Source organism: Peromyscus leucopus, chromosome 7 (genome assembly GCF_004664715.2).
Source record: "Peromyscus leucopus breed LL Stock chromosome 7, UCI_PerLeu_2.1, whole genome shotgun sequence".
Lineage (NCBI taxonomy): Eukaryota > Metazoa > Chordata > Mammalia > Rodentia > Cricetidae > Peromyscus > Peromyscus leucopus.
The window spans coordinates 56,167,910-56,312,088 of NC_051069.1; the positions used below are offsets into that span (position 1 = coordinate 56,167,910).

The 144,179-nt window shown below is 43.6% G+C and overlaps 1 protein-coding gene across 2 annotated transcripts; it reads right to left on the reverse strand.

Annotated features, from left to right (window-relative positions):
* Positions 1-21,216: 21,216 nt before the first annotated feature.
* On the reverse strand, positions 21,217-86,463 carry Sesn3 (sestrin 3). Of its 2 annotated transcripts, none has more exons than XM_028862049.1 (10): positions 86,140-86,463; positions 48,131-48,196; positions 45,940-46,137; positions 44,162-44,344; positions 41,596-41,832; positions 39,778-39,952; positions 33,447-33,565; positions 32,525-32,715; positions 30,498-30,642; positions 21,217-28,848 (listed from the first exon to the last, which is right to left on the reverse strand). In XM_028862049.1, exons 1-10 carry the CDS (start codon positions 86,215-86,217, stop codon positions 28,762-28,764), a joined length of 1,479 nt encoding a protein of 492 aa, XP_028717882.1. In that variant the 5' UTR covers positions 86,218-86,463; the 3' UTR covers positions 21,217-28,761. The 2 variants fall into 2 exon arrangements, with proteins under 2 accessions (XP_028717882.1, XP_037063655.1); XM_037207760.1 differs by lacking the exon at positions 86,140-86,463 and adding an exon at positions 70,604-70,919.
* Between the last annotated feature and the right edge of the window lie 57,716 nt (positions 86,464-144,179).

The following is a 144,179-nucleotide window of genomic DNA, read 5'->3' on the forward strand; positions in this document are numbered from 1 at the left end:
CAGCTGGCCAGGTTACCACAAACACTTTAGATCAACTAGATAGTGAACACAGAGTGTCTGTCACTGTGCACACTGTTCAGCAAGTGTTAGCTGTGCTGCTGCTGTTGGCACTGTGCCCACACATCCTGGGTGAACTTGACTGGGAGTTTCCATACAGATCATGATGTTTCTAGATCAAAGCTGAAAGAGTCAAAGTATAGGACAGGAGTCAATGTCATGAATGAAGGTGGAAAGTCAGAGTACAGGACAGGAGTCAATGTCATGAATGAAAGCCAAGGAAACCAGAGTGCCTCATTGGTGTCCATGAATCTGAAAGACTGGGTGGATGTCTGTAAACAGGATTATAAGAAAACAGAAACCCGTGTTTGCAGTGCTTTTTAGGAAGGGAAACATGAGGTTTTCTGGTCTCTGGCTCCGACAGACATTTTCCTTCAGGTCTCTGTCTCATGGGACCCAGTGTTTCATGACAGATGTGGCCTCTCCAGACTTTTACTTAGGTGAGAGTAACCATGCAGATGGCTACACCTTGGCTGCCAGGAAGTGGTGGGTCCTCACTGTGAATAGCCATTCTGTATTTGTCAGCCTCTTAGATAAGGCATTATGAATTCATTCACAGAAGGCTACTTGGCCTGGGGAAATGAGACGGCAGACTTCCTGGACCTCCACAGCTGAGCTCAGATTGTCAGACTTGGTGGCAAGTGCCCTTATCCCTCTGAGCCACCTCTCTGGCTCCAAGTCTTTATTCATAAAACTCAATGCATTTTGCCTCTGCTATGGAATATCTCACAAACCCAAGACCCGTGTGCTCTTCTGGGTAAGTCAGCTGAATCCCTGGGATAATAGACATTGACATAAAAGATACATGTGAGTCACTTAACAGTAAGAGCTGAGTGGGAAACAGGTGAGACGCTATAGAAAAGCCACAGGTGAGACTCTAGACTGCAGAAGGTGCCTCGTGCCTGGCAGCTGGCGAAGCCTGGGCCAGCCCAGGCTGTTCTCAGCACCAGACAGTACTCCTGATGGCACTCCTGGAGGCTGCAAGCTAGAGCATGGTCTCCTGAACGTATTTGCAGTTGTGGTCCCCAGGTATCTACTGTTCGCTGCATCCAGAAGTGAAGCGGGGTGGGAGCATGCCACCCGGTCCCCAGAGATTGAGTTTCCGGTGAGCACTGCCTTTGGCAGGGATTGCTGCTGCCGTGTTTGTAAGCAAGAAGAGAGTGGTAAGCAGCAGGACTCTGCAGCCACACTGTTATCATTTTTTCTTCTTCTTGGATTTGTGAGTTACTGGAGCAGTTAACCTGAAGGTATTTAAGAAACTGCTCATGCTCCTTGTTTCCAGCTAGCACCCTACAGCCTGCCACACTCTGGGAAATCTCACCACTTCTCTCTTCCTGTATGTTACAAAAGCAAACAGTCTGAGGAGAGCTAACACAGTGTGTCCAGATTATCAGTGACTTTATGAAATCTTCCTCCAAGCTGGAAACAGTTTCCCCACACAAGGAGATATCTGTTCAGTAGGTAAGAGGTGTTCTGGGATACTTTCCTGAGAGTTGGCAGGTGCTTACCTTAGGCCAGCCTCCCATGAACCCAGAGCCTTTCTGACTTAAGGAAAGCCCTTGATTATGAGTGCCGGGAACAAATCAAGAGGCTTCCTAAGACCAGGGCATTTGTCTCTAAATGTGAGTGTAAGAACCTTCTAGGCTGGGTACACCCGAGAGAAACAAGGTTGGAAATACATTGCACTCACAATGGTGTTGGTACCTGCTGCACAGCTGGCCTTCTGGGGTGCGGGAGGGCCTCCTTGACATGTGATGTTTTCTGATTTCTGTGGGTTTTCACTGCTGGTGTGATCCTCTGAAAGCAGCCTTGGGCAGAGCTGCACCCCTGCTCCCACTTCCACCCCCACCCTGCCCTGTGCTTCCAAGCTGACTCCCCACACTACTGTGCTATATTCCAGTTGAGAGCATAAGATACACAGACCAAGATCTGTAGACAAGGCCCATCAGAAAAAGAGCTGAAAAGCCACAGCGAGGCCCAGACATGCTGTGCAGGACAGAGGAAGTCTAGGGAATTTGCTTTGGATATTTGTAGATTTGCATCCAGTTATCTTAGCCCAATGCCACTGAATCACGATTTAGCCCACGCCCTCTCCTAGTCTGCTTCAGCCTCTCCCAGTCTGGCTCCTCTGCTGCTCGGCCTCTGTGGAATGAATCCACTAAGCAGAGCCCAAACCTCCTTGAGGGGGATTTACTGTGGCAAAAGGGAGAGGAGTGATTCCAATGGTGTTTCAGCTTTCTGCATGACGAGGGCATGGATGCGCTCAGGGGCTAATGCTGTGCTGGTCTGTGGTCAATTCTGCTTCTCAAGTTAAAAGAAGGAAATGTCATCAGGTTAACCGGTTCTGTGTTCGGTGTGAGTCTTCCTCCGATCAGCCCCAGTTCTTCCAGGACCTCATTAGAGCCCACATTTGGTTTCTCAGATCTGGAGAAAACTGTCAGAACCAACACAGAACACTCCACAGTCAGCCACACTCACTCTGCCTGAGACACCCTCCTCTGAGTTAGGGCCCAGAAGCCGTGTTAGGTGGGAATTATGCTGTGATCTCTGAAGATAACAAAACGCAGTCTCTTAGACAATTCCATAAGGTTCCTGATAAGATGACTGGCAGCCGGGGGTCACTGAGCACTGGTGAGTAAAGCGTGTGCCTGTTGGACATTGGGTTTGTTTGCCCCTTAGTGAGGTCATTGGGCTTTGCCCAAGGCCGCACAGGATGTTAATGAACTTGTCTTGATGCATCAACCCCACTCCAGTATGCACACTGCAGTACACACACTCCAGTATGCACACTTAAAGCCACCTCAGCTTTCTCTCACATATTTCACCCCCAGATAAAGAGGCCACGATGGACCGAAGTTCACCTTGGTGAACTGATGGGCTTGTTGGAGTTACTTGCAGGGATGTGGGGGAGGGGCTACCAGGAGCAGGACTGACTCAAAAGCAATCTGCTGAAAAGATGTCATATTTGATAAACAACAGCGTGGGTTCATAGCAAATGCAAGATCATAAAAAGAAAGGGAAAGACCCTGGACAATATTGTTCCAAAGATAAGCTATTGGATCCTGGACCAAGTCTAGATGGGGATGAAGGAATAAATGCAAACTCTGGTTCTTGGGTTATAGGACAGTGATGTCGAGAAATCTGGAGATGCAGGCAGAGCCTCCTCTCTTCTAAGGGGTCCATTAGAAACAGACTAGGTCACCATGTATGCTATTGTGTTTATGCTGAGGATGAGAGAGTCGAACCCCTAGCCAGGCTGTGAAAGCGAGACTGATGGCCAAGGAGTCCCACAAACCCATCGCCTTTAAGGGGCCGAGCAGAGGCTGAGGTGAGCTTTAGTCACGCTGTAAGGGTCCCTCCACTTGTGCTTTAAGAAGGAGAAGCCACCTGCAGACACAGGGTTCTACTCTCACCAAGGCGTGGCTTTCCCCTTGGCTAGTGCGCTCATGAACTAGCCACACTCCAGCAGGGACCCTTACGTCCTGAGCCTCCCGGCCAACTCTGTTGCTCCTGCAACCCCTTGATGCTAGTCCTGGCAATCTGGAATCCACCTCTAACTGGGATCTCCTTCCACCCTCTGAGGAATATCCTGTATGCTCCCATTCATACACATGCTCAGCTCTCCAATCACCCACCACTACCCCAGACTACAGAAGCCCCTGTCTATCTTCTGGACTTTGTCCTACAGCTTTTGGAATTGTCTGCACTCCATCCTTCCTGCCCCAAAGCACACACTCATTGACATCTCCCCAAGAGTTCCAGGCATTTCTAAGGCATCATTCCCCTCTAAATTCTTAGTCCCCTCCCCTACATTCCAAAGGAAATACTCTACACTTTCCCTACAAGGCTTTCTTTATAATCGTAACTTTCCTGTCCTTTCCTGCCTAGAAAAGGATTGGTGATATTGTATAGGACAATGTACCCTTTGAAGATGATTAAACAGATTGAGTCCCCCTCACAATACAAATACATTGTTAATTACAAAAATTGCGGTAAGCTGGTTAAGAGAGCGGCTCCATTTTGTGCAAACTGTAATTGCAGGCATTCCAAGAGATGTCAATCAAACCCTTACCAGGTTTTAGGCAAAACTTACCAACAGAGAGGGTAGAGGAGAAGACATCTGATTTGTGATTAGAGAGAATCAGCTACGCAAGGAAGCGAGCTTTCTGCTGCTTGTGTGGATTGGTGCTTCTCCCAAAACCCTGAGAGTGATTCCAGGTCACTCAGGGAGGTGGTGAAGGACTCTGCTCAAAACGAAAAACCCACACACTAAAATCAAACCAAACCAAAGCACCAAATCCAAAATATGGCACAGAATTTACGACTGTCATTTAAAATAAAAAGTTCTAATCTAGTGCTTAAGAAAACACGGTGTTGTTCTGAGGCCCTGGGTTAGAGTTCCTTCATGGACATGGGCTGGTTAGCCTGTCCTTGATTTCAGTTCAAGGGATCTGGCGCCCTCTTCTGGCCTCCATGGGCACTGCACACATATGGTGCTCCATGTATGCAAAACTCTGCTACACGTAAAATAAAACACAAAATTTTCAACCCCTGTGATTGTATGTACCACCTGCGAGACGTTTTTAAAGATAATCTTAAGGATCCATAAAACTCAGCTCTCTGTGGAGAACTGATAGCCCGGCAACCTCAGCAGCTGTTGCTGGTGGGGCTCTGGTGACCCCAGCATGAACTCATGAGGGTTTTGTAATAACTGGCTTCACCTGCCTCTGAGATCGCCAGCCTGTTAAAAACATGGCGTCAGAGGAAAACCAAGGGGGCTGCTGTTGATTTTCCCTGATGCTGTTTTTGAAACAGACTTGACCCCAAAGAATCATCGCTGGTGTTTCTCTGAATTTCACACAATAGGGTATTTTTTCTTTTCCTTTTCAGTTTTGTCTTGTTTTGGTTGTCCTGGGAGCTAGGGGCTTAATGATGAGTTAACAAACAAGACCTAAGCAATAGCCTGAAAGACCTCTGCTGGCCCAGTTACAGAGTTAGGCAGGCTCTCCCTCCTGCCCTCCCCCCTGCCCTCCCCCCCCCCCCCCCTGCCCTCCCCCTGCCCTCCCCCCTGCCCTCCCCCTGCCCTTCCCCCTGCCCTCCCTCCTGCCCTCCCCCTGCCCTCCCTCCTGCCCTCCCCTCTGCCCTCCCTCCTGCCCTTCCCCCTGCCCTCCCTCCCCCTGCCTCCTCCCCCCCCTGCCCTCCCTCTGCCCTCCCCTCTGCCCTCCCTTCCTTCCTTGAGGAGATCAGTAGGGACAGTGACGTGTGTGCAAGAGTTCAACTTCAGGATCTGGATCAAGGAGCCAGGGCACCTGAGAACTGCCACTCGGAAACACAAGGTGGTGCCCAGGAAACCCAGAAGCAGGCTCCAGAGCTCGGGTACCCGAGCTCATGTAAGCGGTGTGCAGTGAGGGCGGCCTTAGAGGGAATACCTCCCCCCTCCTGCTGTCACTGTACGTATGAAACCCTGTAGAGATGCCCACGTGTTTGTCTCTGACATGGCCATTGCTGCTCTTCCTGGAGTAGATAGGGCTTAAAACTATTATTGGATTATGAAACTATTTAGAAAGTCTATGACCACACAGAAAGCTTGCCTGGGACAGACGCCCACTAAACACGGACGAGGAGGTGCTGACTGTGTCCAGGACTTGGAGCTTGTAGGCAGATTGCATTTTAAAAGGTTAGTAATCGCTGACAGAGTTAATCCATTCGCCTGAGTTATCTCATTTAATTTTCTGAACACCCCCAGGAGGTGGCATTATGGTTCCAGTGTAAAAAACTCTGTGCCTTAGTGGCTAAAAACGACATAATTACGTTTCTTGGTTGTCGGTTTCTGGGCTCAGCAGGGCTCTCTTTTGGGGGGCTCCTCTTTTGGGGGGCTCTTATGGAACTGCAGTCAGGTGGCAGCTGGGGCTGTAGGCATCTGAAGGCCAAGGTGGAAGGATGCCCAGGGAGGTCCACTCACTTGGCTGCCACTGCCACCAGCTGCCCACTGGCATGGTTAACCAGTGTACCCCACACAGCATCTCTTGGAGCATGAGTTTCTCACAGCTTGGTGCCCGGGTTACCAGAGAGAACATTCCAAAAGATCCAGACAAGGAGGCTCACCTTGTTTTGGATATCCCAGAAGAATATTCTATGCAGTGCAATGGCTGAGCAGGTCAGCTCAGCCCAGATGATGAGCAGTCTCTGTCTAGTGACGGAGGATGGATGATGGAGCTTTTCTGAGGAGCAGCTGGGATTGGAAGAAATTCATGGAGAGGTGGATCGGCCACAGGCAGGTAAGGAAACTTCAGGATGAATTATCCAGGTTTGATGAAGTGTTTGAAATCAGCTAACTCCAGAGCTCTCTGGTCTTCTGATGGGGGCAACTTTATGTAGGGCGGAGCTCTCAGATCTGAGTTACGAAGAGGACGTTCTTCTCAGGGCTATGCTGCATTCAAAAACACGAGGAAAAATACATATTAAAAAAACTTGGTGCAGTAGAAACCTGAACTGAGTAGAATGTGTGGTGTGGTCAAGAACCATCCCAGAAGGGGTGCTGGGAGCATCCCCTGCTCAGTGCTCTGGATGCTCGCACACAATACAAAAATGCGTCCTCAGAAGCCCTTGTCTCCTGGTGCAAACGAGATTTAGAAAGATTAAAAACTTGCCCTAAATCACAAAACCAGGTTGACTGTAGGCATTTCCTGCTTTGTGGGTACGCTTCCTGAGAACCACTGAGAAGTGAGAAATGAGTTAATGGGGGATACTCGGAGGAAGTTTACAGAGTACTCAGGGGCCGCAGGAGGGAAACAACCCACCAAAAAAATTGGAAAAACAAGACAAAACAGGGTTCTGAGGACCAAAGCCTTGGAAAGGGAAGGTCACAGATAGACATGAAGGTGGCCTGTGCCACAGCCATAGCGAATTTAGCAGACTCCATGGCTCTGAAGCTGGGACAGCCCTTCTGAATTGTCTTAGCAGCATCAAGGGCCTGCACCGTTAACACCAGCTAACCCAGTTCCCAGTACAGGCGACAGGGCAAATGGCTGCTGAGTAAATAATATAGCCAGTGAAGGTGCCATCCTAGGAGGGAGTTGTAGCTGATGTGTCTGGGCAGTCGGTCATGGCCCTAGACATGCGGACAACAGTATTTACACCCCAACTCCCAGACAGTTCTCAAAGGATCGGCCAGGTCTCCTAGCTCAAACAGAACACCAAGGCAGTGTTCTAAGTGCCTCCTCACAGCCTGCACATGGATTCCTCAGGGCAGCCTGGGGCATTTTAATGACTGTGAGCTGAATTTGTTTTTCTCCAGGGCTCCAAATTGTGGCCACACAACTACACAGACGCACTAAAGCAGTGGTTCTCAAACTGTGGGTTGTGCAGGGTCACCTGAGACCACCAGGAAAGATAGTTACGTCATGATTCATAACTGTATCAAACTCACAGTTCTGAAGTTGCAATGAAAACAATTTTATGGTTGGAGTCACCACAACATGAGGAACTGTATTAAAAGGTCACAACATTAGAAGATTGAGGACCACTGCTCTCAACTGTAAATAGTTCAGGGACAAGAGTCCCTCATAGAGGCTGGTGGTGGGAGGCTGTGAAGAAACAAGCAGTCACAAGGGTGTCATCTCCGGAGGCTAGCATGCAGAGAGGAAGAAATGAAACAGAGCACGCGGGCCTTTGCCAGACCCCATCCTTCAGTCTGTGGCTGGCCCAGCCTCCCCTTCTTAAGCTGTGGGGAACCAGAGGAAGCCGGTGAATGGAGAATCAGGAGTCGGTGGGGAAGAAGAAAAGATGAAATTGAGGTTTTCTGGGTGAGAAAACAAGAAAGAGAAGAAGAGAGTTGAAGGGAAGAGAGGAGGGGACACATTTCTCAGGAGGGAAGAGAGGAGGGGACACATTTCTCAGGAGGGAAGAGAGGAGGGGACACATTTCTCAGGAGGGAGAGAGGAGGGAGGGGGGGGGGGGACACATTTCTCAGGAGGGGAGAGAGGAGGGGACACATTTCTCAGGAGGGGAGAGAGGAGGGGACACATTTCTCAGGAGGGGAGAGAGGAGGGGACACATTTATCAGGAGGGGAGAGAGGAGGGGACACATTTCTCAGGAGGGGAGAGAGGAGGGGACACATTTATCAGGAGGGGAGAGAGGAGGGGACACATTTCTCAGGAGGGGAGAGAGGAGGGGACACATTTCTCAGGAGGGGAGGAGAGAGGAGGGGACACATTTTCAGGAGGGGAGAGAGGAGGGGACACATTTTCAGGAGGGAGAGAGGAGGGGACACATTTCTCAGGAGGGAGAGAGGAGGGGACACATTTATCAGAGGGGAGAGAGGAGGGGACACATTTCTCAGGAGGGAAGAGAGGAGGGGACACATTTATCAGGAGGGGAGAGAGGAGGGGACACATTTCTCAGGAGGGGAGAGAGGAGGGGACACATTTCTCAGGAGGGAGAGAGGAGGGGACACATTTCTCAGGAGGGGAGAGAGGAGGGGACACATTTCTCAGGAGGGGAGAGAGGAGGGGACACATTTCTCAGGAGGGGAGAGAGGAGGGGACACATTTCTCAGGAAAGAGTGGCAAGAAGTTCCAAAGGGTTGCCAGAGCGCATTGTCCCGCCCTCTGCACCCAGACTCTCTTGACTGCCCTGTCACTGGGTCCCTGTCTACCTTCCTGTCCCCTCTAAATAGCCGCAGATCAAGGCTGGCACGTTGTCACTGGTAGTCACGCTCTGGGCCGGGTGTTTCTTGGCATCTTAGGCAAAGAGTTGGAAAGTTAGGCACCACACAGGTTTGTAAGAGAAGCAAGGTGATTTATCTGGGGTGGACAATTAGTACAGGAAACACAGCAGACTGACAGTGGCCATAGACTGATGGGGAGTGGGAAGATGCCGTTTTCTGTGGCACATAGAACTGGAGTCAAGGAACGTCTGCCAGGGCTTTTGGAGGGCTGGGATGGAAAGGGAACAGTGTCTCAGTGGCATTATTCCTCATCTCTGGGCATGGTGGAAGATGTATGCATCTGTATCTGTCTAGATTCCTATAGTCATAACTATGTTATCTGTGTATCTGTCTCATTGTCTGTGTCCACATGGATATACATTGATTTCACCATTAGCTGTATTTACCTGTACCTTTGTCCTCCCTGGTTAATTTCTGCAAGCCAGACAGCACTGTGTTTGTGACTTCTCTGTCATTTATTGGCAGCAGACCTTGTACAAATTTTCCATCCTGCCCAGGGGCCCTGTCAGCAAGAAGTCAAAGGCTGCAGTACTCAGTGCAGGCGAAGCCCCATCCAGCCTCCCCCGGTGTGATAAGGAAGGTCTATTTTCTTTTCAGGCAGAAACCTCCCAGAAGAGTGGGGCTTGCACTTTCTTTGGCATCCTAGAAGAGATGGGAGACCAGGGTGTGGCCAACTGAATGTGGCCACAACAGAACATTCTTTTCCTTGAAGGCGGAGAGGACAAGGCCTGGCTGCCTGAGAGATGTCCTTCATCCTAACTCACAATGACTGCACCCAAACAATACCTTTGTCAAATTCGAGCCTACGGGCTTGGGGAAGAAAAAAAAAAAGCCATAACAGTTCATTTTCTCAGGAGTAGGAGCTGACTTGGTTGTTGACCTTTACACACAGTGGGGATGTGGACACCTGCAAATTCAGAGGTCAGAGTTGAGAAAGAGTGAAACCCTCTGATGGGCCTGCCTGCCTGGCAGATGCAAACACACTCTTGAGTGTGTGACTGTACCTTGTGCAGGGCCTGAGAGTGAACAGTGTTTGCCTGCAGTTGTAAAAGACACACAGAGACTACGTATGCATTCACACACACACACACAACACACACACACACACACACACACACACACCACACACACACACACACACACACACACACACACACACACACATGGGGACTCAGAGGCCCTTGAATAGCATCTCTCGGTTCCTAGGAGGGTGGAGAGAGCATCCCTGCTGGGATATGCACAGTCGACCTGAGTCTCTCTGGGTTGTTCCCTGCTGATGGGGAACAACAGGGCCGCCCACAGGGCATTGCAGATCTAGGACAAAGTGTTTGTCCTCAGCTGTGATTGAGCCGCCATGCCTGGCTCCTGGCACATGCTGAGAGGGCAGAGCGATGTGAGTCCCAGTGTTTCTTCCGCTCCCCTGTCCAGCTCCAGAGACACACAGCACGGGTGAGATGGCAAGGGTTAAGAATGGCCGGTGGGATAGTGGGCCCAAGTCCTTTTACTTCGCTCCTTTTCTTGTCTTTGGATTGGAGCCTTGGATAGCAGTGTGCACGCCTGCCCACCTTGACGGTCCTCGCCTTGGCAGGCTGACTGAGATGAGAAGGCTGGTGGTGGAGCCTCTTGCTGATTGGCATCCAGACGGTGCCACTGGGGGTCCCCAGGCATGCCTGATAGCAAGGGGGTGCTCTCAGATCGGGAAATAGATGCAGTGAAGGTTGAGTTCCACCAGACTCGGACAGCCTGCCAACTTCTGTCAAGGTGGCCAGACAGCACTCTGAATGGTGCCACAGTGCCCTCTTTCCTGTGGAGCCTCTGAGCAACCCCATGCCACCAGGGAGCAGCCTGGACCTACGGCTGTTCTCGACACTCTTGCACAGCGAGTGCATTTCCCAGCTCTACCTGCAGAGGGCATGCTTAGTCCAGGTTTCTGTGTGTGCTCCTCAGTATCTCTCCTCACTCTACCCCCGGCAAAGTGGGACTTCAGCATCTTCCAGGTGGCTATCCCTCTTCTCTGCATGGCTTCTCTTTCCTGCTCCTCTCAGGGCAGCATGGGGCATCTTGTACTGGGTCTAACTGGCCAGGCTTTCCAAGAAGAAGTGTCTGTCCTTGTCACTAGGAAAGCCCAGGTAAACTGGCTGTGTGGAGGGGACTGTTCTTTTGTCTCTCCTTCCTTTTAAGAATTGTTTACATTTTAAGTAGCTGAAAAGTTTCCAGCATAAGGTAAGAGGGACAGAGAAAGGTTGTGTGTAGTATGTGTGTGTATATCTGTGTGTCTCTGTGTCCGTGTGTGTGTGTATCTGTGTGTCACTGTGTCTGTGTCTGTGTGTGTGTGTGTGTATCTGTGTGTCACTGTGTCTGTGTCTGTGTGTGTGTATCTGTGTGTCACTGTGTCTCTGTGTGTGGGGGGGGCAAAGAGGGAGGGAGGGAAGAGGGAGGGAGGGAGAGAGAGGGAGGGAGGGAGGGAACGAGTGCCTGCGTGCAGAGGCCTTTGCTGCCTGCTGTGGTAACAGCAGTGGCTCTGGGCAGAACTGACTGTCCTCTGGATGGCCTCACGAGTTTCCTCTTAAAATGATTCTTCTTGGCAATTAAAGGCTCATATGATCGTTTTTATCATTCAACACATATTTATGAAATATCTACTATGTGCCAGTTAAGGAGGCCTTGCTGGGCCTGTGGTCGGACCCTGAGTGTCACACTCTGCTGGAAAGGGGCAGGTGGATAGAGCTCCACAGGTGTGGCAGATGGTGGATTCAATGGGAAAGCAGGGGAGAATTGACCTTGGATATTTAGCAGTAGATGGAAATTGATATTCACAATCTGAAGGCCAGAGTAGTGATGAGAGAGAGAGACACAGAGACAGAGACACAGGGAGACACACTCACAGAGACAGACAGTTGAACCTTGAACCATAAGAGCCATGCTAGATTTGAAAGGTCCCCTGCCCCATGACGTACGGGTGCATTAAGAACAGCTCTGAGAAGGATGGAGAGCCTTGACCAAGACTGGACAACTTTGGACAAGAGAGTCAAGTGGTTTAATTTTGGATACTTTTAAGAAAAGCAACTAAAAAGGTTGATTAAGCAGACTTCTGCCTGTAGAGAGCCCAGCTAGAAGTGGGAAGGGAGTTGTCAGGGTATAGGTGTGGGCTGGAAGGGCTTCCAGGACTCTGTGGTTGATGAGGGGACGTGAGGAAATCCAAGCTCTGGGACAGTGGTTCTCAACCTGTGGGTCGCAACCCTTTTGGGGGTTGCATATCAGATATTTATGATTCACAACAGCAAAATTAGAGTTATGAAGTAACAACAAAAGTAATTTTATGGTTTGGGTGATCACAACATGAGGAACTATATTAAAGGATCACAGTGTTAGGAAGGTTGAGAACCACTGCTCTAGAGGGTTGGTTTATGTGCCTCAGAAAGGAACTGTGTTAGACAATGTAGTGTAAATGCCACTTCTAAAACTGATATGACAAACGGAAACATACATAAAAGGAGTGCAGGTCACAAAGTGCCTTGTGTTTGGGTAGAAAAGCTGGGTAGTCTACCCAATTAGTAAGTAGAGAAACTGGAGTTTAAAAGTCCAAGCAGTGTAGGCCATGGGGTAATGTGGGAGTCTGCTGGAGTCCAACTTCGACCTGTTCTCACCTATAGAAGGGTTCATGAGTGGAGGAGAGAGGAGTGAGGAAATATTAGGTAGAAAGATAGAAAGAGATGATAAGAAAGACAGAATAGCTTCGGGAGGGCCCTGGATCAATACCTAGCCACCCAGAAACTTATTCAAAAGGGCTTTTTATAATATGCCAAGGGGAGAGGCAAAAGACCTCCCCCTTGCAAGATCAAAGCACACCATACAGCCAAGTGTAGACCCTTCCAAACACCTGGTAACCATGCCCGTGGCCAAATCATCTCCTTATGCAGCCCTGCTGTGTAAAGCAAGCTCAGATTCTCCGACCCTGAGTAAACTCTCACTAGGAAGCCTCTGTGGGCCTCCACGGGGTAGGGGTGGCAAAGCTTATATTCTATTACCCACTCGTCAAAAAGCCAGGCAGGCAGTTCAGAAGAGACACGGCTTCCACAGCATGGGCATGGCAGGTAGTGTGGCCTGGGCTCACTGTTAAACTCACGCAGTGTGTGAAAGATGTGTCCACCTTGGCATTCCGGGGGAACAAGAAAAGTCTCTTGTCTAACTCAGGAGTTGCATCTCTGTGCTAGGGCTGCTGCTTTGTCTGCCACACAACCCTGTCAGCTGCCTGCTCTGTGTTCATCCTTCACTACCTCTCATGGCACCCCACCCGGCCTACTCCATAGAAAATGGAGGCCCCCTCATGGCTGTGTGGCTCTCTCACAGGTCTGCATTGGACTTCTTCCTTGATATATTTCCTTTTGTTTGTCATATCCCAAATGGGCAAGGTTGCCAGATTTAGCAAAGGGGGAAATAGATGCACTTTAAATTAAAACTTTAGGAAAAAAAATTGTATGGTCCATACTTCTATTTTTAAAATTGTTCATATGGAATTCAACTGTCCCTGGGTGTCCTGTATTTTCACCTGGGAACCTCCTATGGGAATGGCGGTTCTAAAACTGTTTCCACCATTCTAAACCTTCCAATGGTTCCTATTGTTTCTATGGCGGGAGCCAGGAATTCAGGTTCATGTAGGTACTTAATGCAAAGATCAGAGTGGGCAAAAGGGAGGCAAAGTGTGTTTGAAGGTAAGGTAGAAGCAGAGCAACTATTTTCCCCAACCCAGATATTCACATGTAGATTTAAAAACTATATAATGATTCTCAACTAAAGCACACACATACACACCCCCCCCACACATACCTACCCTCTTCCCACCCATGCCCAACCTGTACACACACAGTTGTCAGAGCACCAAGTTTCCCAGTGGAAACCTGGACTAAGCCAAACCACTTGGCCTTTACTTGTAGGTCCTGGTTTGGGCTCTTTGCCTCTTTCTCTTACTACTGTCCAGCTTGGACCCTTCTCTAGCTCTTCTCGACCAACTGACCATGTTCAGCCCTCACAGTCATCTTCCTCTCACGCTAGTGCCTCTGCCACGCAGGACAACCATGCCCCTCCCTTCATGTTCTGTTTCCATGGTGAAAGTGCCCGTCTATCTAGGGGCAGCTCCAGTGGCCGAGTCTCTCTCTCCAGCAGACATAAAAGGAGACAGTCCCACGGGGACTCGACCATGTCCTATGCCCTTTATGTCCAGAATCTCCCAGTGACAGAGTTACTTAAGGGCAGCGACCCTATTTTGTGAACTTTCAGATGCCACAGCGAGCATTGTTGCAACACATGCTCAGTGTGTATTTACCATGGGTCTGAAAACTCGTCACTGCATCAGCTGCAGACTGGTGGCAAAGCTGGAGAGCAGGGGTGCCTCCTCCGCCACACGTCCTGGCCACACCTGTCCCCTCCCTACTCTTTCAAGCAGTTTCCAAGTCAGAACTTTCAGTCCAAGTTATTCAAGCATTGGCTTAAATGATGGTTCATGTAGAGCCCAACCTTGAAAGATGGTTCTTTTTAAGGCTTCATTCCTGTTGGGCACATGTAGTAAACCAGACATGGAGCTTTGAAAAGAATTCCATTTTGGCAAAGTCTGCCTTCTCATTCTGAGGAGGGAAAATGCCCAAGGAACACTGGAGACTTGGAGACTGTTTATATAGGTCAGAGTCCTGGAAAAATGAAAACTAGACATTAAACTTGGCGAAAGAAACAGGCACAGGCCAGGTGAGCTCCAGTTTTGCTAACTCTGAAGGCTTCAAATGTATCACCTTCTCTGATTTGTTGGCCCGTGTAGCGACATTCTGGCTGGTGTGAGCTGGGCAAGGCTGGCTGCCAGCTCCAGGACTGGTGTGCAGCCAGCTGTGACTTCAGAGAACTCCCTCTTCAAGGCTTCCTCCTACCCCAGATATCACTGCTGCCTCTGGGAGCTGTGTGGCCAGCCAGAGCCCCTCTGAGCATAGTCATTCCACGGGAAGAGGTGTCTGGAGAAATGCGGCTTCTGTGTATCGTCAGGCCGAGCTGCGCAGGACAAACCCAGCAATGGAGTCTCAATCAGACACACCAGAAGTAGCTCTTTATTGCCCACCAACTTCCGCGAGGCCATACCAGGCCCCTCGGATAGGCCTGTAGTGGAGGGATTGGGAATCATGGGCAGCAGACTAGCATGTGTTGGGGGGAATGGGTCTCCTGGGTTATTGGTATTCTTTCAATCACCCTGTGTTAGTGTCTGGTGGGCAGAAACTTGCATACGCCTGTGTGCCAGGTGCTAGGAGAGGAGCTGCAGAAAATGAATAAAATATGGATGTGACTAAAATACAGTCCCTAGATGTCTCACTCAATGGAGGGGATGGGCATGGGTGCCTTGGGCACTGGTGTTGGCAGCACAGTACCGTGGTTCAGTGGTTCAGAGCACTTACCTGGTGCCAGACAGCCTGGCCTGACCACTGATGGGCTGTGTGCCATTGAGCTGGTCACTCAGTTTCGTTTATCTTGTGTTTTGTATCCTAAGATCGCGCTCACTTCAAAGCTTGGGACCTTGATGCCTGGTGCTGTTTATCATTCACACTTGTACGAGGTGGGGGAAGGGTGAGGTGCAGAGAAAGGAGCAGCTCCTTGGATAAGGTGGGGTGCAGGGACTCCAAAGAGGAGGTGACATTTGATGTGTACCCTGAAAGATGAGTAGGGGAGTTCAGAAGACTTGGATTCAGGGAAAACTGGGGCTTGGGGCATGTGGTCAGGGAGAAGACTGCAGCTGTGGGCGAGGCGGCATGCATGCAGGATGGGGGAGTGAGAGCCTGCCCTGGCTCCGAGCAGGTTGGGAAGAGCCTTTTCATTGCTCCTATAAAGGTGAAGAAGGAAGGCAAAGTGTTTTAAGGAATTAAAAACAAACATCATCTACCCAGGGTCACTGAACCAGTTGGTAGAGCTTGGAATTCGAGGTGGGGTCCTGTCACACTGCACAATCCTACTGCCTTGAAGATCTGCCACCCATGTGTCCAGTTAGATTGGGCTGCAGTGCATCAGACCATACTTCTCAAGAATTAAAGGAATCTAGAATGCAGGTGACATGGACCTTGCTGAATCAGCATCAAGATTTAGTCTGGGGTGTGTTTCAGACACCCAACAAAACTGTTAGGCTCTATCCAGATGGCTAGGGCCCCAGTAAGTGTGACCGTCTGACTGTCTAGTGCTCTGAGCATAAAAATCACCATGGCAACCACTGTTACCTTCGCTTTGGTGTTGGCTTGGCATGGCTGAGAGAGACCCCATACTGGCTGAGTAATTTTGCTTTAACCAAGGGTTTTGTTCCCTTAGGGGCCCATCATGGACCACTTTGTGCAGGCTCCAGGCCTGGGGAAGAGTCCAGCTGCCAGTAATCAGCAGGCTGAGCATTCTGCTCTACCTGGGTGAAATCCAGAGTGAGCAAGATGCTGGCCTGACAGCAGTGAGTGGTGGCAGCCAGCAGGGAGAGCATTGGCAGGTGGCATTCTATTGTTACAGTCCTCCTGTCTGATGGGATATTAGGACCCTTGGTCCTACAAACATTGTAGCCCCTTTGCAGGCCTTGGTATCAGAACCCTGGGCTCCTGGCAGTGACCAGTGTTACAGGGCCCAGCTCTCTGGAGCTCTCCTGGTGAGCAGGGCCTGCGTGTTCTCCTCTCTGGCTCCTCACAGCCTTTTATCAGTGCTCTGCTCTCTCATGGCCTCTACTGCTTTTCTTTTCCCGCCCTGGTTGCTCTGAAATTGTTATCATCAAGGCTGCCTGGCCCTTCAGTATATACTACCCGGGTTAGCTGAAGTGCTGGCCTGCCCAGGACTGTGCCTGAGAGTTGGCCACCTGCTACCTCTTGGGAGCTGGAGCAGTCAGCTGACTGCTCAGAACACGGGCACCAGAATTTGCACCAGTGGGATTGCTGGCCACTAGGTGGCATTCAAGCAAGCAGACAGGGTCGCCAGTGGACATGGTGCACAGCAGAAGGCCAGTCACTGCAGGAGTTTCAGCTGTCCAGCAGTGTTACTAATGGACGCAAGCCAGGCCGTTTGGGCGCATACTGATGGGGACTGAAAGCTGGGCAGTAGTGGTCCCAGCTGCTGAGCCTACCTCTTCGTGAACTGTCCAAGTCCACCACTGCTGCCCCCTCTGTGCTGCCTCTGCTACCAGCCAGCTCTGCACAAGAAGGCGTGTATGTGTGGGGAGATAGATAGAGAAATAGATGGATAGATAGATAGATAGATAGACAGACAGACAGACAGACAGGGCCCATCCTTTACTAGGCCTCATATTGTAACACCTAAGCAGGTAGCACAAGAAAATGTCTCTCAAGGGGTGTTTGGACCAATCACTGCCACTTGTTTGGGTCAACCACAGCCTTGTCTCTTAGCACCAATCAGTCATTAATGCTTGTGGCTTTGGACCAATCACAGCCTTAGTCCTTAGCAACTCCTTAGTCACCTTTGTCGCTTCACCCTGGAAAGTGCTCCTTTTTTTCCCTCCCTCCTAAGGAGGGAATGGTCCATCTAGGCTTGTGATTATAGGAAGGTAGACACAACTGTTTCAAATGGGCCTGGCAGGAGCTGCCTTCAGGAGTGGTGATCAACTGGAATCGTTGGGATCGTTTGAAGAAGTCATGGAGAGTTCTGGCTAGCTGTTATTGGCAGAAGGGTAGCCCCACTGACCATTAGGCATTATGGTAGGCCTTGCTTAAGACAGCACAGGAAAGAAGTGAGAATCCAATACCTGGTGATCAGAGTCCAGTTGCCCCTTTCCCAACATCATTTCTTATTTACAGGAACATGAGTAGCAGGTGCTTACACCATGAACATATGAACTACCAACAATAGTTTCAACAGATTTTAACCATGTTTAATATCTCACCCGGTGCCCAGGGAATGCCTAGTCCTCCCATCTGTCTCAACTGGGCCAGGGTCTGTGATGGCTCCTTCACCCATCATATTCATAGACTCCTTTTTTGGTTGTTCTGAGTGGATTCTTCAGCTGTTCTGGTATTTTTGGAGACACTCACTGGTCAAGTCACTTAGTCATTCTGAACTGAGGAGGGAAGACCTTGCAGTGGGTGAGGAGGCAGCATGTAGAGGGGATTCCCATCTCCATCACTTTTGATGCCAGGAGATGAGACACTACCGCAGACCCTACAGCACTTACCACGGGGGCACCTGGCACTCACTAGCATCCTGGTGCGTCCGGACTGAATAGCTTGCCTTAACATTTAATCTTATTTCTTGTCTTTCCCCTTTGCTTCAACACATAAGTGAGGTAGCTTTGTGGCCTTCTTGCTTTTCCTCCTCCATTTCTGTTCCCTCCACCCTAAGTTCCATGTGAGCACCACATCTCCTCCATTCCCGGTTGCAGCCAGCATGGGGACAGGTGTGGTACGGGCCCTTTGCTCTGCATCACTGGTCCTTCCGTTCCTTGGTTCTTTCCACTTGTCCTGTTTCTCTAAGCCCCATATACAAAGCCTCGATTAGTCTACTTGATATCTTTGCCCAAGTGCCTTAAAGCCATCTCAGATTCCCAGGTATTCCCAGACAAGTGGTGTTTTATGGAATCCCTATACTTTGAGTCTTGTCCGATGTGAGAGATTCTGGGAAAAGAGACATTTTCTGAGATGGACTTTCTTCCCACCTTCTCCCCAAGGTAAGGGAAGCTTACCTTAGAAGCTATAGTTTGATTTATAACTTTTTAAAATAGAAAAGCCCCCACCAACAAAGTGCATTAATTTAAGGCTTTCCTGAATCTTGTAGTCCCTATTCCTAGGTGAGAATGGATTAATGGACCTCACCTCTTATTTATTAAATCATATGGCCTTTTTTGGACTAAAAAAATTATTTTTTTAAAATTAAAAATATCAAGTTAGCCAGAGAAGAAAATTATCTCATCGTTTGAAGCACATATTAATTATCTTTTCACACCTTAGTAAAGTGTCATGTAGATAGCATATGACAATAGTCATTTATACCTCTGATCAAGAAGCCTGGGCTGAATTAAGGTGGTGCACTTCAGTATAAGAATGAGAGAAGCAGGGCAGTGGTGGCACACACCTTTAATCCCAGCACTCGGGAGGCAGAGCCAGGCAGATCTCTGTGAGTTCGAGGCCAGCCTGGGCTAGAAAGTGAGTTCCAGGAAAGGCACAAAGCTACACAGAGAAACCCTGTCTCGAAAAACAAACAAACAAAAAAAAAAAAAAAAAAGAGAGAGAGAGAGAGAGAAAGCGTCTGGGTCTCTGGCCCTACTGAGGCAGGGTCTGTGTTGATGTCCATGGCTCCTGTTACCATCGAAGGGCATGTGAATGCCTTAGGTCTGGGCCACCACCTGGAGCCATGTTTGTGTCTGAGGGCCACCCTGCTACTGGAGCCATGCCTATCTGAGTGGCCTGTGCTGCTACCTGGGGTGATGCATCCAGACCCAGCTGTTGTGGAGGACTATGTCTGCGTGCATGGTCCTACCACAGCTGGGGTCTGTGCTGAAGTCCGAGGCCTGTGTTACCACCAAAGGCCACATGAAAGCCTGGGGTAGAGGCTACATCCTATGGCTTTGTTGGTGTCCCAGGGCCATGCTGCCACCATAGCCATGCTGATCTGAGTGGCTGTGCTGCCACCTGCAGCCATGGTGAGGGCCATGTCTAGGTCTGTGTTGGTATCTGTGGCCTGTGTTACCACAAGGGGCCATAGGAACCGTGTGTGATGAAATCAGAAAGCCATGCTGAGCCAGCCCCACCCTTCGCTGGCCCTGCCTCTTGCTGGTCACTGTAGCAAGAGAGATGCCCCTGACCCTCATGGGAGAGCTGCTTCCCACCACCCCCACTCAGGAGAGATGGCCCCAACCCTCACCAAGGGCATGAGGAAACTGGCCCTGATGGCAAGGGCAGAGAAGAGCTGGCTCTGCCCCTCACCTGAAGTGGGTGGCTTCAGTGGCCTGGACCAATCAGCTCAGCTGCCACACAGGCCTTGGCCTTGGGTTGGCCCACTCTAACATCTACCCCATCTAGGACTTGCTGGAGTTCATGAAGGGACTGGTCCTGTGGAATGATACGAACAGGATCTCCATGACTCAGGGTGGCAGAGGGTTATCTGAGAGGAGTTTTGGTGAGGGTTCAGTGATGGTGGGGTACCAGAAGCCAGAGGCTTTGGACCAAACCAATGACTTAATGCAATGAACATTTACAAGTAAGGCTGACTGGACAAAAGGGTCTACTATGTGACACACTGCAGCTCCCAATGCCACTAAGATGAATGAAGAGGTATTGGAGAGGCTGGAAAGATTGTGAAGAAAGGCTTTTTGTTTGTTTCTTTTTTAAAAGTTTCTTTTAGGGGGGACACTGGAATGGTGAGGGGTAGATATAGGGGAACCTGGGAGATGAGCAGAATTGGGATGCATGATGTGAAATTCTGAAAGAATCAATAAAGAAATTATGTTAATAAAAAATGTCAGAAAGCAGAGTGCAGAGTTCAGATTCTTAGATGACAAAGCCAATTCCTGGCTTTCTCCTCTGTAAAATCAAAGGGTCAGGTCTTCTCAAGTTACTGTGAGGACTGAATGAGACTTTATACAGGACAGAACAAAACACACACACACACATAAAGTTGTTTGTAACCTTATAAAAGCCTTGAGAGTGTGGACTATTTCAGAAGGGCTGGTCTCAGTTGCCTGCCCTTTCTCCAAACTATAAAAAAAAGACTCCAACCAGCAAGAAGCTGGTTCTGTTGACCCCTACTACAGTTGGAATGTGCCCCACGGAGGTATTTTGTCTTTAGGATGGATTCTTAGGACTTTCATTGGAAAGCCTTCACAAAAGACCCTAAATGTTCCTCCCAATTCTTCCTTGTGTGCTGGGAGCCTCATTACCACTCAACATTATACAGGCATCAGTTCCTTCCCATCCATTCTCCTTCCATTGACCTCAGTTCATAACACCATTTTCTGGGCTTTTTGACTATACATTCAAGTTCACTTGTGAGCAAAGAAACCAGTGCACATGACCTGATTCACCAAAAATGTTTCAGATAGGTACTTCTCTCATTCTGTGTGTGAAAATCAGAATTCATAGAGATTAGATTACTCCCAGTGCCCCAAAGATACCAGAATATGACAAAAATGGGTTTTAAACAGTTCTGACCCTGTGCTGAGCACCCCTCCCCATTCTAATGATGATATTGGCAATAAGACACACTAAGAACAATGACTTGTCTTTTCTGAGACAACCCTTTAAAAATAACAGTAGTTCTACATTCTGAACAACTTATGCCACTGTAGATCAAGAGATAAGAAATCAAGACCACTGGGAAAGACAGCAATTCCCACAACCCTCACATATCCCAGAGTGCATGTTTCACTTGCTAAGCAGATGCAAAATGAGGTGAGAATATTCTTCACTGTAAATAATGAGAGAAAGTGAGGTCAGTTTTGCCGATTTTATTGAACCAATAAAATTCCTACTAATAACAATGAAATAAATTCTGCAGGTATAAACGTGATACAGTTTAACAAAACCCATTGTTCTGTACCTATAAATAGATTTTCAAAATGTCATAAAAAGTGCAGTTATGAATTGTTAACAGGTTAATACACAGTTCCTTTATTTCAGATGTGTTTGTCTTGATTCACTAACAGTTCCTTCTTTATCTGTTCAAATAATATTACCCATCCCTCAAAAACAAAAAACAACAGCAGAACAAGAAGAGAGGCGTTAAAGCACTAGGATAGTACACACAAGCTGGCCCGTTTGGGTCGGCTTTAGTCAGAACGGTCAAGTCAGCAACAAAAAAACAAAATTAAACCTACCTATACATACAAGAAGCTCTCATGGGTTCTGCCATCTCCAGAACTGCCAATGCATGCGGAGGGCATTATCAGTAACCACCATAGTCTACATCTACAGCAGGGTCTGCTCTGCTAGAACAAGGGTGAAGTGGCTGTTGATAAAGCTTGCTTTCAGAGTTGAAACTACAAAGAGGATGCTGCCACTTGACAGTGAACTTGTGGACCCTAAACTGCATCAATAGTCTATTGGAGAAAAGCTTATCCTAACTTAAACTGTATAGAGTAAGAGACTGATGTGTGTGTGTGTGTGTGTGTGTGTTGTGTGTGTGTGTGTGTGTGTGTAGCAGTCTTCAAGATCATGTCATCCACCTTACGTGAGTCCAAAGTCACGTGCTTCATAAGGAAAATTACAGCAACAAAGCACAGGACTACGAAGGCGAAACATCACAGCTTCTGATTACATTGAATATAAAGTACCAAGGAACGCAAGGGTAACTCTGTATTAATACTGATGAATTAAACTAGGACAGGTGCTTCACAGCATGCTACATACGTCACTCACAACTCAAGGAAAAGATGTCTACATGGAAAGTCATGAAGTTGGCATCTGACTCGTGCAATTCAGCTACAGTCTTCATGGATACATTCATTATGCAGCTGCCCTGCACAACCAGGATTCCGAAGGATTTTCAAGTTCAACTCCTAGTTCATAGTTAAAAGCTACATCCAGTTCTTCCATGAGAGGAACGCTGCTTTCAGGTTTGAAGGAGGTAAGCCAAGTGGCGAGGCCATGCTTCCAGGGTGGCCTGACAGGGTTCTGGTTGACCTTGTCCAGACTCTGTACCTATTCCATTAGTAAGGAGAAGATGCCAAGTGGCCTGGCACTTGCTTTCACGTCCATCTTGTTTTGGGTTAAAAGAGTAAATGTGACAAGCAAGAAGAAGGAAAAAAAAAATCCTATTTTCTCTTTCTGCAGAGATATCCAAATACCAAAGAAATGTCTGCACTAGATGCAATATGGATTACTTTCCTTGGTGGACAGGGTACCATTTAACTCAGCTTCTGTTTTGGGAAAACAGTGAGATTTAGGAGAGATGTCTCTGCTTTAGAAAGGAAAACCCTTGGTCACTCACCTGAAACACTTCCCTCATCCTACCTTTTGTTCTTTTATCACACTCAGGAGAGCCAGTTAAAGTTTGTAAAGATCAATTAAGAAATCAAGTTTCTTCTGGATATAAGTGTCCATTTAACTCAGTGGTACCCATGAGCAATATTTTAACACTAATGACCATAGACTCTCTCTCTTTAACATTCTTTCTATAGAAATGATACATTCATTTTAAAAGGTTACTTGGAGTAAGAAGTAGACAGTTTTAGCAAAATTTTACATACCAAAATTATGTTTATGATATTTCAATTTTTACTGTTTGGGCTCCTATGAACTATGAAGTGGGGTGCTCATTCTACAGGCTACTTTGTGGCACATGCTAGTTACCTCAAGGGTTTCCATATGCTTTCAAAAGCACACACTCCTTTACCCCTTCGATTCTGACCTTCACGGCAGTGCAGTCCTAATTTAGTCAAAGCTAAATGAACACTTCATGGTGTGTTAAGTCACCAGGTCACTGCCTAACTAGGTGCCTCCTTCACTTTGAATCTTTAAATGGATTAATCGGGCATTGCAAGTGCAGTGCTCATGACTGGGGTGGAAGCATCTGAAGGTCATCTCAGATCTACACTCCCAATCAGGGGAGTTCACCTTTGGGTTAGACAGCCATCTAGCATCCTGTTAGGAGCCTGGTAGTGGGGCAGGAGCAGCGTTACTGCCTCTGTGCGACATCCTCCTTCTTAATGACAGCTATCTGGACATACAGGACAGGCAGCTGGGGGAGCAAGACTCAAGCCAGCACATTTCCTTCCTATCTCCCAAGTTTTTCTCCCAGTGAGGAAGGGAGGGATGCGATTAGAAGCTTAGTTAATTGAGTCAAATGATCCTGTACTCAGTTTTGTGGGATTTTTATCTACATTACACAGCAAATAGGCCAATGTGATCCAATCTGACCCTCTAAACAAACACCTTTAATAATGTCCTTCCATGAGAAATGTGTTTTAGGGTCCAGACAGCACCAGTAAAATGGATGTCTGCACACTGCTCACCTGTCTGCCGGGAATTTCCTGTCCCACTGAAGACTTAGGTTAATTGGGACCGTGGGAGAATTTTAACTCTGCATTCAAGCAACCGGGACTATTACCAAGTATTTACCATCTAATACAGACCAAGTTAGGCTAGCGATTCAATCACTTTGAATTCTTGCTAAATGCTAAATTCTGCATGGTAGAAATAGTTCAATTTCTGTATCATGTATAAATATAAAGGTTCCTACTTTGATAGAAGGCAAACATTTTATGATTTATTTAAAATATGGAGTAGTATTACTGAACAACAGAGAATGAACCCATGAGAAGGCTGGGTGCTCTGCATTTATAGGCTTTTGGGGGATGAGGTAGAGGAGAGCAAGATATTTTGGCAGCTGGGAAGAGGGTATGAACAGCTGGGGGTGGACAGGACACACCAGATGCTGTGATACATCTGGAAAGGTGTCCAAGGCAATAATATAGATGGATGGTGGAGAGACCAGAAGGGGCTTGGGGAAAGCCATATTCTCAATGATGGGGGAAGACATACTCAGAAGAAGACATCCTGGTAATGCTCAGCAGGTGGCTGGTGATATTCGACTGTGAAAGGCATTAAGACCCAGAGAGGCTCGGGAGGGGAGGAGCGGGAGCGGTGGCTGAGGCACTTGGAGGAAGACAAAGGCAGGAAAGGGTGGACAAAGACTGGTGGGAACCTCCACCATAGAGCAGATGCGTGTGCCAAGGAAAGCCAGAATCTCAGCTCGGTGTTCCAGTGGTCCTGGAAAACATGTTCTTCCTCACAGGGCTCAGCCTTGGTGCACATCTCCACTCCAGACCCACCTCACACCAGCCTTTTCTGTTTTGGGTCTTACCTAAGCAGGTGCTGCTGATGGGTCCAAATTAGCAGTAAAAGAAACTACAGATGTGTAGGGTAAACACTCTGTAGGCTGACAGGATACACTCCTGCTATGGCCTGCTTTGAGGAAAGACTGAATCTGCATCTGAGTCTCCAGAGGAACAGCAGGGAACAGTGCAGGGTGACAGCCACCTAGAGCTGGTTCCAGTTGCAGGGACACGTGGCTTACAGTGCCCTCTTCAGAGAGGCTGCCTTTCTGCTTGCTGGTGAGGTACCACTAAGAATGCTTATGCACTGTGTATGTGGATCATCCTGCATGTTTTTATTCCATGTAGAACGGTCCATTTCGCTAAGAATGAGAGTGGTGATTTAGAATTGTCCTTAAACACAACAAAGTAAAAACCTCATTTGCGGTTGTTGCAGCACATACCATTTATATGGTACACTGGATTTGTTCTTTGTCCTTATCTTACAGTTTAAGGGAGCCTTGCCATCATACAGGCATGCACTTGTCACTGGAAGTGATGACTATTTTAAGTAGTAATCTATAACTGTTTGCTGATAGATTTACTTTGGTGTGGCATAAAATTCTACGATTTTGGATTAGCAAAACTTTATGAGGTGGGGGAGGGAGTACTTCCCTGGATGATATCCATTAGATCTTAGACTTATGTAAAATCTTTAACAGACATAAATAAAATAGGGCTCTGGTTCAAATTTTACATGACCTTTATATAAATCTTACTTAAGTTTTCTCTTTTAAAAATAGCCCTGTATAGCTGTGCTATTACTGGATTTAAAACTGGTTTAAAAGGCCAAGGTTACATCCTGGACTCTGTGTTAGCTACCCCTGATTTACAGAGCACCCTAAGGGCTGGGGGCAAACTCTTCCTCGGACCAAGACAAGGTACTTCTTTTAAAACACAGTCCATCTCAAAAGACTTTTCCCATCAGAGTAGCACAAGTCTACCCAAGGAAGCCACTTGGGAGGCAGCCCCAGGGTACTCTGACCACTTCTACAGTCAGGTGGGTTAAAGAGCAGACCCACTTTCATGGGTAAGGTACTTACATATTTCTTTCTCTCTTTTTTACTTTTTTGAGACAGGGTATCACTATGTAGCTCGGGCTGGCCTTGAACTCACTATGTAGCCCAAGCTGGCCTCAAAAACACCATCCTCTTGCCTTAGGCTTCCATGCATTGGGATTATAGGTATGTGCCACCAAGCCTGATTTCCTTGGTGTTTCTGATAGTGATCTGAGAAATTAAGAATTAGCACAGATGCTGGCAAGTGTGAAATTCCAAAGTGGACAGCATTATTTCAGCATGTCCATCAGGGTTATCAGGCTGATTTTAACACAAGGAGCAAGGAGTTGAGGGCTTCACAATCAGACGTGCTCTTCACACACACTCGCATGCTTCTGTTTGGCACAATGTGAGCCCTGGGTGCAGCTCAGCTTATCATAGGCTCTGTTATTACACCGATTGAGTCAGATAGCTCCTTTGAAAAATATCACATTTCAGTATAAAAAGCTACACTATAAATTACTACATTGTAAATTCAATACTCTGAAAAACATGCCACCCTGGAAAACCGCATCAGAATTTCAAGTTTGCACTGGATAAAGTGGGTTGACAGGCAACTCTTCGAGCAGCGTCCACACCAGGAATACTGGGTACATGCTGTAGTGTGGAGGTGGGGCCACCTTCACAAACCATCTTTGTGAGGCTGGTTCACTGAGGTTCATAAATACATTGCTGTGTTTTTATTCACGGTTCCAAGTCAACCTTTTTTTTTTTTTTCCTGATTATTGATTGGTCTGTTGAACTAAAAGGAAGTTTTGCTAGGAGAGAAATCTATTAAAGGCACTAATATTTCCACAGTCCAATCTCTACTTACATTTCTGGGGCAACACAAAACCAAAAGCAAAAAGTAAGTAGCCTCTATACTTAACCCTTTTCTTCCCTTTTGGTCTAAAGCTTTATCCGTGGTTCTGTGCGAATTCCTCCTTTTAGTCAATACATAAAAAGTATTTTCATCCTGTCGTTCAGTTCACCTGACCAGAAATAAGGGGCTATGAAATCAAAGTTTCCTAACACTTACAAAATGCAATAATAAGCTAGATCCTCATGTGAAAGCCTTAGAACTGGGGAAAACGCGTGGACTCTCCTGGCACCCCTGTGTTTTACTGTCCTTCTACATACTTTCCTCGTAGTTCACACACAGCTAAAGCTGAAATGAAGGCAGTCCATAGAACAGAGAGAACACAGAACCCTGCCACAAGCTCTCTGAATAATCTCTAGAGAAACCACCCTGTCTTCAAAAATCCTAGTGACTTTTTCCTCACACAGAGGATTTTAAACAAGATCCTGGAGTCTAAAAACGCAGAACTACCCATGCTGACAAGTCTACAGCCATCATTGTTCTCTCTGGAACAGAATGCTAAGGGAAAGGAGCTAACATCCCAGAGAAGGATGGCAGACAGAAGGACAGCCTGACAGAACATTGGCCCACAGTTCTTTCCTAAGAGAAAAAGTACACCCACACATCAGGGAGACCCTCAGTGAGTGCTCTGTGGGAGCTCCCTGGACGACATCCTAGAGACGGGTATGTTCTAGGCTAGCATGCATGTGTAAGATGACGTCACCTCCCATCAAGCCGAGGTGCTCAAGCCGTGCAGCCGTGTCCTCTGGGTGCTGCCGCAGCTCTCTAGGCACTTGGCTGGTTCATTAACATAACACAAATTAAAGCTATCAACACATAAGGTTGTGCTCTCTGAAGATAGTCGAATCCAACAACACAAATTGATGCAAAAATGTGACTTTTTGTCTGCCTTTTCTTTCCCCTATGACAATGCATTTTTTTTTTTTTTTAAACTAGTTGTCCAAACAGATTTTTTCTGGGGAATGAATGCTTTGGCATGGTGAAATCGTGGTTCAAGCTCAACAATGTAAAACTGAAAAAGGTCTAGCACAATAAAGAAATTTGAGGACCATCTCTTTATGGCTCTGTTTAAAAGGACACTTCTGCAGTGACATGATAGGGGAAGTTGAGTTGATTTTTAAAAACATCGCACTGTTTTGTTGTTGTTCAATCACATTAATGCACAGAAACACAATTTTTACCTCTGAATAACAAATTACTTAACCTGTTATAAGAAGAAAGTCATGTAAAATAATTTCCAAAAGTGTAACAGGAAATAGGGTGTATTAACTAACGTTCCTTAACTCTCAGAAAAGGAGAATGTGCAAAGAAACATTTGGTCAGTGTTGTGTGGTGTGGGTTTATGTGTGCCAAGAGTGTGAGCTGTAAGCAGCACTGTGGTACCAGCTACTAGAGGTGATGGAGGACCACGGTGCAGGACTCAGGGGACTGTCCTCAGTCCACTGCCACACAGACAGCCTTGTAGGAAAATGAGGCCTCTGTTTTAGAAGACAAAGTAGCTGAATTTGGCATTTCAGTAGCATGCTATAGAATTCATCATAATTAATTTCACATTAAATTATGGATGATGTCTTTATCACATTTCACGTTATTGCCAATAGCAGTGTAAGAAAAAAAAAAAAAAAAACAAACCAGATAAACAAAACCAGAACAGTGCCTGATCATCTCCGGGGATGCAAGCTGTGTCCTGGGAGGAGCTTGGTTCCACAGCACATGCTTTTCCCAGACTCGGGACACACGTGGGCATTAGAGCGGTAGAGGACACCATTCTTTGCTGAATGTTGGTATCTGAAAAACAACTGCTTGAGCGGATTGTAAGCACTTTTCCTTATTTTTTTTAAGTAAAGAAAAATAATACACATACACATGAACTCCAAAGTACTGAAGTGAAGCATTAACAAACCAGTTCATGATTTATGGTCAGATCCAAAAATCCAACTCTAAGCAATGTAAAGTAGTGCTCGTTAGGGTTACTTTGCAATTGTTAGCAATGTTAAGCATCGAGAAATATAAAACACACCATTGCACATTACAGCCAGGAAAAAAAAAAAAAAACAAAACAACCAAACAAACAACCCCCCTCCAAATCAAATCCTAACAACAACAAAACAAAAACAGAAACAAAACCCCGACAGCTCAACTTTGACACTAGGGAACTGAACAACCGCTGAGCTGCATCACAAACAAGTTCTGATGGGAGTCCTGTGGGACAGGCCCTGACATGTGCTGCTGCTTCCTGGTGGTGCTTCAGGTCAGGTGCCGAGTTATCGCACGCAGGGCGTAAAGCAGCTCAGCCTGCATCCGAGCCTCCATCAGAAGCAGGTTCACGTGCACCTGGAAACCAGACGGCATTGGCTCAGTCACTACACAGCACAGTGGAAGGATGCACAGAGGTTCTTAGGTGCCACATTTGCATAGGTTATGTGTATCCTGAGACTACACACAGGCCTGAGTATGCACATATATATGATGAACACTCAAACATGCATTTGTGGATAGTAAATTTAAATTAAAAATATATTCCTAGCATTTAACAATTTAAATTAAGAAGTAAAGTTAAAAATGTACTCCCAGCTTTAACTGTAGGTCCTAGAGTGAAACTGCCACTCAACTCGGTTTGTGTGAGTATGTGACCTCACCAGAAGCCCAGCACTTGCACAGATTGTGGTAAAATCTCAGGACACCTCTGTGGGGAAAAACCTCTCAGCTGAAAGGCTGATGTAATACCTCTATACGTTCTAAACTGACTGCAGGGAAATGTTCTAATTATGAGTTATCACCATGCCTTCCTATCACTTGAACATGTTGTTGGGCATATTCTCCTGATGAGAATATACAGTCTCTAGAAAGGGAGGAGATTTATTGCAAATATAAAAAAAGCACAAAGATGCATCAAGGCTGAAGATGAATGGGTAATATGCCTGGTGTATGACTAACTTTAAGACTTCAAAAGTTAACAGAAGTTGAGCCATAACATACTTTGCCAAAGCCATATAGCTCACTGGGGACTGTTAGGACTCCAGAATGAAGAGTCTTACCTCCAGCTTGAATATGGTAGTATAAAGGAGACTCTTAGATTCAATGTTCAAAGGCCTAGAACCTAAAGCCAGATCTGATGCTATAACACTGGTAAAGATTTTTAATGCTTACTAGGTTCTAATCTAAATAATAATTTATATAGTCCATCTACAGATATTCTTATATAACAATATATTTGGCTCACAGATCCTTCACTATAATGGCAAAATACTAAATTACAATGAGAAATTTTTTGTTCTAACAGTAATATGGTGGCTACCAAGAGTTTCTAAATGCCAGTGCCTTCAATGCTGGGTACAATTCAACCCAGCACTGCTTCTTAGTGGGCTTTTTAATAGTCAGAATGGTAGATTTACTGGTATTATAGCCAATCTCTCAGAGGCTGATGCTAAAATTCATGTTACGCACTATGTGGGCTAGTTTTATGTCCACTTGCCAGAAGGTAGTCCATCTGGGAGAAAGAATCTTAATTGAGAAGATGCCTCCACAGGATTGGCTGTGGGCAAATCTGTAGGGCATCTTGGCTGAGAATATGTGGGATGGTCCAGCTCACTGCAAGTGGTGCCACCCTCGGGCAGGTGGTCTTGGGTGCTGTAAGAAAGCAGGCTGAGCAAGGCAGTAAGCGATGAAGCAATGTTCCCCTTCTTCCAGGCTCCTGCTCTGACCTGAGAGCTGTGAGCTGAAAGAGCCCTTCTTCCCAAAGGTGCTTTTCATCATGGTGTTTATCACAGCAATAGAAACCTTGACCAAGACGTACACCATGTTGCACAGAGCACACATCTAATATTTAGTGACTAGTCAATATACTTTAGATTAATAAAACATGAAAACCAATTAGCTAGTTCAATGGCACCAATCTATTAATGCCTCCCTCCCTGTTTCAAGACTGAAACTGTCATGTTGAACACATACCTCTTTGAGGTCTGCTTGATAATGACACTGACCTTCTCTGAGTGTGTGAACTGCCGCCAGTAGCTGTCATACATGCGCTTTGTGGTTCTCTCAGGGTAGCAGGTCACTGTCTTAATGTAAACCTTCAGGCTCCGTTCAAGTAGCTGGTTAACTTCCCCATAATCATAGTCGTCATACCTGTGAGTGACAGCACTGTGATGAGAAATCCAAGCTCACTGCTTAGACCTTGCTAAGCAATGATGTCCAAGCAAAGCTCCTTAAGTAAGTCATAGGAAGTACTTCCTGAGTGCCTGGTGTGTCATACATCCTTCTTGTTACTGGGGTTCTGTAGTGAACAGGAGAAAAACTCCACCCCTAGCATCACAGAGCTGAAACCCTATTAAGGTGTAAAGAGAAAAACACTAAAAGCAAACACACAGTCTGCAGGTGGTGATAACCTAGAGAAAACTGGGCCAGGTGGGTGGTGCACACTTTTAATCTCAGCAATCCCGAGGCAGAGGCACACTGTTCGTTCACACCGAGTTCGTTGCCAGCCTAGTCTACAGAGTGAGTTCAAGTCTCAAAAACCAAAAATCAAAACAAAACAAAACAAAAAAGCCAAACCAAACCAAAAACCAGAGAAGAAAAAGAAAAATAGATTTGCAGCTTGGGAGGATTGGGCTGTGATTTTAAACAGGACAGGCAGGTATTCTCTGAGAGAAGCATTTTAGAAAACACTAGAAGGTATTGACTGAGCAAGAGTAAGGCTAGTCGGGTGTTCCCAGATCGAGGGTGAAACCCTGAGTCTAACACATTGTTAGGAGTCAGATAACACTTCAGACCAATGGAGCCGAAAACAGCCTTAAAACTGAAATTCTGAACATTCCAAACTCCACAGCCATGTGAGCAAGAGGTCACGTTTAGAGTTTGGGCATTTTCTGATTTCTCCTTTGCAATAACGGAGATCAAACCCAGGCCTTGCACACGCAAGGCAAATCTTCAGCTTCAGCTGCCAGATGCTTTTCAGGTTAGGGATGTTAACCCTGTAGTGTTCTTTACATAATATGTTGCATTATTAGTTGATACGTCAGGAATTTTGTGGTGTTTTGGTTAAAATTATAGAAAAGACTGCTTAACAAACTAAATCCCAGTTCCAGTCTGTACCGCTTTCTTTTATCATAAAGGACCTGGATGCACCAGCTCATGACTGCATAGCTTCTCTCTGCAAATCTATCTCACAAGGAAGTCTGCAGAGCCCAGCTCAGGTAGCATTCCCTCTAGCCCTCTCCATCTCCTTCCCTCCAGTTCTTACCGTCCTCTCCAGCTAACTTTGTCACTTTAAAGGCTGTTCATTAACTTGTGAGCCAACCACCTCACCTTGGTGCTTTCAAGAGTGGCCCAGCATTGGGAGGACAGTGTGCCCTAACTATGATTCCTTTATAAGGCAAGCTACAATAACCATACAGACCTGAATTTCTTATTGCTACGCGAATAGACACTTTTTTTTCTCCCCACACTGACTTATTCTTTCAGGAAGGATTCTTAAACTTGCATCTCAGACTCTTTATTTCCATTTCTTAGTAAAGTCTTCCTATTGTACTTCTGTCATTATCAAGACTCACAACACACTTTTTATTGATTTGTAATTTACTTACATGTTCATGTACATGTGGAAGCCAAGGCTGAACCTTAGCACTCGTCTTCAGATGCTGTCTACCTCAGTCTTTGAGACAGGATCTCTTGCTAGGACCTGCAGCTTGACAATCAGGCAAGGCTGGCTGCCCAGTGAGCCCTAGGGACCTGTCCCCACCTTCCCAGTGCTGGGACTACAAGTGGGCATTTAAGTAAGTGCTAGGGATTGAACTCAGGTCCTAATGCTCTCATAACAAGTTTTGCCAACTGAGCCATCACCCTAAGTCCCAGACTCTTAACACTTTAAATGAAGAAAGTAATCTCTCAGATCAGATTAATTTTTAAATCAGGTAGCATTTCCCCCCAGAAAGATGTACTCTCAACAGGCTATAAATGAAACAAATGCTTGCATTTCTACTCAGAAATATATAAAATAATCTCAACATACCTGATTCCAAACATACAGTGAACATAGTTGAACAAAGCTCTGCGTAGCATGGTCGTGTCAACATCCTCATGGGTGGCCATTGTGTTGTAGGTGAGATTGTAGACCATTCGAAACTTCTCATCCAGCAGATGTCCAATGTCAGAGTAAAGCCTGTTCACCAGGGAGAACCCGTGATTTTCCCAGGTGTAGTCCTGTCGCAGAAAAAGTGTCCACTTACAAAATGGGCATTCTCTGTTAAACCCTGCATGTTTTATTTTTAAAATAAAGTAAAACTATTGAAAAAAGTTAGTGGGGGGTGTATTTCTAACTCAGTTCTAGGATGGAAGCTTTACCAAGAATGTTTCTGGTCAGGCTGTAGTGTACAGAACCAGGGTGTGTCTCACAGGATCTAGGGCTTGGCATATTTGTAATGAACTCTAGCCACCTCCTTTGGACAGGCACTATGTACTTATCTGAAAGGATCCAGAAGTTCTTGACTATTGCTATGTTACCAAACTTACTCAGGCATGAAAGAGTCTGAATTTAACTCCCGTCCCTGACAGAGTCCCGTGGGAGGCTGGTGTTGAAGTACAAACTTCTGGTGTAGTCAAATATCAAAATGCCTTATTATAAATGTCATCATATTGTTGGATTTCTTCCCTACCCCTCCAAGAATGGCACAAATATATGTAATTATCCTGCATAATGCAGGCAACTAAATCAAGCATACTGTTTCCTAGTGACTTCCTAAGGGTGAATATGTTGAAATAATTACCTTCCTAGGAGAACATCAAATAGATTGGGTTGAAAACTAGGTTAGATAAAAATATTAAGACACTATCAAAATGCCTATTGGCTACTTTAGAAGACACTTATTTACATTTCAACATTGCCTTGGAAGGGCAGAACTCTCTAGTTTCTCTAAGTCAAAAGCTCTGTGTACCTGGGCTCGGAATGTTGGCAGATGCTCTTCTCCTCGCCTGGCAAAGTCCTCATACCCAAAACCTGGGTCTTCGATGTATCGAGAGACGTCAGCTGTTAGGATCATGTCATCTTCAAAATCTAAGGGACAATGAAGGCATTCAGGACACTTATACATCTAAGACAACGAGCCTGAAGCCCAGTTCCCTCTACATTTTAGATTCTCAAAAGTGACAGTGTTGACTACTTGGCTTATATTCACATAAAATACCTATTGGTGAAGTTCTAAGTACAATTTCCTTACCAAATATTGGGTATTAAGATTTAATTATAGTTATATAGGAAAAAAAAAACCAACTAAGTTGAAATATTTAAACAACAGTAGCAAAAGATCAGTATGTCATATTTACTAATTTAGAAACAGAAGAAAAGGCTTGTGAATCTAAGGTCTAAAGCTTGTTTGATCTCTTCAAGGAGATAAAGTGGGATATGGGGGAAGAGAAGCGACAAGGGAGACGATGACTGAGTCTGAAGACAGATCTTTTAGAATTACATCTGATTGCATTTAACAGCAAAAATCTCTTCGCTCTAGTTCACTGTTACCTTCCAGGAGGTGAGCCAGTCAAAAGATGAGGCATGAAGTCCCAAGAGAAGGGGCCTTCTAGGTGCTAGGTCAGCCTCTTTCTGAAGTTAGTGAACACTCACACTAGCCCGCCATGCACGTGGGAGCAGAACACTCCCGTGCTGTTCGTTCAGAAAGCCACTGAGGCTGTGGTCAGGGCACCGCCCCAGAGTGCAGGGAGCATCAAGGCAACGCCGCTATTTACAATAGGTTCTACATGCTCGATGGTGAAAACCACGGCTGAGAAACTGCAAATGCTTAGTGCACGTTCTTTGAAGTCAAAGACAACTGTCTTCTAACTCACTGTTTTTTAGATTAGTATCTTTGTAATTATTCATCCCCTCCCTGACTCCAATTATTTAACAGTGAATAAACAAACTTTGTTTTTCTTTATTCCATAAATGAACATATCATTCTCAAAACAAAAAAGCAGTTCCTATGCAAGGAATAAGTTCTTTGTAAGTAATTTAATTACTGTTAAATTGATTCTGTCTTTAATAAAAAAAACTGTAATTCTCACCTGGATAAAATTTTTAGGAATTTGAAAAACAATCATACAAATTCTTCTGAAAGACTATACATGAAAATTCCAATAAGAAAAAGTCCCTTTTTATCTTTAAGTTGGGGCCATGGACTAACTTCAGGATGCATGAGAGCAGCAGAGAAGATCAAATTCCAGGGTCACACAATGTTGAACACATGACACTGAAGTCTAACCCTTTATTACTCAGGCAGAGAAGAAACGGACACCTGCTGAGCACTTCCTGCATGGCAGGTGTGATGCTGTACCCCTAAGAGCCATCACATTTTTCTTTATTTCATTATATTAAAAGGAAAACTCCATTTAAGAAGTAAGTAACTATTAGTTCTTATGCGAGGTCTTTCTCCAGTGAGTACGGGACAAATATGCATACAGCCTTGTGCATACAGAGCAACTCCTGCACCCAGGAGCTCTGTCTCCAGTGCCATCTAAAGCTTTGAAGTAGTTTTCCTATATGAGGAAAGCCCTGTATGAGGACTTATGTGTAGTACAAACCCATAACCACTGATTCTCCTACAGTCCAGACTCCATTCAGATTAACATTAGCACAGCAAGGGAATTTTCAAAGCATCAGCTCCTGACTCAAAGAAGTCACACTTTCATCCACCCCATCGCACCATAATCAAATGACAACAAACGTATGTAAAAACGTAATCACAGCCAGACAAGCCTACTAGGAAAATTAGAGTTTTGTGGCTTGCAAAGTAAAACCCCACCAAGAATATCTGTGGTACTGAACTGTCAGTTTCCCTATCCTGTGCCACTGATTCTCTTGCAAATGCTAACACTGGACTTGATGGTCACAGTACTTCCTTTGCATTTGATACTAGTATTTTATTTGCTCATATACAATTTTAAACACTTTAATTTCAAAATAAATAGTAACTAACCACATAAAAGTGGATCCCAGGAAAAACCTCATAACTTAGAAGTAACAGCAGATAAGACCCGTTTTCTAAGTAATCTGTCCATGAAAAAGGATGTATGAAGGTCCCTTAACTACTTATAGTTTATTACACTTGTGTCTTAACTGTTCTTCCAATGTCCACATGGGAAAGGCTGGACCTGTAGGAGGTGGATCCTCCTATGAGGTGTTTAGGTGGTTAGGGTTCCCTTAAAAGTAGCCGTATAGGACCTTGTGTCTTTCTGGATTTGTGCTGCCACAGACCCAAAGCAATGGAGCCAGCCAATCCAGGCTGATGTCTAATAGACCAGCCAATCCAGGCTGATGTCTAATAGGCCAGCCAATCCAGGCTGATGTCTAATAGACCAGCCAATCACAGGTTGACTATCTCAGTATTTGTAAGAGTCATAGAGAACCATTCTTTTTAGATTTACCTTGAAGACTTAAAATTACTATGGTGGCGCACGCCTTTAATCCCAGCACTCGGGAGGCAGAGCCAGGCGGATCTCTGTGAGTTCGAGGTCAGCCTGGGCTACCAAGTGAGCTCCAGGAAAAGGCGCAAAACTACACAGAGAAACCCTGTTTCGAAAAACCAAAAAAAAAAAAAAAAAAAAAATTACTATTCTGGTAATCAGGTGATCAAAAACCTAAAATTAATTCTGATTTTACCTAAACAAATATTTAAATGTGTAATGAAAGCAAACAGCATTTTACGCGCGCGCACACACACACATATATATATACAACTTTCTGGGGTTTTTTGTTTGTTTTTGTTTCTTTTTTTGACACAGGGCCTCTCTATTATGTCTGTATATATATAATTTTCAATAGATAAGTAGTTAGTAATATGAGACATAAGACACTCCATTGTAGTAATGAAGTGATTTTCTCATAAAGATAATATAAACTAATATAATAAAGATGTATTTTCTTCAGGATTAAAAGAGTTCTTCCCTACATAGAATCTGGGAGCTTTGTCATACTAATATTTTTTTAGATAGGAAAAGTTAATTCTCCTTTCATTCTAAAACTGATAAATATATATTTATATGTATGTGTGTAATTATCTATCATCTCTCTATCTATCTATCTGAAACTCAATTAGCCACTGTACAGAATCATTTTTCTATACTACCTTTCTACAGTTGGCAAATTTGGTACTGGGATGGTTAATGGTACAAATATTTAATACAATGGAATGACTGATATATGATATGGCCTTATTTATTTAAATCAGAATGCAGGAGTTGGAGAGATGGATAAGCTGTTAAGTGCACTTGTTTCTCTCTCTGAGGACTGGGGTTTAGTTCCCAGTATCTATTTGGCAGCTCACAACCACCTAAAACTCCAGTTCCAGGGGATCCAATATCCTCTTCTGACCTCTCTGGTACCAGGCACACATACACTTGTTGCATATATATATACACACACACATATATACACATACATACACACACACACAGAAAAAACACTCATATACATAAAATAAATCTAAAAAATATTTTAAATTAGAATGTAATTTTTGAAATAGGTTCAAATTTTTTTTAGTTAAAATTTCTTCTCAAGTAGTCTGTGTAAGGGTTCAAGAAGTCTACTTAAAGCCTGGGGTGGAAGCATACACCTTTAATACCAGCACTCTAAAGGCAGGATTCTGAGTTCAAGGTCAGCCTCTTCTATAGTGTGAATTCTAGGACAGCCAGGGCCCCATAGAGAAACCCTGTCTTGAAAAGATAAAAAGAAGTCTACTTAGAACCTAAAATATCTTTCTATTATTTCAAAACAACATAAAGAGGTAAAGTATTTACATTTTGAAAGCTCCAGTGATCTTAAAGAAATGGAAAATGTTAGAGTAAATGGATATTAACTCTAGCATCATTGTCTGCCTTTTCTACCAGCAAGACCCCTCACTGCAGTATCAACACGCCACTGCATCCCCACTGCAGTATCATCAACACACCACTGCATCCCCACTGCAGTATCATCAAAACATTACTGCATCCCCACTGCAATATTATCAACACACCACTGCACCCCCACTGGAGTATCATCAACACACCACTGCACCCCCACTGGAGTATCATCAACACACCACTGCATCCCCACTGCAATATTATCAACACACCACTGCATCCCCACTGCAGTATCATCAACACACCACTGCATCCCCACTGCAATATTATCAACACACCACTGCATCCCCACTGCAGTATCAACACACCACTATATTCCCACTGCAGTATCATCAACACATTACTGCATCCCCACTGCAATATCAACACACCACTGCATCCCCACTGCAGTATCATCAACACACCACTGCATCCCCACTGCAGTATCATCAACACACCACTGCATCCCCCACTGCAGTATCAACACACCACTGCATCCCCACTGCAGTATCATCAACACACCACTGCATCCCCACTGCAATATTATCAACACACCACTGCATCCCCACTGCAGTATCATCAACACACCACTATATTCCCACTGCAGTATCATCAACACATTACTGCATCCCCACTGCAATATCAACACACCACTGCATCCCCACTGCAGTATCATCAACACACCACTGCATCCCCACTGCAGTATCAACACATCACTGAACCACTCTCCTTTCCTTCCACTTGTTCTCTCTGTAGTTTTCAGTTTGTTGTTAAAATTGGCAATTCAGCTGACTGCCATGCACCCAGCTCATTTCTTAGTTTCTGACTCAAGTTCACAGTGAGACATTGATATGTCCCACACTGTTCTCAAGCTTAGGACCCTCCTGGTCTCTGCTCTGCTCCTGGGTGCTGTGCAAAGGTGTTTGGTCTGTAGGCATGGCTGAGGGTGGATAGAGATTGGGGGCTGAGAGGTGGCTCTCAGTTAAGAACATTGGCCACTCTTGCAGAGGAGCTGGGTTTGATTCACAGAACCTACATGTGGCTCACAGCCATTCATAACTCCAGTTCCAAGGGATCAACAATCTCCACAGGCACCAGGCACACATGTGACATACATACATACATGTGGGAAAAACACTCATACACATAAAATAAAATAAGTCTAAAAGTTTTATTTAAAATGATCAAGAAAATGACAAATGGTATTCTATTCTTCCTGCAGCACTTCTGAGTTACTGTTCCATGCTCTTTGGCACACACATCTCTTCAGCACAACTCTTAGAACCTAAGACTGACTGATCTAGTTTCAAGAGGAATATGACTTAGACAACACCTTTGAGGCGTTCATATTTGTGTTTAGTCCATGTTGCTGAAGTAGTATTTACTATGTGGTGCTCAGTGCCTTTAAAAGATGGAACTGGAAAGTTGCCTACTATTCCAAAATTCCTTTAAGCATAAAAGAATAACTCATTTTTACATAAATGTATGTATATGTATAATAATATATGTATAGTAAAATATATATGTGATATATGTGTGTGTGTGTGTGTGTGCGCACATGCGCGCGCGCGCGCACACACACACACACACACACACACGCACACGTGCCATGGAGGATGTGTGGAGGTTAGACAAAAGCCTACAGGAGTAAGTTCTTGCCTTTCACTATGTGGGTCTCAGGATCAAACTCAGACTGTCAAGTTTGTTGTAAGTACTACTACTATTACTACTACTACTACTAGGCAATCTTGCTGACCTCAGCAATTGACCTGCTTTAAGTATGTATCCAGGACAGAATAAAGACAATAATCCTACAAATCTGTCTCAGGATTAGTGATAGCCATGTGCTGTGTAACAACACTTTAGTCAAAGACTGAATGCATATATGAAGGTGGTTCCTCAAGATGACACTGGATCTAGAAAATTCCTACTGCCTGTTGACACTACAGCTAACACATTGCAATCTCAGGCATTTCACATTTGTGGTGACAACCCTGTAAAGAGACCTGGTGCCCTGCCATCACCCAGCATATGCCATGATGCAACACAAAAACAGCTACTGATTCATGCACTTGCTGCCTGTGCTTCTCATGTGATTGGTGAACACACCCTTTCATCACTCATCAAACGTGCACTGCAGACTACCATGCAACGTTCTGCTGGCAGCAGCGGCACACTCCTCTTGTTCAGAAGCTGCACCATCTCGGTATGTGGGAGTGCACTCCATAGTGTGTGCATAACTGCAGGTTTCTCCGAATGCACCCCACACCAGTGAGGCAGGAGTGCACAGGTAAAGAGGGACGGCAGCAGACTGATCTCTAGGAAGCTGTACGGAAGAACCAAAGGCTGGTGGCTAACGGTCTCTGAACAACTAGCCAAGAGCAAGGAAGAACACACCTGAGTGAGGAAACGAATGGAAAGTCTCTCCAGGGACCACAAAGAGACTTTCTTTCTTTTCCTGTTCAAAACGCGTGGTCATTTCTTCGCAAGTCGTCTCTCCATCTTCCCTGTCTTCCTGAAGCCTTTTCATCCTTTCCATTAAGGCTTCTAGCTCACCCAGTGAATCCACAATCTGGAAGAACATCACAATGTTGGTGCTATGGCACTTCAAACTGCTCCAGGAAGCCCCTCCTCCTCCAGCTCCACTCTAGTATGCACAGAGGACAGTCATCTAGGCTATAGCAGAGATGCCGGTCAAACGATAGGAACTTTTAATTGCCAGGAACATTTAAAACATGGCTAGGGTAGGCAAGTACATAGAGATAGAAGGTAGATGAGTGACTGCCATGGGCTAGCCAAGAGGGACGAGGACCTGGGGTGTGATGCTAATGGCTATGGAGTTCCTTGTTATACTGTGGTAACATCCTAAAGTTTATTGTTGCCAAACTCTATGATCATCCTCAGAACTATTTGGTTGTACCCCTTTAATGGGCAAATTGGGTGATATGTGATTAACATTTCACTGAAGCTATTTAAAAAATATCTGGAGTTTTTCATTAACTCCACAGCAATTACATGACATACTTAAATATTTTCAGATGTATGAGTCTGCTTCAGGTATAAATATAAAAAAATTATAGGTGTGTGTGTGTGTGTGTGTGTGTGTGTGTGTGTGTGTGTGTGTGTGTTGAAATACAGAATTCTAGTGTTTGGTTCACAGTAACTTGTAATTTACTGAAAAATCAAGCAGTCTCAAAATTTCTCCTTTCTGCCTCCTATGGTATGTTTTCCTTAGTTGTCCAGCATCCTACAGACAGATGCAGCATTTTGAGAACTGCTGTGCATGGGTCTGACTTTAAAAACCTGTGATACTAAATGTATCAATGCTCAGTTTTTGTTATTTCTAACAATATCACTTTGCTTAAAATGTCAAGAAGAAAGGTATAGGAAATCCAAAGAAGGATACAGACATCATGTATACCAAGAAATTAAGGCCAAGAAGTCACCTGGGCAGTGAAGCTATTTAGAAAGACATTTAAGAAGGGAAAAAGTTAGTTTAATGATAAATTTCAGTATGATTTTTCACTGTTAGTGGAAAGGTAAACTCTGTAAATATGGGTGTGTGTTTAAAGAAGAAAGCTTAGAGTTTTCCTGGTTATAGTATCTTCAACATTCACATGGAGATCATGAATGGGGCTGCTAGGAATCCCAGAGTAATAACTACTTAAAAGTTCAGGTGTGGGTGGGCAAAGGTATTGTATAATAAAGCCCTAAAGCTTAAAAAAAAAGTCAGGCAGGCTGGAGAGATGGCTCAAAGGTTAAGAGCACTGACTGTTCTTCCAGAGGTCCTGAGTTCAATTCCCAGCAACCACATGGTGGCTCATAACCATCTATAATGAGATCTGATGCCCTCTTCTGACCTGCAGTCATATATGCTGTATAAATAATAAATAAATAAATCTTTAGCTGGGCGTTGGTGGCGCACGCCTTTAATCCCAGCACTCAGGAGGCAGAGGCAGGCGGATCTCTGTGAGTTCGAGGCCAGCCTGGGCTACCAAGTGAGCTCCAGGAAAGGCGCAAAGCTACACAGAGAAACCCTGTCTCGAAAAACCAAAAAAAAAAAAAAAAAAAAAAAAAAAAAAGTCAGAACGTCAGGTACTAATGAAACTGTTATAGTGCTAAAAGCATCTTTTAGTACATAACATCCTATCTGGTCACAGCGAACTCTCTAGATAGTATCAGCAAGAAAGTTCCGAGAGAGAGTTGAGAACGAACCCCGAAGTTGTTGCCTGCCAGGGATGCATTGTCGATGTTGTTGTCATTAGCCAGGTCACAGACGCAGAAGCTGTTCACTGAGATTAGTCTGAATCCATTGGAGATTCCCGGTTCTCTCTCTGGGTTGATGCCACTACCAAAAACAAAGCTAGCCAAAGCGTGATAGTGAGCCAGGAGGACCACGGCGTGCACTAGCTCAGGCAGGGACCAATTATTTTCTCCAGTTTTGACAAGTTTCTGAAATGAGAATATGGGCCAAGGTCAACATGGAAACCAGAGGAAGCCACAGTCTCGTATGCTCACTTGTAGTAATGCAAACTAAAATTTCTTTTATAATGCTTCACACAACAAAGTACCAAAACCTCACAACATAATTATGTGGTGGCATTGCCTATAATAAATACTGAACTAAAGCACTTTAAAAATATAAAATGTTAAGAGAATCAAGAAACTTTAAAGCTAGAAGGGATTTTGACAATTTCTACCAAAGTCATTCATTTTCAGGCATTTTGGATATGTCCGGTTTAACAGGGTAGCTGTTGATTTCCCTCTAGAGAGCATCTGGTGGAGACCCCCACCGTCCCATGCCACAGGATTGAATATGACCATACACTGGAATAAATTTTTCCATATGCTATTTTATTTGGCCTGTATTTAGAGCCACAATTAAATCCATTAAAAACAATAATACCAGCCAGATGGTGGTGGCACACACCTTTAATCCCAGCACTTGGGAGGCAGAAGCAGGTGGGTGGATCTCTGTGAGTTCAAGGCTAGCCTGGTCTACAGAGCAAGATCCAGGACAGGATCCAAAGCTACACAGAGAAACCCTGTCTCGAAAAACAAACAAAACAAAACAAGAAAACAAAGACAAAAACGAAACAACCTTGTAATGCCCAATCTTGGTTATCAACTTGACTGCATCTGAAGTCAAGTACAAGGCAAGTTACTGTGCACTCGAGTGAGGAATTTTCTTAACTGGTTACTTGAAGACATACCCTAAAAAAATGGGCCAGGTCCTGAATTGTATAAAAGTAGAGGAAAGCGAGCTGAGCAGTTGAAATGCATGCATGTATTCTCTCTCTGCTCCTGAAGTATGGATGTGCTAGCTGCTTCAAGCTCCTGTCCTCACTTCCCTGCAACGACTGATGGACTACAACTTGGAATTGTAATTTACAATACATCCTTTCTCTCTTAGGTTGCTTTTTGCAGGGTAACTTCCAAGGGTGAATTTCACCAATACTTCCAGAGACTCCTTCCCATGAGTTCAATATTCATTCACACAGGCAATGCTGTTCTTTTAATTTTAAAAAATAATCATCTTCATACGACCACAGCCATAGACATATATTTTTCTGCTTTTCAAATATGTTATTTTGATATGTTCATTTTTTTTTTTTGAGGTTACACTATTATACTAATTTTAAAACACAGGTACAATTGTAATGCACCTAACTATTTCATTTCTGAATTGATGTCAAATTGTTCTTTTGTCCCCTTCGGTTATTTGCTACAATGAATAACTTATTCATGCTACAGCTTCTTTCAAACCCTGAAACGGGTCCTCCTCCTCCTCCTCCTCACTTGCCTTTGAAATGTTGGCCTGTCCCGCCCTGTGCACAGTCCTCCTTCCTCAGTCTTAAGACCTTAGGGTGATTGATCCTTCACCTCGACTTGCTTATTTCCCCCCTTCTTTCCTTCCTATCTAATCTCCTTCCCATCATTTCTCTGATGTAACTAACACACTGTGAAATCAGAACACAGACTGTGCTTCACAGAGTCCAAAAGTTATCAAAATCTAATATTTAAAAAACATGGAAACAAGATACTTGCTTTAAAAACTGGACCAATCACACTGATACGGTGTAATAGGACAGTTGTTTCAAAGGCATTTCTATGTGTTAGCACATTACGTATGCATTGGTAAGCAAGTGTCTGAGATGGAGGGGAAGGTCTCCTGTGCTGAGCACTGTGGGCAGCACCGCAGCTGACGGACAGAAGGAACAAGGAAGTGTCTGAGACGGACACTATTTTCTGGTTAGTAATTCCCACACCTGCTAGCAAGCCACCTTTGATTTACAAAACTATTTCTTTATGAATCTTAAAACTAGTGAAGGATTTAGAATTCACAGATCTCCCCACTTCATGGAATTTACTAACTAAAGGGCACATATTGCTGACAATAGAAGCCAGAAGTCAGGCATCCTTGACGTTAGTAGACTTGGATCTATCATCTCCTGGACAACAGAAACCAACTTCCCCCACAGCCATTCACCTCAGCACAAGTTTAGGCCAATGAGTAATGCTCACAGAGGATCAGTTTTCATCTGTACTTAAATGAAACCCACTGAATTTCTAATTATCTTTTCTATACATAATACGCATCTCTTATTTCTCAAGTTGCTAATATATAGGTGTTTAAAAACGAGTCTATATATATATATATATGTACACACACACACACATACATACACACACATATATACATGCATAATGGAAAAAGAGGGTATGAATAAACTCTCAAACTTCAAGTGTAACTGAGAACCTGTATAGAAACACCCAATACCTGAATGTGCTCTTTCGTGATCAGCCAGGGCCGATGTGCCAGCAGCTTGTTAATTTCATTAAGATTTCTCAGTCGTTGTGGTACATATTCCAAGCCGTTCAGCCACTCAGCAATCCCCCCGGTCTTTAAAAATTCATCCACATGCATGTTTATTAGGTAGGAACACTGGTGTCTGGCTGCAGCCTAAAGCACAGAACAAGTTTCCTGAGAACAGTCATGAGCAGGCCTTTCCACAAGCGAGTCATTTAGATAGAGCCAATACTATTTATTTACTCAGTAACTCTTTTCTCACAAAACTCTCCTTCTTCAAAAACGTTTACCACACTGTTGTCGCAGATTCTTGAATCAGTACATGAGGCGGATATGCAGTTTTAAAGGCAAGTACTTGTCACATGAAGCCAACAACTTCTTTCTCAGTTTGGTATGCACAGACCTGCAACTACACTAGCTGTTTTCAGGAAATGTACAGGCATGGTCCAAGTCTGCTATGGGGAAGCTACAGTATGTTCTATTTAAAATTCAGGAACTTTTTAGTAGCGTATATCCTAGTCAGGACTCTTGCTTATGTGAGGACTTCTCCTGTAGCATAGCTGCAGTAACTATATCTGACCTCAGGCATCGCCAGTCCTCTCCGGATGTGGTCAGTGTCAACTGAGTACTGCCAACGGGACATTAAGATGAAGTACTTTCGCCCTCTCTTCTGTGGCTGCTGCTTGTAAAACAACCAGTTTTGTTCTTTCCAGTCTCTGTGTCTCTGCTCTGTCTTATGAGGGAGCATTCTCAGCTGCTGTCAGCCTTTCTGTTAAAATCACAGTACTCATCACACCATGTCAGAAAGCACAGAATGCTGCTTTTTTGTTCATCTTGCTGACACTCACCTCCTGAGTCCAGGGCAGCTCTGCTGGCTGCTGCTGCCTTTGCCTTCCCACGCACAGCACCATGGCCCCTGCCCCCACTGGCTGGCCAAGGAGAGCCACAGCTTCTGCCTTCCTCCTACTGCTCCAGGACCTCCATCACAGCCTCCTCCCTGGCCCTCTACAGTGTTGCAGGTAACACTGACTAATTAGACAACCTGTAGCCAGGTCTACACTTGGAAGTGCTGTGATCCACTCACTAATTCTCCTCTTAACAGATCTGTCACTAGTGACAACTGGTCCTTTTCTCCTACCCCACACCAGGGAACATCTTCATGTATGAGACGACTAAGGAAAATGCCCACAATCAGCTTATGCAAAAGAAGACCCAGGAGCCATCTTTAATCATAAGAAACTAGATATGAAAAATAATTCTACTGAAGGTTAAACAAGAAACACTTATTAAGTGGCTTAAAGCAGCTCTGAATGTATCCAAGGGATATGATATTGAAAGAGCCAGAGGTTTCCTTGGCTTTGCCCCATGTAACTATACTCAGCTTCACACACATGCACACACACACACACACACACACACATGTGTATGTATGCACTCTCTCACACATATACATATACACAAACATATACACATACACACATACACAACCATGTATGTATTCACTCACCCCACATATACACTGTACACACTTACACATACATCCCACACATAAAATCTCTCACACACACTCACATACACACTAACCCAACCCACCCCCAAACATTCATGCACACACATTCCACACATATACATAGTCTTTTACAGGCAGACTCACTCACACCCTCCCCCAAACACAGACTTTAGAAGGGACACAGAACATGTGGAACCGAGTTCCCGACAGTGGGGAATAGCAGGCCGTAAGCACCTACCATGATGGCAATGTAGTGCCTGTCTGGGAGGGGGAGGGGGCCATCCATGCGCAGCATGTAGAACTGGCTCCGCAAGAAAGACTCCAGGTACTGAGTGTGCAAGCTCATCACCTGAGTGATGTTGTCCAGGCGACCGGATGTAGAGTACTCTTCCACAAGGAAGTTTGTTCGTTCATCCACTGTGTTTGCTTGGACAACCTTTGAACCAAGAAGCATAGAATGCTGTGACTACTGTGACGTAAGACAGCTTTGGTTTACACGGACTCTGCCTCTACTGAAGAAATACGTATTCATTTGATGCTAACAGACACTGAAACTGTGCAGTTGCTCATACTAGAAACAGGAATTTAAAACGAGAAAGTACCATTCAGTTTTGGCTTTGGTACCACACTTTATTAAACAACAAATGGTAAGTTATCAAACATTAAACACACAGTTCTACAGCGGAGGAAAGAAGCCTCCATCTGTCTTTGCAGGCGAGCAGGCAGACTCCAGAGCTGTTGCCTGGCCATTGTCACACAAGTGTAGTGAGGCAAAGCCAGCAGCAGCATTTGGTCACATGCATTTGCAGCCTACTCTCATCAACTGACAAAGAAAACTAATTAAATTATTTTGTACAAATATCTGATCCTTTGTTGTTTTTGCTCATCAACATTTTTAAAAGCTTTATGAAATCTGTTTTAGAGATACAGGAACATATGATGACTTGTGGGAAAACATTAGTTGAAAATTAATATGAAGAGCTTGTTAACGCTTGTGGGAAGATGCAGCTCCATGGCAATGGATGGACACGAGTGTGAATCTATCATTGGCTTATTTCTCATTTGTGTTTTAGAGCTATACTTCTAGATGTAAGATGAACATGCTTCTCAGTTTAGACATAAGGAAGCGGATTCTGGATTTAATTCAACCTTGTGCATCTAGTTAATAGCAAAGTGGTTTGACTAGACCCTGTGAAGTCCAAAGTGATGGTCCTTTAAAGACTCACACTATAGTCAGGAAACTGCTCTCTTCAGAGCTGGCTTCACAGTTCCTTTTACCCTCTGGGAAGTCTTCATTATACAAAGGAACTGTTTATGGACAAAGACTTAATCTTGAATGGAGCATATCTGACTTGAGGCAGTAAAGACATGCTAGTTACACTGGCAGAAAAACCAAAGGCAACTTCACCTACCTCATTACTGAACCCTGGGTACTCTCATTTGCCCATTTCTCTGTTCAGTTGCCTAGAAGGACTGAGTTAAGAGGATCCAAACCCAAACATAATTGGGGCTAGAGTAGTCTACTATTTTGATTTGCTTTCTCTAGAAGTTTCTTAATTTTCACAGGATGTTCACAATAATCACTTTGTATGCAACAGATCCTAAGAATGCTCTGGGAGGTCATTCGTATGCGTTAGGCCACCATCCCACAGTGCAGTCCTGAGCTAGGAGGCAAACCGGCACATGCACAGCAGTGCCTCTTGTACTTGAAGGTGCCACCTTTGAGCTCTGGGGATGCACCACTGTCACTTTAGTTTGTGTCAATGACAAGGTCATTACAGCAGGGAAGGAAGGTGAAGTAAAGGCACCATCCTAGACATCCACAGACAAAGACATCTATGCACAACTAGGGAACAGCAGCCGTGAGACAACTGCATCCCCGCACACTGGGCACTCCTTAAGCACACAAGTAAGTCCGGAACAGTGGCTCTCAGCCTGATGACAGCCAAGAGGCATCACAAAGACCCCAAACCTCACTGTCATCAGCCACCAAGATGTCTACCAACAAAACTGGCACAAACCTTACTCTGTACCACTGATAACCTCTCTGCCTTGCACTTAACCATCTTGTTACCAAACCCTCACCAAAGACACACAATTGTTGGAGAGTCAATCAAACCTGTAAAGGAGAAGAAAGAGCAACTACAGACAATGAAGGCATTGTCTGTCTTTTAAAGGTGTGGTTGGAAACTCATATTTCATTTCAAAATATCTTTTTTTATCCCAATTATGAGATATAAGAAATACTGGTCTCTTTAAACCTGAAAACCTTCAGACTTTCTTAGTGAATCTGAAAAAACAACTCTGCATTTTTCTGACATGAATAAGACATTAAAGAGCAAAAACACATCTACTTTTTCAAGAAAAAATGGATGTAGTTTTAGAGTTAGTTTCTGACTAGACAATGTATTAAACACAAATGAACTTACTTCCTTCTCTGGAATAAAGGCACTTGGTCCTCTTGTTAGGGGTTGAGACATTCTGATTCTTTTATCCTGTTTGCAAAAGAAAAGTTCAATATGTTATGATGTCTTTCCCAGAAAATTTGATTGTTAGACATTTACAGCCAGTGTAAGTCAACGGAACTATGTAACCCCGAAGAAGTTTGGGGTCCAGGTCAAAGAAAATCCAGAGCAGCACTGGTTGTGTAGAAGTGAGACAAAGGGACAGACTTCTACCACAGTGCTGGGGGAAACTCCGTCATCATAGCTCACAGGACTTTAGCCCACATTTTACACCACTGAGAGCCATCAACCTCTACAATAAGTTCATACCTGTCAGTACACTGCTACGGTTGGACACTGTTGAGGAATATTAATATTTTTGTTCTCACTTAAGTCTCTCTATATAAATCATGAAGATTCTAATGAGATTGCTTCCTTCTTCATGGGCAAGCCTAGGTGCAGAGAATAAGGAACCCTCTTGAATTCCTTAGCTAGGAGAAGACCTGAGGAAAACAGCCACTTGATTTTCTATGATCAAGGTAACACTCGGAGTTATGAATCAACCTTTTGAAGTCACAACATGAACTATGGATGACAGCAGGGTTTAAAAAAGACTGAGCAGGAAGAGTAAGGAATACAGGCCTTGTGCCTATTAGAAAAGTTTGTTAAGCTTTTGATGCCATAAACCCTCTCGAGGAAACTTGAAGCTAAGAAAGTAACTCCGGGGCTCCTTATGTGAAAGTAAATGAGCCTATGCTAAGATCCAGACAATCACATGGAAGCCGACTGGTGGCCCATGGGTAGATACCTGGGTATAAACCTTCTGTCCAAACCGAATTATGGCTAATTAGCGTACAATTCCTCAGGACTACACAGTAGTTACATGGACATGATGCAACCAGAGTGCTAGGAGAAACAAAATGTCACTCAAATGCAGATGTAGGAGGAAACAAAAGAAAAGCCCCGGGTGGGTATCAACAGAGAAACCAGTGGCAGTGGCGTTGCTATGGATTTCTGGAAAAAAGTAAAGCTTAAACATGGTCATTTATATTCATTCTCTCCCTTCCTCCCTCCCCTTGTTAGTGGGTAACTTTAGTCTTTTGTTCCTTACAAATCAAAGAGCCTACCAAACACAAAATAGTTATTTAAATCCTTTAAGTCCCTTACTTCATTAGGAAGCAGTTTTAAAACAAATTGGCAAAAGTAGGCAGTTGGGTATCCAACAATGATGTCTTTGAGAGCCTAATTGGATATTGTGATAGACCGAGGAGAGGGGTAAGAAAACAGACATAGCCCAACCCTTCTGAGCTTGGCACACACTCTTCATCAACTGTCAGTACTCTAGCAAAATGTATGCATCACATGACAACTTTAAGCAGCTTAAGTTTCCAAACAAGTGACACATCTAGATTACAAAGCAATGACATAATTCCCAATCGATTGCTCAAGTGCACTAGAGGATGGTACGTGAACTGGATTAATTCAGAATTTCTTGTCTACACTGACCATAATTTAATTTGTCTAGAAAAAGAATTCAAAATGGAAGATGTGTGTTTCCCTAGCTCCCCTCTGCAAATGACAAGAGCTAAAATGTCAAGACAATTGTGGAGGTGACACCTGTCCCAGACCAGCCTGGGCTACATAGATCAGCCTGGGCTACTTAGACCAGCCTGGGCTACACAGCTATCTGATCTCTAGAAACACAAAAGCAAGAATAAAACCCCCAATGCACCTGTCTGTGGAACTTCATGAACTAGTACGGGAAAAGCAAACTTCCTGGATAACTAATCATTTCCAATAAACAAAGAATCTAAGAAGCTGATGTAAAGGGGAAATCAAGTTTGAAGAGAAAAAGATGTAAGTATGGAGATAAATGAACACTGTAAAATAAAATAAAATACATAAAATTCAGAAAAATTTAGAGAAATGTAGGGTAGAAAAATACACTTATTCTTATATGGAAGTATACAAGGGGTTTCTGGAGAGAGAAAGAGGTACTATTGTTATAACACATTTATAAAAATCCTGAGTTAATTCATTAATGAACCTAATTCATCTTTAAATTTTTGAAACTGTTACTTTGCTTACAACAGTACTTTCTGGAACAGGCAACATCTAAATATGAGATGTGTTTTCATTGTAATATATCTACAGGCTCCTGCATGCAGATAAATATAGCATCCTTTTTAACCCGCTACGAAGAAGGCAGACATACACGCAGCTAAGTATACCATTTGTCTCGCACTGGCAGGTGCACACCGTGTGGCTGGGACGAGTGTGTTAGCAACCATCATCTACCTCAAGGTTCCAAATGCAGGGCGTGTGCACTTCAGCCATGAGTAATGCTGGTAGGAACATCTTTATAGCAAGAGACCTGTGGCATAGTTCTTGAGACTTAGCTTAGTTTCTGCTGCAAGATGACTTCCTGGGGTTTAGATTATAATTAACCTTAAAAGAGTTGCATAGTGCTACAGAAAAGCGAAAATGCCCATCTTCATCACCTGAGAAAATGTCTACATGACACATTCATTTCAAAAGAGAAGTGTACTTGGCTGGGTTCTTTTACTGTATGCTATTTGAGTACCAAGTTCATAAACAGAGATGAGGACCAAATCTGCGTTTGCAACGTCATTCTGGGGGTGACACTGCATCTGGGCCAGAGAGAGGAAAATGGCAGCGCTCTGGTGAGTGCCCATGAGAGGTGGTGCACTCCTACCTGAGGGCACTGTCTTTTCAATAAGTTGAATGGAGAGCTAATACCATTTTCTTTTCTCTTTTCTCAGATACACACATACACACTATATACATATATTTATATTATTACATATATAGTAGGTAATAGTGTGTACATATGCAAATATACCTACATGTACATGTATACTATGTGTATATGCATGGTTTTGTTTGAGACGGGTCTTGCTATGTAGCTCTGGCTGGCTTGGAACTCAACAATCTGACCTGTAGCAATCTTCCAGTCTCTGCCTCCTCTTGGATTACAAGTGTGAGTCATTACACCCTCCCTCAGTCACGCTCTTTAACTGGTACCACTTTTGAAGTCACCACCCTGTCCCTGCTTCTGCATGAGACAGCCTTTCTGGTGTTTTTCTGCTACATCAAATGGCTGTTGTATACATTTCTAAAAGGCTGAAAACAAATTTTAAAAATGGTCAAGTCAGATCCTCAATTTTACACTGTGTTCATTTTACTCTAAAAATAATTCTACCCATCACTTTTTATCACTGTATGTTTTAAGGTAAGATCAAACATAAGAGAAATAAAAAACCAAGATGACCACAAAATTTGCTTTAAACTCTACACTAGAGTTCTAGTCAACCTTTCACCTTACCTCAGCTTTTCCTTGGGTATCTGAAATACCGAAGGGCCAGATTCCTACTTCATTCTTTCTAATAACCATCCTAAAAGCCTAGCCTCGGGTGCCCAGATGACAGACACTGGCTACATTTAGCTACATTTAAAAAAGTTTAAAGCAGTTTGCATCAACACTAGTCACACTTCCGGTGCTTGAGACACACTACTTGACAAAAGCTGCCAGGCTAGCCAGTTCTGGCACCACTGCAAAGGAATGGCCAGTACTATTGTCCCCTCTTCCCTCGGTTCTGAAAATGTGTCTAGATTCTGTTCACATTACTCTCCACAAAAGTGCTGAACACTACTTCCCTCTTTTTAAAATTAACACCACAAGGGATCTACCTTTACCCAGCATGTGATACCCAACTGTGAGTGACCAGCAAGGGCAGCTCTGTGAGCTTCTTAGTCCTGAGAAACTGAAACTCTAAACCCATTCAACACGGCCGAGCCACCGGCCTCCTACCAGATGCTCTTCTAAGCAAACTCCACCTGAGGGCCTTCTCACAGAATGTTCAGTTCATGCTTGCTCTCAGCTCTCCCTCACTCAGCTTCCAGGACTCAAAAGCAACATGGCAAGTGGGTTCCAAGCCCTGTGATTCTAGAGCTTTCCATCATGATCTCTACGAACCGCATGGCCCACCAGGACACCCTCGCATTTCTTTCACCACAAAGAATGATTCTCTCCAGTGAACATTCTCTTCCATGGCTTTTACTGTCACAGAACAAAAGTCAACCACACTCTTTAACACTGGAGGATGAGGGTGCTCAATGACAAGGGCTTTAAGGGAAAAGGAACAAAAGATGTGACTGTATCTTCTCTCAGTGAGGAGTAAGCTCTCTGAAGTCCTTAAGCTGGCGCTGGGGTGTCCTGGGATACTGTCAGATGCGTTCCATTTTTTATACTACAAAATGACTTTGTCTTTATGAAGTACATTCTGGAACTGTATGACTGAGTGACAAAGAAAAAAAAATCTCAATGTTTTACCTGAGTTTACAATTTTATGTTTTGTAGCTATCTTTGAGCACATGAGGCCCTGAGCTGCAACCTGGACACATGTAAAAACTCACAGGTTGGAAGTAGTCTTTTACTCCAAAGACTTCATGATGCTAGGTGAGAAGGGCACACGACCCAGCAGTGACCCTGCTTCCACTCAGTGGAGGGTGGTCCTGCATGCAGACAGCTGCCAATGCTGTGATGCCTTCCAGTCTTCAGTGTTTGCTCATGCTAAGGAAGATGTCAGCTCTGGGCTGTAGCTCCTGCCCTTGCTGAGAGCTCTGGCAACACTTCCAACTGACACACAAAGCTTGGTATGAAATGAGGCACCACAGTCTCCTTTTGCCCATTTTCCCCAATGGGAGAAAAAAGCTCCATGGAAACGTGGGTTATTCTATATTACAGGGAAAATAACCTGCAGCTGTATGAAATTCAAACTTTTATTACATTTATCGATTTATATGTGTGACGGGGGTACATACACCTTGGTGTATACGCAGAGGTCAGAGAATAACACTTGGAATCAGTTCTCCCCTCCCCGCCATGTGAGCCCCAGGACAGGACTCAGGTTGTTGGGCTTGGTAGCAAGTACTTTGCCAGTTGACTCATCTCATGGACCCAGCTACATTAATTTTAAGGGGGAAAATGTCCTGGGTCCTTTTCTTTAACTATCTGTGGTAAAGTTAATGATTTATTCTTGAACTTAAAAGTCTTTTATCATACTAGTGAATTTTACCATAGCATTTACATCAAGAATCTTGTTTAGCTTTTCTGAAAGCCACAGAAGCAAACAGCCTAGAGCTTTTTCAAGCTGGGCTGTCTATCACGGAAGTCACTAGCCACATGGACTGCTGGATTTTAAGTTGATTAATATTAAGTTACAGATTTTAAGCCTCAACTGCCTACCTACGTGCCCAGGATGTGATTCTAGAGTATTCCATCATCACCAAAGGTTCTGTGATACAGTAAGGCAGGGCTGATTTTGGGGCAATGGATAGGTGGAAAATGGCTGTTTTCACAGGACTGAACCCAGTACAACATGTACAAGTGTGGGGGTTGGATGGGCAGGAGACAAGATGTAACTGTAGGAAAATGTAAAACCAAATTAACTAGCTAGAAAAGCTGGAAGACACCATTCCTCAGTCTTCATTTGTTAAAAACTTTGAAACCACCAAAAATGAAGAGAAATTATCTATAGTGCTGATTCCAGTGTTGAAAAACAAAAAGGAGTATAGGGTATCTAAAGGAATTTAACTTGTGGCTTGTTTTCAAATACTTTAGGCAACAGTCAAAATGTGCTTATTTTATCTATAAGACTCGATCATTTCAATCAAGAAAGAACTGGCCATAACACAGGAGCCATAACACAGGAGCCATAACACAAGAAGCCATAACACAGGAGCCATAACACAGGAGCTGTAACACAGGAACTGTACTTCACCCTCCCATCCTACACATTCTGAGGGGCTTCAGCAGTGCTGCAGCATGGCCCCTTCTGGACAGTGCAAGCAGAGAGGATCTACTAGACAGAAATCAGCTGAAATTATGCCCGGTAAGCAATTACCTGCTGGCAAACAAAACCCTGAAAGGATAAAGTTGAGATATATTTAGAAAATTAGTTATTTTGACACTTAAGAGCTAAGTACTTTACTAGATCATTTTATATAAATTAATCCCAATAGAAAATTAAGACACTTGTATGCTAGGAACTCTGAAAATTATGACTCTTTAAAATTAAGCAGCAAATTACTTGCCCCTAAAAGGCTGACTGCCAATGAGAATTAATTGCTACATTCTAAGCTGCTAAAAGATTTAAATGATTAAATTTAATTTTTACTTATCTGTTCTTCAGTTTGTGTCATTAGAAAATGCAAAAACAAAAATGTGCACTTGTACCTACTCATGTAAAGCTGTTCCTGCACTCACTCCACAGAAAATATGAATAGCAGCATGTGTGATTAATTTTATAAAGACATTATGTGTCTTTGTAAGTGCCATCTGCTTAATGTGTAAAACCATTCTGCCAAAGTGAAATCTAACCCCATAGCTTTGAAAGATAGCCTCAGATGGCAGTTTAACAGTTTCAGCAGTTTTAATGTACAACAACAACAAAAACATCTTAATGATTACACACTCCCTAAACAAACTTTCCTGTGAATACAGGAGATCTGATTGTCCCTGATGAGGTGAGTCATGCATTTCAGTTATTGTCTGTCCTCACACTGACTACAGATGCTCCGTCTCAGCAGAATCATTGAAGACAGACCAGGGCTAGATGACAGGCGCTGTGCTAGGAAACAATGTAGATGCTTCTGCTTGGTTTCTTGGTAGGTAATTTCAGCTAGATGACTTATGCAGACACTAACGACATTGTATATTTCAAAAGGAATGGTCATATAGAGAGAAGACAGAGGGACTGCTTTAACAACTCAATCCGAGCTAGGAAGATGACTTAGAGGCTAAAGCACTTGGCACAAAAGTGTCATTCCCTACTTTCAGTGTGCAACTGTTCCTACTATTTTGAGAAGAAAAATATAATAGACTTTTAAAAAGTCACACCTCTCCCAGGCTTAATTAAAATGTGTATTTGCATTTGCAATACCATAATGTCTGAGATCTACAGCTACTTAGTGAGAAAGATCTGGAATGAGGAGAGCCACAGCACAAGAATCTTTTATATATGACCTCTCTCCTCTTATTCTGAGCTAGTGTTTCAGGGAAGTGCAGAGCATCAGGAACTGGCCTGGGCACTGTGCTGTGTGGAAGTTCACAGACACCCTAAAGAGCATCCAAGCTGTCCTCATTGTGGTAATGCCATCTTGTTCTAGAAAACCTTGGAAGTGGACCATTTGCAGCTGAGCTACAGATGCTGTGGCATTTTGAGTAAGAATGGCCCACATAGGCTCACACATTTGAATGGATTCCCAAGACCATGGTGTCTCTTCACAGTAACAGAACATCAACTAAGACAGGAGTTGGTGCCAGGGAGCAGGGTATTGCTGTGACAGGCCTGCCTGACCATGTTGCTTTATTGGCAGAATGTAGACTTTGGGACTTTGGATTAAGAAAGCAGTTGAATACTTTAAGCAGGACTTAATGGGCCATACTAATAGGAGCATGGATAATAGCACTGAGGACAATTTGAACTATGGGGGCCCAGCTTAAGAAGTTTCAGAGGAAAAGAGTAAGTGGCCTAGAGACAATATAATATTTTGGAGAAGAACATGGCTGCTTTCTGTCCTTGTCAAAAAACAATCTGCCTGAGGCTAAATTAAAGAGTTTTGGATTAATGGTGCTGGCAGAGGCGATTTCAAGACAGCCTAGTACTGACTCTGTCATGTGGTTATTGGTGGTCACTCTTATCAGATCTATAATGAAAAGGAGCAAGCTGAGCAAGGAAAAATGCAAAATGTACAGTTTGAGGAGAAAAGGAGAACCAGAAATTATAATGGACCTAAGTCCTGTGCTCAAGGAGATAAAAAGTTTAAAGAAAAGCCTGATGCTAAATGCAGTAAAGGGAGTGATGGCCTCAGGGTAAGATCCTACCCAACTAAGCTTTCAACTTATGAAAAGGAATTAAAGAAAAGCTTAAACAGTGAAGAAAACCACTGAAAACAGAAAGCTGATGAAAACTGTATTTGAATGAAGGGGCCCAACTTCAGCCTCAGCAAGAGAAGAATTTGGCAGCTTCAGCTGCATGGTTCTGGTTTTAAGTCAAGGACACAAGAAAGGGGTTATGGAATATCCCTCCACAGCTAAGGAAAGCCACTGAGGGCAGCAGGCATGTCTCAGGAGAGTCCCTGCATGGAGGCCCAAAGAGGCCATTGAGTGAAGCTGTGAGGGTGAAACCAGGTTTTGTTGGAAACCCCAAGATGTTGGAGATGCCACAGTCATGGGATACCAACCAAGGAGAGCTGCTAACAGGGTGCAGAACCAGCCCAAGAGAAAGAAGTGTGTTACATTTAACAAAGCTAAAAGCAGTTAGAGATATGAAGAATGCTTTGACATCAGACATGGAGATGCTGAGTCTGGAGTTTGCCCAGCTGGTTTTTGGTTTTGCTTTGATCCAGTATTTCCTCATTATGCTAACTTTTGGAATGGTATTATTCTGTGCCATTGTATGTTGGAAGTTTGTGATCTGCTTTTGGATTCTGGTTTTACGGGGGGTTACAATTAAGAGATTGCCATGAAGCCAGACAGTGGGGGTGTACACCTTTAATCCCAGCACTCTGTGAGTTTGAGGCCAGCCTGGGCTACAGACTGAATTCCAGGAAAGGTGCAAAGCTACACAGAGAAATCCTGGGGGGGGGTTGCCATGAGTCTCAGGAGAGACTTTGGACATTTAAACAGTGTAAGATTATTATAGACTACGGAGACTTACTTGTAGTTGGACTGAATGCATTTTTGCATTATGATATGGCTACAAGTCTATGGGGCCAGAGAGTGGAAGGGAGTGGCTTGAATAAGAATGGCTCCCATAGGCTCATATACTTGAATGCTTAATCATCAGGGAGTGACACTACTTAGGATTAGGAGGTGTGGCCATGTTAGAGGAAGTGTGTTACTAGGGTTGGGCTTTGAAGTTTTAGAAACCCAAGCCAGACACATTGGCTCTTTCTCTTTCTGCTGTCTGCAGATTTGGATGTAGAATTCTGAGTTCCTTCTCCAGCACTATGTCTGCCTGCATGCCACCATGCTTCCACCATGCTGATAACAGACTAAACCTCTGAAACTGTAAGGAAGTCCCAATTAAATGCTTTCTTTTATAAGAGTTGCCATGGTCATGGTGTCTCTATACAGCAATAGAATACTGACTAAGACAGAAGCCAAGACTATTAAGTCTTTCCTGGTCATGTTCTAATTCTGGGACCATAAAAGCAATATCACAGAGATCCTGTTACAGGACAAAATTGAGCCTGCTTTAATGGTTCATACAGATTTCTTAAGTAGAAATCTGAAAACATCTGTACTCAAAAACACTGCATTCACCAACTATATCACAATTTCTTTACCTTCACCCTCCCCAAGCCACCAGTCCCCTTGCAGGCTGGGACAGTACTCTGCTCATCTCTAAGCACTGGTATATGACAGAAATTAGTGGAACTCCTTGTAGTGAATTAGTTCACAGATCCTTAGGAGTCTTCATCTCAGGAATGAAGGGACAGTGTTATGTGAAGAATCAAAACAGCCACAAAACAAAGTGAGGCTAATAATGAACTGTATGCACACTGAAGAGAACTGCAGCTAAATGAGTTCTCCCTAGCTTAGCAACAACAACCCTTGAAATTTCACTCATTAGATAATGCAGAACTGGGAGTCCGTGGTGCATACCCATAATCCCACCCCTCAAGGGCTAAGCAGAAGAACTACTCTGAGTTCAAGGCCAACCTGGGCTACATCATGAGCCCCAGAGTCAGAAAGTGTTTCTAGTTATAGGATGGTCCTTAACTGAACAATGGTTCTGCTTAAAAATGAAATGCAGTTAGTAGACACTGTACTTGAACTTAACCAATATTCATGGTTCTCATTAAGAACAATTCTGTTTCCCCCCTTTAGCTTTTCATACAGTGTTCACTAAGCGACACGGATATTTAACACTTTTTAAAAATATAGACTTTATATGACAGAAGACTTTGCCCAACTGGAGGCTAACATTAAGTATCTGTGCAGTAGGGGTGGGGTATGGAGGAGAGAAGGGAGAGGAAATCATGACCAGCCTGTAAAATAAATAAATAAACAAACAAAAAATAAATAAATAAATTTATATAAAAAGTGCACTTTATATATGCACTTTATATATTCTGTGCACTGTAACTAGAGTTTTCCTGCCTTGCCTACAGTCAGGAAAAATCTTTGTCACCTGCCAGTCCCACAGCCGCTCAGACCCAACCAAGTAAACACAGAGACTTATGTTGCTTCAAACTGCATGGGCATGGCAGGCTTCTTACTAACTGTTCTTATAGCTTAAATTAATCCATTTCTACAAATCTATACCCTGCCACGTGGCTCGTGACTTACCGGCATTTTCACATGCTTCTTGTCCTGGCAGCAGCTGGCAGTGACTCCTTCTGCCTTCCTGTTTTTTTATTTCTCCTCTCTGTTAGTCCCGCCTATACTTCCTGCCTAGCCACGGCCAATCAGGTTTTATTTATTGACCAATCAGAGCAACTTGACATACAGACCACCCCCCAGCACAGCCAAGTGCAGACCATCTCAGACACTTGCACTCAGGCCCATGGTCCTAATCATCCTCTATGTGGACCTGCTGGGTAAAGCCACGAGGAACCCAAGAATGGGCTCCCACAGGACATACAGAACATCCCACAGGAGTGCACATTTGAGGTAAGGTGAGGCTAAGTAGGTTGGGTATTCAATATACTTCTGATGTAAAGTATTTGCAACTTACAAATGTAACCTATTGAAAGTCAAGAAATGCATAGACATAGACTGTATTAGGATTTCTTGTCTTTTTTTTCTTCCCTTTTTCTCTTTGGTTTTTCGAGACAGGGTTTCTCTGTGCAATAGCCTTAGCTGTCCTAGAATTAGATCTGGAGACCAGGCTAGCCTTGAACTTACAGAGATCTAGATCTGCCTGCTTCTGCCTCCCAAGTGCTGGGATTAAAGGCATGTGCCACCACCACCACCGGCTGTGTTAGGGTTTCTATTGCTGTGAAGAGACACCATGACCATGGCAACTCTTATAAAGAAAAACATTTAATTGGGGCTTGCTTACAGTTTCAGAGGTTTAGCCCATTATCATCACAGCAGGAAGCATGGCAACATGCAGGCAGACATGGTGCTGGAGAAGGAGCTGAGAGTTCTACATCTGGATCGGCAGACAGCGGGAAGAGAATGCCACATTGGGTCTGGCTTGAGCATCTGAGACCTCAACGCCTGCCCCCAGTGACACACTTCCTCCAACAAGGTCACTCACACCTACTTCAACAAGGCCACACATCCTAATAGTGCCACTCCCTATAAGCCTATAGGGGCCATTTTCTTTCAAACCACCACACTATGGAGCACAAGCTTCTAAACAGACTACTTGAAGGTACCTGAATCCTGTACCTCCAGAATGATTTAAAAAAAATCCAAAAGTAAAAATAATAAATAAAATACTGGGCCAGACCACCTTTAAGCTTCAGAATGAACATTGCACTATTTAGTTATTGAGAAAAGAACTAAACCCAGAATCCCACTCATGCTGAGAGTCAGGAGAGGTGAATTCCTTCTCACCCTCTGTGAGAGGTCACAGGGTAGCACCAAGTAAACCGAATGCTCTATACATTAGAGATGATGGGTAGAGTTCAGTCAGAGGAATGCTGCTGACCTCTACTTAAGACAGTATTTCCTGAGCCTCCCTGTCCCCTTACTGTACTCTTTACTGCCTACCCACTCTTCCTTTTAGACCCATCTTAAATACCAGCTCTGGGGGTCTTGCTAATTTTCAAGTTCTTCTATGAATTCAAATATATTCTTAAGATTCACAATGACAGTTTCCCTTCCTCAGAGATACTAAGGTAAACCACAATCTTGCAACTTCTTTATAACTCTATAGGATCCACATCAGCAACTCCAGAATCACAGCACAATGAGGAAAGAACAAATTCCTCACAAATTTACTGGACTTGAATTAAGAAGTGGGAGGTGGCCAGCCTGAGGCTCTTCAGTCCCCTTCTCTTCCTTGCACATTGTAAAACCATGTTGTTACCTGAGGAAGGTGACATTCTAGAACATCAGTAGCTTAAACTAATAAATTCAATGCAGGACTGTGCATTGATGTACTACTAGTCTCCATGTACCATCTGGATCCTCAATTACTTGTTTTATTCCATTAAAACAAGCAGGATCTGCAATTTGCCATAAATTGCCCTAAGTTCTTAGAGACCAGTAATAAATAGTTTATATGCTGTGACACCAATTTGAGTAGAAAAACCTCCTTTTAAGCCTTTAAGTATTCAGAGATGAAGGGCACAAAGATACTTGTTGAATATGCTATTAAAATTTTTGGCTAAAGTTCAAGAAAATAAGGAGAGAACTATAAGTCTTTGTACCTGAGATAATACAAGCACATTAACAGCCACCTAACTCAATGTTTCTCCACTAACATACAATGTACTTTCCTACCACTAATTATAAGGTCCAGTTCCACAGAAGTATTAGGAAGGCCTGCATTTCTACAAAAACATTTAGGCTTCTGGACTGCACAACAACAAAACCTTACTTTAAACTGTAGAAAGCTTTCCCTATTAAAATCACACCCCAATTAGATTCAGAGGACTTAAAATTGGGAGTTCTAGAAATTAAAATTTCCATGATTATTGCTACAGAGAATTTCAGTACTCAGTCAATGCTCGGGAGCTAGCTAGTCCTTCTGGAGAAGCACACGAACAAAGGCAGCAGGCTTGGTACCAGGGAGATGAAGTTCTGTGTCAAGCGTCTATTTAGCAGCTTGCCAAGACAAAGGGAAAGAGCTTTCGTTACTCCAGTGGAAACAGGACAATTTTCAGGTTTATTTATTTATTTATTTATTTATTAACAACACAGACCATTTACTCAGCTTAAAGAAATCGGGGCTCTAAACTAAGCACATTTGATCTCCCACAGATTCACAAAATGTGTAAGCATTTAGTTAATGAAACCCAGTCATTCTTTATACACAGAGGAGTGGTCAGGAGCAGCAAGGACTCATCATCACTTAAACTGAAAAAGTCATTTTCACAGAGTCCTGGGAACACAACTGCACTAGATAAAATGTTTGACTTTACATCAAATCCTGTTAAACTTTGATTTTAAGAAAAACATTAAAACCAGAAATTTCTACTCTTAGTTTGAAGGAAACATTTCTTAATTTTCGTCTGGAACAGAACACTGTCCTATATAGTAAGTACCCATGGATTTCACCCCTGATTGTGGACTACGAGATTATGCCTTAACATATGTGAGTAAAATTACAACGGATTGTAACCTGAATCAAACTCATAACTAGACCCAGGTAGATGGCTTAGCAGAAGGTGCTTGCTGTCAAACCTGACAACCTGAGTTCAAGTTTGAGCCCAGATAACACATGATCACAGGAGAACTGACTTCTGTGAGCTGTCCTCTGACCTCCACACATGCACTGTGGCGCGCGCATGCGCACACAGACACACACACACACAGACACACACACACACACACACACACACACACACTGAAATAAGCACCTTTCAAAAACTGCCCATAACCTTTTAAATATCGGCACCTCTATATTTTCTTAAAAATACGGATCTCAAACCTTTTTGCTTAGTTATCATATCAATAACTATATTAGAAACTAAATAAAAAAACTTAAAAAACACTTAATTTATTAATTCACTGAAAAATAAGAATAGAGGCTAATGGCATAGCTCTGTGGGAGAGGATGTGGTTAATATCTGCCAGGCTCTGGATTCAAGCTCCAGCAACCCTCACCCACCAAAAGGAACAGTGAAAATAAGAAGAGACCCATTACATATCTGTTGCATGAATCTTAAAGAGTCATAAATAAAGTCAAACGTGAGCCAGGTATTGGGGTGAATGCTGGAAGATCAGAGAAGCAGAACAAGCCACAGCTACCTCACCTCGCCAGTTCCTCAGCTGATCCTGTTTCCTCAGACTGGAAACCTCTGAGTCCTCATCCAGAATGGCTTTCAGCTGAACTATTGTTCAAAAGCCTAAAAGCTTAACCAGCCAAATGCTTCTAGTTCCTGGTCTTCACACCTTATATACCTTTCTGCTATCTGCTATCACTTCCTGGGATTAAAGGCTCACTTCTTGGGATTAAAGGCATGTGTCACCAAGCCTGGCTGTTTCCAATGTGGCCTTGAACTCACAGAGATCCAGAGGGATTTCTTCCCCTGGAATGTTAGGATTAAAGGTGTGTGCTACCACTGCCTATCCTCTATATTTTGGGGAACACAATACCACCACATTTCCCCCCCTTTTTTGTCTAAAATTAAAAAAAGCTTATAATACAAGAAAAACGATCCAATAAGTATATACAATATATACAGTCAAGAATTACATTAACGATGTCTAGTCCATTAACATTTGACAGATTCAGATAAAAACTTCATTGGTATATAACAATGTCCAGTCCAGTAACATATGATAAACTCAGACAAAAATTTTCACTACTTATCCTATTTAAAACAAGTAGTTCTTTTTTAAAAGTAGATTCAAAAGTTGACCTTTTTATCTTATCATATTCATATTCTCTTTTTTCTTTTCATAAAAGTTCAATAATTTGCCGGGCGGTGGTGGCGCACGCCTTTAATCCCAGCACTCAGAAGGCAGAGCCAGGTGGATCTCTGTGAGTTCAAGGCCAGCCTGGGCTACCAAGTGAGCTCCAGGAAAGGCGCAAAGCTACACAGAGAAACCCTGTCTCGAAAAACCAAAAAAAAAAAAAAAAAAGTTCAATAATCTACCTTTTGTCCTTTTTATATCTTCCCCTTTTTCTTTTTAGTGTAGATTCAATGATCTACCCATTTATCCTATTATTCCTTTATCTTTCTTCTCAGAGTAGATCTACCTTATATCTATATTCTCTTTTTCCTTTTTCTAAAACAAAACCTCTGAATCTAATCTCCTTGTTCAGCTTTTTTCCTGACCATTAACAATTAACAACTTGTAACCAACCATCATAAACAATGACAATATCCATAACTCATTAAACAACCAAAAAATACCCACCCCACCTCTTGGGAATATGGGCATAATTTTCTTGAAATTACTTCCTGCTTTCTGGGGGTGAAGACATCTTTAGGGAATCCTGAAAAGAAATTTTTGGGTTAATTGTAAAGTCTTGTATCATTTGTCCAGTCTCTGCATAATGAGAAAGTGCAGGGTTTGTTTCAAGTCCTTGTTCAAGTCGTCTGTCAGGCTGGATCATCTCAGCTAGCCATCTCAAACTTGTCCTGAGTAGTTTTTAGTCCAAAGTCGATCTTTTGGTGGTGTTAATCAGCTTAATGGTTTTATCATAGTCCATGTGGAATCGTCATTGTGGGCTCCTGTCATCTTTTTGAAGATTTCAAAGTTACTGTTAGGCGTGATCATGGTTTCCTAAAGAATTTTGTGTGTGTGTGTGTGCCTCCTCTGTGGTTTGGCACAATCACAGTCTGATTAATGCCTATCTCTCAGAACCATGATTGTTCTTCCCTAGAAGAGAATATCTTCACAGCAATTTCTCCCCACCATTTGTCTTGCCAAACTTTTCCTAACTGACCTTTGCTGATGCTTTCTTGTAACATGGTGGTCCTGGCAATTCTTCTCTGAACCAGCAGCAGTAAACCCTTCGTCCCAGGTAGCAGTATCACTGTAGTCACCAACAGAATGAGAAGAAGCCAGCAACTCAGAGCAGTAGCCACTGCCTGCATGGTCCCACCACCATTTGTGGCTTGGTCCTGGCCAAAGCTTCTCCTAGGTTGGCCTCAAACTCGGGATCCTCCTGCCTCTTTCAGCAAATCCTATTTTATTTGTACTGAAATGTGATTTTATTTGTATGTTAATAAATAAAGTTGCCTGGGGGTCAGAGCTAATAGCAAGCCATAGCAGAAGCTGGGTGGTGGTGGGCACGCCTTTAATCCCAGCACTTGGGAGGCAGAGCTAGGCGGATCTCTGCGTATTCAAGGAAGGATACAGCCAGCATGGAGACACACACCTTTAATCTCAATACCAACCAAAGAAGACCTGGAGGTCTGTATAGACAGGCAGTGACAAGGAGGCCATGTGGTTGGGTTTACAACCAATGAGAAGGCAGAACAGAAAGTCAATAAAAAGGACAGTAGGCCTCTTGCTGAGGGGAAAAACAGCAGTGGCAGCTAAGGGTAAGAAAGGTGGTTTTAAGTTTTAGTTCTTAGCTATTGCTCTGACCTCTTGGGCTTTTAACTCTGCAATTGGCTCTGTGTTTCTTACTTAATAAGACTGTTCATCTACACATATCAACAAAAGTGATTGTTTGTAAACTATAATTTAGATAAAATTAAGGAGTTTGTCTTATATTTGTGCAAATATCTGACTGAATTAAACGCAGCTGGAGTCTCACATACACTCCAGTATTTCACTTGTATAGGTCATGGTGACTGAAAATCACAAAGAGAATCTGGGCTCAGAACTATGTGACTGGGAAGCAGAACAGTCTTACATTTTTAATTTATTTACATGTGTGAGGGTGTGCATGAATATGTGTGTGTTTATGCTCATGTGTGTGTTCATGTGTGTGTGGAGGCCAATGGTCAACCTTGGATGCCATTCCCAGGTGTGGTTCACCTTGTTTTGGGTGATCCTGCCTCCTCTCCTCCCAGTGCTGAGATTACTAGTGCATCATGCCCATCATGCCCAGGTTTTGCAGTGGGTTCTGGGAACTGAACTCAGTACTGTACTACCTGAGCTATCTCTCCAGACCAGAATATCTTAGTGGTCCTCTAAATATGTTAGGCATTCTTTTATCAAACTCTCAAGTTTCATGACAGAGCTTTTAGAGAAACATGTTACTATGTAAAATCTGATACTATTTCAGATTTCTTATGCAAGTACATTAAAATCCATTGGTTCACCAGATAGTTTGAATGACTTGTTTTACTCATGCTTGATTTCATAATACTAATCTCTCATCATTTATAAAATATTGGTTCACTGAGCTCTGCAAGTTGCAGATGATACATTTAATACAGTATTAAAAATAAAGTTTGTTAGCATAATATCACTTCTGGTAAGTCTTTTTTTTAAAGGCATGTGCCACCACCGCCCAGCATTTTTTTTTAAAGATTTATTTATTATGTATACAGTGTTCTGCCTACACACCAGATCTAATTATAGATGGTTGTGAGCCATCATGTGGTTGATGGGAATTGAACTCATGATCTCTGGAAGAGCAGCCAGTGCTCTTAACCTCTGAGCCATCTCTCCAGTCCTCTGGTGAGTCTTTAAGTGTTGAGGTAGTCAAGCTCATGGCAAGATACACATTTTCCAAAATGCTTTTCTTCTCACGGCCTTGTCGCCAGCAGGAAATCCTGCTAGCTGTTTTCCTTTAAGTGAGAGTCTGACTTTGTTCATTTTTGTGAAGCTGTATGCCAAAATACCCACGTCTGAATGCTCACAATTATGGTGCCCAGCAGTTTACAGATGTGGCTCACACTCCATCACAGGACTACTTTTGCTGGACAATGCTCTATGCATTTTCTCCATTTTGAAGCACAGATTATTAAGTCATAATCATTCAACAGTGAAGACTTGACTGAACATAGCATTTTTCTGTTTCATCAAGGACTTTCTTGAATAAACTGGCATCTTTTCATGTGAGCACCGAGTGGTGAAAAATACAGTAGTTATGGTGGGGCTGATGCATTCTATTCTATTCTATGACCTTGTTGAAGATGTGTCTATGCCCTTATCCTGGGGTTCTCCTCCCACATACATCCCTATAATTGGAAGGTTTGGTCTTGTCATTGTGCCCCACATTTCCCACGTGTTCATTTCCTGTTGTCTTCAAATTGTTCATCTTCTTTGCTTACTCCTCTAGAGCCTCCTCTTTATCTTCGAGTCCTCATAGTCTACCTTTTGCTTGATTCATTCTATTTGTAAGGCTTTTTTTCTTGAGTTTTCTCGTTGGTTTACTGGGTTTTCAATTCCATTTTAATTTCCGCTTGAATCTTTAATGTTTCTATCTCTTTACTGAATTCTGTTTTCAACTCCTGGATTGTCTTTGTCATTTCCATCAGCCTTATGTTTATATTTTCTTGGGCATCACTCAGAAATTTACTCTCTATATGTTCCTTCTCTATAATTCACTGCTTTGTTTCTTTGTGCCTTCTCCAAACTTTTCTTTGAATCCTTTGATGAAACTCACGATTGTTCTTTTATATTCTGTGTTCTGGAGTTAATCCATGTCATTCTCACTGGTGAACACTTCTGTAATCTGGCAGATTTTGGAGGACAGATACTGCCTTGATCGTCCATGTTATTTGTATTTTTGTGATGAGATCTGGACATCTGGACTTCTTTTGTTAGTTCTGTGTCTGATATGGACAGAATAGGCTGATGCAGCAGAATCCAGGATGTTGTGAGCTGGGTTCAGGCTAAGGGTTAGATATGGCTTGGGTGGAATGGAGTCAGATGAACATAGGGGGTGGGGCTATCATGGAAGATGTGTGTCCCAGCCGAGGCTTGGGGTTTGGAGATCTGGAGATGTGGGGAGGTACAGGTTTGGAAGGGAGGATGAGGTAGATTTGCCCAGTCAGACTGGTGCAAGATGTGCAGGACCTGGCTGGGCAGAGAAGTTCAAATATGGTGCCTGAGGGACCTGTAGATTGGAGGTGGGTGGGGCATGTCCTGACAAGTTGGGGGCTACACAGGCAGGAGTAGCCAGACTAGACCAGGTTCCAGGATGTGGAACCCAGACTAGATGTTTGGGGTTGATGAGCATGCACAGAAGGGAGTAGACTCACTGGGTTTGATCCTTGAAAAGGTTTCACATGCTGTGTTCTGATTTGTGTGTGAGGTCCACAGGATACATTTTGACAACCACTGACTGAAATGAACACTACCAATACAGTTCATTTCCTTTCCTGCAATATACATTTGTTAAAACTCCTTCAGCCACTTGAAAAAACAAATTAACAAATAAAAAACTTCCCCAAACAAACCACCCCAAATTACTTTAACATTCACATAAAAACCAAATACTAAGAAACTTAAGAGCAATGGCTATTTCTTGCTTTTATATCAAAGCCTTAAATTTCCAAATGAAGTATTAATTTCTTTTTGTAAAATAAAACTTTAAAACAATTTAAAAACACAAGTGACATGAAAAACCTGTAAAAAGAGCAACAAGGAAGGGATATTTGGCCTGCCATACAGTCTGACTCCATTTACTACACTGTTGGTATGTAGCCTTTATTATTTGGAAGTATGTTCCATCTATTCCTAAAAGTCTCCAGGACTTTTCCAATTAAGGCATGCTGAATTTTGTTCAATGCCTTTTCAGCATCAATCTAGATGACTGTGCTGGCTAATTTTATGTCAACTTGACACAGGCTGGAGTCATCTGACAGGAGAGAGCCTCAATAGAGAAAATACCTCCAAAAGATTGAGCTGTAGACAAACCTGTCAGGCATTTTCTTAACTAGTGGGGGAGGGTCCAGGCCATTGTGTGTGGAGTCATCCCTTGGCAGGTGGTCCTGGGTTCTATAAGAAAGCAGGCTGAGCAAGCCAGGGGGAGCAAGTCAGTAAGCAGCTCCCCTCTATGACCTCTGCATCAGCTTGGCCTCCAAGTTCCTGTCCTGACTTCCTTCAGTGATGGGCTATGATGTTGAAGCATAAGCTAAATAAACCCTTTTCTCCTCATTTTGCTTTTAGTCATGCCATTTCAGCAACAAAAACCCTAACTAAGATGGTTATGTGGTTTCTGTCCTTAAGTCTATTCATAATGGTCTGTTACATTGATTGATTTGCATATGTCGACTCCACCTTGCCTTTCTGGGTTCCTATCTTGACTTGCTCACAGTGATAGGTTGTAACCTGGAACTGTGAGCTAAATTAAACCCTTTCTCCCCTAGCTGTTTTTGTCAGGGTATTTTATCTCAGGAACAGGAACACGAATCAAGACAACAGCTTAAAGGAGAACAAACTCTCTTTGGCTCACGGCTCTGATGGTTCAGTCCTTCATGGTAGAGAACATGTATTGGAGCTTTTATATCACAGTGACAGAAGGCAGATCAAAGGGAATACAGGAAGGGGCCAAGCAAGACAAGATTTAGCCCAAAGAAATGCTCCTAGTGATTTACTTCCTCCAACCAGGCCCAACCTTATACCTTTTTACCAACTCCAAATAATGCCATCTTATTAATACACAGAGGGTCAATCCATTCATTAGCCCATAGCTTTCAAGATCTGTCTCTGGCCATGCCTATAAAGACATAACCAAAAGTGTGCTACTCTAATCTTCTAGGCCATCCAAGTTGACAGTCAAGACATCACAATATGAGTAACCATTTCTGGACAGTAGCCATTCTAAGCATTGTTCTAACATTCTACACACACACACACACACACACACACACACACACACACAACACAACACAAAACATACCATACTCTAAGAAAATTAAAACCATTTAAATAGATATAGTTTAATGTTATAGAGCTTAATTATTTTCCTTTCTGTATTTTTATTTTCTTTATCAATCAAGAGATAATAAAGTTATGTAAATGAGCATTCTTTTTAATAATCTTTATGATCTATTATTATGAATAATTTAAAAAGTCCTCACAAAACAATGTATGGATATGTTGTCCTTAGATATTTCCATTAAAAACATAGTATGAAATTTTAGCTTCAGCCTTAAGCATTACCTGATCTGGATATACTGTAGGTTTGTGTGGGATGTGTGTGAGCACGTGGGGCTAAAGGTAAACTTTGGGTGTCATTCCTCAGGAGCTATCCCTCTTGAAGATTTATATATAAGATAAGTAATGAAAATGTTTTGGTCTGAGTTTATCAGATGTTACTGGACTGGACATTGTTAATATATATAATGGAGTTTTTATCTGAATCTGTCAAATGTTAATGGACTAGACATCGTTAATGTAATCTTGACTGTGTATATTGTATATACTTACTGGATGTAATTTTTCTTGTATTAGTTATAAGCTTTTTTAAATTTTAGACAAAAAGAGAGGAAATGTGGTATTGTATTCCCCCAAATATTGTGCATGCTAATAAACTTTTCTGGGGTCAGAGACAGAGCAGCCACAATATTAAACATAAAGAATAGGCAGTGGTAGCACACGCCTTTTATCCTAGCATTCCAGAGGCAGAAATCCATGTGTTCAAGGATACAGCCAAGCATGGTGACTCAGGCCTTTAATCCCAGAAAGCGAGCTTTTAATCCCAGGGAGTGGTGGTAGAAAGCAGAAAGATATATAGGGCATGGAGACCAGAAACTAGAAGCATTTGGCTGGTTAAGCATTCAGGCTTTTGAGCAGCAATTCAGCTGAGACCCATTCTGGATGAGGACTCACAGGCCTCCAGTCTGAGGAGACAAGACCAGCTGAGGATCCGGTGAGGTGAGGTAGCTGTGGCTTGTTCTGTCTCTCTGATCTACCAGCATTGACCCCAATAACTGGCCTCGGGTTTGATTTTATTAATAAGAACTTTTAAGATTCATGCTACATCTTTATGTGTATGAATGTTTGCTTGCAAGTATGCATGTGCACATGTATGTGCCTGGTGCCCACAGAGGTCAAAGAAAGCATTAGATCCCCTGGTACTAGAGTTACAGGTGGCTGTGATATGCCATACAGGAGCTATGAATCAAACCTAGTTCTTCTGCAAGAGCAACAAGTGTTCTTATCCCCTGGGCCATCTCTCCATCCCATCTCCTCTGTTTAGATGGAATCTCTGATTGGATTGAAGCTCAACAGATAGCCCAGCTGGCTGTGTATTGAGCCTGAGAGGTCCTCCCGTCTATGCATCCTCAGTGCTGGGATTACAGTATGGGCCACCATGCTTGGCTTTTTACCTGGTTGGGGAGCTCAAACTCAGGTCTTCTTGCTCACACAGAGAGTACTTTTCCAATGGAGCCAGCTCCCCAGCTCAGTACTGTGTTTGAACTTTTCATTAAGTTTGTTAGGGAGTTCCCAGGATCCCGACAGACCTTTCAAGTACAGCTGATCCTGCCTAAGAATGACATCTCCCCAAACCACAATTTTCTCTGATAAAAGGTCACTATGTGATCCCCAATGTGCCAAGCTCATTTATCACTGTCACAGCACATGGGTGGGCTGATGGGTCAGGATTTCACAAGCTAATGGCTGGCCCCTGGAATACTGCTGTCTCAATATCCTGCTTTTCCCTCACAGGGACTGCTCCCACATTCTCTAGCCATGGGGTTTATTCCCCCAAAGAAGTATCCAAATAGGCAAAGAACAAAGCTGCAGGGTCTCCCGAGCAGTTCCTGTTGGCTCTTTGGACTAATTCTACTTTCTAAGGCAAAGCATTTGAGTTCCCAGGTACACCCCAAAATATCATTTTCCTTAAAGCTGTGGGAACAGCTTTAAGACTTTTCAGCAGTTACCTAAGTGGCAACAAGACCTTGGAGTTGAGTTCCACATGACAAAGTACATTTCCAGATCAATCAATACAGGACTTATTGACCACTCCAATGGTAGCTTTATCCTGTGAATGACAGCAGAAGTCAAATTACCAAGGCATACTTATCACTCACCCATAATGCGAGGAAAATCATTTTAAGTTACAGTTTGGACAGGCACATATATTTAATAAGCAGAATTTAGTTGGCAAATGTTTTCAAAGAATTAACATACCAATACATCTGGACTTCAAAATGCACATGTAAATAAGGACCTCTTATATTTGTTTTTTGTTTGTTTGTTTTTTATTAAGAGATTTTCTTTTCATTTTCCATACCAACCACAGATTCCCCTGTTCTCCCTCCTCCCAACCCCCAGTCTTCCCCTCCAACTCACCCCCCATTCCCACCTCCTCCAAGGCAAGGTCTCCCATGGGGAGTCAGCAGAGCCTGGTACATTCGAGGACCTCTTATATTTGAATGCTAGTTGATTTCCTAGGGAAAGACATGCAGGCATTACACAAGAATGTTGTAGGGAACAAGAGATCAGCTCAGTTCCATCAGCTCTGAATTAATAGTTCTTTCTCTGTTGGACAAATCATGAAATATCGATTCCGAAGGCTATATGGCAATGAAACCCTTCTGCACAAAAGCTGACAAGAATTTTCCCTAGAAAAGATGTGCTTTTTTCTAATTTAGAAAACAAGATAGTTGTATTTTTATTATAAATAATAACTTTAAAATGAAATTGTTCCCTTAATCAACATTTTCCTAGAGAGGGAAAGTTTTATGTTACCACAGTACCATACCAGTGCACATACCAGCGTAACACTGGACCAGTAGGAAAACATTCTTTCATAAAGTGGGGATGGCATCTCAACTTCATAAAGTACTTATAGAAAATAAATGAGATAAGCTGTGAAGAAAATTGTAATGCTCCCTCAAGAAACTGTGATGTCAAAATGATACATTCAAATGTCAGTCAAGACCATTTCTGACAAGAAATAGTAATTTCCCTCACTCTAGAGGACTATGCTTTTCCTCAGAAAGACATGTAGGAAGTTTACAAGAATTCCATATTAACCACTCTTCTGTTCCACATAGTAATATCTTTGAGTGGCTGCAGTTGTATCTGTTCTGTGACCACTGTTAATAGTAATAAGCAAATAACCTAATCAGTTATAACCCCAGTGGGGGATGTTGGGAATAGAGGTCAGATGTAGAGTGTGTGCCTCACATGTGCAGTGACAGCTTTAAACATGTTTACCAATTCATGCTTAGTAATAAAAACAAACTCTAAAACAAGAAGAATAAGTATTGCTAAAATAGTCTTCCATCTCAGCATCTCCAATTAACCTTGCCAGTGTGGACATTCCTTCCTCTGTGTCTGTCTTCTAGAAAATGCAAACATCACATACTTGAAGAAGCTAACCTTTCCCATCCTGGACTCTGTTGTGGGTGCGCCCTGACTGGCCCAGTACTAGTCAAAGGCTCTGTCTCTCCTATGGGTGTGGGCAGAAGCAGAACCCAGAGGTCCAGGTTGGCAGTTGTCTTTTAAAAAGATAAGTGATCTGAAGACCACACATTGTAGGGACCAGAAAAATACATTTTTATTAAACTTTAAATATTGTCATTACTTCCACTATTTCAGAGATAATTCTGCTTAAACATAATCAAGAATAACCCATCAGTTGGTCAGTATTTTATTACTTTGCAAGAATACAACCAGAGATAAATAACACCTTTTTCTCAGGCCCTGGCCCCAGTTCTAAGTTTATAAGAGATTCTCGAGTTTACTGTCACCCCTTAACTAAGAGGAGGAGTTGTCCAGACTAAAAATGCCCAGATCAAGCGCTACTCAAAGAAAGGCACCTTATTCTGGTGGAGTCAAGGGTGCAGCGGCTGACGGGAAGCACTCTCATGCTTTCCTGATGCCATACTGCTATTTCAGACCATGAAAATATGTTTTTAAATTTCCCTTTTTATGAGACTCCAAGTCAAAAGCTGACTGTCCATTGCCATGGAGACAGTTCTATTTAAGGCATTCTATTAGTCCTTTCCTCACAGAAGACAGAAAAATGGTCAATAGAAAAGCATCCCTCCCCACAGTTTTGAATTAAGTAACTGCAATTGCTTCTCTAGCAGCCAACACCTGAGCATCTGGAGGTGTGATAGGGAACCATGTAATGAGCTTCCTCTTTCCTAAGATTAACAACAGCCTCAAGTTTAGCACTAGAGACAACACAAGGAAAACACCCATTACCACAAAATTAGAATCAACCAAACAGAATAAAATCAGTTGTGACTGCCACTGTAGATAAAACTGTGATTGACTGAATCAATCTGTGCTTTGAAAGAGGTAGGTTCCACTTAGTGACATGTGCATGCATGTGTGCATGAGCATGTGTGTGTATATGTATGTGTGTGTGCACATGCGTGTAAGATAAAGCTGTGTATCCTGGGGCTGTTCTTCATTTATAGACTTCCTAAAGTCACCATCTGATACTTACACAAGGCAAGTAAATGACTATAAATGAAAACATACCTATAGCATATATAAACAATCCTCTCTAAGGAGTCAAAACAATGAAACAAATACATCAATCCTTGGTCTTTCTTTAGGAAATGTGTCCTAGTTCTCTTTGAGGGAAAAATTACTTTTGTTGTGAGAGTTTAAATGCCAGTCTTTGGACTCAGCAGGTAAGAGCACTTGCTGCTCTTGTAGAGGAACCAGGATTGATTCCAAGCACTGACATGGTGGTTCACAACTCCAGTTCCAGAAGATCTGACTCCCACTTCTGGACTCCTCCAGCAGGCACTGCCCACACGTGGTGCACATATATGCATGCAGGCAGAACACTCACACACTGGTCTCGATTATTGTCCATATGCTTCTATATCTAGGGTCATTTTAGAATCCCCTCATGTTAATACTTCAATCTTTCCAAAATGAACTTTTAAAAAGAAAAACATGGTTTCCGTGAGGTGGGGGTGGGGGGGCAGTCAATCATAGTAAATTAGAGAAGGTATTTGCTTTTGCTGAGACCTAAGTTACTTCCTACAACTTGTCATTAGTGGCCAGTGAAGTGCTGTAACAGCCGTACAGAAACCAAACCTTGAGTGGTGCTGAAGAACATGCATCCTATGGATTCACTGACTTCAAGAAGCAGGTCCTACTGCTAGGGACTGAAGAGGAACTTACTACCTGTATATAAATTTCTCTAAGAAATAACTGAAAGCCAATTATGCATTATTCATATTCCAGAAAAAGGCAAGCATCTGCCTCTTGTGAGCCTAATCCAGGTTTTTCATAGACTTCCATCTTTATCTTAAAACTCCTTCATCTTGAATTGATTGATCTCCAATAGACTGCACAGCATACCTTTGTTTTCAGGTTTTTATAGTTCTTGCCAAAGTTAATTATCCCTGAACAGTCAAGTGCATTAGATGACTATGAGGAAGAAGAGAGGGAAGTGGGCCCCAGGCCTCTGCTCTGGGAGTACAACATATTCCGCAATACCTCCCATAAAGACAGCAGTGAGCGAGGAGAGTAAAACAGAACCACCTAGACATTAGTGAATAATCAGTAAAGGAAGCAAGGTACAAATACATAAATTTAAAAGCCAGCAAGGAGTAAAATATTTTCCATTTCATATGGCTGCTTATGTATCATCAAGTTGTTTTTTTTTTTAAACCAATATATTGGTTAGTGAATATTTCACAAGAGTAAACAGACTAAGCACGATCACCCATGTTAACATATGGGTTGTGTGTACTCAAGTTCTATGTGGGCATCATGGCAAGAGCTTGTCAAAGTGCTTCCTCCAGACCTAAGTGCAGGGTTGTCATCTCTGCATTCAGTGAGAATTCTGACTAAATAGGCTTGAACTGTAAACACTGAATGGCTGTGCCACCGCTGAGTGTCAGTAGATTTCTACCATCACATCTGGATGCTCCTACATCTGTGACCCAGATAAACAGTACCATATTATAGTCACTGATCAAATGCTTAGTAATTCTAAAAACTCACCCTCATCACAAGTATTTGGAACACTCCTTAGAAGGATTACCTTCTAGTGAATATTCCCCCTCACTACGTCCCCCAGGCCAGCACTCATGCAGCCTGCATCAGATGCTTTCCTTGTCAGCTCTGGGGGATGGAGGCATTTTTCTTCCATGACACACTTCATGGGTGCTTTTGTCAATGTTGGTTAAGGAAGGTAGGCAGAGAACCAAGCCAAGATCAGAAAAAGACATACACTCCACACTATTTTATTGTGGCTAAAGTACTATGTTTGTGAGTATGAACTGAAGCCCAAAGTATTACCCAGGTCATTACAAAAAGTATGCAAACCTTCTTTTGTACTATAAAATGAGGGATATAACCATAAGCCTGAAGGGTTTTTGCAAGACCCAAAGGTACACTGCAAAATCACTGCTTAGGTAAAAATGATGGCCTTCTCGTTTTCTGTTCTTTTGGTACCTAGCAGGTAGAAGGATTTAATGTATGAAGGAATAAATAAATTAATGGAAGATACATAGTATTGAATGGTTTATAGATATTAAAAGACAATATTTCTTGTCTGAGAATGTGAGGACCATTTAAAAGAAATAGTATTTGACACAGAAACATACTGTTTTTAAAAAATCTACAGTTTTACAAAGAAAGTGTTTCTATTTACCTAAACATATATTTCCCCCATTTTAAAGAGTGCCAACTACTAAATAGGTTTCTAGCATAGTCAAATGAAATCAATATTTTACAGTAATTTCTTTTATGTATTATTGGGGTTTAAATCCAGAGCCTCAAACATGCTAGACATGTAATCTGCTACTGATTCATACCCTGGCTAAGCCAAAATAATTTCCAAATATCAACAACTTAGACTAGATAATATTTCAGAACCTATATCTTATAGCTACATTTAATATCGACGCTATTATATAGTACTAACATGATGTATTTAAATATAATATATACCAAACATAATGTATTTAAACAACAAACTCACACTATAAATACATAGGCTACAACACAACTGAGAATTCACCAATGTCAAGTAATACACAGGAAAGTTTTGATGAGAAGTTAAATAATTTTCCTTATGTGTACACCCAAATCAGTACCCTTCTAAAATGTGCGTTAGGAAAGACGGTTTGTAAAGAAGCTGTCACTTCCATCTCAGGACTTCCTTTCTTCTGGAAACAATACCTAGTGGCCAGGTTTGCAGGCTCATCAGTGAGCACCTCTGCAGACTTACAGTATCCATAGCAAGCTACCACACAGAGGCATCTTAGGTGTTTCTGTGGGAACTCTTTGTTGTGGGGTATTTGTACACTTTGTGAAAATGTATTGCTGTGGTTGGTGTAATAAAAAGCTGAACAGCCAATAGCTAGGCAGGCAGTGTAGGCAGGACTTTAGGGCAGAGAGAGAATTCTGGGAAGATTAAGGAGGAGTCACCAGCCAGCTGAGGAGGAAGCAGCATGAGCAGTACGGAGAGATGAGGTAACAAGCCACGTGACAGAACGTAGATTAAAATAAATGGGTCAATTTAAGTTATAAATGCTAGTGGGACAAGCCTAAGCTAAAGTTGAGCTTTCATAATTAATAATAAGCTCTGTATCATTATTTGGGAGTTCTGATCTACAACAGCAGACCTGCACCTGCCAGGAATCCCTCTCTCCAAACAAACGCAGTTAAAGGATAGAACAGTGCTGAGGATACAGCACAGCAGCAGATGCAAGGAGCTGGAGTAGAGGGGGTCAGCAAGCAGGGGACACCACCTTTAACTAATGCTCAATGTGAATGCTGACCTGAATGTAGAAGTGAGCACTCATGTCACTTCTTACCTTCATAAAGCACTGCAAAGGAATTTACCAAAAAGCGAGGATATTTCTTGGGGGTCCTATTCAAGAAACACAATACTGAAATATTTCTAGACAAAGCTTTTTTTCAAAGATACAGCAGCAGTCCTTGGTGATACAGTGAGATTTTCATGACTGGCTGGTTGGCAGGAAGAGGGGTCAAGTGTGCTGGGCAGTTTGAAAAAGACATTCTGAGATCAGGAAAAACTGGCCACATAATTGGAGGTTTGAAAAGATAAAAGCAAAAACTAACAGGTGAAAACTGCAATAAGCACTTCCACCATCTCCCATGTGCACAACCCTGGGTTCAACTGTCACTACAAGAAAAAAACAACAACCTAGATCTGTCTGAATCAATCTTGTGATTAATCATATCAACAGAGTATGACCCAGATTGTTAATAACCTCATTTAAAATCATTAAGAATGAAAAAAGAAAACATCTAAATTTGAGATCACACCTGGTAATAATCTCTTAGGCTCTAGTTCCTATCAGATACAGTCCATTTTACTTTATAAGACTTGATGAGTTGTTCACATCAAGAAAACTGGGATATACAGTCATGCAATGTTTCTATCTGTATACTGTGCTACACTTGGGATCTCAAACTTGTTTCAAATGCTGTTTGCTTGTTGGTACTGTGACACACAGCCAGTTCCTAAGGCTCTGAGTCCATTTTCCCACTGTTACAGAGTGAGAGCTGGGTTCAGTGGGGAAAGTGCTTGCTGTGTGAGCATAAGGTTCTGAGTCTGTCTCCAGCGCCCATGCAGAAAGCCGGCCAAGGAGACACCGGCCTGTACGGCCAGTTCTGGAGAGGGAGGAGAGAAAGGAGGGCCCGGGTGGGGGCCTTGCTGTCCAGCTTCTTCTCTCACTGCATTGGTGAACTTCTGGGTCAGTGAGAGGCCTGGTTTCAAAAAATAAGGTGGAGAGCAATTGAGAAGATATTCAATGTCAATGTATGTCCTCTACGCACATGCACAGATGAGCAAAACACATACATGCACATATAAACACACATACACAAATGAGTGAAACACACATACATGTACATATAAACACACACACACACACACACACAGAGAGAGAGAGAGAGAGAGAGAGAGAGAGAGAGAGAGAGAGAGAGAGATTGAGATTCAGAGATTCTTCATGGGTTTACTATGACAAATGTGAACATACACAGACCTCAACACCTAGTGGGAGCTGGCAACTCAGGGAGCATATACTGAAAGCTGCCTTGTTATTGATATTATAAAATATACCTGAAATGTGTCACAGTTTCAGATAATTATAATGATCTAGTTACCCCTGTTGGGAGCTTTCTAAATATTGGATACACATCTGTAATTACAATGATGAAATGCATTTCTTCAACTGTCCTGCTTTAGCTGTTGTACAGGGAAAGGCAAGAATGAAATAAGACATTCAGGTGCATTAGTTGATTTGCATCTTATACTGATATCAGAATAACCCAGTTCTAAGCTAGGCATCTTTAAATGCTTGGTCATGCTTGTTCACATATGAACTTTACTCCTTAAGTATCTGTCACCACTTATCAGAAGTTTCAGTGGTAGAATGTGTGAGTTTTCAACCCACCACTGACTTCCAAATAAGGATGAAATATCCTGCAATCTTCTTATCTGTAATATCTATGTCTTCTCCTTGGTGACAACCAATATCCTGGCTTACAGAGCAATGGATGAGTCATCCTTGGGTGGATCTTAGAGGTAAAGGCTAGTTATGGGGTAGTCAGAGCCTACAAAACATTCTGTTTCATGGTTACTACAGGAGTGCTTGATGACCAAGGTGCCTGCAGCTGGCGTGGGAGCCTTGTAAAGGAAAGGGCTTGGAGGAGGAGAAAGGAAAGGTCAAGCAGAACCCTTTACTGAATGGGAACTTTCAGAGATACCCACAAAGCATTTTGGAAATTGAAGATATGCCCTTAACTACTAGTCTAAAACAGTCATTCCTTGCAAAACACTGGCAAATTCTAAGAGATATAACTCGAGTTCACACCAAAGCAACAGCGATTTTATACTTCTAAGCTTCTAAGGCTGGTGTTGGCACACTTTCTCAGTAGACATTCTTACTCTTTATGACAATACTGTCCAAAGACTAGTAGAATAGTTGAAACAGTCCCGAGGTCACAATAACAATAAAATAGCAAAACAGTGAAATAACCAGTACACTTTATTTTTCAAATCATCTTTGTTACTGTATTTCTGAAAATGTTTCTTATAACAACAGTAGAACCAAGCTGGAAAGATCATACACACACTGGATATATTTTGGAAATGGTGTGATTGTATTGTATCTGCTCTACTGTACTGCATCCAATATGAATGCACTGTCAATACCTATGTGTTTAAATAGAAGTATCATCATCTAAAAGACGGGGGGGGGGGGGGGGGGGGGACGACGACCTTCATGAACCAGATCCCAAATATGAGACCATCTGGTAAGACAAAAATCCATGTCACTTGTTAGTGCTAATGAAGCATGTGAAGGACAATTGATGCCGTAGTTGGACAGTCCTGGCGTCCAGGCAATAGCAGAAGGAAAAGGGTGGGAAGATTAAATAGCAAATCATACTTTCTTTCTCACACCTATCACAATGATATCTAAGATAGGCCAGATGCTGCTAGCCACTTTCAGGTCTTAGTTAATCACAGAGAGGAAATAGATCCCTATCCTGTACTCTGGAGACCACAGGATAGGCTACTATCCTACTAGTGATGGCTACTGAGCTTCCATGCACTCTTACACTGCATCTACATCCTTTCCCTCACACACACACACACACACACACACACACACACACACACACAAAACTTTCCTGTGAAGTAAGCAGCCAGCAGCCCCGACTGCAGAGTTGTGCTATTTCCCACCCACACCAGTGGTCTTGCTTTCCTTTGTCATATAATGCTAACTATCAAAGCCTTGGGTTGACACTTCTCTGGTCTGATTCTCCCTTGTTTCTCTCCTGCTTCCACAGGCCTCTGCTTCCAAGCCCTACAAGCTAGCCCTGCAACTCAGGGTCTTCCTTTCCTTTTCTGAAAACACTAGTCAATTAGAGTGTAATGGACACAGCCCTGGACCAGACCTTTCTTCAGTTGCTTCACATAGCAGAGAGAATAGTCCTTCAGAACCAAAATTTGCCCTGTCACCTAATTTCTACCACATAAAGGGATGCCACGAGAATCAGTTAATCAAAGTCTTACCATGCTAAGAGAGAAGCTTCTAGAGCATCAACAAAAAGGTGCCAGGCAGTGTCTATAAGCATCCCCACACAACAGAGATGACTGGGTGGCCTTATCCATATCTTCTGGCTGTACTATCATGGCTTTCTTTTTATTTTCTCCATTGAATTCCTTCTACGTGGACCATACTCTACTGTCCATAACTTCAGCATAACAGTTTTCAGATGTCCCACTCATGGATGCCCTTCACACTCAAAAACTATTGCCAGAGAAGTTATAACTGTCAATAGTTACTGTAATAGATATTAAAGCCAGGGAAAGTTTAAATGTTTAATTCGCCTAAAATAAAAGTCTACTCCATGTTAACATAAATCACACATCTTTATGGAACTTTATTTTCCATAACAAAACAGTGAGATTCACATTTACATTTTTGCAAACCTCTTCAATGTCTGTTTATCATAAGACAGCTGGGTTTTCTGCATTCATTGGCTGTAATGTTTTGACTGAAGAATGTTTAAAGAAAATCAGATATGTGGTTGGAAAAAAGGAGACAATTATGAATACTTTTCTTTGACATCACATCAAATCTTATAAATATCCCTTCTGAAACCATATACATGAATTTAACATTTTGTATTATATTAAAATCCACCTGTCCATCTTGCATTTTGAATAGATATTTTATCTCTATGTGATCTTGATAAACACCTCAAAAATGAATAATACAATACTGAAAATTCAAAGAAACAATTGACAATATTCATTGTCAATGTTAAAGCAATCAAAATAGCAAAGCCCAAAGTTTATACCCATTGTGATGTAATGATTTGGTTCTTGGCCGAAAAGTATTGGGTGGGACATGGTGTAGCAGCTTTCACAAACTGGTTCGCTGGGTTCTGTGTATCTTCCAAATGTTGGTGCACATATGTGTTATCAAAAAATCACATCCATTAATGTAATCCTTCACCTGAAGAGGAGAGACTTCAAAAAGTGAGAAGCTTGTACCTACTATGGTGGTGCATGCCTTTAATTAACCCAGGACTAGCGAAGCACAGGCAGGTAGATCTCTGTGGGTTCCAAGCCAGACAGGTCTACATACTGAATTCTAGGACAGCCAGAGCTATATAATGAGCCTGTCTCAAAAACAAAACAGATACAAGAAACTTTCTAATTTAATGGAAACAAATATAATTGCACAAAAATTTGCTCGTTTTAATGTATGTGTTTACTTAAGCACTCAAATCTGAGGAAACAAAGTCTGTCCATCAGTGCTCTTCTGAGTAAAGTGGTTTAGATGAAAAACTGGCTGATTCAGCTCGTTACTAAAGCTACTGCACATGTTTACACATGAGACAGGCAGCTTGCTACACAGAGGTACCGTGCACCTCCTCACTGCCTCACACATGTGAGAGGAAGGAGCCTCCAGGGTGAAAATTCAAAACATAAAACTTACTGCTTCTTCAACAGCATTCTTAAATGAAACTGTTCATTTCTCCCATGTTGAGTGGTGACACTTTCTTGATTTACACTGAAGGATCATCACATTTATGCCCACACTGCTTTTATACACAGTAACAAAGAAAAATAAGAACTGTTTTGAGGTTCTAGCCTCAAAAACAGTTTTTGAATATGTCTGGTATGTCCTAGACATACTCCCAGAGTCCAGGGTCCAGAGTGAGGAGTGATGGGCCTACAAGCATTCAGGAGCTGAGAGGGGTAACTGACTGCTGCTCTTTCCCCTTTAGCTTCTGCAACCCAGTCAAGAAGGCCAACTTTCCTAATCCCAGTTCTAGGATCGCTGGAGCATCCCACGGAGGCTGAGTGTGGAATGGAGCTATTCCCTTGCAGCCTCAGCACTGCAGGGAACAAGGAAAAGAGTTCATCACAGCAACAGAGCCTGCCTTAAGGGGTCTTCTTAGTTGTATGGCAGAGACTCTGCCACCCAAACCTCCTCAATGTTGAAAAGAACCAGAGATGATGCAAAGGCACTCTATAAACTAGCAAGGTCACTGTCTTCAATAGAAAAATCAGATGGTAAGATTTGGAGACTACTGCTTAGAACTCTTCTCCTAAACTGAATAACTAGATGCCCTTGCTTGGCAATTCAGCTTTAACACATCGTCTTTTCAAACCAAATACCAATTTTCCTTGTCAAAGACATTTAATTAAATTATTGGAAAATCCAAAAGCAATGGATCACATTACTCTTTAAAGGAGGGTGTGTGAAGAGAGGAGGATACAACCAGAAACGTGAAACCAAAAATATGCATAAGGGTTACTCTCAATAAAAATATCATCATGACTGCTCTTTTACTAGCAATCATTAAAATTCCTATGAAAAATGACTACAAACCAAATTATTCAGTGTATATTAGTGGCTACAATCCTAAAAAACAGGAAAATACACAGACTGAGCTTTTCATTCCTGTATAGTGACATTTGAGGGTTTGCATGGTGCTTACATACATTCTCTCTAAGCCACCAAGCCACCATGAGACAGGTAGAAACCATGTGTAGTCTACAGGAAAAAACTGGGTTTCAAGGAAGTTAGCTGACTTAACCCCAAGAGAAAGGCCAATGCCAAAGATCAAACTGTAACCATCTTATAAACTATGGGAAGCAACAGAAACCATTTCACAAATGAAATCTTACACTGAACTTGAACTATGAAGCATTAAATGTACAAAGCAACAATTTAAATAAGTATTTTGTTATAAATTAATAATTATCATATTACTAAGTTCTTGGTCCCAGAAACAAATATGTGATATTTGTTTTTTACAAAGGCTAGTGCCTTCACAAACAATGACAATCTTCCTGATCAATAATATAATAAAAAGTTCTAATATATATAACCACCATTATCATCATCACCATCACCATCTTGTCACAAGATAATTATGACAGATTCAAATGCATTAAAATTATGGGTACATTTTTCAAGTATCTATATTTTAATTGCATTGAAATAACTGAACACATACTTAAATACTTAATCCAACTCAAGCATTTTAACACCCTAAAGCATCTTAGGACTCCACAGAGAGCAGTCTGAAGAGAACTGCATCTAAGGTTGCTATCACAAACCCACTACTTGACCTCTACTTGGGTTATTTAAGATAACATTAACTGAAAACCTCCTCACAATCAAAAATATAAAACCCAATAAAGCTCACTAGCCAAAGGCATAAGATGGCTACCTGTCTATCACGTAAGTAAACCCATTCCTCTGGGTAAACTATATAAAATTTCTAATACTGACTATTTTGATTATATTAAGTGAGGGTCATATGGGTCAAACTAACATTTTTCATTTTAGATGATAGTCTCTTTGCTTATAAAAACATCGTGAAGTTGTAAGAGTATCAAATTGCATAAGTGAAAAAATACTATAGCCACAATAAGATGTATCACTAGAACTACTTAGAATCACGTTAAAAATGGAAACTTCTCAGCACGGTGTTGCACACTTGTAATCTCAGCACTTGGAGGACTTAAAGCAGAAGAATCAAGAGTTCAAGGCTAGTCTGAACTACATTGAGGATAGCCCAGGCTACAGAGTGAGAGCCTGTTTTGTTAAAAAGGAAAGAAATTAAAATGTTAGATCCTTTAATTTATATCAAAAAAGTCTATTCATCTACTAGTTCAACACTCAAAAGTATGTAAGTATGCCACCTTACTTTGAAGTGGCAGGTGAACAGGCTGACAGTCACCTACCTTCCTTAATGTTCTTTGCCACTTCATGTTTGAAATTAAAGATCAGATTCCTGCAGCTGTCACTGGAATTTCTTAAAGTCAAATGTTTTACACTTTCAGTCTTTCTATGCTCCCAAAAGTAAATGGTTTTCCTCTTATGAAAAAGTTCATTCAACTGTGTAATGGTGACAGAGCAGGCCTACTTAGACCTGCAGATCTGATGCTCTTGCTTTCTCCTCTGCTCTTCTATGACTCAAATTACCAAATCAGATACATCAACAATTCTCTCTATTTTGCAAAACGGTCAACCTAAATGGTGAAGACACTTCCAAGAATGAATGAGATTCTCATACAATATACAATTCACTGTTTAGACACCGAGTTAAAACAAATTATTTTCTTTGAAGGTTAATTCAGTTCCTTTTGAAGTTTCCTCAGAATCCATCATACATATTGCATACATTAGGTTGCTCACAGACAGTAAAAAAGCCTTCTGCCATATATAAAGGTAAAGGCCTTCTCTCACCATTAATGTCAGTTCTGATAGCAAAGGGTTACTGACATGGATGTATGTGATGGTGACTCTTTCATTGCGATTGACACTCAAAACCCAAAGTGCTGTCACTCATTTGTTTATTACTGTATACTATTAAATGGACACAAGACAACGTAAAGAATCAGGCTGTGAGAGCTGTAGATAAACTTTACATAGTCATATTCTATCAAAAATAAAAACATGTCTTTATCAGAAGTCAATCTTTACGTGGCATTTTTAGAATGATAGAGCATTTTCTTTCTAGAATACTTAAGAATGGCAATCTTAAAAAGCTTCAAACGTTGCCAGGTCATGCCTTAACTGGTACAGACAATTCTTTCCCCATCTAAACTCATTTCATGCTACTACATGAGTCCAAACTAAACACCTTGTAGTTACTGAAAGCTGGATACTGGCAGAGGTGGGCACCACAGTTATAAAACAGGAACATGTGTGTTCCCTGTGTGCACATACTTATCTTTCTTTCAGTGATGGCTACAAATGAAGGAGATCTGCCTAGGTAAACAGAATACTAGTGCCTTAATAACTAGAAGAAAATTATAAACATGTCCTTAGTGCTAGTGTTATGGATTCATAATCAAAGCTCTTTCAAAAAAATATCCTATAGCCAAACAAATTGCTATTAACTTTTTAAAGAATTTTATTAAAATTTTAATGTGCTTTGATTGAAACAGAATTATATCACTTAAGCAAGTCAATTATAGCACCTTTCCCCACATTCAGTTAAAAAATATAATTTCCTTTCATTTTAACTGAAAGTAAATTGAATTAAACAGGGTTCACTGGTATTGTTTTTCCTGACAAAGACAGTTTCGGTTTAAACATTAAGAAACAATGTTTTTTAAAAGCTAAATTCAGGTGCCATCTGGTCCAGCAGTGAAAGAGTTAACATTCAACTGCGCTCAACAGAGCTTCTGATCCATTACATTTCTCACAAGCTGCCCTACAATGAGCTGAGCAAGTATCAACTGTAATTTGATCCAGGAGTTTATGGGGAAAAAAATAACTGCACATACTCAACATGCACATTTAATAAAAATCAGTTTTAAGAGAAACATATCCAATAAACACAATTTAAGGCGTATTTAATTGTTTGATTAACTTCAAACCTGCAATCCCTTTGCTTTCCTGACGCTCTCAAATAAAATAGGAGAAAGGAGGAAAAAAAAAAAAAAAAAAACAGCTTCACTGCAGGGAAAAGAGGCTTGAAAAACAACTTTGATTGGCACTTGGCCTGACCCACAGAGGAAGAAAAACAGTTTTTGGACAAAGAGCGCAAATATTTGAGCTTGCTTATTTATGTGCTTGCTTGCTTGTTTTTCTTAATACATAAAGAACAATCCTAAAGTGACTGTAGATAGGGAAATTGACAAAAACGGCACTGTATTCATCATAGCTCTCTCAGATATGCACAGCTCAGCAATTTTAATTCATTGGTGCTGGACAAACAGAAGCACCTAACCTAATGATCTCACTTCATGCAATGTAAAAATAGACTGCGGAGTAGAAACGGATTGTATTATTCAAGGAAGCTGTTCAGATCTGTTAAAAACTCTCCTGCGCCTACAGGGACATTTTGTCATCCTTTCTCTCCCTGCATTCCCATCCCCCACGGAGCGATTAAGCCAAGTAAGCTAAACAATACTGGAGTAAACTTTCTATCAGTCACTCTGGAAAGCAATAAGCCGATCCTGGGTCGGATTTTCTGGATCCACAGCGCGGTGGGGGATGATACGGAGGGCGAACCCACGTTCACTTCAGCTTCCACCTCCACCTCCACCAACCCCAGCCCAAGGCACTGGAAGAACCAACAGCGTTTCCCATGGGCGTAAAGTTCAAGATGCCTTCACGGTGCCTTTCGGGAGCCACCAAGAGAATGTCAAGAGGGGGTGCCGGGGCACGGTAGGCCTGGCAGAAGCGACCCAGGCAAAGAAAACAGCCCCCCGAGTCAGCCTCGGCGGAGAGGGAGCCAGGCTCCTGCAGACCAGACAGGCTGCAGTGATTTCAGGCCAGCCTCCATCCCCAGCCGAGCCGGTCCCTCCCAGCATCCCAGCATCCCTTCAGCCTCGGGGCAGACCGGGCGGCAGCCCAGGGCGGGGCGCGGGGACCCCGCGGGGGGACCCTTCGCGTCTCGCCCCCCCTTGAGCTCCGGCCGGACCCCGACCCTGGGGAGCGCCTCGCCGCCGGACGCGGGCGCGCCGTACCTTCCGCAGCACTTTCCGGCAGTTGGTGCAGAGCAGGTAGTTGGCCGAGGCCGACGCGCTGCTGCCACCGCGGTTCATCGCGCCGACGCCGGGTTGTCACCGCGGCTGCTAGCGGAGGGCCTCTCCAACGTCCTCTTCTCAGGGGGTCGGGCGGCAACTACAGCGCAGCGGCTGCCCGCGCGAGCTCGGCGGGGACGGCGGCCGTGGCGCTCACCGGCCCGTTGTTCCTCCCGCCCCCATCGCCAGACCCCCGCCCCGCCAGCCAGGACGAGCAGCCGCGGCCGTCTCAGCGCCTCAGTGCAACCCCGCCCCCGCGGCTCGCCGCCTTCAGGGCTGCCGCGCTGGGAGCCGCCCCCTCCCGCCAATCAGACCGTGCCGGCCACGCCCCTTTCCGCACCCACAGCCAATGAGTGGCGTCGGCCAATCGCGGGAGGCGAGAGCACCTCGAATCTCCGGGCAAGTTAAGTTTATCTCCGAGGCTCGGCGGTGAAGGGTGACCGCGGGTTAGTTAGGTAGTGGGGTGGGAGGGACTCCAGTCTGCCAATGAGAAGCGGAGGGTGTGGTGTATGCAAATTAACCCGGGACTCTAGCGCCACCCTCAGGACAAGCCACGCCCCCTCTGCGAGGTCTGGGCAGAATGGAGTGAGATTAAATAGCTGGAAGCTAGAGCTCGCTAGAGGATCTGAGACCGAGCTAAACATTTCCTCATCTCTCGGGGTGGGCAGGCTGGACGCTAGAACGTTCCCTCCTCCGGGGCAGTGGTTCGGCTTTCTCTCGGTCGAAATCTAAGAATAGCTGTGAGGAAGACTGTGGTCTTGCATCACTTTGCACCTAGAGATCTCAAAGAACTTTATGCTTCGCTCCGTGAGTCTTGAGCGAAGGACCAGCTAGCTACCTGAGGCTGTAGGGATAGAGGTCTGAGTTCTATACAGCTAATGGAGTTGGGGACCCGGAGACACATCTTTGGTTTTGGAGGTTTTCCCTCTCTCTATCATTCTCACAGCAAAGAAAGTTCCCTTATCTACCATGAACGGGTCAGAGGTTCCTACACACACACACACACACACACACACACACACACACACACACACACACACACATTCTGTCCGAGGCAACTGGTTAGAGATGTGCAAAGCACAATTCCTGCTTGGGAAGGTAGGTTCTGAGTACGAGTTGCTCCTCTCCCAAAGCTGACAACCGTGAGTCAGGGTTTAGCTTCTACGTTCCAGGGACAGAAGACAGAAGCCACTGCAGAAAGCTCTTCTGGCCGGATGCCCAACCCAGGCAAGTCAGGGAGCCAGGTACCCCGCGGAACCAACCATAGAACGAGGATTATAGACCAGATTCCGGCAGCCTGCTCCCCAGTGAGAACAAAGACTGCGGAACGAACACCTGATTGGTGCCTGGTGCTCACCGGTGTTGCGGGAGCCCATTACAGGGTGCCTCTGCCCCTGGTGCAGAGCACCAGGCTCCCAGGAACTGCAGTTCCCCAGCCGGCCTTGGCGGTGACCACACCGCACTGCGTGCTATGACATCACCTGTTTTCGCTCCTGAGAGCCTAATCAGTATTCTCGGCTTCTCCCCTTCCAAAGGTCTCAAGTGTGTTAGGATTTATGAAGGCCTGCAATTTGTATCTGGGGAGATGATTTAAAAGAACTGACCCACTGGTTTACATTTCTTGTATTATTTTTTATTTAACACACTACCCTGCGTTAGGGATTTAATGTAGTATGATGCAAATTCCGGAAGGTGCACTTGGAGGAGCTCGCACTTCTAGCATAACAAAGCCATTAGACCAAACTGTGCTGTTCAAACTGCCAATCTCTTCCATCCTCAACATCTGTCTCCCTTCCATCCCCTATAGAGACCTACACCTTAAACAAGCCTACACAAAGAACAAAGGAAATGGAAATCTGCCCACATCGGGTTTAAATAGACTGGAAAACCCCAAGGGTCTAGGTGATATGGTTAGGTAAGTGTGAAGGTCTATTTAGCTTATGATAGCTAGCAAAGGGTGGCTTGATGCTGGGTAGACCTACATAGCCTAGAATAGCGGTGGTTTGGGTAAGATGCTAAACATTCAGTTAAAAGAAACCATAAAAGCAAGAAAACTCAATGAAGGAAGAGATTACTGCCTGCCCTTCATTGCAGAAAAGCAAGAATCTAGGTAGAAAGACAACAAGGCACAGTTTTGCGTAAAAATGAAACATATATGTTCTCATTTTGCTGAGTTTCTTGGGATATATTCCTGGCTGGATATTCATTCTCTTTCTGTCTCTCTCTCTCTCTCTCTCTCTCTCTCTCTCTCTCTCTCTCTCTCTCTCTTCCCTCCTGCCCCCCACCAGGGTCCCACTATATAGCGTCTGCTGTCCTGGAACTCACTATGTAGACCAGGCTGGCCTCAAACTCTCATGGACTCACCTGCCTCTTGCACCCAATTGCTGTGATTAAAGGGCTGCATTGCCATGTCCCTTGGTCTGTCTTATGAAGCTGACTTTTATGTGAATACATATTTAAGCAAAGGAGAAATTAAAGGATGAAGTGAATTTAGTGCAGAGATTAAATTTCCCTCAAATAGTAGTTTACTTCAAATTATTTTCTAATATTTTTATAACCTTTGCCATTACTCTATGGCTGAAGTTTTTTTTTTTTTTTACTGTTTCTGACTGTTGTAATGCTGTGCTAAATGTCCTCATTTATAAGTTTTTGCTAGTATCTCTCTTTGCTAGGTTGAGCATTTCAGAGTACAGGAGTAGAGATATATTCTAAGGCTCTTGAGCACTTGCTGAGCATGTTTTCTGGAAAGGTTTGAAAAAGACGGCAGTGAGAACAGCCATTTGAGCACCCAGATCTGATCTGTCATCTCCAGAGCCAGTCCGTTAGTATTCCGCCCACCATTAGTACATCTCCCCCTTGAATGCCCTCCCTCTCCTGCTCAGTCATTGCCTTTCTTCTGTTGAAAGATTCCTGATGAACTCCAGTGCTTGTCCAAGTATCCATGATCCCCCTCCAGGCCTCTTCTTTATCATCAAGCTCTCTGCTGGAGTGATGCAAAAGGCTTTCTCACCAGACTCGGAGCCCCTGGAGGGCACTGGTGGAGCTCTACGACATCCCTAACTCCTACCTATGCTCCCAGCTAAGTGCTCAGACAATCCTGGAGAGGAATGAGTTTGCATTCTTACTTTGAAACATTCTTTCAGAGCAGGCCTTTCTCATCTTTAATAACAGTGATGAGATCTTATAAAAGGAGTCCAGTAAATATTTGTGAATAGAATGGCCCATAAAAACTAAGGCTGTGGAGCAGAAAGCTTGGGTCCAAGTCTATCCTTATTTGGATTGAACATGATTATTGCTCGGGGCTACTTTTACAGAACTAATGCTCTTGACACAAATTAGGTAAGTAGGCAGTGCTGAGGGAAATGTTTTATGTTCAGCTCTCTTGAAAGGAAGAACCCAGTTAGTGACACCAGGTGAATTTTGGATTTATCTAGAGACTCTCATTCATTGACCTGTTAGCCCCTATATGATTGCTAAGTAAGGATTCAGTGGTGAAAATCAACTACTAAAGACATCATTAAAATTCTGTTCATGGTTTATGATCCCCCCCCCCTCTCTCTCTCTCTCTCTCTCTCACACACACACACACACACACACACACACACACACACACACATTCAAGGCATTTGGTCTGCAAAGAAAGCCTGCAGAATTTACATATTTGCAAATTCTGTGATTTGTTTCTTGCAGAGAAAGCTGCCCTTCACACTGTAAGTTGATTGCTCCCTTAGAGCTGTTAGATTCCTGTTATGTTTTCTTCCTGTGGCCCAAGAGCAATACAACTGCAAGGAGATGAAATAAAATCACTCTAGAAAGGCCGGGGCTTAGTCCCATTCTATCCCCTCAATCATCCACCAACACAACTATTGTTACGGATATCTGCTATATCTGCTAAGGTTTGGGTCCTACTAGCCCTCTCCTAACTGCCATACTTGCCTTTCTACTCCACACCCCATTGTAAGGCTGATTACGAGTGAAACCCCACAAATATGGTGTTAGTTTGTTTCACTGCCCAATGCCGTTTTATTCCATGCTTTTTAAAAGTGAATTTAGTTTTAAACATCTGTTATTCAGGAATTTCATGTACCAAAAATATCACGTTTTTGAAACTTTGTGAGATCTGGTCATGCTGGGCTCCCTTCTTACATGCTAACTTTCTGTTGAGTTCAGTGGCAGCTGCTGGGCTGCATGCACTATCTGATGCAATCTCTGCCATGCATTATTGACTACATGTTTTGCTGTTTTATTTGTATTATTTTCCCAGCCTTCGTAGGTTTAAAATATGCCACCTATATAAATTTTTGCCAACATCTAAATTACTCATCTGTTTATTTTTACACTTAACTTTATTATGGAGTGTGAATTAAAATTAAATGATATGTTCCAACTCCAGCAAAAGCTGAGAAAAGGGGTCAAATGTATAACAATGTGACATACCCTGAAGAGTGTATGTAGGTATTTTGATGAGTATATATGTATGTGGGGGGGGTCTGCCTGTCTGTCTGTGTCCCCTCCCCATGCTGGGAAGAATAGCTATGTAACAACAGCTACTATTCTTTATGCTTTCAATCCCACTCCTTACCCTAATTCTGCTTCCATCCCCTTTTTAATTGTTACTTTAGAATAAAGAGAGCACAGAAGATGGACACGGCAGTAGTGACAGGGCAAAAAAAACACAGAAGGAGGAACAGGTACATTGAAAGTTTTCTTTGATGTGCCCAAATCACTGGGTACCAATGAGTTCAATTTGACAGTTAGCTTTGTCCCTTCCTAGATACATGGCATTGGGCCAGACACCAAATCTCTTTATTCATCAGTTTCTTCAATTGTAAGAGGGGATAATAGTGCTACCTGTCCTCTGGCTTTAGACATGGCATGAGCTGATGCCTGTGCTACTCACAGGGTGAGCAGAGCAGTATGGCAGCAGTCGCTGCTGAAGCGATATGAAGGTATAATGCTTTCCATAGACTGTGACCATGGTCTGGTTCTATGTAAGCGCTTTAAAATTATCACTAGCTTATAGGAAATACTGTAATATAAAAGTTGCCTCTTTCATTGAGGTCTTTGTTTTTTGACATTTGGTCTTTAAGAGAATATGGGGGCAGTGGAGATAGCAATGTACAGAAATGAGGAAATGGGACTTTATATAGTACCATCGAGAACTACATGATATGAGGCCTCAGCTTTCCAACCTCACAAGGGTGAGTGGTGATTAAGTTGAACAAAGACCAGATTCCAGCTTCGTAAGGACTCGAGGCATAAGAGACTGTCTTTAAGAAAACAATGCGCCGGGCGGTGGTGGCGCACGCCTTTAATCCCAGCACTCGGGAGGCAGAGCCAGGCAGATCTCTGTGAGTTTGAGGCCAGCCTGGGCTACCAAGTGAGTTCCAGGAAAGGCGCAAAGCTACACAGAGAAACCCTGTCTTGAAAAAAACCAAAAAAAAAAAAAAAAAAAAAAAAAAAATGCTACAAATACAAAGTTAATAATAACGAATCATTGTGTACATTACCACTATATACAGAAATGACTGTGATCTCCATGAAGATTGTCCATGTTGTCCAGACTAGAGAGCTATTCTCACCTCAACCTTCTTAGCAAGCCAAAGATACTCCGCTATCCACTGCCTCCAGCACACAGGAAAGTGGGAAGGAGTGAACTGGAACAAAGAAAGACTGCAGTCTTTGCCAATAGTGGGTAAAATACTGATTTTTGAAATTTAATTAAAATAGAACTATGTTAATACATGGCTTGAAGCTCCCCTGGGGCCATAGAGGGGACAGTCTTGGCGATAAATCCTAAAGTTTGGATTTTTATTAGCCTCTCAAGCATACTTTGAGATTGTGTTCATTTTTCTTTGTGTCCTGGGGACATTTACTGTCATCTGCTCATCTCCCTGAGACTCCAGATTCACTGCCTCAAAGTCTTTTGGGGAGCAAATGTAATATAGAGGACAAATTATATCCATAATGCCCATCTACAGCAAAAATATTTAATTTTTTTTGTAAAGATTACCATGAAGTACATTGGCTGTCTAAGTGTTATACAAGGAGGATGGGTGGATAATTGGGACATCCATGTGAGAATAAGGCAGTTTATAAATCGGGACTGGCTAATATGAACACAGAAGAGCTACTATCTAAGACCTAGAGATCATAGAAGAGTGTTGCATTTTAAAGGATTTTCAGGAATTGGCACATCCAAGTGAGATCAGAGGGGCCTCAGAAGGACGTAATGATCTACACTGCAGTTTTCAAAGCTTCTGAACGTAGCTGGGATCTGCTTAGACTCTAGAATCCATCTCCCAGGAAAGCCTTACTCTGCTAGGTATTTATAGCACTTGAAAAATCTAAGAGGTATTCAAAAGCTCTTCAAATGGAAACAATGAAATGCACCAGAGTTTGCTAACTGAAATCAAGTGGACATATGATTTTATCAATCAAAGTTCCCAAATAGTCTGGAAGTTGTAAGCATCTTTGTGTACAAGCATAAAGTCCACCCATTGGCCTTGTTAGTAACTTCAGTAAATGATACAACCATGCAGCACTTCAGAGATGTAATGCTGATTTAAGGTGATGCATGCAAACATGAATTGCAAGCTTGAAACCACAACAGCAGTTTATGAGATGCTAGAAAACTTCAGGTTTGGAAGCATGTGCTGTGAAGTATATGTGGTCTAAATATCCCTCGATTCACAATTTGTTTTTTCAATCCTTACCACATGGTAAGTCCTGGTGATAAAACTGACAGAGGACAGTTTTATAATCTAATGGTGTGGTTGAGGTATAATCTCTGCATTGCTAGAGAAGAGAAACGGAAAATGGAGGCTTGAGAGGAAAAGATTAGTAGCAAAGCACTCAGAGAGACCTCTTAGACATTTATGCCTCTAACTAGATTCCCTTCAGTAGTAGTGTTAGGACATTTGAGGAAGAATTCCCATATATTCATGCAATTACAACATCAACAAGGAAACTGGGTTTGATTTCTTACAAGGAACAGAGAATGATGCGGAGCAGTATCACAATGGTCTTGCATCCTGGTTTCGTGTTCATTACTTAATGCTTTTTGCATTGTGCACAGTGCCCCCCACATGCAGGCACTTGCTTCATCATAGAGCTGACATGAAGAACACAAGAGTCACAATTTAAAACAAAGCCAAGAAAAATGAACCTTTAGCAAGTAACGCCAGTGGCTGCTGTACTGGAAAGGACACAGGCAGGAAATAAACAGCAGGGTTGCTCACCTGGTTTAACACTCTTAGTTAAAATGAAATGTAAATCTAAGTAGTAGCTGCCTTTTCATATCCAAGAGGGATGCTCCGGTACCACGTGTGGGAAGCCCTTTCCTTATGTAGTTCTCATCTTAATGTTTCAGTTTCCCTTTCCATAGAGTTCAAGCTCCATTTACAGAACTCCCAGGAACCTGGTTTTGCAGCCATCAACATCCACATAGTGTGAAATCCCTAGTTATTTCCAAAGAGCACTACCCCTTAAACATTAAACAGTCTTTCCTCCTTTCCTGATGAAAGACTCTTTGGTTAACTCGATTATCTCACAATTGTGCCATTATACTGCCGAGTACCATCCACATGTGTGCAAGTTGTGTGTATGCACCACTCCTGGTATGTCTGCATGCATTAAGAATATAAAGTACTTGAAGATATAACCCTGCCACTGCTCTGTATTCTTTAAACCTTGTAATACCACAGTGTTAATCATTATCTACACAGTAACAGGAGCAACTACCACCACATGCTGAGATCTTATGTGTCAATCACTATGTAGTAACCTGCATACATTATCTTGACTAATATTTGTAAACCCTCAGGGAACTGGTTGTATTGTGTCCATTTTGCATATGATTTATATTGATAAAGGTCTAGTGAGTTTTACATAGTTGTTTCAAGGAAGAACTACTGTGATTTGAACTTATATTTACAGTGTTAAATGATTCCAACCTTAACACTACTGTATTCAGCCAGTCATTACTGCAAATATTACTTGAATGAATTCTTTGTGTTATGCTATCAAACTTCCAGATATGGATTGGCTTAGATATGTCATACATTCACCAAATATATTTGGGTACCTCTGTGACATTTTTGAAATAAACATTGAGATTGGGCAAAGAAGTAGTACTCACCATTCCCTATTTTAATAACTATAAAATTAATCCAAACTATTTTAATATTTATTTATTTATTGTGAATGTTCATGGGCACATACCTGCCACAGCACACTGGTAGAGATGAGAATATAACTTGTAGGAGTTGGTTCTTGCCTTCTTCTGTGTGCCTTCCAGGAATCAATCAATCTAAGTGATCATGGTTGATGGCAAATGCCTTTGCCCACTGAGTCACTTTGCTGGTCTCTGTTCTAGTATCTAGTTCCTACTAATATGTTGCTCTAAAATAAAGCAACTAGATGATCTCTTGGTAAGGAAAATACTTTTGTTTGAATGTTAGGTTAAAATTCCAAATATCTGAGTGTTTGGTGACTCATGTGAACATGATAGACATGGAGATGCAGAGATGAACATAAGTGATAATGCTGGGAAAGGTGGTATTGCTGTTCTCCATGATGAATCAAGGCAATACCAGAGCGTTTGCAATTAGTGGGATTAACTACCAAGATGAATGAACTGTTTCCAGATAGCCTGCCAGCAGCATGAGATATGTATAGCAATTTGCTCCACTCATCCTCCGCTAAGGAGACCATTTGCCTGGTGGCCTCATTCTACACAGTTGTGCTCAGTGCTCTGCCATGTGGTCACTTCTTGCTTGAGATCTGTCCATCATAGGATAGACTCTTGACTCAAAGACAGCCAGCCATTCTATAACTTGGTTGTCCATCTTTATAAAGTGTATTAAAATAATCATCTCAGCCAATCAGATTCCTTCCTTGGAAATTTGGCATTGGAAAACTAAGCTAAGCTAGTTGTCAGAGCCTGAGAGGATGTTATGAACCATGTACAAACTAGGAACGCTGATTGAGGAAGGAGCATGGGACCACTCATTGAAAGAAAGCACCCTAGTCTTGGATCTGCCCTCAGTTCTGGCTGTCTCCATTTCTGGGCCCTATTTATCCATGCAGGGATTTCTTCTAACCAATCAAGTCTCTTACCACTACAAACTCTGTAAGTGTACCTGTGTTTCTTTTGAGCAAACGAATTTAGCTGGATCAATCTTCCTTCTTTCCCATTTCTGACACCACTACAGAAGAACTATACTCTTAGTTCTCACTGGTAAAAGGTTGTAAAAGTAAGATATTCCAAGAGAAAGAACTAGAACCTAGTGGGCTGGAAGGCCCCATGTTAGTTTTTACACATTAAAAACTTGTTACAGTTTCATTAAGAAAGTATGGTGTGTAAACCCTCAAGCCTCTTAGAACCTGTTTTTGTTCCTTAATGAGCAGTGAGCACTAATCTATTACCCATAGTGCCTCTCTCTCCAGGCTCAAGGTTAAAGTGGTTCTCATGCCTCTTCTGTTAAGTGCCTGAAAAGAAAATGTTGAGGCAAATGCTTTTGCCCTTTCCACTCATTATCCTTCATTCAGACTTAATGCCTGGGGATCCAGTCCAATGATTTTCTAGAGTTTATGAGTCCCAAGATTAAAAAAAAAATGTAAGGACAAACAAAAATCTGTTAAACTTCTCCAAAAGTGTCTGAAATTACAGTAGTCAAGAAAAAAGACAAGGTGATTGAGAGTCCTGCCGTGTCAGGCTGTGGGTTAGTCAGGGCTGTGGCATTCCCACGGGGTGTGAAGGGACCCAGGAGGTCACTCTGCATTGCAAACACAAGTGTGTCGAGAGCTTTTCATTAGACTCAGTTTCCTGAGTGGACTGTGCCTGAACAACTATCTGTCCTGTTTTTCTAGAACCAACCACTAGCAACTATGGAGTGGTTTGAATGATAATCAGAAGCAGTCAGATTCATTTCTTGGGCATTCAGCCTTGAGACACTGAGACACTAAGCTGGTTGTCAGTGAAGTCGGAGTGTGAGGGAATGTCACAGACTGTATACAAGCTAGGCCTGAATCGGAGCAGGTGGAGATAACAGGTAGGTGCTGGCCCGGAAAGGAAGAGGAGGCCCTCTGTGGGAAAAGCCGTTTGAGCTGGGATTTTCTGCTCTTCTTCCTGCACCACTTTCCTCGTCCTTCCTTGAGAGTCTCTGTCTTTCCCTCTCCTACTTTCTACTGGGCTCATTCGAGCCCCCCCCCCCCCCAGTCCTCATTCCCTTCTCCCTGCCTTTTGTGGGATAGTTCTCCAGCTTTGTTACGCCTTTGGAAATAAAGGAGTCTTCATTTGGTGGTGGTCTTCTTCTTCATATATCAGGTGAAGCAAAGAAAATGGTCTTCCTGATGATCTTAGGATGGTGGCCACCGGCCCAGCAGCTGGGGAGATGGCACTGTTGCTTTATCATAGGGACAAGAACGGACACTTTGGGCTTTCTAGTTCTCATTAAAGATGCTGACATAGAGATTCTCCAGTCTGCGGGGAACGGAAATGCCCAGTACTAGAATCCTATGGAGACACTCTTTGTTCCACAGTGTAGCTTCAGTTGTGACCTGAAATGGATTGCCTAAGGGTAAAACTGAACATTCTTTTTCTCTTTATATCTTCTCCAATACTATATAAGCTAATCACTGTTTAATACCTCTTTAAACTTGATCTTGTAGTGTTTATACAAGTTTTGTGAGAATTAAATTTTAAAAAATGCATAAAGTGTATAGAACAGTCTCTCCTACTATGAGCACTCTATACATTCTACTACTTTTGCTGTTTAAATTCTTCAGCGTGCTGAGAGAAGGGAATATTGAGTGCTCAGCCCTAAAACTGATGTTTATATTAACCCTTCTAACACAAATTCAGAGACCGTCACAGGAGAAGGGGCAGGAAGAATGTAAGAGCTGGAAGATGGGGAGAAGTCACCTTTGAATCGAGCACATCTGCGATGTCACCTTTGAATACAGCACACCTATTGCACTCATGACCCCACAGTAGCTGTGGTTTTCTGCACGAGATCAAGCCAGTGAGCATTCTGATGTGGACCGGGAGGGCTGACAAGACTCCAGCCCTGGTGAGGAGCTGCTGGCAGCTGACAGCTGTGGGCGAGGGGAGTCATTTTTATTAGCATGTGGTTACTGGTAGGTTGTCTATGCGCTGGTGGGGAGCCTCACACCTCTGTGCAGGCAACTAGCGCTGACTGGACAGATGGGTTGTTTTGAAAAGAAGCCATTGTGAAGCGGGGGAAGTGTTGGGGCAGTGGCACGGGGCTGACGACTTTAGGTTGGATATGATCAAGATACATTATATACATGTATGAAACCGTCAAAGAATAATTAAGGAAAATGCATGATTTAAAAGAAAGGCTTGAAGGGAGAAAAAGCCTCATGTAATAATAATACACCTTTTCACTAGCAATTGAAATTTACTTGAATTTTGATGCTCTGGCCTCCCATATGATTTCCTGGGACAATTTGTTTTGGTTGAAAGGGTCTAAAGTGCTTTTATGATAAACAAATAGTCAGTCAGTACACCCAGTCACATTCTATAAGATAGAGACTTCAGCGTTGTGTGTAGCCCTGGCAAACAATGAAGAAACTACATACTTGCAAAATTCAGTGACAGGAATGTGTCTCTGGTTTCAGTCTCTGAGGAGGAAGAAAGATGGTGTCTGCAATTTGTGTTTGTATGTGTTAGTGTATATGGCATACATGTGTATACATTTATGTGTTCTCAACAAATTCTCTTCTGAGCTAGAGATAGCAATCCTTATTTAAACTTTTAGCTAAAAAATTATAATTTGATGGTTAATGAAAAGGGATTATTATTCCCATCGAACAGCCAGAAACCTAGGCTACAGTGCTTTGGGGGGAATTTGAGCACTTTGCCTACTAGTTATAGCTAATGATTCCAGTTTTACTCTGCAGGAGACAACTACCTTTTGTAACATGAACAAAAACCACAAAAGGTGATGTGTTCAATATGTTCCTTGTGACTCAAGTAGGAAACTGACCCCCAACTGGATCAGGCCCTCTGAATAGGTGAGACAGTTGATTGGCTTGATCAGTTTGGGAGGCAACTAGGCAGTGTGACCAAGTCCTGTGCTCATTGCATGAGTTGGCTGTTTGAAACCTGGGACTTATGCAGGGACACTTGGCTCAGGCTGGGAGGAAGGGACTGGACCTCCCTGGACTGAGTCTACCAGGTTGATCGCAGTCCTCGGGGGAGGATTTGCCCTGAAGGAGGTGGGAATGGGGGGTGGACTGGGGGTAAGGGGACGGGATGGGAGGGGGGAGAACAGGGGAACCCGTGGCTGATATGTAGAACTGAATGGTATTGTAAAATAAAATAAATAAAATTAAAAAAAAAAACTAAGGTAGAGTAACTGGGGGAGACATATGACAATGGCCTCTGACCTCCACGTGCATGTCCATGCACAAGTATGTAGAAACACACACATACAAAAGAAAAAGAAATGGAGATACTGTCATGTCCCTGTAATTATAGGTTTTTTATTTTTATTGTGCAATCCCCAGAATCCATAATGCATTGAACTTTTAATTGCCAAGTACTCTATTTACATGAGACTTGTTCCCATCTGTGATCAAACCCCTAAATAAATAGTATAAGTTGTTGAAAAAAAAAGTAGGAAACTGACTATCTTATAAATATGTCTGGGCTGAGAGACACCTTTGAGTTATACAATGGACAGAGCATGAAAAGCCCATATCAAGTGCAGCAGGTTATGTCCTTGCCTTTGATGACCGCCTTCTGCTTAGAGAGGATTATCATCAGTCTGAACTTGTCATCAGACAGATATCTTATTTGTTTCCTGGTCGTTTAAAAAACTAAGCACCCAGGCTACAGGATATTTACTCTGTTGATTATGACAGCATTCACTGGGAAACGAGATAAGCAATTCACTTGCCAAATGGAACTCTGGTGGCTCATGAGTTATGAGTGTATGGACAAGAGGACTGCATCACTGCATGGAGCAAAAGTAAATGACTGTCCTCTTAAGTTAATGCTGTAGCTCATTTAGGCTCATTTCTTTCCGCCTAGATTTATGAGCATCATTGAGACTTGCTCCTGCATTCCTTTGCCTGTGTGGCCTCTCCGCATCCCTGAGCAAGGCTTGGGCGGCACAACTCTGCCCTGTTCTGAAGTGAGAGGTGACTCCCTCTGTGGGTCCCAGTGACAAGCCAGCCATACTGACTGTGTTGCACTGCTTTTGGTTTCCATGAGCACTGTCAGCAGCATGCGGTTACAAGGTGCTTAGTGTTTCTTGCCTTTCCCTGTCACTTTTCTGATCTGCCTCCCATCTTTCATGTTCCAGTCTCCTACTCATTGTATTGATCTGTGGTGTTTGACATCGGTTGCTGTATTTCCTGTTAACTTCTCACCGTAGCAAACCACCAGACCCCAGTACCTTTGCTCTATTGTTCAGGTTTGTCTCAAAGCCACCCACATTGTCCTGTAGCCAAGTAGAAGAACTTAAAAGAGGGCTTTTTTTTTTTTTTCAGTGTAACTCCTAGAAAAGAAAACTTACTAGGCATGGCCTGCTTTCCTCTGTAGCTGCTGCTTCTCCAGAGGGGAATGATCTGCAGGACTTTGCCTAGACACTGTCTGTTCCGTGTCTTATGCTACCCAGACTGAATTGCTTTTTCTTTTTTTTTTAAGCAAATGTCCCTGAAGAGTGGCAGAACAGGCACAAATAGTGTTCTTGTGGCTTGTTGCTTGCACCTTATTTTTGGCATGCACATGAATTGACTCAACACTGGCCATATAGTTTGAAAGAGAAGACCCTTCCCACTGCCGACTGTAAGCTCCATGAGGCTGGCCCCTCTGTCCAGGTTCCTGTCCTTTCATATATACTGTATGTAGTGGTCTGGAGCCTTGTCTACATATCCAAGACAGTCTGTTCATTGGAACGCTGACCAGATGATGTCATTAGTGGCACTTCAGCAAAGCTCTTCCATTAGCCTGCTCAGTATCAAGTGAATATGGTGGAGGAGATTTTCATTTACACAGAGCAGATTTTGTGAACATGCATTTCTCAGGATCATAAACGTGTCTGAGAGTGGGATTAGAAACGAATTAGAAATATGCTAAAATATTGGGAGTAGCTGTAACATGAAGGGGACTAGATAAAGAAAATGTTCATTTTTCAAAACTATTACAGATATGTGAAATTAATGAAGAGTTCTATGTTTACCTGAACACCAAGTATTTTCTCGGGACTTGAACCTGTTTCTCCTAAAAGATACTTAAAGAAAGAGAGAGAGGATTTATATTAGAGAAAATCTATAATTCTTTTATTAAATATCTTATGAGGTTGTCATTGTAAGTAATCAAAATTATAGACAATCAGTAAAGCCAAGGACTTTAGTCTTTCCCTTGGGAATGGGCGCTTGTACCAGGCTTTTTCATTAGGGTCACCAACCAGCTCCCAAATCATGAGTCAATCACGGAGACTTATTATTAGTTATGAATGCTCAGACTAGCTTAGGCTCATTTCTTGCTAGCTCTTATAACTTAACCTGTTTCACTTTATCTGTGTTTTGCCTTGGGACTTTTTACCTTTCCCTTCTGTATGTCCTACCCATCCAGCTCACTGGCAGCTGCCTGGCTTCTAGCGGCTGACATGTCCCTCTCTTTCTCCCTTGTTCTCTTCTCTTCTATTTATTCTCTCTGCCTACCAGCCCCACCTATCCCCTCCTGCCTAGCTATTAGCTGTTATTCTTTTCATTAGACCAATCAGGTGTCTTAGGCAGGCAAGGTGAAACAAATGCAACATATCTTTACATAATTAAATGCAGTATGAACAAACATAACACATCTTTACATCATTAACAAAGGCAGCATAAACAAGTCCAACACACCTTTACACAGTTAAAGTAATATTCTACAGCATAGACAAATGTAACACATCTTTGCCCAGTTAAAATATTATTTCACAACAGGGGCCAGCCCTAGAACAAAGTTTCTGAACCTGGAGTCTGTGATTGTACCTCATGTCTTTGAGTCCCTAAACCTGCACGAACTTTTGTGTATGAGTCCTCTTTCCATTGAGGAGCAAGGGTTCAGTTTTCATCGATTCCCAAGAGAGTGTAAGCCCCCAAACCTCTAACTGTAATGTATGTATATATTACAATTATATATATATGGGGGTTCGAGACAGGGTCTTACTATGTAGCTCTGGCTATCCTGGAATTCACTCTGTAGACCAGGCTGGCCTTGAACTCAGAGATCTGCCTGCCTCTGCCAATTGCTGGGATAAAAAATATTACTGCCCAGCTGTAATATTTTTGATTGAGGCAAAACACTTGCTTTCTGTATCAGGCCTTCTGCTGAGTCTTAAACATGTTAGCTCCTTTATCCCTAGGTTCATGACGCCATTGCTTTTCTGGGGAGTTAGTAAGATTTCTCAGTCACACAACTGAGGAGTGTTGGAGCTGAAATAGAGAACCAGCAGAATCAGCACACGTTAAGTTTTTGGTTTGGGTTGTTCTTCTCGTTACACAGGACTACCTTTGGCAGACAGGGCCTGTTTAGCTGCAGCCATCATTGTCCTTTGAATCATCCCTTGTGTAGTGACTGCTTCCTAAGCATCCTGGGCTCCAGCAGCCTTCCCCATCCCTGAAGCCTAGGAGCAGCCTCTCCAGACTGCTCACTCAGGATTTTCCCATTGTGCGGCTGGCTGCTGGAAGCAGACCTTTATGGTAACTGTCTATTCTAGACGGCACAAATGGACCAGCCTTGCATCTGGACCATCTCCAGGAAATCCATCCCAAGCCCTGAATGGTCCTGGCTCCGCTCCAAAACTGTACTAACCTCCCACAAATTGTGATTCCAGACACATTTATACCTTGGCCTCCAGGATAATGGAAGCCACAAAAGAGGCAGAAATTAAAATGTCAGTCCAGCTGGGCCCACAATTGGGCCAGCAATTACAATGGAACCTACTGTCTCTTCAGGCACCTGAGGGTAGCACACTTGTGCTTTCCATAGTAGGAACAGAGTCATCCAGAGCCATTTCCTAGACACTTAACGACTGCAATTATGCTGTGCTACTTATCAACCAACATTTTAATGAGCAATTGGAAAAAAGGGACTAAGTATAAAACAAATATCAGAATTCTGGAGAGCTTTGTCACACAGCTTCCACCGCATTATATGAAAACTAAACAACCCAAACTATTGCTTGATGGAGGCTGGAAGACAAGATAGAGCATCGTGATTCTTACCAAGAAGAGTCAGGACCAGTCGGATCTTCTCACTGACCTTGGGTCCTGAAAGCAAGTAATATAGTGTATTACTGCAGATGGAAAGAATATCTACCTCAAAGGTGACTGGTCTCAGCTCTGTGGGGCTGTGTCAAGTTCAGAGCACCGACTTGAGAAGAATGAGTGAAACCAAGGACATAGGGTGACATAAGGCTTCAAACTGTGTGGACTTTGAGACATTACCAATCTCATTTTTCCCGTCATTCCTTAACAGCCCCAGCCACTGGCAGGAGCTACTCATTTTATCCAAAGCTGTCTTGTGTCTTTCGTGCTTCTGAAGATGCCGATTTAGGTCCCTGCAGTGGCACATTTGTGAGTCTTTCTAGGTCTGAACGCAAGATCTCCAAACGAGAAGCTAGTACTTCTGGTGAGCAGAGAAAAAGAAGAGGCGACTCCAGCCAAGCAGAGCTTCAGCTAGTCTGTGTTTGGTTCAGGGAACAAAGAAAACGTCACCTCTTTCCTAGCAGTTGAACATGCAGAATGGACACGGTGTTTTCTAACAGACTTGCTGTCCACATTTGATCTTTTAAAAACTTCCTTCTCTGCTAGATAGATCCTCTGTGAGGACAGTTTTCTTCACCATCCTATGTTCAGTATGAAAACTTTGGGGACAGAATAATCAACTCAATGAAGTTCTCCTTTATATTATAGCAACAGTGAATTCTTAGTGGAAAGTAGATTCATTGCCTGGGTATTTTTAATACCCATGGTGGCAGACTGCTTTCCAGTGTGTTGACCTCAGTGTTGAATATAACTTGGAGGTAGGAGTGAGTGGTAGTGTGTAGTGAATTACTGCACACACACACACACACACACACACACACACACACACACACACACACACTCGCCCGCCCCAACCTTCTAATTAGGAAGCTTCTCAACCTTCCTAATGCTGTGACCCTTTAATACAGTTCCTCATGTTGTGCTCACCCCAACCATAACATTATTTGCATTGCTACTTCATAACTGTAATTTTGCTACTATTATGAATTGTAATGTAGATATCAGTGTCTTCTGATGGTCTTAGATGACCCTCATCTTGGACTCACAAAGGGTTTGCAGGCCACAGGTTGAGAACAGCTACTCTAGGGGGTTGATGGGCACTGTTGCTGTGGGGCCTTCTCAAGAACAGTGGGTCCAGTATCTGTAAATCATTCTGTTTCTCCAGCCATAGTCTTCTTCAGCCATAATCCCAGCTGGGCTTAGCAGAGAGGATCTGTACAGGAGGCTCATTGGCTTTGCTTGGGAAAGAAATGTGTTGGACCTGTAGGACCTTTACACTGAAGCCACACAGGAGAAATGAGTGCTGAGGGCAGAGAGAGAAAGAGGGAGAAGAGGTCCTTGAGACACCAGTAGAGCTGATAAATCTCTCATGGCTTCATTTTTTAATGTTAGTTACTACAAAAAAAATGCTAACCTTGAGACCATGTGGCTTTATAATTTTCTAAGAAAGAAGTCATTTAGAAGACTCACAAAGAAAACAGCATTTGATAAGTCATAGTCTTCCTAGGAATCCATCATTTTATTGGGCTGAAATCTACGGGGCTACAGAAGGCTCACATCATGTGACCGCTCTTCAACCCCGACAGCGCCGTATGGAGACAGTGGCTGTGACTCATTCGTTCCCTCCTCCATCCAATAAATATCTATGGAGCACTTACTGTATATAAGGAGCTCTTTTCTCCAGTTATACATTTAGACCACTGTTTGAGCTGTTCCTCACAGCAAAGGGGTTCTGGACCATTTCTTTTGTAGGGGCTCCACTGTGCCTATCACCCCTTTTAACAGAGCACCTGGAGCAGAACACAATGGCATTGACACACTTGTGTTACGTTGTTCTGAAGTGTCAGTCCCATGTAGGCCTAAAGATGATAAGGGTGAAAGACACTGTTGTGCTCTAGCTCTGTCCTCACAGGGACAGGCTGCTGTGGGAATAACCTGTGGCACAGGGAGCTAGCACAGAACCCACAGGTTCAAATGTCCCCTTGGAGAGAGAACCCCTAAAGTGCTTTCACACAGGAAGGGAGTCAGGATAGGAGCAGGGACTTTTGACAAGGGTCTGGGGCTGGGAAAGGGTACTCCAGGAAGGGTCTGAGGTAAAGCTGAAGAGAAAAAGAACAGTCTGGGTCAAGAACACTGTGGGAGCCCGTTTTCAGGTTCCTAGTGGCTTTACCCAGCAGGTCCGTATAGAGAGGATGATTGGACCACAGGGCTGAGTGCAGGTGTCTGAGATGGTCTGCACTTGGCTGTGGTGGGGGAGGAGGTCTTTTGCTCCACCCCTTGACATTTCTATAAATACTCTAGGGCAGAGACAGTCAAGGCTCGTTGGAATAGGTTCCAGGCCCTTTTGAAGCTATTCTGTGTTTTCTATGTTTATCTCCACAATCTAAATCCTTCTAATATTTCCTGCTACTCTCACTCAAGAAAACTCTGGGGAACTGTGGGGTTGGTGGGTAGCTGCCCTGCAGAACCCAAAAAGGCTTTGCCAGCACAGGCGTGGACAACATGAGGGAGGGCCAAGAAAGCCCCAGACAGAGCTCAAGGAAGCCCTGAATGTCATACTAGAAAGGTCGATGTTTTTCCTGTAAGAAATTGATGGAGTCTCAAAAGTTTTCAAAGGAGGTGGGGGTAACATGATTGGCTTTACATTTAGAGAAGCCTGTTTGATGTTATTGGACCTCTAGAAAACCAAGTTTGGGAGACCAGCTTGAGACTTAATGGTTTGGCTGAAGGGTACAGTGGGACCCTACTAAGGTAGTAGCTGGCTGGCTAGGAAGAAGGGCATGGTCACGGCAGTGAAGAGATGTAGACGGCTGTGCTACAGGCCTTTGCTTTGAGTACAAAGTGGATCAGGGTACCCATAACTTCAGTGCTGCTTAGAAGCTTGCAAGAAAGTGTGGACCTCAGGCCCCACCTCAGCCCCACTGAGTCAGAGTCTGCAGGTTCACAGAATGCCCCAGATTTCTCCAGGGACTATCACAGCTTAAGGAACTCTCACCGAGGCCTCAGCCTCCAGGGAGGAGGAACAACGCCCTCCCAGAAGTCTCTCTGGCACAGAAATGGTGACACAGTCCACAGTTGTCATTGAGTGATGGCTGGGATTGGTGCTAAGAACCAGCAAGCATCCGATAGAGAGGCTCTGCCTGGCCTGGGGGGCCCAGGAGGCCCCCCAAGATGCTAAGCAGACAAGCAGCAGTGCGCTAGGTAAAGCAGATGGGAAGGGTGTGTGTAATCTCCCACGCAAAGAGCCCGGTGTGGAGGAGACACGGGCCTGGGGGCAATGGTGAGAACTAGTACATGTGAGTCATGGAGAGAGCACGGGAAGTTGGGAATGAGGTTGTATATGTGCTGTGGAACTGTCAACTCCAGCCCTTGGTTTTTATATTCAGAAGAAAATGGGAAGAGAAGGGCCTAAGCAGCATGGGAAGAGCCCGTGCAAGAAGAGAAGTGGCCCAGGCTCTCTTGGCTCTAAGCACGGTCTCTTCTTCATTGCTGGAGCCATTGCTTTAGGGGCCTTTTTTTTTTTTATGTTTTTCAAGACAGGGTTTCTCTGTGTAGCTTTGTGCCTGTCCTGGAACTCACTCTGTAGCCCAGGCTGGCCTTGAACTCACAGAGTTCCACCTGGCTCTGCCTCCCGAGTGCTGGGATTAAAGGCGTGCGCCACCACCGCCTAGACTTTTTTTATTATTAAGAAATTTTTCTATTCATTTTACATATCAACCACAGATCCCCCTCTCCTTCCTCCTCCCACTCCCCAGCTCTACCTCCCAACCCACCCCTCATTCCCACCTCCTCCAAGAGAAGGCCTCTGATGGGGATTCAGCAGAAACTGGTACAGAACAGAACCTCAGTTGAGACAGGTCCAAGCCCCTCCCCCTGCACCAAGGCTGCACAAGGTGTCCTACCATAGACACTGGGCTCCAAAAAGCCAGCTCATACACCAGGGATGTATCCCGATCCCACTGCCAGGGGGCCCCCTAAACTGTTCGAGCTAAACCACTGTCTTGCCTATGCAGAGGGCCTAGTCCAGTCCCATGGAGGCTCCATAGCTATTAGTCCACAGTTCATGAGTTCCCACTAGTTTGGCCTGGCTGTCTCTGTACCTTTCCCCATCATGATCTCAATGTCCCTTGCTCATAGAATCCCTCTCTCATTGATTGGACCCCTGGAGCTTGGCCTGGCACCCAACCGTGGATCTCTGCATCTGCTTCCATCAGTTACTGGATGAACGCTCTATGATAACAGTTAGGGTATTCACCAATCTGATTACTAGGCCAGTTGAGGTACCCTCTCCACTATGACTAGTAGTCTAAGGTAGGGTCATCCTTGTGGATTCCTGGGAACTTCCCTGTTTCTCCCTATTCCCATGATGTCTCCATCTATCATGGTATTTCTTTCCTTGCCCTCCCACTGCATCCTTGTTACAGCTTGACCATCCCATTTGCTTATGTTCTCATCCCCCACCTCGGGGCCTTTATTTGACCAGTTTCAGAAAGATTTACTGGGCATTATAGATGTAACCAACCGTCTTATTAAATAAGAAACACAGAAACAATGCAAAAGAGAAAGCCGAGAGGTCAGAGCTCAGAGCTAAAATCTCACCCTTCCGCCTGCGGTGTCCCAGCTTCCCGAATGAGGGTTCTATTTCCTGTCTGTTCGTCTATTTAAAGTATTTTGTTCTGCCTTCTCATTGGTTGTAAACCCAAACACGTGACTGCCTCGTCACTGTCTGAATGTACAGCCCCCTAGGTCTTAAAGGCATATGTCTCCAATGCTGGCTATATCCCTGAACACACAGATATCTATGGGATTAAAGGCGTGTGCCACCACCGCCACACTCTTGCTATGGCTCTAATAGCTCTGACCCCCGGGCAACTTTATTTATTAACATACAATCAAAATCACATTTCAGTACAATTAGATTACCACCACAGGGCATTCTTTATATGAGGCCTTGTCCTAGATAAGAGAGGAATTAAAATACTGAGATGTGATCCCTACCCTTGAGGTATTAGGTGACATCTGACTTTATCATAGAAGTTTATTGGTAGAGCAGGGATCATTTTCAGTTGGTCCCTTGCTGTCTCATGTGGACTGCTTCAGATCCAGTTTCCCCACCCCTGGTTTTTATAGGCAGTTGTTTGCATTTTTCATATAGACTTCTACATCTTTCTGATTTCAGGCACCTTCTCAGCCTGCCATGCCCTTATGAACCATGCTTCAGCTTCCACTTTACTAGTGTTCTCTCTCCCAACTGCACTACATGAAGATATACAGAGTATGTTGCTGTGGAGTAATCCTTCTGTAGGCTGTGAGTATGTATTACTTTCATTGGTTAATAAAAAAGCTGATTGGCCTATAGCAAGGAAGAATAAGGCTAGGCGGGAAACCAAACTGAAAATGCTAAGGGGAAGAAGGGCAGAGTTAGATGCTAGTCATGGGGAAGCAAGATGCTAGAGGACAGGTAAAGCAATGAGCCACATGGCAACACATAGATTAATAGAAATGGGTTAAGTTAAATGTAAGAGCTAGTTAATAATAAGCCTGAGCTATTGGCTGAGCATTTATATTAATATATAAGCCTCTGTGTGTTTATTTGGGATTGAGCAGTCAGGACAGGAAAACATTTGCAATGTGTCTTCTTTGTGTTGTCCTAGAACTCTCCATAAACACCGATGACAGGTCTCAGGGTCCTTAAGGATACCCCTTAGCATAGCAGCAGTAGAAGTTAATCAGTACACATGGTATTCTTCCTGAGATGTCTCTTAACCTGTAGAGACAGATGCTCTATTTAGGGGTGCCCACAAAACCTGCGAGTTCCCATTTCTCAGTACTTGTGACATTACATTTTAATTTTGTTGTATACCTGATAATCCATAAAAGGTTGCCGTTTTACTCACTGCCATATTGTCAATTGGAGCACAGTGAATGGTTTGGGGTGGACATTCAATAACCATTTTCTCAATAACTTAACCCATACTGTTTTTAGACTTGCAGGAAGCATGCAAATCAGCCAGGGTGTTTGGTAAATTTTGAGAGTGGAAATGTGAAACCCTGCAGATGGTTTCCAGGTCTGTGGCCAGTTTAGCTTCATCTGGGTTACTGAGCAAGGCTTACATTCCTTCCTTGGAGTTATCCCACAGCACGGCATGCTCTGCTCTCCACAGCACTGTCTAATGGGGCATAGAGACGCTCAGTCTCTTCAGTAGGTTCAGAAACTCTACAAGTGATGCAGCAAATCCAAGGATACTTGTTGGTGATGTGGCTCAGCTTGAAAAGATGCTTGATATGCAAGCCCATGGCCCAAGTTCAGTCCCCAGATCCCTGGAAAGGAGAAAGAAGAGAACTGAAAAGTTGTTCTCTGACCTCAACATGTGTACCTCAACACATCCACACCCACAAATACATGCACACAACAGTAATAATAATAAATAATTATTTTTAAATCTGGAGAAAAGAGAGGCAGAACTCATATAAATCACTGATTCTTAATTTTATAGGCAGGATATGTCAAAGTGCTTACAATTTGCAGATAGAGCTCCCATTAACTGGTACAGAAAAGGCAAATGCCATCGTGTAACATCGGAAAGCTTATTGTTAAAAGAGAAAAAAAGTAATCATTTTCAATGTTTGTATTTTTTCATTGTCTCCTGGCACGTTTCACTGTGGTTCCTACATGAGTCCTCACCACCTGAGTTTTTCTTACTACATTCAAGTTTCTATATGTCTCGCAAAAATACTTGAATGCTTGGTGACCTTTACTGAGACTTTGTTGTTGTTGCTGTTAATATAGTGTCTCACCAAATTGTCCTTAGACTCAGTATGTGGCCCAGGCTGGCATCAAATTCATGGCAATCCTCCCGCAGGAGCCTCTGGAGTGCTGGGATTACAGGCATGCTGTCAGACCTGGCTTTTTGAGACCCTTGGTGCATCCCCGTTCTGTGATGTTGAAGTCACAGTTATTAGCTTAGTTAGATCCTCCAATAAGAGACAGATATACTGCTCTCCCTAATTTGTTTTTAAAATGAACTATCAGGGAAATCGTTGGCACATTGGTTTGGGTTGCCACGCCTGCTCTTGGTGTGCTGGCGTGTCACGGGGTGAAGACTCATGAGACAGGAGTCTGGGTCCCGAACTCACAGTTCTGCCGGGGCCAAAGGCAGCAGGCTGTGCTGGATGTGCTCCCAGCACTCACTCGGCTCTGAATATAAAGGGTGTTCGTGAAGTTCATCAACTGGGTTACTTTTGGGGCAAAGTGAACCCTGCGCAGGAGAACAAAAACCAGGGGGAGGGAGGACCGGGCAGGGCAGCTGGATTTGACTTCCGTTTCCAGCACTCTGGAACTGCACGGAGAGTACATGAACTTCAAAATCTGCATTGATGTATTTCTTCATCAATAAAGTATTAATGAATAATTAAGTGAGGCCGGCAGCTAGCGACTAGGTGTGACATGGGTATCTTCTTTGAACCCCTGTGGGTGCTGACTCAGTGTTTTTAAGCGCTGCACAGGCAACAGCGAGGACACAGGTGTGCTGTGTCCACGGATGGCAGAGGGAGCTGCGGCAGAGATTATGTGTTTCCATGTGACAAATAACACAGGAAAGCAGATTCAGGAAAAGTATGAAAATCAACATTATGAAAAACCCTAGTTTCAGAGGGCGCACTCTGCAGAAACTGAGATGACACCCTATATACCAGCAGGCAGGCCTGAGGATCAAGGTCCACAGACGGATGGGGCCCACACTGTCACACAGGCACAAAGCCATCACTGGGAAAGTGAAAGAGGTGTCAGAAGTTCAGTATCGTGTATTAGAGACACCCCCACCCCACCCCCACCCCCCACACTCCCTCCAGGAGGCTTTCTGTTTTGGGGATATAGTCCAAGGTCAAGAGAGAAAAGCAAAAAAAAAAAAAAAAAAAAAAAAAAAAAGGCAAAACCAATACCACCACCCCAAAGCCACCCACTCCTGTGTCCCTCCTCCTCATGCTCTTTCTCCAGCCTTTGGTCTCACAGCCTTGGCCGAAGTGTCCTCTTAGCTTCTGTCTAGTTTCAAACTCAGGCAGCCTTGGTTCACTGAGTGAGCCAGATGTGGCTGTTCCCATGGAGTAAAGTCGAGGTGTGTGTGTGTGTGTGTGTGTGTGTGTGTGTGTGTGTGTGTGTGCATTTTCCTTTGTAAAAATCACTTAGGAAAGCTGAACTATTTCACATGTGCATTAAAGGGTGTAGAAAGGAGGGGTGTACAGCTGTGAATGAGGTGAATGAGATGGCTGCCGTGAGCTGGGCAATGACAGCAAACAGAACGCTGTTCTCCATGCCCTCCCAAGGCACACAAGAGCAACCCTTTCTCTGCAGGGCCCAGGAGGTGCCTCCTATCCACTGCTCTGACAGCCGAGTTACTGAGCTGTTTATGAAGCCTGCTATTTCTGCTCTGTCAAAGTCATTCCATTAAGACTTAAAATAAGCCTGCAACTGGATAATCTTACCCTTATAGAAGCCTTATGTAATACATGCAAATGTGTGTTGAAATTATTAGGCTTTTATTTTCTCCCCCTCAGAGCTGCCTTAAGTAAGAGCTGGAAAAGCCCAGAGATTTCTATAATAAACGTGTACCTAAGAGCATCTCCTGAGGTTGTGTTGAGAGCTACCCAAAGCTTCGGAAGCAAAGGCTCTGGAGAGATGGACTGAACTGGGGATTGATGCTTGCTGGGTTATCTATTTGTGTCAGACCAGTCCTTGCAAATCATTTCACTGCCAGCCCTGAAAGTTGTTCTGTCCAAGAGGGAAGTATTCCAAATTTGGGTCAGAAAGCCAGGGGTGGAGTCCCAGCCTTGCCCTCTGTGAGCCCCCTGCCTTAGCTAGCAAAGGATGCCTTACCTACACAATGGGAGAGGTAACAGCCCCTGACTCACAGGGCTGCTGGAGAGAGCTTGGAGAAGACATCCATCTATAGAATACCCTGCAAGTTATAAAGGGCAGAGAGGTGGCCAGTGCTGCCCAGTCATTCTTTGCCTCACAGAATGCTGGATGGCTCCATGAGAATGAGGAAGCCATTATTACAAAAAGCCCCCCTCCACAACCAGTGTAGCAAATGCTGACACACTTGAATTCTAACCATAAAGGCAGATAGAAAGTAATCAGAAAGCTAAGCCGTTCTAGGAGATGTGAAAACGTCTTCCATCTACAAAGGGAAGAGAAAAGGATAGGTTTCTTCTGAGATTCTAAAGGGGGTTGGGTGGCTTGAAGGAGAAAGTGCCACATAAAAGCATTTGCTAAATTATGGGGTAGAGGGCTGTGCGATGACTGAAGCAATCACACAAAAAGATTTCTAATTCCATTTGAGCTATAATCTGATTTCGCTGTCGAGTACAATGTCCCTTTCACGAGAATCTGAAGTCAGTATAGAGGACTGTGGTGCAGAAGTTTTCCACCCAGCAACAGGATGACGTCAGCGGCCAGGGAAAACAACCAATCAGTAAGCAGAATGAATCAGAGCGTGCTGGGATCTTACTCTCCAGTCTCCTAGCAAAAGCAAGCTCAGCTCTGAAGTGCAGGGGTTATGTGCAGTTCCTCTGCACTGGGAGCCTAGACTGAGCGGCTCCACAAAGAGCACTGTGAGCGCAGGCGCTGAGGCCATTTGCATCCAGAGCCGGTCCTGCAACTCCTAAGAGTCCCATTGATGTGTTTCTGCAAGATTTGGGGGAGCATGAAAAGTCGGCATTAGTGGATATTTAAAAGGCTTGACTTATATGTGTGCCTTGGAATCATTTGAAAGCTGTTTTGTTTCATGCATCGGATGCTGCTGGGAGGCTAATAAGCTAATGGCACAGGGGCCATTATGCAAAGTTCAGTGCATGCTCCATAAACTTCAGAGAGTTTGAACTTGCCTGTGACGTTTCAGGTCTTCTAATGACAAGCAGCCTGAAAATCAACAGCTGTTTCATCTCTGGGTCAAAAGCTCAGCTTTCTAATTCACTACAATGAGTTCTCTGTGCACACTGAAAACAAGTTTACATGGGGGTTTATGATGTGGCCTACAGACTGCCTCCCAGGCAAGGCAGGCACGCAGGACTTCTGCAAACATCGAGTTTGTCTCCAAACCTTTTTTCAGTCTTCAGAGCTTGGTAGACAGTGACAGCAGCATCAGAAAGGGTGCAGATGAAGGGTTAAATCCACGTGTCTGCATCACTGTCCGTACCTCCCAGGCGCACACCTTGTTTGCATGAGCTAAGGCCAGAAAGCTTCCTCTCCCACGAGGAGTGAAAACACCTTTTTTGCAGAGGAAAGAAACATCTGCCAAGGAGACGGTGGTTTTCCACCTTTCTTCTTTCAGAGTTGTTGGCAGGCTTCAGGGAGCACCACAGACTAGTTACCAGTCTACATCTGACACAGCCTTTCTCTTTTGATAGTCTGGGTCTTGGCTGAAATGAAAACAAGATTTATCAAATCAGGTTAATCTGAGCCAGTTCCGGACAAACCATTCTGAACTCCTGAGACGACCAAGTCTGAGACTCTAGAGAAAAGCAGAGCATGTGGCCAAAGGGGAGCGCCTGCTGGTACAGGTGCCTGCCTGTGCTGGCAGTCCGTTTTCATCACTTAGGAGCTCTGAAGTTCCAGCCCACAGGGGCAGACTGGGCAATGCTCAGATCCAAGGATGGCTAGGAAGATAAACAACCTTTCACACAGAGGTTCGCTGGCCGAGCACACAGTAGTGGAGTGGAGGGCTACTCAATAATTCATAGCCCTCGCTTCCCTTTAAACTGGAAATAAACAACTTGCTGGCAAATAGACATCCCAGAGAGACCCACTTTCACAAATACTGTGGGATTTGTAATTAGCATGTAAAAGGATTGCTTCCAAGGCTGAAAGCACGGTGTGCCTTACAGGTTCCTGGGCAGACTGGAGAGGCCTTGTTTACACTCCAGCATTCATTTGCTTAGCAAACCGTCACTGTAAGGGCAAAATTAAATTTCAGTTTTATTCTGTTTGGTTGACCTCAGACACCAAGTGAAGGTGTGATCTAAGTTTCACTGCTCTGAAAACTATGAGAGTAATGCCAGGGGGCTCCTAGAGCTTCTATAGCACCCTTTGTGGGTCTTTACAAGAGAGAGAGGACAGATAAAACACCTGAAGCAAGGTCCTTATTCCCTGACTCCATCTGAATATCCTCAGGGACAAACGCTTGTCTGCTCCTGTGCAGAGGGCTTTAGAGAAGCTGCTAACTGGGGCTGACCAGGAGCCTGTGTGGAGGAGAAAACCCCAGGGGCAGGTTGCAGGGCACGGCAGTTGCAGTGCCAGAGAAGTCAGAGGAAGTGGAGTGTGGGTGCACTTCCTGGGTGAGCTCAAACCAGCTATTTTGGACTCTGCTTCCTCATTAGTCAGTAGTCTAGAAGACCACGGGACATGGCAACACTGACTGTTCCCACCCAGCCTGTTTCCTACAGAAATGCACCTGCTGACTAAGAATGCACTGGACCTGGGGATTAGCCTCCCACATACAGAGAAGCCTCCTTCTTCCCACTGGACAGAGACAACCTGAGCATGTTCCTAGATTTATGGCTGAGTGCCGGATGATGGCAGGACAGGGAAGCTGGCAGGGAAACAGGAAAACTGAGGCTTCCCTGGTGCACTGCCACACCCTCCTGTCTACCCTGCACCACTGAAGTTCAAGTAGAGATGGCATAAAGATTGCAGCTACAGCTTTGGCTGGGCGTAGAGATAGACCTGAGTTTGAGTTAATAGGCCATTTATTCCCTTACAGGCTCTATCAGATCTTGGCCTATATTTAAGCAAGGGGAAGCCAGTTTATTCCAAGAGAGCTATCCCTGGAATCTTACTTGACACAGTGAAAGACCTGCATTTTCTAACCAGGCATCACAATGCTGTTGAACTTTGGAAACCAAACCCTCTGCCCACCCTCCGTAAGTGAAGAGAAAAGCCTGGACGGGAAGGTGTCTGAATTATTTGGATGTCTCTGCGTGTGGCTTACTTACAGAAGCAGTGACCACAAGGAGGAGGGGAAAGCTGGGGGACTCTGAATGTTGCAGCTTTTGAAGGGAGCCCTGTCCCGAGGCATTTGGCATTCTTCTGTCTTTAAAGTCCCCAATAAGAAGAGGTTCAGTCTACACAGAGAGAGTGTCATTCTGTGTGGGAATGCATGGCTGTGTTGTCATGGGTTACACTGACATGGGTCGGGTCAGCTCCTTATCTGCAATGTTGCATGTGAAGGTGGAGCTGGAGTTGGGCAGACTTCTTATCCGCTGTGGCTGAGGAACACTGCAGAGGGACTGCTCCAGCCCAGCCACAAGCCAGCGACTCCAAAACTTGGTGGCTGATGAGGCACAGAAGAGGCCAAGTGTAGATGTAACCAACCGTCTTATTAAATAAGAAACACAGAACCAATGTAAAAGAGAAAGCCAAGAGGTCAGAGCTCAGAGCTGAAATCTTACCCTTACTCCTGCGGTGCTCCTACCTCTCCGAAAGAGACCTACTTCCTGTGTGTTTGTCTTTAATATAGTCTTTCTGTTCTGCCTTCTCATTGGTTGTAAACCCAAACACATGACAACCTCGTCACTGCCTGTAAGTACAGCCATCCAGGTCTTAAAGGCGTATGTCTCCAATGCTGGCTGTATCCCTGAACACACAGCCTACCAAGTGCTGGGATTAAAGGCGTCCGCCGCCGCCGCCGCCGCCGCCGCCACCACCACCACCACTGCCATGCTCTTGCTATGGCTCTAATAGCTCTGACCCCCAGGGAACTTTATTTATTAACATACAATTAAAATTACATTTCAGTACAAATAAAATACCCCCATAGCCAAGCAGAGTTCCCCTAGAGTTTCTGAATGAGATTGGCCATTCCTGGACCCTAACTTCGGATGTCTGTTCTCCATAAGTATGAGACAATGCATTTGGGTTGTTTTAAGTTGCCTAGTTGATGGTTCTTTGTTAAACAGTCTTAACAAACTGACACGTGGTCACAACTAAAATAACTAAAATGACTGATGCCACCTCATGCCCAGTAAAGCTGCCATTGTATGGTGATGGGTCAGGCAACTTGCCTTTCTTCTCTCCTTTTTTTTTTTTTTTTTAGACAGAGTCTCTGTGTGTAGCCCTGGAAGTCACTCTGTAGACCAGGCTGGCCTCGAACTCAGAGATCTGCCTGCCTCTGCCTCCCAAGTGCTGGGATAAAGGAGTGCGCCGCCGTTGCCGCCACCACCACCACCACCCAGCTTGAAGAGAGTTTTCTTACTTGTGTTGTAGGAGTAGAATAAATGACTCAAAGGACTCTCGGAACATTGAGTTGGTCCCCAATACCCTGTGGTTCTTCCTCCTCTGACCTCATTCTAGAATCTTTTCTCTCTCTCCATCTCTACTCACCCATGTCCAAGTTGGGACTCAGTTATTTTCGTCTTTGAAAGCTGTAAAATGATGTTTCTGCTCAATCCATATGCAACTGGTGCCTGAGAAATCTTTGTAGACACAGATCTAGGAATAGGTTTCCTTCTATGTACCTCTGCAGCCTGACTTTCCCCACCAAACCCTATCAAAACTCCTGCCTTGGGCGACTTGCCCTGGTTCTTATTTGGACCAAACATATCTCTTCAGGCTTGTTTGATACTGTGCCTCACCCCCAACCCTCTTCCACTCACCTCTTCATTCCATATACTATACCAGAACATTGCTTCCTAAATAGGCCACAAACTTCCCTTTTCTGGAATCGTGAAACCTCCTGCCCCTAGAGACTTCCCACCCACCCTTAAATTCCTCAAAAGGATGGTGGTTTACAATCGCTTTTCTACAACCCTGACTCCCCCCACCACATAATAGAGGCTAAATGATGATGCACTGGAGAGAAGAGACTCGTGTTTGAAGACTCATTTCCAAGATTTCCCCTCTATGTAGGCATCTAGATTGTTGTATTGCCCCCTCAGTCACTATGTTCTGTTACAGTTGTCTTGGTTGTCTGTCTGTCTGTCTGTCGTTCTTCATTTTCTAATTTTTTAATATGTTACAGTTTTCTTATGTCAATTCTCTAGCTAGGCACATCCCAGTTCTATGCACGGTGTTTTGTCCTAAGTACAGACAGCCTCCAAATTACAGTGGTTCAATTTGGGGTTAGATTAAATTTTATGGTGGAGCAGAATCAATATCCAGTTAGCAGAAATCAAACTTCCAGTTCTGAATTTGGGTTTTTCCTCAGCTAGTGCCCTGTGTTCCATACTCGTGTAGAACTGAGCACATCGGGAGCTGCAGCTCTCTCTCATCAGCTCAAGGGTCGAGTGGTAACCATACAGGCTTTCCGTCAAATGATTCTGTCAAATGATTCGCTCAACCTCAGGCGTGGTAGAAGTGCTCTGAGCATGACGGAGGTGAGCAAGGCGAAGCTTTCACATTCTGTGCGTTAGATGACCTAAACAGACAAACAGGAGGAGCTTGGCACCATGCTGTCTGTGAAATGCAAGTGTCCTTGAGCACTAGTGGACACTTGAGGTCCAGGTCACATTCTTTGTCTTCTAAGAAATGACCCAGGTGCTGCTCTGCCAGACCAAATTCCCTACTTTTATGGAGCCACTGTCCCTACTCCTATTTCATAATTATTACATGTCAGAATAAACCTTCAATTTCATGTTCTAGTCTTCATGATACCATCCAACTATACTTACCATAACTGAACTTGCGTACTTCAATTAATCAATAAAACTTGGTATTAGAACTAGATGTGGGACTTGAAATATGTTTGAGCATCAATTTTTTTAAAAAAATTATTTTTATTTTATGTGCATTGATGTTTTTGCTTGCTTGTATGTCTGTGTGAGGGTGTTGGATCCCCTGCAACTGGAGTTACAGACAGCTGAGCTGACATGTGGGTGCTGGGAATTGAACCCAGGTCCTCTGGAAGAGCAGTCAGTGCTCTTAACTGCTGAGCCATCTCTCTAGCCCCTGAACATCAATTTTTAAAATGAGTTAAAGTAAGGTAGACAGAACTGGGAAAAGATTTTAAAGACGGTGTTTCACAGCTGAAGATATAATGTAAAATTTAATCTGCAAAGACTCTGTGGATTTAACCAGTCACAGGCTGTGTGGTCATGGCCAACTTTCTAACCTCTCTCACATCATCCTCCCTATCTGTAGGTGGAGGACAGCAGCATCTGTCTCAAAGAACTTGTTAGAGAACAGAAAGAGAACATCAACTCTTGAGTGTCTGTCCCACAGTGGCATCAGTGAGGGGTTTCCTTCAGAGGATAGGACATGGCAGTGGCCAGGCCACTGTTCATCACACTCTCTTTTTATTTCTTTGACTAGTGTTGCAGTTTTGCTTAAAGACAGTGGCTGCATTGTAATGGCCTCTCGTAGGAGGAGAGGAAGTAGCAATTGTTGGTACTCTACCATGAGCCTGGCAACAGAGCAGGGGCTGTGCCAAAGGCTTCAGAGGTCCCCTGGGTGCTATCTTCTGTGGGAATGGATGACAAACAGAAAGAGCTGCCATCACCTTCCCACATTTTAAGCAATCTCCCTCCCTGGTCTTGGGATCTCCATTGCTGCTCTACTCAGAACTCAGTCAGAGTACCCTGTGACATAAAGCCGACTGAAGAGCTGACAGCCCCTGGGAGTTTGGAAGGACAGTCACTTGTTTGGGGTAACTGGTGTTTCTGGACTTTGGAACCCTCTCCATTATGAACCTCCCAAGCTAAGGTGTTGAATGTGCTCACAAGTGCTGGGTGAGCTGTTGTTGTTTGTTTTTTACTCTTTTGAGGGGCCCGCCACCCAGCTGCCAAATAAAACACACGGAAGCTTATTCTTACTTATAAACTCCCAGCCTTAGCTTGGCTTGTTTCTTGCCAGCTTTACTTAAATTATCTTGTCTTATCTTTGGTCTTGGGGCTTTTCCTGGTCTCTTACTTTCGTAAATCTTACTCTTACTCCATGGCTTGCTGTATGGCTGGGTGCCTGGCCCCTGGGTCTTTATTCTCTTGCTCCTTCTCCTTCTTCCTCTCCTTTCAGATTTCTCCCTCTATATATTCTCTCTGCCTGCCAGCCCCACATATCCTTTCTCTTGCTTTGCTATTGGCCATTTGGCTTTTTATTAGAATATCAGGTGTTTTAGACAGGCACAGTAACACAGCTTCACAGAGTTAAACAAATGCAATATAAACAAAATTAACACACCTTAAAATAACAACAGCGAGCCCTGAGAGAGATACCTCCTAAAACACAGGAAGTGGTCAGTGTGAGACACTGCCCCACGCCGTCCTGAGCTCAGCTACGGGATCTTGCAAACACGGACAGGAGCATTCCGCAGGTGTGCTCTGACTTTTCTAAGCTGTGGTTCACAAACCAACAAAAAGTGTGTACTGTTTAGTGGACTTAGCAGGGAGGACCCTCCCTGAACCAACACTTCTGAATGTTTCATGTTACTCACTATTTCTTTACAATAGTCAAAGAGCATATCCCCCTTTGAGGGAAGACACCATTTACTTTGGCACACATACACCTCAGAGTGGAATCAGGCATCAAATTCATTTTTAACATGAAGTCAGTTTTCTTTTTACCACATTCTATAGTTCATCTGATAGTGTTTTCAACGTGATTTTAAAAAATAAGTAACTTATGAATTTTCTTAGCCAACATTTACTGTATGAGGAGTGTGTTTCAGATGTGTCGTAGTCAGAGCAACACAGCCTTCTTTTGTAGACCGTTCTGTCTGCCTATAGTTGCTCCACAGATAGTCTTGGATAAAAGTCACAACTTATGCTTAGAGTATGAGTTTTAGGAGATACTTTATAAGCTAATCAGTGGCTCCGTGTGCAGAAGCGTAGGCACTCAGAGTACTTACTTGGTCCTACTAGGAGTCTGGGGTGTGATGACTGTGTCAAGAGGCAGCTCTGGGGCTGAAGGTGACATGGAAATCTGAATTAGTGGCAGTCACTCTTGTAACACTCTCTAGACAAAGGATCAGCTAGTGAAAAGTGGAGGCAGAACTTGTTGGAATTTATGGAGTAAATATTTTTAGCTGAAAACGTATTAAGTGGTGTGTAGAATTTTAGCAACAAAGACTGATTCCTGGGAAACGTCCAAGTGGAAAACAGATAAATGCACCCCATGGGTCATGTGGCTTTTGGCAGTATGGAGACTCTTGCCCTACAGTCCTGGGGTGAGGGTGACGCCATTACTGGTGGATGGAATGTCTCAGAATAAAGCAGACTCTGCCTCCCCATGTACTCAGTCATATAGGCTTGGATAGAGTATTGGCCTTCTCTGAGCTGTAGCTTCCTCAGATGTAGCAACAGTTCTGACTTCATAGCACTGTTGTGAGGATCAAATGCAACTATATCTGTTAAAACAAACACTGGATGATGGGAACTTAATTAATCATCGCTTTACCAGGATGGCAAAGCGGTAGCAGCCTGGAATGTACTCTCCTTCTGAGCTAACATTCTGCACCTCTGCCTTTTAAATACTTGTGAAATTTTATTTGTACAAAACATGGGATCTTCAAGGACAAAGAGTTTGCCTAGTTAATCACCTGTGTGTTCACGGCACCTGGACACTGTGCTAGGCCATGGTGGATAGGTGATAAGTTACTTGGCTTATGGCTGACTTGCTTGAATCAGCAGCTCAACCTTTAGTCGTTCCTGAGACATTCTGTAGGATCCCAAACTGAAGATCAGAGATGTGACTCCCTAGCAGGATATTCCAAGCTGGAGGAAGAAATGTGTAGCTTGAAGACGACACTCCAAGTGAACTTTGTGTAAGATAACCTGAGGCTCAGAGGAGAAGGAGAGATAGGGAAGGCGGGAGCTGCAAGGAGGAGGTGTTTGAGTTGAACTTACGAAGACAGAAGAACATTGACAAGACGAGATAATGGGGGTCAGCAGGAGGGAAGGCAAAGAGTGGAGATGGTTTTCCTGGAAGTAAACAAAGGGAGCAAAGTCTAAAGGCAGGAAATTAAGAACCAGGGGCATTTAGGGATAAGGCGGTCAGTTTCACTAACAAACAGAAGACTGTGAGTGTAGGTGCAGGTGCGTGTTACTAGAACACACCTGGGCGGAGCCCAGAACCTCAGCAACTTAGTAACTGACCTGGGAGTCACTGCAATGGAGGTCTGAGGCATGAGCACCTGAAAGCCCTGTGAGAAGATTGCCTGTTAGCAGTGTGGGGACAGGCGGCGACAAGTAATGAAGCAGGGGAATGAGTATCTTGTTGCCTCCACACCTGTGGAAAGATGCACCAGTCTCTAGGGAGTGAGGACTCAGGAACTCTGGGCTATTATTAGCTTGGGAATATCCTGGATCTGCATTTGACTCTAAAGAAAAATTATTTCCATCACGTGAACCAGTTCAGAAGAATAGCTGCATCACATATCAGAGCCTAATGAGTGTCATTGCCCTTGTCCCCAGCTTCTAACCTCCCAGAGTTATGCACTACCGAACACCATGGGACTCAGCTGCAGCAGGGTTGGGCTGCAACAGAGAAATGCTGAATCACCAAGTGTCCAAGATTTTGATTTGATATCAACTATTCTCAGATTAGTGAAAGACAATGGCGAAAGACATTATCTCATTTAATTCAGTTTTCATAACCACAGTGAGGAAGGTTCTTGTAGTCCACTACACAAAAGGCCTTGTGGACTTACCTCCTTAAAAGGTGAAACTCAAAGCTGACCTATTAGATGAGTTAATTACACGTCAATGCAATAATAGAAAAACTTGTTTTTAACTCAAGGATTTGAATCTTGCAGGTATAAGGAGCTAGGAGAGGGGAAAGTTCCTCAAAGGGCTGGTTTAAAGGGCTGGGCATGGGAGACATGGGATGCACAACAGGCCAAAGTCAGAGGTCAGCAAGTGGAGCAGAGAGAAGACTAGAGACCCCTCCCCCTCTCCTCCTAAGGTATCAACAGCTTTCCTCTTCCATAGGCAAGCATGGTGGCAGCTTCAGGGTCTCCCTGGCAAAGGCCGGATTTTCCATCAACTTCATGGCCTAGGCTCCCCGGGTAAGGCTTCCAGCCTCACCGAAATGCAGCCATTCTCGAGTACTCATCTTGCACAGGTCTCTGGGGTCATTCCAATTAATCATTAAGCCTGAAGACTTGCACTTAGCAGACACAAGACAAATTCCAGATGCATGAGCTAAGAGCTTACATCTCTTCTGCCACACCCAGCAGGTGCCTCTCACAGAGTCAACTCTACACCAGCTCAGTCTGCAGCCCCCTTTGGAGCCATGGGAAGGGACAGGAGAGGGTCACGTGAACACTGACGTTCCTTAGGACAGGAAATGGAGTAGGAAGCAAGGAAGGCAAGCATAGTGAGTACTTCTGAGACTTCCAGTTTGTGATAAGGTCTGAAGAGCAGAGGTGACTCCAGGCAAACCCAGCACTCAAACAAAGAGATGTCTTCATGCTGTTCTGTTTTGATGTTGAAACCTAAGGACTCATCCAAAGGTGTTGGTAGTGCAAAGTCAGATGTCTTATGGAAACTCCAGCTTCTCAGTCATATAAAGGAGGCCCATTATCATTGGGCCTCACGGTTGAGTGACCAAAATGAGAGAGGACTGCAGCTCAAGTGACTGAAATGTTTTGTGAAGATGGAAGGGAAATGCCTCACTATGCAGGCCATGCTCGTCAACGTTTACATCTGGGGCAGGAATAATCAAAGCATCATGTGAAATAGACTTCCAACTTGTTTGCCACTGAGATACCTCAGTTGGATATATTTCATTTCTACAATTGACTACATATTCAGATATTCAGGAATGGCCATCTGTATATTGATACCCTGACTAAAATGCCTTGTGGAAGAGAAATGCATGTGTCTACAAACCCTACACACTCTGGTCTTGTTCTTTCCATGGCAGGCTGCAGCCACATTGCCTTGCAGTTCTAGGAACATGGTAGCTCCAGGCTCCAGGTTACATGCAGCCATGATTTTGCATGCAATTTCTCTACCACCACACGCTTCCATTCTAATTATCTTTCCATCATCAAGAAGGAAGAGGAGGAGGAGGGAGAGGAGGAGGAGATGAAATAAAACAAAATTGTCTCTCTTTTCTCCCTTTCTCCTCAGAAGTGAATGGTCCAACTTGAATGCAAGGACCATGTTGTTCCTGTTTGTGCTCTATCTTGTGCTGGAACAGTGTCTGGCACATGGGCACTGCCCGATAAATATTTGTCAAATGAGTGACAGAAGCCATATTGTTTCCAACGTTACAGTGGCATGTATGGAAGCAGTCTGTTAGCTACTGGCATGTCTCTACAATGTATGGCAAACAGATGCCGGTGAGTAAACAATTCATACTTATAGAGAGCCAAAGGCCACGCTTGATGTTGTCAGTTTGACAGTTGGACCATTTTCTGACTCCAAAGAAAAGCTTTAATAAAGAGGGAAGAGGATATGCGTCTGCTGGGAGGAATTTAATGGAAGTGCTTGTGTCTGTCCAGGGCGGGGACAGGAATTAAAACAGCTGTGTGGTATTGTCAAATCGTGCAACAAAGGAGCTCATGGAGTGGTGTAGTTTTGTTTCGGTATGTATTCAGTAACTATGGATTGGTTTTGGTGAAAGAGTACCAAACAAAACTGGCAAGCCTGGTGGAAGGGAGTCAGCTCTGTAGAATTATCCTTGCCGATGCTATAAACTCTGGCTTAAACGGCCTGGCAGGCAGCATGCAGCCGCCCTTTCTTTGCTCAGTATCTCATTCTCTTCGCAGTAACTTCTCTGGATGCCCCCTTCTCATTCCTGCCTCTCTCCTCCACTCTATCCTCTAAATACTTAGCACATGACCCCATCTATGCATCACAGCCTCAACTGCTCCTACTTCCTGCCTGTGCCTGGATATTTGTTTTCATCTCATCTCAATCTTTCTCATTCAGTCTTAGGAACTGAAGAAGGTTGCCATTCACCAGGTCCTTCTTAGTTAGTGGGCCATGGAATCAAGCTGGCAGATCTGCATTTGTCAATGAAATAAACTAGTAGAGAAAGTAAAAGGCAGGGCTCACAAAATGCAGAGAGTGAGTATTCTCTCCTAATTTGTTTTATGTATAAACTTGATTAAGAATATTCATTTGTGGTTGTGCTGGGTCTTGAGTCACGTGTATTTACAGTGGACAGGTTAGAATGTATTAGGAGCCCAGCCTGTCCAAGGTGTTCTCTCTGCTCTTTATATTTTCACACTTTGCATTCCCTTGACTATCTTCTCCACGCATTTCATTTCGACTCATTCTTACCCTTCAGCCTACAGGGCCCTCTGTTTAAAGCTGTCCTTTCTTATCTGAGACCATCTTCAGCTCACCCCTTTTCTTGGTACAGAAACACAAGCCAACTGCAGCTCTCCTCATTGGTGCGTGACTCCCACAGCATTGAGTACTCTTCTGGAAAACTTGCAAAACCTCTTCATGGCCCTAAATGGAATGGATATTACTTTTGGCTTATTTAATCATGCTTTTGTTGTTATCGACCATATGCTTAAAACTATCAGTATTATATTACTTCTCCTTTAGTGATCATTTCTTGGTGGCCCATTTTTTCTGGCCCTCAAGTCTGGGTGTTCCATGGGTCCGAATCTCACCATCTGTCATTTCCCCTTGTGTGTGCCTCGTTGGCTTTTTCCTCCCTTGTCCAGCAGCTGATAACTGCCAAATCTACATCTCTAGCTCTTAAGTGTCCCTGGGATTAGGGTTTTAATAGCGGATTCCCGTGATTCTTATTCCATCCTCACATGGCAAACGCATCCCATGCTGAGGTCACCATTGTCCCCAAGGTAAGGTTCCTCCTGTGTCTTTAGCCAGGCTGGTCCTTGGGTCTGAAATGCTTCTCCTTTCCCTTTTTATTTGTTCATACACACACATTCTCTCCCTCTCTGTCTCTGTCTCTGTCTCTGTCTCTGTCTGTCTGTCTCTCTCTCTCTCTCTCTCTCTCTCTCTCTCTCTCTCACACACACACACACACACACACACATTTGTCTTTTGTAGGTAATGATTCCTTTTTTTAACCAGAGTCTTATTGTGTAGCTCAGACTAGCTTTGAACTCAGAGTCTTCTCTGTCTCAGCTTTCAGAATGCTACAGTTGAAGAATCACCACAGTTGGTCTCCTATGTGTCTTCAGAACTAGCCTCTTATGTACCTTCAGAATTCAGTGCAGTGTCCTCCCAGAGACACTACGGTGTGGAAAGTTCCACATACCATGTCCATGTGGATTTTGTATCTGTCTGTCTCACTATACTTCAAGCACTTAAAGGAAGATAAGTTAAAAGAATTTTTGTGTGCCTGGTGCCTAACACCTAAGTGCCTGGCACATTGTAAGGGTTAATAAACATTTCTTAAGACTTTCATCATAATAAACTGCCAGAGAATATTTGGTGAGTTCCCAAAAATGGGAATGAATGAAGAATCCCTAAGAATGCAGTTATCTCTTTTAGGCAGATCTGGAGTCTGGTCCAGGCTGTTGGCTGGTCTTCCCGGTTTCCTGTAGTATTGCTCTGGTTTCTGATTGTTCTGTGCTGTGTAGACAAGAGAGAGACATAATTTTGATATATATAAAACTAGGACTGAATTGGCTATTAACTAAAAGTAAGGGCTGTGGGAATTGATGGTATGTTTATCTCTGAGTGTCCCAAAGGAAAAGAATCAAGGCAGGGTCCAATTTATATAACCTAAGAAGAGACACTTATAGAGTGGGATCATCATGCTCCCAACTGCCAACAAGACAGCTTATTCTCTTTCAGGGCTGGCCTGTGTTGAAACTATAGCCTGTAGCAAGGTCTGCCCAGCACCCCTTCCTGTACTGCTTCACCACGAGGCTGCTCTGAGCTTCTTTCTGGTCCACCCTTCTCTCAATACCTTTGTATCTAGGTGCTTGGCTGATCCCATTGTTATAATCCAAGTGGGAAATTGGTGTTGGGGTGAGTGGGAACTAGGTCTAGATACAATTTTCCCCCATTTGGCCTTACAGAGGTAGGGCATGTTTGGGGTGGGGACAATAGGAGCTTAGTCTATGTGATTAGGGCCATAAACTGCTTAACAAACATTTGATTAATGAGAGCATGCTCTGCCGATTTCATTAGTTCAAATAAAGCTCACAGTGAGGCCGTTTAATTCCCCCACAGGAGTTGATGTGTAGGGTTCAGGGCCAGTGACATCTTGAAAATGCTATTGTGTCATGGTTTGCATTTAGACTTAAGCTTCCTCTGTAGTCCCTTCAGGATTGCGTGTGGGCTCAACATTAAAGAGAAAACCTTGAGGTTTGGTCAAAAATAATAACAATCTTGCATATTAGACTCAAATTATATAGGTTGCCAGAAGTTTTATGTGCACTACATTATTTAGCTCTTAAAGGAGCTAAATAATAATAAAAAATAAACCTTCTTAATTATTCCTGGTTTACAATAGCTAAGTTAAACTGAGTGTATTGACATTTGTCTCTAATTCTAGTGCCTGAAAGGATGAGGCAGAAAGAGAATTGCCAAGATTTCTAGGCCAGCCTATACATGTAGTGAGCTCTAGGACAGCCTGGGCTACATAATAATTAATAAAATCAATAAATAAAATAATCAGAAAATTAAATCTGAAAAAAAAATCCAGTGGCTGAGACACAGTGGTTATGACTGATCTAACAACAGGATTTGTGCCAGGGCGACAGTGATATTGAGAACAAGAACCCCACAAGGACCTTTGACCTCTTCTTCAGAGACAGTGTGACCAGTCACTAGCTTTTGGGTAAGCTGCTGTGCACACCTACACTACCTATAGCCATCACCCAAGAGCAGTTCATTCTTCCTGATTTATGATTTTCATAAAAGTTTTGGTTGTTTTCCTTAGCCCTTCTGTCTTTTCTGACTCTGCTGTGGTGTTGACAAGGACGTGCCGAGGGTTTAACTCTTTCTGAGAGGCTGAAACAAATGAAAATGATTGCACTGCCTTCATCCCAACTCACTAGCTCCATAATAGAATAAAGATTCTAATCATGTGTCTAAGCCTGTCGTAGAGTGTCAAAACACTGTTGAGTGACGCCAGAGGGCCTGCAGCCCCAGGTACAGCAAGTCGCTCACCGCTCTTCTCTTGAGGACATTTCCAAGGCATTTTGTTGAACAGGCTTAGAGACTGTGCTGAACTCAGTGGAAGTACGACCTGTAACTGATGAGCACCGACAGCCATTGCTAATCTCTGGCTCCTTGTTAACAATCCTTTCAGTGCCCATTTACCTTCAACCCACCGGGAAGTCCTATGAGATCCGTCTTTGAGCTGCTTCCTAAACCCGATCACTCATCTCCAGTCAATGTCCACGTGTTCAAATCTGTTGCACAGTTCTGCAGTAAAACACAACTCTCCCCGCTGTGCTTTAGACACTCAGCATTTGCTCCACTCAGGCCAGAGTCCACACAGGCTGCTTAGACGTGAGGGGCTCCTCCCCATCTTCCTCACTAACTCCTCACTGAAAGGCTTCCACATGTGATGTCACCAGGCACAGGAACTGGTAAGACAGTAGGACACAGAGAGATTCACCTCACATCAGCACTGGTCAGACATGACCAGGTTATTTCTGCCTATAGCCCATGGGTCAGGACTAATTCACAGTGCTACCCAACTCTAAACTAGTCCATATGTCTGGTTAACCAAAACATATTGTTAGAATTCCAAGCACTGCTACCTCTCCTATGGATTCCTCAGAAGTACTCCAACTTTCCTATTATTCTTAACCCAGTGATGTTCGTTTTTCCATAGGACAACTAGAGAATGCACTAAACATATAAACCAGAACGTCTATTTCTAATCAATGGATATAGAGAGCTTTGTTTCCTGAGCATCTTCTATGTTGCTGGGTTTCTATACTAACCAATTTCCTGAATCTTTGAAGGACGGACAAGATCAAAATGTCTCCTCACAGAACCTTATGGAAGTCATTGAGAATGGTCCTTAGACGTAGTATTCCAGGTGGCTTTCTTCGGGAAAGTGTAAGAGATGCTTCTGGAAGGGAGGAGAAGGTTGTGCCAGCACTTCTGTCAAGTTCTCTGTGAGGTTGAGGGTCATGGCTTTGCCTTCTTTTCTATATCCTGTGCCCTGGTGCCAGGTGTCCTGGCTCAGCTTGGCCTGAGAGTGTAAAGGAAGCAGAGCGGCTAATTTTCCCTCCACACACAGCCAGCATAGAATGAGTGCTCGGGAGCAAGCGCAGTTGGATGGTATCTCTCTTCAGCCCCAACCCACCCTGCTCTCCCAATGCACCTTGACAGAAAGCAAGCCTCGGATGTATTTGCTATCATCTTGGTCGAGGCAGCCATTTGTATCATCCACTTCTAGAGGCACAGCTCCCTAAACTAAGAGGGAGGACACAAAGAAACAGAAAACATAAATAAGCTATGCTTTGCCTGAAAAAAATCTCATCTCCCCATGATTCTGGTCTTTACGACTCCACTCTCCGTTTGTAACTACAGATACTGAGTTCTCTCTGTCTGGACATACAGCACCCTTGGCTCCCTGTGCTGACTGATCTGCTTGGACCTGACTTCTGACCTGTCAGATTTACATTGTCTGCCCAACCATTTCAATCTCAAGTTCTTCTCCAGAATCAGTATCCAGATTTTTTTTTAATCACATAATTTCATTTCACTGTGTCAACTATAATTTCTTTGATTATATATGAAGCTTAAACATTTAAAAGTAATTCTTATGCAAGAATTTCTCAATACGAAATGTTGAGCTTTTATTGTTGTTTTGGTCTGTTGGTTTTTATTATTGTTTTGTTGTTGGTTTTGGGAGTTGAACTTAGGATCTAACACATGCTAGGCAAGTGCTCTACCACTGAGCTGTGTTCCCAGCCCTCAACACGATAGATATTTCAGGGGAGAAAGTTATGCTTCATCACACCACAAAATCCTAGAAAGAAATTATCCAAGAAGTATTTACTATGGAGTCTCTGAGATCTTTCTAGAAAGCAGTTACAATCATGTTATAAATGTGAATTGCAGAGCTAGAAGAAATACTAAGAGCTGGCCAGCAGTGGTGCATGCCTTTAATCCAGCACTTGGGAGGCAGAGACAGGCAGATCTCTGTGAGTTCAAGGTCAGCCTGGTCTACAGAATGAGATCCAGGACAGGCACCAAAACTACACAGAGAAACCTTGTCTCAAAAAACCAAAAAAAGAAAGAAAAAAAAAAAAAAAAGAAAGAAAAAACCAGAAACACTAAGGATTGTTTGGTTCTAGTCTTTTAATATATAATTCTGAGGCCACTGAAGCCAAGAAAGAATAGAATGTGTAATAGTCCATCTCTTTGTTAATAGGTCTCCCCACTCTATGGTGCAGTCTTTGAACTGCACATTGTAACCGTTACTCAAGGGTATGCTTAGTGGGCATAAGGCCCTGGGCTCAACTCAAAGCACTAACACAGAAAATGGTGTTCAAGGAATTGATAGCCAAATATTCTCTACTGTAATGCAATATTTGAAAGTCTTTGTTTTGTGAGGTTCTGCTTTGAGTACAGAATTGTCCAAGAAGCAGTTCTCATGATTCCTCTAGCAAACCTCTATATCCAGAAATATTTATATTCCAATTCATAACAGTACAAAATTACAGTTATGAAGTAGAAATGAAAATAATTTTATGATTTTATAATTTTATGGTGACCACATCATGAGGAACTGTACTAGAGGGTCACAGCATTAGGAAGGTTCAGAACCACTGGTCCAAAGTAAGCAAGACAGCATAGCCATCAGGAGACTATAGTAATAGAGTTTAGTTTTATTATAATCTGGGGATCACATTGCAAATTTTGTCTTTTATACTGCAGACTTAATGAAATGAACTTTTTCTATTTTCTTCTTTGATACAAAGTCCATTGTTTTCAAGTGCAAATAAAATCTAGAGAGGGCTTGAAAGTTCGGTGCATTCTTTTGACAGAAACAAAACATAGCAGTGACAGAAAGAACAGAGCAGTCAATATCTACCCCGTATCCTTGTTTCTGACTCCTTTGCAAGAACTAGCAATCCCTTGAGCCACAGTTTCAATGTTCTTTTCTCTCTGTTGGCACTGTGTTGAGGTGTTGTCTGTCATCTGTTTGGTGTATAGTGCATCTGCCTACTGATAACCTCTGCTTACTCATTTGGACCAGGAAGAAAGGTTTAAACATTTAGAAACCAAAATCTCCCTATGACAAGATAACACATCTCCAAAAGAAATGAGCAGTCCTTTCCTCCCAATATTTGACAGTTTATAGATTTCAACTCTACATACCAACTGACCCAACTTTCACTTAGACATGCAATGACACTGTGAGTGTTACCCGTGGGAGATGCTTCTTACCAGCTTGGCTTTTGTCCCATTCTTGACCAATAGAATCAGACGTGGATGGAGATACTAAAGCCAAAACCAGTTTCTTTCCAGGGCCTTCACTCTCAGTAATGGTGAGAGCTGTGGATTTGTATAAGACAACAGCTCCAAAGACTTGGGCTTGGCTAAGGAATCTGAAATGCTTAAGCCTGATGAGAAAGTGTGATGTGGCCTTGGGGAATAGCACTCAGCATCTCTGGATGTCCTCATCAATCAACAGGCTAGGTCTACCTGTCTCCCCGTTGTGCTTAGAACTTACTTAAGGCCCAGAGGGCAGTGAAAAGCACTGACCCTTACCCCACATCTACTTGGAAGCCACATTCTCATCAGAATTTGCAGAGAGAGCCAGTTTGGCAAAGGAAAAGTGACTTAATTACCTTTTAATTTAGGGATTTTTTAGTTGAGATTAACTGCCCATCTTAGTTAACTGGGGGCCAGCCACAAAACATGATTTTTGCCATTAATTTTTTCTGAGTCTTTTCTGTGTTAGTTTTGTTATCAATGTGACCAAATACATGACAGAAACAAGTTAAGGGAGGGGAGATTTGTGTTGGCTCACAGTTTCAGAGAGATTTCAGCCACCTTGGCAAGGAAGGCATGGGAGAAGGAACATGGGGCAGCGGTTGTTCATGCAAAAGAAGCAGAGGGTGTGGGGAGAAGCTAGGGGTGGCCATAATCCTCAAAGGCCTGCCCCACTGCCTGCTCTGACATCAGAGCCCTTCCTACAGCTTCCATACCTTCAAAATACTGCCACATGCAGGGGAGCAAGCCTTCAAACAAGGGCCCATCTGGACATTCCAGATTATGCAAACAGTGTGTGATTGTAGAGTAATATGAATCCTGAAACTGGAGTTGGATAATTGATGTTCAGATCCTGCTTTGACCATGTGGAATATACTAATTGTGATTTAGCCTGAATGAACTTGAGTAGATCAGTGGTAATGGTTTTGTAACCTGGTTATGAAGGTGAGAAATTAAAGTAAATTTACAAGTGGATAAAGAATGTCAGTGCTGGGCAGTGGTGGCACACACCTTTAATCCCAGCACTGGAGAGGCAGAGGCAGACAAATGTCTGAGTTAGAGGCCAGCCTGGTTCACAGAGTGAGTTCCAGGGTGGTCAGAGCTACACAAGAAACCCTGTCTCAAAAACAAAACAAAAGAATGTCAAGCAACAGGTTACAGAGTATAACTAATCCATGTCTCACATTTGCTTCTTGAAATCCAGGGGCTGTGGCATGATTTTTATACCAGGGATTTCTTTTGAGAGAGTGCTCCCAAGTAAAACTGCCAAGGAGGGAGAGAGACAGAATGAAGAGGAGGCAGATGTCTCCATCCTGATCCTGTGGGGAAACTAGATGGCAAACAATAGCACAAAATTTTCTTCTGTTAACCAGGCCATTGGCCATTGGCCACCTCTCAGGATAATATGCAACCTCCCTGCCATTTCAGAGAGAGCTGTGTCTGTCCACTGAAGGCAGTTCTCAGGAGAGGGAGCAGCTTTGGGCTTCTGGCAGCCAGCAAGCTAATCAGCGCTGGGGTGAAGGCTCTGGCCTGTTGTCAAGGATCTGGGCAGGACACCCAAGGAGTCTTCTGTGCTCAAGACACTTCCTGCTCACTGAGGGTGAGGCTGTGTCCACTGTGCATTTCCATTTCCCAGTCTTTCCCCCTTCAATCATTCCTCCAATGGCAGTTAGTTGATTGCCCATCACTTCTTCTGGAACATGGGATGCCTCAGCAAGTGAGAGGAAGACCGCTGTCTTATATTCTCATGGAGAGAGACAACAGACATTCAAATGTAACAATTACCTGCCATGCCCTATGGTGAAAAGCACATGGTATGATGATAACAGTTTATCACTAAGACACACAGCATGGGAAGACTTGATTTCCAGAGGAGTGTATGATTCAGTGTATGATATGTATTCTATATAATCACCCAGGCATTTTCAGTGAGAGAACTGATTGGATGTACTGCTCTCTAGACATGTGCATGTTTGATGTGACCTCATGCCTCCACCTGTCACTTCCCTTCAGAATTTCAGTGTTGATATTTTTAATTCGTGCTCTCTAATAATTTGAATGTATCCACTTATTCATTAATTTTATATCTGCATTTTATTTTATTTTTTTACACTTATTTATTTTGTGAGAGTGGGACCCACACAAGCCACTGCATGCCTATAGAGGTCAAAGGACAACTGTGGGAGTCCCTTGTCTCCTCCCACCATGTGAACTCCAGGGACCTGCGGAGCTGTCTCTCCAGCCACATAACTGAATTTTTAGTATCTATTGTTTGCTAAACTCTGAGGGTGTCTGAAGATGATGAAAGTCTCTTGCCTTGGAACATAGTCCATTCTGACAGGTGAGCTGTTTACACTAATAGATCTCCCACGGGGGAGAAAGCACAAGCAAGGACCAGGAGTCCCCAGTGACACCCTGCAGAAAAGGCAGAACGTGTCTGCAGCCATTGGTCCCAGAAGCCATCTGAAGGAAGCGCCCATGGGAGTCAAAGGCTGGCTGACACCCAACACATAGACAAGTAGGCAATGAGTCTTTGGAGCTTAGAGAACCCAGAGCAAGGAGACAGAGGCAGCAGCAGCAGATCTAATACATTGCTGTTTTCAAGTATCTCTCACTGGTTCTGACTGTTGAGATGAAATAATGGGTCACAGAGATAACTTTGTGGTAGTCAAGTAGGATCTGGAAGCAGTCTAGCCAAAGATCTTTCTTCAGGAAATAGAAATCTACCAGAGTGAGCACATTTAAAAGAATTTAGTAAAATAAATTGGGGGACTCCAGACAGAAAAGTTATTTGTTCCCCCTGAACTTGAAGGCAATTACAGTTTCAAGGGTGTTCTTTTTGTATCCCAAGACTGTGAGATCTTGCCTCAACTTCTTGTTAATCTGCTTTCTTCTTCTCTTTCCTATTTTGGTTTTCTGGCATTTTCTGACTTTCTCTTGGCTCAACCCAGGAAAGCTACTAATCTGTGGCGATGAGCAAAGGCCATCTCATAGCACAGCATCCTGTGGGAGAGACTCCAGTTGTCCCTGGACAATGGGTCCCCCCCATCTCAATCAAGCCACCTGGGGCTGGGAGGGGAGCACAGTGAACCCTGAGCAGGGGACAAGGCAGGCTGAGCGGAGGGTAGCACTTGTAGCACAGGTGGCCTGGCCTGAGGGACTCTATTCTTCCAAGAGGGGATGGCCTGGAAACCTTTCTGAGTAGGAGGTTCTAACTGACTGATTCAGTAATTGATTGACTGACTGGTGGCTGTTTTATTTGCTATAGTTGCTTGCTTTTCAGTTTCACAAACTTCTAACAACACCATCACCCTCTAAAATTGTAACAGTGAAAAACTGAACTACCTGTAAAGAGTGCTTAGCCAAAGCCAGAGCCCCTCCAAAACTCTACTGTACCGAGTGTCAATAGTGTGAAAGGGTATGCAGGCCTCTCTCATGACTCACTGCATTCTGGCAAATGTGTTCCTGAAAGTCTTCCTCCTTGTGAGGCTGTGGGTTCCTTAGAGACAAATATTACATTCCTGAGTCCCATGGAGAGCCTGGCATACAGCAGATTTCAGCAGGCACTCACTTCTGAAAATGGACTTACACTGTATATCTAACACACAAAGCTGAATGTGTGTGGAGAAATGATGTCCAGCCAGTCACACTCTGATAAATACAGAAACTATCAAACATGTGATTCTCTCCTTGGGCATTTATCCTAAGGAAACAGTAAGAAAAAATTTAAGCCAGACAGTGGTGGTGCACAAATTTAATCCCAGCACTCAAGAGATAGGCAGGCAGATCTCTATGAGTTTGAGGCCAGCCTGGTCTCCAAAGCGAGTTCCAGAACAGCCAGGACTGTTACATAGAGAAACCTTGTCTTGAAAGACCAAACCGAACCAAAAAAATAAATAAATAAAATAAAATTGAAACTGCCTGTGAAAATATTGTGGTTTTGAAATCAACACCTTTGGTTCTGAATTCCAATTTGCCATAGACTGGCTGGATGAACCAGGGCACATTACTTATTTACACAAGTTTACCTTGTGTCTTCTCATTTGTAAGGTGGCATTCTGCAGTTATCTGAGGTTTAGAAGGGTTTGCATTGTTTTGAATTATTAAATATTTGCATGTACACAGTGATGTGATAAGGCTTAGGATAAAATATGACATTTACCTGTTTATACCTTATAGAGCCTAAAGATAAAACATTTAAATGTTACTATTATCTTGGTCTCTCCTCTCCTCTCCTCTCCTCTCCTCTCCTCTCCTCTCCTCTCCTCTCCTCTCCTCTCCTCTTCTTTTCCTTCCTTTGTTTGTTTCTCCTTTGTGTGACCCAGTTGGTCTTGAACTTGAACTTGGGATGCTCCTTCTGCAAGCCTCACCGTGTTCAGCCCAATATGCAGCATTTTCAATGTGCCTTTATATTTACTGTGGCCCAGTTCATGAAGTTAGGCATGGAGTGTCCCACTTGTGGCATTATGCCAGTGTGCAGAATGTTTCAGCTAGCAGAGGCTCTTGCACGTGGATGTTTTTGTTTGTGATGCTCAAGCTGTTTTGCTATTTATGAACATGTAGCTTTGTGTGAGATAGTATGTGTGACGCTCAGAGCACCATGTCTGATATGTAAAACTTTCAATAATTACAGCCATCATCATTATTGTCTCAGGACTTGCTGTCATGAAGAACAATGATCAATTATCTTCATCTAGAACAGAATTCTGAGACTGTCATGGGGCCACAATATCCACTGTTAGCATTATACTATGATTAATAACTGATTCTTTTTGTTAGAATCGTGTTCTCAGTAAATTAGTCCTTACTTTTCTCTCCTGCAAAATGGGGGGCTAGTAAGAAAACCCGTTTCTGTAAGTGTTGGAAAGAATCAGAGAATTAAATAAGAGACTTCATGTAAAGTATCTTTTTGTGTGCATGGTACATAAAAATATCTCAACAAATGCTTGTTAGGAGTATTTATTGTCCTTGTCTTTGGCACCACAATGACACCACAATTATCACCATCGCGGCTATCACCACCAAGTATTTTGTCTTTGCTTTATCTTGGCTTTTTCCCACGTGGATCAATGTGGTTCCACAGTCATTAATAAGCATTTCAGAGGAGGGCAAAGAGAAACAGAGAGAAGGCTGTTCATGTGTGGGAGTAAGGGAGAAACATTTCAAACTACCTCAGGAGACAATAACTGTTCCAGAGACTGAGTTGAAGCATCTAGAAATCAAAGCAGCTCAATTCTCAGTTCCAAGCTAAGCGTTTACCTCCCAAGCAAGACATAGCTGCTGGGGAACAAAAGCGAGGTACTGCAGGGAGGGGTAAAGAACCTGTCCTTCCTACCCCAGAGCTGCCGCGGAAGCCACGGAAAAGCCAGTGGATTTAACTGTTTGTGCCCCAGGCAGAACACCAGGAGAAAGAATAGCAAGAGATCCCTTCCCATTCCCCAGTGAGCTGTAGAGCTCAGCCGGCTCTCTCTGGGACTCTAATGAAATGCGATTCAACAAGCCAGGCCCCAGCATGCTTAACCTTTGGACCACAGATGCCAAGGTTTCTCTGGAGAAAGAGCCAGTTGTGCTGTCTTGGTGGCTGTGATGCAACTGAAGGGGAAAGGCTCATACCCACTGTGATTTTGCAACGCCTCCAACAAAGGGCTTAAAGGATTTCAGATGCATTTGGAAACCGGACTGTGCTGGCTCTCCTGAGCCAGCATCTTTGAATACCAGAGGGACAGACAATGACAGAATCCAGACCTAACTGCTGATGCAGGCCTGGTGATATTTGGGTTGTCTAGTCATGACAAAGCATAGACAAGTCCCCATGCCACTGTTTGCATGTGGAAAAACAGCACCTCATCCAGCCGTGTTTTACCCAGCTCCTTGGCCAGTACCCAACTGTCCCCATCCCAAGTCCCCAAGCAAGACTTTGAGACAATGACCCTGAACACAGAGCGTGGCATTTCTAAAGAGGACTAATATTCTCACTCCTTTTCTGTTTCTACAGATACTTCTAATCCAGATGGATGACAGGAAGGGGTCCGTGACAGCAGGCCAGGTCAGCTCTTGCCAGCATCAGTTGAGAGGGGGCAGATCTCAGAGGAGGTGTCTGCCCTAGAAGGAACTAAAAAACAATGATCTTTTGCTACAATGACAAGACTTCTTTCTTAATTCTAAACAATGATATTTCTTAACATAGCAATTTCTTCAGCAATGTGCTCTGTAGATTTTAAGGCAGGAAGCAGAACTCTGTGGCCTCTGTCAGAGACTGTGGTGGTGGCTGTGTGGCAGAGTCTGAGATGGAGCAGCACTAGGTTTTCTGGCCATTTGCAAGGGCACAAAAGCTTGTACAGGGAGAGGCTGGCCTCTGCTTTTGTTTGCTCTGCTCCAACTCAGGTAGTCTGAGATGCTAGATTCAGTACTTTTCTCATCACTATGGTAAAACAGCTGGCAATCTCAGTTTACGGGAGGAAGGAAGGAAGAGCTCATTTGGGCTCACAATTTGAGGTAACAAGGAAGGTGTGATGGTGGGAAGGTGAGTCAGCCGGTCACATTGCATCTGGGGTCAGGGAGTGGAGAGAGATGAATGCTGATACTCAGCTGGCCACCTCCTTTTTATTTAGCCTGGGATCCAGGCTCAAGGAGTGGTAACACCCACCGTTAGAATGGGACTTCCACCTTAGTTTAATCACATCAGGAACAGTCTCCACAGGTATGCCCAGAGCCTTGTCTTCATTTTGATCCTGTCAAGCTGATAGTCAATGTTAACCACCACAAGTGAAGAGGAAAGGTGTGGGTGGATGGTCTCCATCTTAAAACATTTTCAGCTTTGCTGGACTGTAAACACGTAGAGGCAGGGGTCATCTCAATTGCACAGGAAATAGCTATTGAATTGGTTTGCATACTGATTTTTTTTCCTGTCACCGTGACTTCATAATGGGAAACACAGTCTCATCGTGACATGACTCAGCTACACGAATAATCAATACTGCATGGCACCCACCACTTCAGTACAATCCTGCACATGGACAGAAACTGCAAGGAAGAAAGGTGCAGGCTGTCTCTGAGCTCCACCTGCACGGGGCCGCCTCCGCATCCCCAATGGAGGAGAGTTGAGTCATGCCTGTGTTACACAAGAAACTACACAGCCAGTCCCTGGTAGACCCCAAGGCATTAGCAAATTACTAGAAAATACTAGCAAATTGCTCTGTAAGCAAGGGACTAACTTTATTCTTGCCTCCCTATCTTTAATAAAATGTTATTTATTCTTTCTGTGTATTCAGCTTAGAGTTCTACCTTGGAACATGCAAATGGATTGTGTGATATGAGTGACAAAGAGATGAGGGCAGGAAATGGGACAGGAGATGGAAGAGGAGAAGGAGGAGATGGAAGAGGAGGTGGAAGAGGAGATGGAGGAGATGGAAGAGGACATGGAAGAGGAGAAGGAGGAGATGGAAGAGGACATGGAAGAGGAGAAGGAGGAGACAGAAGAGGAAAAGGAAGAGGAGGAGGAGGAGATGGAAGAGGAGAAGGAGGAGATGGAAGAGGAGGTAGAAGAGGAGATGGAAGAGGAGATGGAGGAGATGGAAGAGGACATGGAAGAGGAGAAGGAGGAGACAGAAGAGGAGAAGGAGGAGACAGAAGAGGAGAAGGAAGAGGAGGAGGAGGAGATGGAAGGGGAGGAGGAGGAGATGGAAGAGAAACAACCACAAAGGAAAGAAAGCAAACAGTTCTCCAATGTCAACCCACAGTATAACTGGATACTTACAGTACAGTCATTTCCCAAGACCCATGGAAGTGAGTGAGAATAGCACACATCGTGTGTGTGTGTGTGTGTGTGTGTGTGTGTGTGTGTGTGTGTGTGTGTGTGTGCATATGGTGGGGGTGGACACGTCCTCTGAGCCTCAGCAGTTACCAGTTCTGTCACCTACAATGGAAACCTAAGCCATTTCAGAAGTTTCTCCTTTCTTTGATCCCATGTGAATTACTGGACCCTTTGAGTACTGCCTTAGCCTAATTTCTACCCAAACAGCCCGAGAAAAGTCCCATGGATACTGGATGATTTGATAGTAGGCCGGGGAACTGTGGCAGGGTGAGCAGAAGGCGGTAAGCTAAGGTTGCATTGTGTTGCCAATGGACGTTCTTGCTTCCGCAGTTTCTTCTGAGAGGCTTTATGAAATGCAGAGAACTGTTTGTTCACAGGGCTCCTGGACACCATTGTTAATACTTTATCCCATTAGCATCCTTATACTTCCTCGATGTGCATAAAAGATCACAGCAACTCACCCAGAGACATTCTGGTCAAGACGCAAGCAGTCCCGGGCCTGTGACCAGGGTTATGGGGATATGCCCTCAGATTGCACTGCCAAAACTGGGTGGAGTCTGTGAAGAAAGGTCAGGGAAGCGGTGGGACAGGAAGGACTTGGCATGGTGCACCGGAAGCACTGTTCTCATGGGCACTGCTCTCGTTTGGGGCAGGTGGCATCTGGGCGCTCGCACAGCCTCCTTCCTGCGCTCCCTGTCTGCTGATCTCTGGCCTCAGTTCTATTACTCAGACGTTGCATGATCATGCTCTTGTTTTAATTTCTCAAAATTAGAAGTATGTATTCATGCAAGGCCCGGCCTGGCATTAGTGTGGGCGTGAAAGGACAGCTTACAGGAGTCAGTTCTTTCCTTTCACTGTGGATCTCCGAGGTATTAAACTCAGGACATTAGACGTGCTAAGCAGGCACCTTTATGAACCATCTCACAGGGCTCAGACATCTTTCTAAAGCTCAGGTCTTGCTACATCATTCCCTGCTTTAAAAACATGCTTCTCAGGACCTGGGTCCTAGAGGCAGGAGCCCACTACCTATGATGGGACAACTTGTGCAGCCTTGAGGCAGGGAGAAGGACTTAGACTTGCCTCTACTCCTCTACTGAATGTGTCTCTCCATGTGAGGCCTTGCCTTTTTGTAGGGGGTCCTGGGGGTGGATTGGGGGAAGGCTGGGGGGCAGGAGGAGGGAAGAGAGGGATCTTTGACTGGTGTGTAAAATGAATGAAAAAATTTTCTTAATTAAAAAAAAATGCTTCTCCTTACAGCTCAAGTCTTTGTTCCCTTCCTGTCTTTATGTACCTCTCCACTATCCTCAGGACTTTTGACATGGTATAAAAATGGTATTCAAAATCTTGCCCCAGGACCTCTCTGACATTTTTTTTTTACCTCCCTCAACCAAGTATCCTTGAACCCCTGATCTTTCCAAGTTGTGTATTCCTGTGGTCTTATTATAAAAGATCAGAATATCAAGAAATTTGCAGCCTAAATGTGACCCAAACACATATGGTAGGTTCATGAATCTTAATTCATTTCTCCTCAGTTAGGCATGGATAATGGAATCTTTTAATTCTCCTAGGTCCAATCTACTTTCTTTGTTGAGTGATCATTCTCCATTGTCCATTGCTATTAGTGTGAATATCAGTCCACATGGAAGAAATACCCTTGTTCTTTGGGCATTGTCCTGGGAATGGGCTAAGGAAAGGGCCAGAGATCTATTTTGACACTGATGTGGGGCACTCTCACATCTATGGTACTGTCCTTCCTTTCTGTGGGCTGGCTCCAGGTGTCCTCTGATGGAGGAGCATACCTCCATCTAAGCTGGTCTACCCCAAGATCAAGTTTCAGCAAACCAGAGGGAGAGAGAAGCATCCTTCTCACCAGTGAGGCTCACTTTTGTAGCCTCATCTCCTACAGAGCCTGGTGACTGGGAGTTGTTTTTATTGGCAATCTTCTTATGTTCCTCACAAAGACCTCTCACCTTGCAGTCTTAGGAATCTGTTCTCTATTTCAGTTTTAATGGGACAGTTCGAGAGAGAGGGGGTATATGTGAATTTTAAGTCTAACATCAAGTACTACCATTTAACTGTAAATGTAGTAATTTATAAATGAATTGTTCAAGAGTTTACTAAATATGTGATGCATTTTTCAGTGTTCTATTTTCAATTAGAGGATGCTAATGCCTTAACTATTTTGGTTTGGGGTGGATGGGACTCTTCGCTAGTAGAATCGACAGAAACATCATCTTTCCATACTACCCTGATTACCTGATCTGAATTACATATGTGACACCTTCATACTATTGTTGCTAATTGGAAGACCCACCTACCTTCTAATGCAAAATCCTAGCATTCTGAAGGATGAACATGGTGAACAACTCCTCTCGTCCATTTTCAGAGTGGAATTAACTGCTCTATCTTCATTATTCCCTGAACACTGCTCATCCCTCCCTAGAAATTACCACTTTGCTTATATCCTCTCTCTGTACTCCAGACTGATTAATCTTCTTATTTTAAATCTAAAACATCTAACATTTATACTGAGTTATGCTGGCTTTGCTCTTATGATTTATAGTGGTTGTCACTGACTGAATAAATGAAGGACATACAAGAAGGGCTGTCTTCGACCTCTCTTCTGTGAAGACTTCCACAGGTAGACCAGTTATCTAACTTGTCATTCCTAGGTTGTTTTTTTAACAGACTTATTCAAGAGAGAGCTTGCTTATGAACATTGCCCAATATTATTTGGTTTTCTCACAAGTGCTATCTGAAAATATGAGCAGTGTGTCTTTCTTAAAGATCTTTAATAAGGAAGAAAGGAAGGCAAGAGTTGGGGTGCTGAGAATAAGCTAGAATTCTCATTCCACCATCTTGCAGATCCTAGAGGACAGGGCTTGGAATCATGATTGCCTTTGTCCCACTCATCCATCTACTTATCCATTCACCCACCTATTTATCTATTCATCCATCCACCCTTCTATCCATCCATCCATCCATCCATCCACCCACCCATCCATCTACTTATCCATTCATCCACCTATTTATCTATCTACTCATCCACCCCTCAATCCATTCATCCATCCATCCACCCACCCACTATCCATCCATCTACTTGGTAAATGTTTATTGAGTGTCTATGGTTTGCCAGGCCTTGAGAAATGATGAACATGGAAGACAATGTTTGAAATCTCAGTGCACTCCACCACATCATTAAATGACTCATGTGGAAGTTACCCCAGAGGCATTAGTGGTGTGTTTTGCATATTTCCTGTGCATTTATGCAAGGCTTCATAAATAGCTTCTAAAATAGAATCTGGGCATGGTGGCACACACCTATAATTTCAGCATTTGGGAGGCTGAGGCAGGAGAATCACAAGACCAAGGCTGACCTGGGTTACATAAGACCCTGTTTCAGGGGGAAAAAAGAAGTAAGCTAGATCTTCTCTGTAAGAAATTTAGAAGTAAAAGCAATTAAAGTCCTGTATAGAGTGGCATAAAGAGTTAGTAATTGAATTATTTGCTAAAAAGGGGGTTATCAGCAGGGTAGAGTGAGTCCCAGGAGTCCATTTGTTTGGAAGTGGTTATAGATGGGGGCACTGGAGATCTTTGACAATCCCTTAAAACCCTTTGCTACTGCTTCTCGCTCTACCCTAGTGCCTAGCACACAGACTGGTCTGGAGAATTAAAAACTGTTTGCATAGTTGGAAGCCCACGCAATTGTATGTGGATCAAGGCCCATAGTCACATTTTATAAGAAATTATAATGAACTTGAGGCACGAAGAAAAAGAAATAACTGGCTTGTGATGTGGCAGATCATTCCAGGTTGAATGAAAAACATTTGTGAAGAGCTGGGCTGGGGGAGGTGGGGAGCTGGATTTCTAGGACTTCGTTGTACCTGCGTGGTGGGAAGTAGCATGGGATGAGGCTGGGACAATAGTGGAGAGCTAAGTCCTGTAGGCTACGTTACCTAGACAGTGTTATATAACACAGAAGCCAGCCAAAGGCCCTCTGCTTGCCTCACACCCAGCCACAGCTGGGCCCTGTCTGAAAGCAGTGTGTTCTAAACTCATTCTTGATTTTAAGCTTCACTAACACACACACACACACACACACACACACACACACACACACACACACACTTACACACACCCACACAAATAGACTGGGTTACATAAGTGATCACTTGACGTGACTACTTTTGTGTGGATTACAAAGTCCTCCACAGACAAGATGCTGGCAGTTCAGAGGTGGGTGGCTACTTTTGTTTTCGCTTTGCAGCGTCCACAGAAGAGAAGGGTAACTGGGTCTCCAGACTACAGGCGTCTGCTGAGCCCAGGGAGAGATCTGTGTGGAAAAACAGTAACGGTGTTCAGGCCAAAAACACCTTTCGGGTGACTCAGTCCAGGGGGTAGTGAGTTCTATTCTGGTCCCATTACAGGAGGCATCTAGAAGGACCTCACCCCTCTCCCGTCCCCCTTTAGGTTTACATAGAGGAGATGGGTTTTCGCACTTATTACAGAAGGACAGAACTGGTCTGGAGACTTCTGAGCAGGCCAGTGACAGCTCTGAGCTTGCACGCACAGACAGCACCCAGAGACTAAGGGAGAACAAGAAGGACAGGGAAAAACCAGCAACAGATATCCCACAAGTTGTTGAGTCTTGGCTCCTGAATGAATCGTATTGTTTCCTCAAAGCAGATTTGTGTTCCTAATTATGCCTTGCTTAAGCTAATATTAAAATGAGTTTCCATTTCCAGAGAAAGCACACACTAGCTGGGCGGAGACAGCAGAGGGGCTCCTGAGAACTGGCTTCATGGGGGGTAGTCAGAGGGAAGAAACCTGGACAGTGTTTTCAACAGCTGTGAGAACGGCTCCACCGGCCTCTCCTAGCCTCCATACACACGCTGTAGGCACTCACAAAGGGGCTCAAGCTTGCTGCTTACACTAGAAGCAGGCGCAAAATGACTTCTTGTTAGGATCATGCTGTATCTCAAAATCCAAATCATGTTTTTTACCATATGGGGTGTGGAAAGGAGGGATCACAATTGAAGTTGCCTGTTGCCTGACCCCAGCAAAGGCAGAGTTTGAGGACAGTTTGGTCTACACAGTGATCTCCAGGCCAGCCAAGGTTACAGAGTGGGACCCTGTCTCAAAATACAATACAATACAATAAAATAAAATAAAATAAAAATAATTATCAGTAAGACCCTTGAGGTCTGCAGTGAAATTTCTGCCCCTGTGTTCTGTGGGTAAATCCTGCAAGAGGACCAGATCCATCGTGTAGTGGCAGAGTGCTTGGCAAATGGGTTCTAGGCCCTAGGTTAGAGCCCCATGGCACACACAGAGACACACAGACACAGACACACACACACACACACACACAGAGACACACAGATACACAGACACACACACACACAGACACACACACACAGAGACACAGACACACACACAGACACACGACACACAGACACACACACACAGACACACACACACACAGACACAGACACACACAGACACACACACAGACACACACAGACACACACACAGACACACACACAGACACACACACACACAGACACACACACACACACAGAGACACACACACACACAGACACACACACACACACACACACAGACACACACACACAGACACACACTCTGACAGATTATTTGTGTTGAGCTCCTGCTGGCGTGTTTCATGCCATCTTAGAGGTCATAAGTCAGGTTTGTGAAGCTAAAGGACAGCCACCAGCCCTGATGTAGAAGCAAGGACAGGAGGAGGCAGACCAGGAGTCTAGCTCTCCCGAGTCTTTGTCAGCTGAAGTCTTATTGGTTGATGTTCACATTTGAAAGCTTTAAAACAAATCAGGTCCTGGACATGCTGGGAAATTCACCAGTTTTAAACTCTGTCCTGCTTTTGAGCACTGGCCTTCCATTTCTCAGCACTCACATGCCTCTGTGGCTATCTAGAACTAAGTCCCGCTGCTGTTTGCTCTGTGACACTGGCCTGTACTATCTGGCCAGCCTCTGCTTGTTCCAGTTGCCCACTTTGCCCTGTCTGCCGTGGGCACCACGTGCTGGGCCTAATGGCTTGACCTCATAAGCAACTTTGCCAGTCTCAGCTTCAACCTTGGCTCCTCAGGGGAGTCCTGGTGCCTCACTGAGCCAACCAACTCCCTCTCTTCCATTGCTCATGGCATTTTTACCCATCCCTGGTGGCTCTTCCTCTAGCCACAGCTCACCAGTCACTTGTGTACTCCTGTACACAAATGATAAGGACTGAGAAAGGTAGCTCCTCTTCAGGACTCCTAGTGCTGAGGTTCCTCAAAGACATTTCATAATTATCACACCGATGACCCAATCCTGTGCAGATACCAAGCATTAGGATTTGTGTGAATGGCATGCTGACTTGAGGCATCCTGCCAACATCAATAATGCAGAACTGGATAAATGTGAATTCCATCCCTATTCACCTTCTGTCTAGGACAGTACCCCTAGTAGCCATTGAGCCCGCTGAAACGGTTTATGCCTTTGGAGTATCAGTTGCCCACTGAGGTGCATA

Coding starts and splice junctions, on each gene's coding strand:
- Sesn3 (XM_028862049.1), bottom strand. CDS start 86,217: ATGAACCGCGGTGGCAGCAGCGCGTCGGCCTCGGCCAACTACCTGCTC. Junction 41,833..44,161: donor TCACGAAAGAGCACATTCAG/GTATTGGGTGTT, acceptor TTCTCATTTCAG/AAACTTGTCAAAACTGGAGA. Junction 30,643..32,524: donor CACTGTATGTTTGGAATCAG/GTATGTTGAGAT, acceptor TGTCACTCACAG/GTATGACGACTATGATTATG.